The 119269-nt window shown below is 32.7% G+C and overlaps 15 protein-coding genes and 2 long non-coding RNA genes across 24 annotated transcripts; 6 read left to right on the top strand and 11 right to left on the bottom strand.

The window, feature by feature from the left end:
• Window positions 1–7329: 7329 nt before the first annotated feature.
• Window positions 7330–8546, bottom strand: LOC127149076 (uncharacterized). Its single transcript, XR_007820363.1, has 2 exons — window positions 8403–8546; window positions 7330–8011 (listed from the first exon to the last, which is right to left on the bottom strand). It is a non-coding gene; the product is annotated as an uncharacterized LOC127149076 (long non-coding RNA).
• Window positions 7405–8944, top strand: LOC103487038 (transcription factor MYB35). Its single transcript, XM_008445225.3, has 3 exons — window positions 7405–7646; window positions 7758–7887; window positions 8284–8944. Exons 1-3 carry the CDS (start codon window positions 7514–7516, stop codon window positions 8825–8827), a joined length of 807 nt encoding a protein of 268 aa, XP_008443447.2. The 5' UTR covers window positions 7405–7513; the 3' UTR covers window positions 8828–8944.
• Window positions 8945–12374: 3430 nt separating this feature from the next.
• Window positions 12375–20053, bottom strand: LOC103487040 (uncharacterized). The gene is made up of 10 exons (XM_051083900.1): window positions 19885–20053; window positions 19338–19507; window positions 19175–19237; window positions 19033–19052; window positions 18910–18954; window positions 18030–18085; window positions 17664–17797; window positions 17248–17333; window positions 16824–16941; window positions 12375–12697 (listed from the first exon to the last, which is right to left on the bottom strand). The coding sequence occupies exons 1-10, from the start codon at window positions 19988–19990 to the stop codon at window positions 12695–12697; spliced, it is 801 nt and encodes a 266-aa protein (XP_050939857.1). The 5' UTR covers window positions 19991–20053; the 3' UTR covers window positions 12375–12694.
• On the top strand, window positions 13028–16676 carry LOC103487041 (type IV inositol polyphosphate 5-phosphatase 7-like). The gene is made up of 7 exons (XM_008445230.3): window positions 13028–13596; window positions 13708–13798; window positions 13906–14016; window positions 14119–14739; window positions 15312–15575; window positions 15902–16091; window positions 16278–16676. Exons 1-7 carry the CDS (start codon window positions 13488–13490, stop codon window positions 16371–16373), a joined length of 1482 nt encoding a protein of 493 aa, XP_008443452.1. The 5' UTR covers window positions 13028–13487; the 3' UTR covers window positions 16374–16676.
• A 2274-nt stretch (window positions 20054–22327) lies between the features above and the next one.
• On the bottom strand, window positions 22328–27416 carry LOC103487042 (ubiquitin receptor RAD23b-like). Of its 2 annotated transcripts, XM_008445232.3 has the most exons (13): window positions 27183–27403; window positions 25560–25721; window positions 24651–24689; window positions 24484–24557; window positions 24342–24383; window positions 24009–24186; window positions 23791–23925; window positions 23640–23714; window positions 23223–23270; window positions 23022–23131; window positions 22857–22935; window positions 22649–22768; window positions 22328–22378 (listed from the first exon to the last, which is right to left on the bottom strand). In XM_008445232.3, the coding sequence occupies exons 1-12, from the start codon at window positions 27246–27248 to the stop codon at window positions 22652–22654; spliced, it is 1125 nt and encodes a 374-aa protein (XP_008443454.2). In that variant the 5' UTR covers window positions 27249–27403; the 3' UTR covers window positions 22328–22378; window positions 22649–22651. The 2 variants fall into 2 exon arrangements, with proteins under 2 accessions (XP_008443454.2, XP_008443453.2); XM_008445231.3 differs by having other exon boundaries at window positions 22328–22768; window positions 27183–27416.
• Window positions 27417–31030: 3614 nt separating this feature from the next.
• On the bottom strand, window positions 31031–35186 carry LOC103487043 (putative cyclic nucleotide-gated ion channel 8). 2 transcript variants are annotated; one of them, XM_008445233.2, is made up of 7 exons: window positions 34522–35186; window positions 33861–34455; window positions 33561–33773; window positions 33170–33474; window positions 32380–32491; window positions 32001–32237; window positions 31031–31882 (listed from the first exon to the last, which is right to left on the bottom strand). In XM_008445233.2, the coding sequence occupies exons 1-7, from the start codon at window positions 34581–34583 to the stop codon at window positions 31199–31201; spliced, it is 2208 nt and encodes a 735-aa protein (XP_008443455.2). In that variant the 5' UTR covers window positions 34584–35186; the 3' UTR covers window positions 31031–31198. The 2 variants fall into 2 exon arrangements, with proteins under 2 accessions (XP_008443455.2, XP_008443457.2); XM_008445235.2 differs by having other exon boundaries at window positions 33861–34426; window positions 34522–35180.
• A 3962-nt stretch (window positions 35187–39148) lies between these two features.
• LOC103487044 (uncharacterized) lies at window positions 39149–42244 on the bottom strand. Its single transcript, XM_008445236.3, has 5 exons — window positions 41545–42244; window positions 41201–41444; window positions 39907–40005; window positions 39565–39779; window positions 39149–39360 (listed from the first exon to the last, which is right to left on the bottom strand). Exons 1-5 carry the CDS (start codon window positions 41988–41990, stop codon window positions 39285–39287), a joined length of 1080 nt encoding a protein of 359 aa, XP_008443458.2. The 5' UTR covers window positions 41991–42244; the 3' UTR covers window positions 39149–39284.
• Window positions 42245–45951: 3707 nt separating this feature from the next.
• On the bottom strand, window positions 45952–47855 carry LOC103487045 (protein transport protein SEC13 homolog B). The gene is made up of 2 exons (XM_051083899.1): window positions 47668–47855; window positions 45952–47122 (listed from the first exon to the last, which is right to left on the bottom strand). Exon 2 carries the CDS (start codon window positions 47043–47045, stop codon window positions 46140–46142), a length of 906 nt encoding a protein of 301 aa, XP_050939856.1. The 5' UTR covers window positions 47046–47122; window positions 47668–47855; the 3' UTR covers window positions 45952–46139.
• A 4249-nt stretch (window positions 47856–52104) lies between these two features.
• Window positions 52105–59330, top strand: LOC103487047 (alpha-mannosidase 2). The gene is made up of 4 exons (XM_008445238.3): window positions 52105–52939; window positions 54989–55138; window positions 55685–55717; window positions 56097–59330. Exons 1-4 carry the CDS (start codon window positions 52376–52378, stop codon window positions 58830–58832), a joined length of 3483 nt encoding a protein of 1160 aa, XP_008443460.1. The 5' UTR covers window positions 52105–52375; the 3' UTR covers window positions 58833–59330.
• A 511-nt stretch (window positions 59331–59841) lies between these two features.
• On the bottom strand, window positions 59842–64795 carry LOC103487048 (uncharacterized). The gene is made up of 15 exons (XM_008445239.3): window positions 64399–64795; window positions 64223–64320; window positions 64013–64113; window positions 63838–63916; window positions 63071–63131; window positions 62917–62963; window positions 62698–62790; window positions 62513–62603; window positions 62292–62340; window positions 61899–62015; window positions 61662–61809; window positions 60905–60997; window positions 60750–60818; window positions 60253–60295; window positions 59842–60088 (listed from the first exon to the last, which is right to left on the bottom strand). The coding sequence occupies exons 1-15, from the start codon at window positions 64451–64453 to the stop codon at window positions 59988–59990; spliced, it is 1245 nt and encodes a 414-aa protein (XP_008443461.1). The 5' UTR covers window positions 64454–64795; the 3' UTR covers window positions 59842–59987.
• Window positions 64796–66536: 1741 nt separating this feature from the next.
• LOC103487049 (mitogen-activated protein kinase kinase kinase 20-like) lies at window positions 66537–67953 on the top strand. The gene is made up of 2 exons (XM_008445240.2): window positions 66537–66653; window positions 66830–67953. Exon 2 carries the CDS (start codon window positions 66839–66841, stop codon window positions 67829–67831), a length of 993 nt encoding a protein of 330 aa, XP_008443462.2. The 5' UTR covers window positions 66537–66653; window positions 66830–66838; the 3' UTR covers window positions 67832–67953.
• Window positions 67954–68026: 73 nt separating this feature from the next.
• Window positions 68027–71269, bottom strand: LOC103487050 (uncharacterized). The gene has a single exon (XM_008445242.3). It carries the CDS (start codon window positions 71088–71090, stop codon window positions 68442–68444), a length of 2649 nt encoding a protein of 882 aa, XP_008443464.2. The 5' UTR covers window positions 71091–71269; the 3' UTR covers window positions 68027–68441.
• Window positions 71270–73978: 2709 nt separating this feature from the next.
• On the bottom strand, window positions 73979–79722 carry LOC107990626 (uncharacterized). Of its 2 annotated transcripts, none has more exons than XR_001762336.2 (2): window positions 77966–79722; window positions 73979–77365 (listed from the first exon to the last, which is right to left on the bottom strand). It is a non-coding gene; the product is annotated as an uncharacterized LOC107990626 (long non-coding RNA). The 2 variants fall into 2 exon arrangements; XR_007820362.1 differs by having other exon boundaries at window positions 73979–77352.
• A 15398-nt stretch (window positions 79723–95120) lies between these two features.
• On the top strand, window positions 95121–101434 carry LOC103487051 (protein NRT1/ PTR FAMILY 5.8-like). 3 transcript variants are annotated; one of them, XM_008445243.3, is made up of 4 exons: window positions 95121–95402; window positions 95584–95801; window positions 99258–99802; window positions 100344–101434. In XM_008445243.3, the coding sequence occupies exons 1-4, from the start codon at window positions 95321–95323 to the stop codon at window positions 101179–101181; spliced, it is 1683 nt and encodes a 560-aa protein (XP_008443465.2). In that variant the 5' UTR covers window positions 95121–95320; the 3' UTR covers window positions 101182–101434. The 3 variants fall into 3 exon arrangements, with proteins under 3 accessions (XP_008443465.2, XP_050939854.1, XP_050939855.1); XM_051083897.1 differs by having other exon boundaries at window positions 95162–95402; window positions 95515–95801; XM_051083898.1 differs by having other exon boundaries at window positions 95171–95402; window positions 95489–95801.
• A 2218-nt stretch (window positions 101435–103652) lies between these two features.
• LOC103487052 (uncharacterized) lies at window positions 103653–104941 on the bottom strand. The gene has a single exon (XM_008445244.3). It carries the CDS (start codon window positions 104810–104812, stop codon window positions 103829–103831), a length of 984 nt encoding a protein of 327 aa, XP_008443466.1. The 5' UTR covers window positions 104813–104941; the 3' UTR covers window positions 103653–103828.
• Window positions 104942–105097: 156 nt separating this feature from the next.
• On the top strand, window positions 105098–114020 carry LOC103487053 (CRM-domain containing factor CFM2, chloroplastic). 3 transcript variants are annotated; one of them, XM_051083896.1, is made up of 14 exons: window positions 105098–106306; window positions 107800–108325; window positions 108398–108528; window positions 108890–109183; window positions 109266–109422; window positions 109528–109820; window positions 110706–110765; window positions 110861–110917; window positions 111008–111118; window positions 111597–111830; window positions 111910–112141; window positions 112711–112841; window positions 112942–113139; window positions 113816–114020. In XM_051083896.1, exons 1-13 carry the CDS (start codon window positions 105467–105469, stop codon window positions 113128–113130), a joined length of 3255 nt encoding a protein of 1084 aa, XP_050939853.1. In that variant the 5' UTR covers window positions 105098–105466; the 3' UTR covers window positions 113131–113139; window positions 113816–114020. The 3 variants fall into 3 exon arrangements, 2 of the variants coding, with proteins under 2 accessions (XP_050939853.1, XP_008443467.2); XM_008445245.3 differs by having other exon boundaries at window positions 112942–113177; XR_007820361.1 differs by lacking the exon at window positions 113816–114020 and having other exon boundaries at window positions 111910–112137; window positions 112942–113090.
• A 675-nt stretch (window positions 114021–114695) lies between these two features.
• On the bottom strand, window positions 114696–115673 carry LOC103487054 (zinc finger AN1 domain-containing stress-associated protein 12). Its single transcript, XM_008445248.3, has 2 exons — window positions 115405–115673; window positions 114696–115292 (listed from the first exon to the last, which is right to left on the bottom strand). Exons 1-2 carry the CDS (start codon window positions 115513–115515, stop codon window positions 114816–114818), a joined length of 588 nt encoding a protein of 195 aa, XP_008443470.1. The 5' UTR covers window positions 115516–115673; the 3' UTR covers window positions 114696–114815.
• Between the last annotated feature and the right edge of the window lie 3596 nt (window positions 115674–119269).

Raw genomic sequence — 119269 nt, 5'->3', positions numbered from 1 at the left:
AAAGCAATAATAAATTAAAATTTTAAGATTTATTAAAAATAGTAAAACTAAAATTAGACGTTTAAAATTATAGAAGCCAAAATTCAACCACATCCAAAAGAAAAGTTAATGAACTAAAATGATGTTTTAAGGCTAATTAATTATTTGGACATATGTTGATAAGGGCCCCTACATTTTATTGAAGTTTAACAAATACACAACACATGCTCATAAGTTTTAGAAATTAAGTATACATGTTTTAGTTTTATAATCAATAAACTCTCGTTTCAACTAATCTAATTTTTTTTTAGAAAGCTTCTATTACTACAAAACTAGTAAAGAAAAATTCTAACAACATCACTGTAGGAATTTTTTTTTATATCATCTCCATTATATTGTTTAATTTTATAGTAACATTCAAGAATTATATCCATCCTTAAAATATTATTTTAGTCTCAATGTTATAACTTATAAATTTTAAATTTAGACTATAATTTTAGGGAAATTGTATTGGGTAGCACTATGAGAACATATTTTAGCAATTATGGCACATACTTTTTAAATTTTACAAATATGTCAAATTTTAATCTTTAAAATATTTTAGAGATATTTTTTACTTTAAAATTTTTATTATTCCCAAACTGCCCCCTACATTCTTTCCTCTTTATTGATCATCTCTCTTTAATGTTTCATCTTCCACTTTCTCTTCTTCTTTTTTGTAAACCTCTATAACATATTTGTATTCATAATAAAAAAATTAATCTAACAATAAAAAATGTTTGTTTTTCTCAAACACTATTTTTCGGTTGGTTTTCTGTAGGTTCTTTAAAAAAAAAAAAAACTATCATTCGTTCAATCTTCATTTTCGGCATCTTTATCTTCTTCTTCTTTTATTTTTCACCATTTTTTATCCAGATTTTTTATAATCATTTTTTGTTAGATCTAAGTTCTTTCTTCAAACTTCTTTCAAATGGTTGCTTTCAAACACGACAACATTCTCACTTTTTAAAATACATTCCATCTTAAATATTTTATTATTCTCAAACTACCATTCAATAACTTATTTCTTCTCATGTTTTTAATGTCCTAATCCTCTCATATTTCTTCTCCCACTTTTTAAGGCCCCAATCATTATTTTTCTCCCACTTTGTATCAGTTTTGTATATTAGTGTTGTGATATACTTGTACTATATGTATTAGTTGGTTGATATATTTACTACATGATTTCCATTTTTTTTCTTCAAATTTTATGCAATTCAATGTAGTATTATTAAGTATATGAATGATGTAACTTAGTGTAGCAAACATATATTATGTATCAAAATGTACTAGTGAAGTATATTAAGTGTATCATTAGAATCTCAAGTGTATCAAGTGTATTTTAACTAATCGAACGTATCGGTAGATATAGAAAATATACCAACAGTACATCAAGGGTATCAAACATATGAACTGCATCAAGTATATTAAATTTATCGACTGTATCGGTGAAAGTATAAAATGTTTATCAGTAGTGTATTAAGTGTATCAAACTTATTAAGTGTATTAAACCTAATCAAGTGTATCGATAGTGTAATATATCATGCTTAGTGCATCAAGTGTCCTTAATCGGTTAAGTATATTTTCAAGGTTTAACAAATCTATCAACAACATATCAAGTGTATCAAACTAATGATGTGTATCAAGTGTTATTTAATTCTTCGAGCGTATTAGCAGAGCATAACAAATGTATCAACAAAGTATAACAAGTATATCAGCAACACATCAAGTGTATTAACCATACATCGAGTGTATCAACCACATATCAAGTGATACGTGAAAATATTGATAATTTTAGTGGGTAGATTTGTAATTTTTCATTTTTCAAATGTAGGCTGGACTTTAATTTTGCCATTTTTGCAAATTTAAAAGTAGTGTGCTATGGACCTAATTTATCAAACTAATTTTGCTAAATTTGCAAGAGCCCTATAATTTTAGTTTATTTTTTTGTTTTTTCTAAAAAATGTTATCTATATAACATTTTTACTGTAAATTTTGAAAACATACTCACCTTTTTCCTTGCATGCAAATCATTATTATAATAAAATTATCTTTTGGTAAAAGTTAACCTTTTTTTTATTTTCTTTTCAATTTTTTTAAAAAAGATTTATTTGCTTTACCCGAAGGCTTTTGACCATTTACGGGCGTCCACGTCTGCATGAACGATGTCTCTCCATGCAAAAAGAAATTCATGCAAAAATTCGACCTAATTTTGTTAATTCCTTCTCTAAAAAAAAAACAAATATCCAAAACCCAAAAAGAATCCCGAAATAATCTGTTCAAACTTTCCCGCTCCCACTCGATTCCAATTCCTTCTTCAATTTCTCCCCTTCCCTAATTCTTCTCCATTTCTACTTTCACTCACTATAAATTTCCCCTATCGGCTCATCCCCTTTGCATAGTACCAAGAAACAACAATAGTCGGAGAGAAAAAAAAATATCAATGAAACTGATAGAAAATGGAGAAAAATCCAAACAAGAACGAAAATGAAGGTGAATCGATCAATACAAAAAGGATTAGAAGCTTTTAGAAATTTGGAGGTTCCTTCATGGTGGAATCAGATAACTGTTAGGGCAATTTTGAAATGTTTTATCCTTAGCATCATCTTCAATTTCATCATCTGTAAACTAAATCTCACAACTGGGGTTATTCCTTCCCTCAATATTGAAGATGGGCCTCTGGGATTTGTGAGAAGGGTCACATTTCGATTTTGGATCACTATGGTCTTATTAAACAACACCTTAATTACTCGACAGGAAAACACTGTGATTCAACTTGCGTTGTGGCATCATCTGGGATTGCATTTAGTAGTGGAACGACTAGTTATCTTAAGGGCACAACTCCACGTCTTATACCGCTCAGTATGCGACTCTTTCAAGGGTCCCGTATTCCAAATGTTGCTGTTGCATTTGAGATGCACCTAGAGGGACCAGTGCTACTGCTACTACAAATTCGGGGTTCCCTCTATTTCACTGGCCAATCGTCTGTTGCAAGCGCTACTGGCTGAATCTCGATCTCTGACTCGTCAAATCAGTGAACTATCTGATAGGCGCACTGTTTTGGATGTCGTTCTTCGTGATCTTAGGCGTGCAGCGTCAGGGTCTTCTACTCCTCTGTATCAGTAGGGTTATCTTTATTTTTGCATTCAAGCAAGGGGGAGATTTGGTTTGTGTGTTTTTGGTTGGGTCTGTTCGGTATTTTCCTACAGTAGTTATGTTTTTTTTTTTTTTGGTTTGCTCAGAAACTTAGCTCTTCAGTTGCTTTTGTTTTGTTCAGCTTGACAGATATATTTCCCTTAATCTGACGTGTGTTAGTTCTGTTTTTATCCCCTTCGTTAATGAAATGGATTTTTTTTTTTTTTTTTGCTATTTTACATACTCTGATTCCAGTGTGATGGTTTTGCCTTTATTCAGATATTATTGGGATGTTTTTAGATGAGAATGGGTGCTTGATTGCAGATTATTTCTGCATATTATTTCTCTTAACAAATTGATTAAGATATTGATTAAGATTCCTTCCTTAAAAAATGGCTTCAATTGGTTAGGATCTTTTCATATTTATTTCCTAAAGAAGTTGTTGGGTATCGACTATTTTTTAAAAAGAAAGAAAACCGGATAGAAGGTGCTCTCGATCTTCTGGAAGAAAAGTCGATGGCATATTTGATAAGAGTTGCGGTTAAGGGGGAGTTTTCGTCATACCCTCTGCTTAGTTATGATCATTATGTTACATCATAATCAAATTCTGTTGAAACATTTCTAGAACAGTATAGTAACAATAGTGTCAAAGTGATGTACCTTCAGTCATAACTATGTATTCAACTGTTATTGTATTTGTGATTAAGGCAAACTGCCCTCAGATGTAGATGCGTATTCATCGAACTGGGTTAACAAATATTGATGTGTTGTTTGTTTCCTTTCATATTACTATAGTCTAGAACTTTATATTCAACTGTGTGAACAATTGTCGTATATCACTAAAATAGTTCATATTTCAACTTCCCTCTTTATTTTTTTTGTTTCTCTTCATTAAAGCCCTCTTAACTTTCCCCATCTTCCCCTATATACATCATGTTTCCTCTTTTCATTTATCACTTTTACTTCTCTATCACTGCATTCTTCTCTCTGTTTCTATCTTCTCCTTCGTAAGTTACTTTTTTTTTTCTCATTCTCATTTTAATCTGCCTTCTTTTTTATTTCATTCATTCCTCTATTGTATTCTTCTCTCTATTTCTATCTTCGGCAATTAACTTCTGTCCCCCTTTCTCACTTAGAAACTGTTTTTATGTACTTATTTTGCATCTATTGTATTGATGTTTACCTTATATGCTTCTATCATTGCATTCTTCTCTCTATTTCTATCTTCTCCTTCGTAAGTTACTTTTTTTTCTCATTCTCCTTTTAATCTGCCTTCTTTTTTATTTCATTCCTTCCTCTATTGTATTCTTCTCTCTGTTTCTATCTTCTGCAATTAACTTATGTCCTCCTTTCTCACTTAGGAATTGTTTTGTATGTACTTATATTCATCTATTGTATTGATGTTTACCTTATATGCTTCTGTCCTCCTTTGTTGCTATCATTTCATGATTTTAATGTATTACCATTGTCCATAAACTTCTTTGTTATTTTCTATTTACGCGTGTTTTGTTTTTTCGTTTATCTTTTTTGTATTTTTTTTCCATTCGCTTTTGATGTTTTTTACAATTATGAAATTCCATTCATTATGTTGAATGGGTTTCAAAATTCTGAGACTACGAATTTTAAAAAAAAAATCCATTTTCTTATATTTTCCATGTTGATTGTTAATGTTTTTACTCATTCAATGTTGATTTCGAGTCCTACTTGTCGTCATAAAAGGTATGTATACCTAATATTCTTTCATTTTTTTTCCTTCTATATCGTGTCTTATGTACAAATGTTAACAAGTTTGTTTATCTTATGCAGGACGTTGCTGTTCACGAGTATACTCTTCTAACAGGTACTATTGTAATGACCATTTGTAAGCTTTCTTTTGTTTAGTTTCATATATTATCGTTACATACACTAACGTTTGTAATTTCTTTTCTATTGTTATAAACTTCTTTCATTTTTTTTATTTATTTTTTTGGGTTTTGTATAAATTTATTACGAACATTTTGTTAAACATTATTTGGTTTATAAAGTGTATGCATTGTTTACTTTAAAAATTTTCTTTATCTAGTTTTTACATATGCAAGATAAATATATGTTTTGCAACGTTCGTCTATCTCCATATCATGCAATTAACGACTATATAAGAAATTAAATTAGTATAACGGGAATGAGGGTACACATAACACAGTAATGGAGTAATGTATTTTTAAAATTAGTTAAAGTAAAATTCTACTTTCCATAATAAATACGAATTTAAGTCAGTTCTTACAACCATCAATTGAAACATGTAAATGAAGGGTCCAAATGCAGTTACAAATTTAATAAAATAAAATTGCAATTTCGTAATAAAAAAATTGCATAAAGCTTACACATGTTAGTTGTTCGTAATTAGTTAATATCATGAAAAGAATATGTCAAATGAATGTTGAAGTTTTCAAATTAAACTTGAATTTTTTTCTTTAATTTATTTCAAACAAGTTTTTAGTGTAATTTTTGTTAATGTCTTTATAGTAGTTTTCAATTATTTCATGACTAGCTAAAGTAACATATTGTCACATGTGTAAAAAGAAATTTTCAAATTCACGGTTCGTTTAATTGTAATTTCAATTACGAAGAAAATATTGAATTCATTATCAAATGTAATGGTATAACTTTTTTTACAAATGTAACCCCTATTTTTGAACGTAATTTAATAGGAAAATCAATTTACTGTAACTTTTCATATAATTTTGAAAATAACTTTTAACGAAAAACAAGTATTTCTTTCCGAGAACGGTTTTTTCAATTATCGTAAATATGAACCATTTTATATGTACTAAAGAAGAAATAGTTATTTGATACATTATGCAAACCTTTGTTTGCATGGTTTCACATAGACGACATATTGCGTGAGATGTCAGAACTAACGAGTTTGGATAGGGTATTGTTGCTAAGGCACCTTTTGTCTTGTATGGACGACATGTGGGGATTCATACTGATGCCTGAGGATGAGAGGGAGGGCTTTTGTAGAGTCATTTCGAGACATCTCCAGATAGTTTATATTTGTACTTTATTGGCTTGCTTTTCTTTCTCCTTACTTGGCTTATTGACTGTTATTTCTTTTCCTGTTGTACACAACTTTTTTTTCGTATGTATTTGACATTTTATGCATATGTTATCTTTTTCTCCCTTCTACATCCCTTCAATTCCATTGAAAATGTTTTTTAAAATTAACGAAAATAGTAACAATTTGAGCAGTATGACTGCTACATAATAACTAATTTAATGAATAATTATAAATATGGACCCATGCGTTAGACCATATAATTATATATGTTAAAAAGAAACGTACACCGCTATCGCTAATTACAAATAGACAATAAATAATTTGTATTTCTAACAAAACGACTTAGAATAAAATTACTACAATTTGTTAACAAATTATTTTCAAATTGGACAACTGTCTTTACTAATTTAATAACGTTACACACAGAAAAAATTATTTCCAATAAGACAGCTTTCTTAAAAAAATATGCAATAATAATTTCTTGCTTATATTTACAATGTCATTTAAAAAAAATTACTATATAAAAAAAATATTCATAACTCAACCCACTTAACACTTTCACCAAATAAATGTTATCATAAATTCCACATAAACCTACCACTCTTTTCCAAAACATATCTTATTACAACACTACTTACATAACCTTTCCCCCAAATACCTCTTATCATAAAACAAAGGACAAAAGTTATGATAAAACTAGATTTATCATAACACTAGTTTTATCATAACACTAACCCTTCCCTAACTTAACCCTTCTCCCAAACGTACTCTAAAGGTTCATTAGTTTTAGGATATTAACCTCAATGTGCATTTACATTTGACTACCAAGTGATTTAGTTTAGCTTGTTTTTATTTTGACATATACTTTGTACAAAAATTGGATTGATCAATGATTGATAAAATCTTAATTTTTTAAATAGCTTGTTATTACAATCTTTTTAGATTTGCGATCTATCATCGATTAACTTAAAAATCTTATTTCCGGTTGTCTTCCTTTTCATTCCCACAAATTAGTTTAAAAAATGTCATTTGCCATATTTTTGAATTGCAATCAACTTCATAATCAAAGAATCACCCACTTTGAGCCTTCAAGAGAATGCACTTGGGGCCAATCTCATGAGAGAGAGAAAAAAAGAGAGATGAAAACAATCATGCAGTAATGGTTAAATGAGAGCCAAGTTTCCATGCATTTCTCGCCTTAAGATCACTTCATAAACATTCACTTCCCTCTCTTAGAAAAATGTACTAGCTTCGAATTGCATCACCATTACATAATATAACTTCTGCCCTCAGTTTCCCTTTCATCACCATTGTTGGGAGATGGGGAAACCTCCTTGCTGTGATAAGTCCAATGTTAAACGGGGACTTTGGACTGCAGAAGAAGATGCCAAAATCCTTGCTTATGTTTCCAACCATGGAGTTGGCAATTGGACTCTGGTTCCCAAGAAAGCAGGTCTCTTCTCTTTTCTCTCTTCCATGTTTCTTCTTTGTTTTGATTCTTTTGTAATTTAACAAAACAAAAAGGCATTTTAATAAATATACAATTTGGCTCCTTTTCAAACAGGTTTGAATAGATGTGGGAAGAGTTGTAGACTAAGATGGACTAATTACCTTAGGCCTGATCTCAGGCATGACAGCTTCACTCCTCAAGAAGAAGACCTCATTATTAAACTCCATCAAGCCATTGGAAGCAGGTCCATACCTCATTCACTTCCCTTTCTTCATCCTTGGAGGACATTCGACTTACATGTTAGGTTTTTGAAGTCGAGTTAATGCCGTTTAATCGGAGTTTCTTTCTTGTGGATTTGCCTAGCTTGTCTACATTTCCAAAACTTTGTTTCACAAATCCGATATTAAGACAATGATGATACTATCTTTTACTTAAACGCTACTCCAAATGGTCTCTTACAAGCAGATAATGCTCATACTCATAAATCAGATCATCTCTATACAATCCAAATATGAGCTATTCAAAACTTTCCAACTTAAGGAAAATCCAACCCAAGCTATTATAAAGGGAAAAAACATGGCATGTTATTGAGTGCTTGAAAATGAATAATACAAAATCTCTGTTTCTTGATGTAATGCAGGTGGTCTGTAATAGCAAAGCAACTTCCAGGAAGAACAGACAATGATGTGAAGAATTATTGGAACACAAAGCTGAGAAAAAAGCTTTTAAAAATGGGAATTGATCCAATAACTCACAAACCTTTTTCTCAGATCCTCTTTGACTATGGATCTATAAGCAGCCTCCGAACCACACCAAAACCTCTGATGGGTCCCTTCAACAAAACCTTAACTCCAACAACAACAATGGCGAAAACCCAGCAGCCATTTTCTTCAGGAACCAATTTGGGACAGCAATTCCAGTTTCAGACACCAAAAAAACCATACATTTTGAAGGAACAACCGACAAGTTCGTCTTGTTCGTCTTCTTCCATCAATGGTGGTGAAACAGTGTTCCATTTTGCTGGTTCTTCGGAGCAGAGCAATGGGATTGAGCCAATTTTGCAGCGATGTGAAGGGTCTTCTTCTGACTCGTCTTTCGATTCGTTTGTGGATGCTTTGTTGGAGCAGGATTTTGAGATTAAGGGCTCCTTTCCGGAGATCTTGGATGAGTGTTTTGATTATTGAGAAATTTGGGGTTTTAGTGTTTTTATTTTGTAATGCCTTTTTAAACATTTCTGTTTTCTTTTTCCAAAAAGAAAAAATAATTTAATAAATGTCTTCTTTGAAGGGATCAATTTCAATTCTTCATCCATCATTATTTGTTTTCACAAGTAAAATAATTTGAAATTTTCAATAACAATCCTAAATTTTCATTTTAACTTTTGAATTATAATAAATTGATAATAGACTTCATCGATTTCGATTAGTATCTATTGTCGATAAAGATATTTTAAATTTTTTAACAATTTTGTGAATTAAAATAATATAAATTAGTTGGTTTTTAAATAAAAATAAGTGTACGAAAATTACTTTGCTTTGGTGTTGGTTGATTAGTCATGTCAATTAGTTGTATAGATGTGGGTGATGTAGGTCAATTCTATGTATTTATTTTTGAGTTCAATATAGAGCGACACATTGAACTTAGATCCACATTATATAATTAATTTTGTGATTCAAATATGCTGGATAATCTGTCCAAAATAAATTTAATGCGAAAGTGAATGGAAATTTTGTACTTTGTCCCATAAATTGAAATAATTTTCTGAATTTTCTTTGTTTAGAAAAATCTCATAATATGGTATATGGTATAGAGTTTGAAGCTTAAAAACACAAATTTAGAGAGAGAGAGAGAGAGATGAAGGTAAGATGTAGACATTTTGGGACACATTTGAGGTCATTATTTGGTGATTATGAAACAAAACCATACATTCAATAACAAATGGCAATTTGGAAACAGTACGGATATCATCGGTTATTATCCAACCCCGCCATAAACAATCAATCGTTTTCTTTTCTAAAAACATTGTCCATCTTTTACCAGCCTAGCTGATGAATCGAACATCAATTATCTTTTCATCTTAATATAATCGGTAATACGAACCCTCACACCTTTCAATAGATTGACTAAAAAACATCAAATTAATTTTGTATTAATTCAACTGGTTAATATAGTTTCTTACCAAAATGTGTTGAAACAAATTCATCTTCCACTTACAAAAAATTGTTTTTTTTTTTTAAATGTGCTACATGTATATATTTGAGTCCTTACTATTTTCAATTTAGCCTATATTTTACTTGAAAAGCTTTAGTTTAGAGGGATATGTATCAACATAGGAATGGAAAATATGTTGATGATAAATAGACATCATATATAACATTTAATGAATTCGTGAAAACTAATACAATCATCTAAGATAAACAAAATTAAAATGTTCTTAAGAGTTAGGGTAGTAGAAGATAGGAGTGAGAGAGCATATAGTTGTGAATTGTACTTTCTTTTGGCCTAAGGAAAGTTCGTGAGCTTTAAAGGTGTGTTTGGGGTGGGGTTTTAGGGGAAAACAAATTAGAAAATTGGGTCAAAACCGTGTTTGAACATGATAAATAATCCTAATACATAAATAACTCTATCTTATCATCTCTTTACTTTCTTACAATCTTACATTACCTTACCCAAATAACCCAATCTAAATTCTATTATTATTTTTTAAATTACTACAATCTTAATCCTTCTCCCAAACACATATTATTATAATACTACCATCATAATCTCTCCCCCAAATACATACTATTATAACACTACTTTTTATATTCTTTCCCCCAAACACATATTATCATAACATTAGGATTATCATAATCCTAGGATTATTACAATCTTTTTCCCTCATAACTCTTTCCCTCCCTCAAACGCACCCTAAGACTCAAAAACATCCACCGTATTATGTTAACTACTTAAAGTCCCAACATTTACTTTTTATGTCAAATATCTCCTAAGTATTTGATGAAAATAAAAACTGGATACAAAGTTGATTGACAAGTTTAGTACAACCTAAGTGAAAATAGTAAACTCTAATAATAATGAGGTTGAAAGATATACATTGGTATGAATAAAACCATTATACATTTTGAAGTAAACTAATTACATGGTGCTATCGTTATGATGAGTGCTAGTGATCCATCATGGGCTACATTGGTTTAAAAGCTTCTTAAACCTTTTTATTTTTCCTCTTTAGTCTATGAATGAAGTATAAACTGTCATTTTACTCTTTGCAATTAATTTTCTTTAATGAATAGTTTTATTTGAAATTTCACATTAATAGATCTTGTACTTATTTGCTTGACTAATTCTAGTAAATATATATTGTTGAAACTTCATGTAATAGGTTAAGTGTGTGAGAAATTCTAAAAAAAAATTAGAATGCTTATGAAATGAAATAAGAATAGTTGTTTTATGGAAATTTAAAATAAAACATTCTAGATTAGACTAGAAGAAGAAAGGGAAGAAAAAAAAAACTTAAAGTCACAATATTTTACTATTTCTTAAATATACAAACTTCCAACAACTATAATTAAATATAGATAAATTAATTGAGGTCAAAAAGTACTTATAAATAGCTTGCTTTGTACTGTGTTTTTGATAGCTTGCAACTCTTTATGATCATAACTTTTTCCATTACCATACACATCTCATAATGGAGAAAAAAAAAAAAGTAGTAGTGAATGATTTATTCAATTAAGGACCTACCGTCACCAACTTTTGGTGATTGCTAATTATCCATCCATCTCATTGAGGTATTTTTTGTTTTAAAAAAAAAATCCTTATCTATAGTTCATTGGAATAAGTGTTAATCCTTTATTATATCTACATCTGAATAATTATTGTGGTCAATTCTTTCACATATATAAATTTAAAAACAAAATTATGGACTTTGGAAAAGAAAAAAAATTGTGAGTAGATTATTACTTGAAATTTGTTGTTGTTTTTTAAGAAAAGGTTGGTCTTGAACATTAATGTATGAGGGTTGGATTTTGTTAAACTTAGCAAGATTTAAGAGATTGTGGCACAATCTTTAACATAAGGGTGGAAGTAGAAGAGCTAAATAGAAGGTAAAAAGATTGTATTGCAACATTAATCAAGTTGAAAGGTTAATTCAATGAGTAAGTAAATTTTTTTATTAAAATCTTTCCAAATAAAAAGTGGAGTAATACATTGCCAAAGGTAATCCTAGTCTAGAAGTGTGTCTCTTTTCTCATTTAAAATGAATGTTTAATTAACTCAAACAATATATATATATATATATATATATATATATGTTTTTTCTTAAAATAAGATAAGGGAGGAAAATAAATTTATAAATTCAAATTATAAAGCACACTTATTTGTTCCCGCGAAACAAATTCAATTCTAAGTCTTTGGATTGCATATTCAAACTCTAATTAGGACACAAAATAGTGAATTCGACTACGAAAAGAATTACTTGGATAAAGAAAAGTATTAGGACACAAAATAGTGAATTCGACTACGAAAAGAATTACTTGGATAAAGAAAAGTATTAAGAGAAAAAATGTGGATAATCATATCAGATTTGAAAATTTGTTATTTGTTATATTTTGTAATAGATGTGATACAAATGATTAAACAAATTCAACCATGGAAATATAAAGTTACATCTCACAAAAATAATAGATAATAAATTAAATTGAAACATTAATAGATAGAGTTAAGTAGAGTAGATTTGGAATTCAAATTTATTTATTTATTTATTAATACGAAAATATGAATTTTATAATGATCAATCACATAAAATTTCAGCAATTCATATGATGATCAATCATATAAAATTCAAGTTGCTGAAATCCAATACACCATGAAACAAGAAAGCATAGAAACTACTAATGAAAAGAAAGAAAACCTACTGTCTCTTTTTTTTCTCCTTGCTCATCCTAACTACTATATACCAAACACACTACACGAGAACTCTCAAAAGTGCAAATACTCGTTGGCAAGAAAACCTTGGAAGGACGACATGGAATCTTCCGAAAATATGTGAGGCATTACTGGGACAAAGCATAAAGTAAAGTTGGATATCAATAGCGAGAAAGATCAAATGAAAAATTAGGAAATTAATAATAATAATAATAATAATGACAATAAAAAGAAAAGGGGTTGATTGTTTGGCATATGACACACATCAATGTGAATGACTGAATGAGGGAACACACATAAACAAATATAAATAATATGATCAAGTTATTAAAAGGGGAAATAATCAACAAGACAGACGTGACTCCCACTACCTAACAGCTACCTATAAATATTTAATCAATCAATCTTTTTTTTTTCTTCTTCTTCTTCTAATATCTACATGATAGCTAGATAAACACATTGTGAGGTTTATATCTCTTTAAAGTTCCTTTCACTATTCGCTGTCTTTCCCTCAATCTACACCCCATCAAATATACACACTATTACTCTCTCTCTCTCTCTAACTTTCTCTCTCCTAACCTTCTTTGACTTCTACTCTCTCTCTCTCTCTCTCTCTCTCTAGAAGTTGCCGCCTGCAGTTTCTTTGTTGAACCCCAATTGGTTTCCTTTTCAAAATTAAAATCTCTTTTTTTTTTCTGCATAGAATTGGGCGGTAAGCACGATGGTTTATGAAGAATTATTGGTCCTCATTGAAGTTTAGAAGAGGAGGGGGTCAAAGTCAGAAATTATTGTTATTGTTACCATAAAGCGCTTTTGGGAATTATTAAGCGCTTTTGTATGGAGAACAGCAATATTATTTATGACTTCATGATCAGATTATATAAATTTGAACAATACCATATGATTTCTTCTTCAAAGTAAATGGAAGGGGAGAATCAGAAGTCTAAATCCAGTAGGTTCCTCAAGTACTGGTTCACTACTGGAAAGCACAAGAAACCCGACCCATGTTATCCCAACAATGAGATTTCTGGTTTGTTTTTCATGTGTTTGTTGATTTAAATCTAAGTTAAGTTTCAATTTTAACTTACTTGTGGGGATGATTTTGTTTTTCTTTTCTCTTCTTTTTGGGTTTTTGTTGAAGATGGAGATGATTACGAAAGTGAAAACTTTCTGGGGAAGGTCCTTTCTCAGTCGGTTGACATGGGTCCATGCAAATTAACAAATGAATTAAGGTGGCCAAAGAAATTTAAAAAATAATCGAGTCATAATTTCTCTGTGATCCTTTTCTTTTCTCTATGTGAACTTACAAGATGGAATCAATTTTCATCAATTGAATCAGAATCTTTGTGGGTACTTGGAATGTCGCCGGGAGATCGCCGATCGGAAGCTTAGCAGTCGACTTAGACGATTGGCTCAACCTCAAAGATGCTGCAGATTTGTACGTTCTTGGGTATGTTTAGTTCCAAAAAAAAAGGGCAATTAAAATTCTTTTTTCAACAATTGGGCACTAAATTTCAAATTGGGTTTGTTTTTCTCTCTTTTTGGAGCGAAGGTTTCAAGAGATTGTACCGTTAAAAACAAGGACAGTGGTCGGAGCAGAGGACACAACCAAAGCAACAAACTGGAACTTACTGATCGGAAAAATTCTGAACGACAAATATGGATGCCCATGGCTAACACCAACGATGATGAACGAAGCCACCGGCGACGGGGACTACACAAGAAACACAGACCTTAAGAGACCGATGAGGTTCGCCGGCGGAGATCAAACTCCGATCAAATTCCAGGGCAGAATTCCGGCGAACAGGGTAATGGGAGGGAGCAGATACGTATTGTTGGCAAGCAAGAAGATGGTGGGAGTGTTTATAAGCGTATGGATAAGAAGAGATTTGGTGAGGAAATATTACATATCGAACGTGAAGGTTTGTTCAGTGGCCTGTGGAATAATGGGTTATTTAGGGAATAAAGGGTCGGTTTCGGTGAGTATGTCAATTGAGGGGACAAGTTTTTGCTTCGTGGCGGCACATTTGGCTTCCGGAGAGAAAAAGGGGGACGAGCGGCGGAGAAACCACCAGGTGTCGGAGATATTCCGGCGAACATTTTTCGCCAGATCGCCTAAAGATGATGAGTATCCAAATCCACATCATCCTCCTCTCACCATCTTAGGACATGAGTAAGTGGGTGTTTTAAATTTCTTTGTCGTCGCTATTAAATGAAAAAGGCCAATGTTACAGTGATTGTACACAGTCGTTGTACGCCAAACATAATTTTCTTCAGATTTAAGTCAATTTTGGAGGACCGGAGAGATTTAAGTTCTAGTATAGTTGATTAAATTTTAGATTAAATTACCGATTTGTCCTTGTAGTTTGGGATAATTTTTTATTAGTTCTATAGAGTTTTAAAAGTTTTAATTTAATTTCTATTGCTAGAATAAATATCACTAAATTGAGATATGACACATACCAGGGAGAGTAAATTGATAATATGATCAGTTTGACAAGTTAAGTAGGTAGAACTACAATCATACTATGATATTAAATTAAAGTTTTCAGAAATAGAATACAAATAACGGTCGAGAGTAAGAAAAAATATAATAGAAGAAAAAGGAAAGGCTTTTCTAGAAAGCATGCTACTTTGTAAAAAAGCAAACAAAAAGTAAAGTATTTAACTGAAGCAATAAAGTGTTTATGATGAAAAGTTAAAATTGACGTAAAATTTGGATTTGTGTGCTGTGGTGTGGAACAGTCAAATATTTTGGTTTGGGGATCTGAACTATAGGCTGTATTTAGAGGACAGTTTTGCGAGGCAGTTGATTAAGAAACAAGACTGGGAAGCATTGCAAGGGTTTGATCAGCTACGGAAAGAACAAGAAGCTGGTGGAGTATTTCAAGGATGGAGAGAAGGGAATATAGAGTTTGCCCCTACTTACAAGTATTCTTCATCAAATTGCAATCGCTATTCAGGTGGTCCTCTAAGAAGGACAGGAGAGAAGCAAAGAACTCCAGCATGGTACCTATTTCATCCAAAAACATTTCTCTCTGTCTCTCTCTCTCCCTGTGTAAAAGCATGTGAAGTTCTAGGGTTGAGGGTCCTAGACTAGAGGGTCCATGAAGTCCTACAGTTTTCAATTAATTTCCAAGAAATTGGAAAACAAACAAACAAACAAACATAGAAACAGAAAGATAATTGAAGTTCTTTCTTCCCTGCCTCTTTCCTTTATGAGCTGAAATAATAGAGTATAGGGTCCTCCTAGAATTTGGATTAATTTCCAAGAAATGGAAGAAAAATCAGAGAGAGAGAGAGAGAATTGACTGAATTTATGGAACTGTTTGTAGGTGTGACAGAATTCTATGGTATGGAAAAGGAGTGAGGCAACTCTCGTATTTCAGAAGTGAGAGTAAGTTCTCTGATCACAGGCCAGTCTCTGCCCAATTTTTAGCACAGATTGACCTGCTGGAAACCACAAATCCAAGAGTTATTGCTCTCAGCAAATTTCTTCCCTCCATACCTTCTCCCAAACAGACGGTAAGTTTCCATTAGCAAACAAACACTGTACCCAGAGAACTAGTAAAATTTACTTAATTCAGAAACAAAAAATCCAGAAATAAAACCATTGTCAAACCGACCTTGATAGAATAATATTTGGTTTTCAGATTAAAATTCATGGAGGTTTATACTTATGATCTTGAATACGTAACCTTGATGATGCAGGAGAAGGGGGAAACTAATGAAGAATCAAAATCTACCCTGGCAGCATTGATGGTAAAGGATAGGGAGGAATCATCACCATGCTTGCGAAATTCATAGAACAAAGATATAGAACAATTACAGAGTAAGAAAGTTACTGGGAGCTCGGGGATTAAGACTGCAGGCTGGGTATGTACGGAGATGAAGTGACTTAAATTATCTTGGTCTCTTTCAAGTTCACATCAATTTTTTTTAAAAAAATTCTACACCGTTCATCTGGATTTCGTTGAACTTGTGAATATAAATGTAGACAAAATAGAGAAGAACAAAAGATGGTCATGCAAAACATTTTGACTCGCTGAGATATTAGGAGGGTCAGTACCTAATACGTTTGCCCTGAAGTTTACCAGCTAATTTTATTTATCATGCTAGTGCAAAATCGAGAACTACACTATTCATCCAATTGTGCAGAAACCAGTGGATGCACACACAACATTTGAGTACATATCTAGGATACTACAGTACAAAAGAATTGTTGTTTCTTAGAAAAGGTCAATCGGTCTCATTTACCTGAGGAATGTTGTCCAAGGCATCCGTATTGTCTTTGAAACATTGGGGGCAAATGCAACTTTTCAGCAGTTCTTCACTGATATGATCATATGTCAGTTCAAATCCAGAATTCAGCTTATTGATGGTCAAAGTGCCCAAAGTTGGAGAAAGATTACTAACATATATATTAAGAGCTAGAGACAGTATATATTATCTCATCAATGGACTTTTGACTACTATGCATTACGTTTTACTGATTCAGGAAAGGGAGCTAATCATATAGACCATTATATTAATGGCAAATCTTTTGTAAATTTACTAATAGTAGTATAACGGAGGATTCCAGATTAAGTATTCCGAAAATCAATAGCACTAAAGAAAATTTAGCATTTGAATGTTAGTAGGTCATATTTCATAAATTAAAATAATCACTCAAGGATATTTAACGGCAGCTTCCAATTCTGTTTGCCCTTTCACCATCATCAACATTGCAGCCCTCCTTTGCTCTAGATAAATCTTTGTTTCCCGATCCTGCAAGAGCAATTATTCCAAAGTATCATTTAAAAATACAGTTTCACTGAGAGAGAGGGGGACAAGTTGGATTTAAATTAATGCAGAGGAAACCTATTGAAAATATGATTTCCTCTATTGAGATATTGATAGAGATCCTACTAGATCTTGATTTACAGCTTCCATTTTTCTTTTCTTGATTTTAAATGATCGCCATTGGTTAACGAGCCAAATTTAAAGCTCAATACAATGGCAATAAAAGAGAGTTTTTCAATTTTGACTACCACTTGAACAGCAGCAAGTAGGAAGGTTGGAAGGTTTCTTCCTAATATTTGGAATAATTGTTTTCACCTCACGTAAAATTTGTTCTTCTGTCATGCAATCTTCCTCTCCATGGGTTATTTCTGTTATTACTCTGATAAGCCTTTCCTCGACAGATAGAGAAGAATTTTTGTTATTATCTTCCTCAGGTTGATGGGATTCTTCTGCAAGAAGTTCAAGCCATTCAATTTTGAAAAAGAAAAAGAAAACCAAAGCATAGTATTTGAAATACATGCGAGGTAGAAAGTAGTTTGAAGCAAAAGAAAGAATATGAAGCAAGAACTTCACGAAGTCAGCTCAGGTGTCATGTTTAGTGATTGACACAAGATGTAACTGGATGTAACAAATGCGAAGTTAAAAACGATCACAATGCAGGAACAGAAACTATTGATTTACCTGTAGCATTTTTAAGAAACCCCACATTTTTCATGTACAGTTCTTCTTGAAATTTCCTGTGTTTCATGAAGAAAAATACAAAGGAACATAGCATTCAAAAGTTAGGGCACTTATTGTATGCATATTCAAGGACAAATTGTCCTAAGTTGTTCACATAAGAGTCTACTAATTAGAGAAAAATGTGTGTCGAATTTGTCATGTAACAAGTAACGAGTAACAACTTATTTTATTATATAGAAAGAATGATACAGAATCAAACATAGGGTGAACAATGATCATAACAATAGGTATTAGGGTTAAGGGTATCTGATTGGACAGCCCTGATAGTTGAAAGCAAGGAAAGAAAAGAAAAATGGTGAAGAAGCGAAATTTTGAGTACAATGTGCTAAATTCAGCTTGCAAAATACGACAGCTTTTTGTTGATGACACAATATTGGCAACGAACTCCAGAGCCTAGGTGGATGATATTAGACAGCCTGTTTAGATTTGTTTCCTAACCAGTCTATTTTAAAAATAACAAATTTAGTAAGAACGTATTTTCACTTGGTGTGTTTCAACCTATTTTTAGAACAAATGTATTGTTCTTACTCCAAAAATCTTGAATTTGCAACTAGCAATTCCAATATAGATAGTAACGTGCCCTTTGCCGTCCTTAACATATTTTAATATTTTCTGTGAGTTGTGAAAAATAATACATAAATATGAGTGTATCTAGCTTTATTCTTAGATAGTAAACTTTACAAATAAAAACAGAAAACTATTTTGAGGACAGTTTCCAACAAAGTCCGTTGAAAATTGTCATGTACAAGTCCGGGAAAGAGAAACATAATATATGCATTGTTCACAGTGCAAATTGCTTGCATTAATATAGAAAACAGACCTGATCTTTTTGTTAAGGGCAAACAAATGATTGATAATCTGGTCGCTGCATGGCCAATAAGATCACATCACTTTCACATTAATATAATAGAATGTAAATCACAACAGAGAGACGATTTTCAACCTTGAGAAATTTTCTTCACACTTTTATGGTCCAATGGCAGTAGTAGATATCCCAGTATGAGAAAATACAGAGAAAGTGAGAATAAAAAAGTAAGATGTAATTTTAATAAATAAATTAATAACTCGAAGCATCAACTCAGCACCTTAAGAGACTCCAACTCAGACGCAGTAGTTGCAATTTCACTTTGTAGTACAGAAATCCTTATCTGGAGTGGATAAATTAAAATTAAGAAGCAAAGAGAAAATTTAATGGTAACGCAATTGTAAAGCATGAGATGTAAGAGGAAACAGAAATAGAAATAAAACCTCGAGAGTCTGAACTGAAGCTTTATTCATAGACAATTCAACCTCACATCCTTTAAGTTCCTGTTGAGTGGTTTCTCTGGCGCGCTTGGCATTTTCGATTTCCACATTGGTGGCTTCAAGCTGAGATCGCAGATCTTCAATTCTCCTCTTCAAGATAACAATTCTTTGCTCTAGTTTTCAAGAAAACGAAGGAATCAAGAAATTGCATGGTAAAATTTCATGATTAAATGTAATTCTGCTATAAACAGTTCTTATCAAACTTGCTTCCTAAAGATAATCGTCTGTTCTTGCAAATAAACACCTCCTTATAAACCTAAACTCTGATCAAATATAGTAAAAATTGCTAGAATTATGGTTTTAACATTTGTTCTTGCACAGAAACACCTCATAATCAACATAAGTTCTTTCAAAAACGCGAAAATATTCCACAAGACATTCATCTTTCAGAAACAAATCTGACGGAAATACACAAGAAAAAAAAAAAAAGTGGTAGCATTATGCAAACAAGATTTTCTAGGGATTTAATGATCGTTCTTGAATAGAATACCATCTCGCATTTTCTCAGCCACATATTCGTTGATCAAGGAGATAAACAGGTTATAATTTTCGGGTACACTCAACGAGTTGTTATCGCCAATGATTTTGGTCTCCATGGAAATTGAGAATATGGTTCTGTATGGAGGTAAGTAAGAAACAGAGATGAAGAAGAAATGAAGGAAGTGAAATTATAAAGGAAGAGAGAACCGTTTGGAATCACCCCAACAAAACCAAGTAACCGTTAACAAACGGCGCCGCGGAAAAGTTTGTTCAAGATATCTTATATATTTTTTATATATATAAAAAAAAGGAAACTTTCCTAATAATACAAGTCGTAACAAAACCCATAAATTTTTAGAAATGTGGAGTAGCAAATGTAAACGTAGTTGACAAGAAGATCGTGTAAAGAATGAATGTTGAAAAAAATTACCAAATTCGGGTTGAGGGATATTTTAGCTGAGTAGTTGAGAGATATTTTAACTCTAACTTTTTCCATTTTTAAAATTATTTTATATAGTATGAATACTTTCTTAAACTCGGAAAGAGCCATAAACTAACCTATTATGGAAAATATTTAAATACTTCCATTTATATCTATTTTGTATTTATTTTTAATATAGACTAATGTATTTAGTTAAGATTATGGTGGGAAATATATAAAATATATTCATTTTATATCTATTTTTTTATATAAACTAATGTAGTTAAGATTATTGTGGGAATATATAAAATATATCTTTTTATATCTATTTTATATAAACAAATGTAGTTGAGATTATTATGAGAAATATATACAATATATTCATTTTATATCTATTATGTTGTATATCAACTAATGTAGTTAAGATTATTATGGAAAATATATAAAATATATTCTTTTCTTTTTTTATTGAACTTATATAATTTATATATGTTTCGGTTAAAGTATCATAACATTGATAATTAATTTCTTTATAGATTTATAAATTTTTGTATTTCTTATGAGATTATATGATTGATAATTAGTTTTCAAAACAACCTGGAAATATTTCTAACATTATTTTCTTTTCAAATTCATACATATAAAATTTGACATTAGAGAGAAATAACAATACAATATTTACTTTATTTTAGACAAAAAAAAAATTATACTTAAATAGCTAACAAAGCAATATATGATGGGTAAACTTTATATCTCTAGTATAGCATTACAAATTTTCTTAAAAACACACGGTGTAGAGGGCTAAATTAAGAAAAATGAATGTGAATTATAATAGAATTTAATTTAATACTCTTATTTCTATTAACTTTATATATCCTATTTTAAGTATACAAGAAAAATTATTTTCATTTCATAATCACATTTTATCACATTGTCAAAATCCAACTACAAGTATGTATATAAGTGACGAACCATGCCGAGGCATATAATCTATCTCCTAACTATCTTTAACCTAAGGTTCCATGATTGTGTAAATAAAATAACTTTTAAGATCATTTTAGGGAAGAATGTTTGAGTGGATTAAGCATGATGAAAATATTAATTTACTAAATCATTATTTTACGAATATATAAAAGAATAAAAAAAAACATTATATGACAACAATTATGAAAGTGCCAAACCGAGTTTAGATCGTTATAATTGAGCTGACCAATTTCCATCCACCATTGTTCCACAAACTATCATAAAAGAAAAGCAAAAGATGGGATGAAACTAAATTTAAAATGGCCTTCGAAATCAAATATATATATATATATATATATATATATATATATATTATCTTGTCACCTAATATTTCACATACTCAATACTTGTGTGTTGAGACATATGTGGTTAATTTTATTGATAAAGAAAAGTGGAAAGAATCAAATATATCAATTTATCAAAGTACGTGTGAAAACATAGTGTATTTAAGATGTCAGTTTAATGTACATTCAAATGTTTGGACTCTGGACGAAATAGAAATTTATTGCTAATTATTCAACGATAATCTTATATGATATGTAATTATATCTTAAATTACATATATGGACTTCAGGGTAGCTTTTCTGGAATAAAATGGAAGGTGTGATAGTACATTACAAAATATAGGGAATAATAAAATGAAATAACACGTCAAGATTAACTACGCCAAAAACGAAACCATCCTTAAATTCCATTTAGCTTTTATCAAATTATATGAAGACGTAATTTAAAATTATTAGTCTACACATAATTTGAAGACGGACTTAAAAATATAATTTAAAATTGTTCAAAGACTACTAATAAACCATGTTTAACCTAAAAAGAAGTATAATAATAATAATAATATAAATCTAACTTTAACCCAAAGTTATCAAACAAATCCAAACAGATAAACACAATAAGCAGAACTGGAGTGCTCTTTCGTCTAGGGACTCTGTTGGGATTTCTCATTTTTCTTCCTCAGTGAACAACATGACTTCAATTCTGTTCAAAGAATAATCAATAGATATCAAGAAAACCCACCTTTTCCAATGTCTAATTACGCCACGCTCGACGTTACCTGAAACGTTGACACGAGCAAACTAGCTTTGAGCTTATAGTTATTCTACATTCACGCCTTAATCTAATTGCTATTCTCTCAACGTTCTATATTTGATGATTCATATGTGCCAAATTACTTTAAAATGTTCTAAAGAAAAAGTATTATTGAAAGTACTGAGAAGAAACTTCGAACCTTAGATGCTAACAGATACCATGGATCCATCTAACCAACGGAAAAAAAAAAGAAAAAAAAAAAAGAAAACTATTCATCGAATGTGATGAAGTTCACCATTTAATCCTCAAATTCGCCACCATGTTCCAAAAGATAGTTGGCAGCCAATTCCTCATTGCGATCACAAGCTAAAAAGGCCTCAATGACTTGATCCCTATCAAACCCCATTGCTTCCAACTACAAATGCCAGCAAGGGCGAGAAGAAGGTAAATAGATTAATCTTCGTTGCTCGATAGAGCAAAGTATATAAATGAAGATAACTTACTCGTTCGATTGCTTGCTGCTCAGCTGGTGTGACATTGATAGCATGAGGCATGTCTTGATCAGGCTGGTCAAACAGATCCCTGGAAGAAAACGAAAATTTGGATAGGTCATATAAATTTCAATATGAAAATAAAAATCATTGGCCACAAATGGCGAGAAAACTTACCCTTCAAAGCCCTCAAGAGGCTCATTTATTAACTGGAGGAACTCTGCTTGATGGTCCTGGATCAATCTCAAGAGTTGAGGGTTCTGCTTCCCAAGCTCCTGAAGCATAGCCTGAAACCAAGCCCAAGTTCACAGCTTTAGATCTAGCCAAAAGAATACGTAAACTTGAAATTGACGAGAGAGAAATCAGATAAACACAGACCTGTAATATTTGTGGATTTGCTTGCACCATAGACCGCAATGCTTGAAACTATAATCCACATGGACAGTAACAGTACATATCAAATTCGTCAGCATTGTTTCCAATAACAACAAAAAGGGGACGGGGGAAGGGGGGAGCCTAAACAGATCACATGAGGGAAGAATTAATTAAAACTTGGCCCCTCAATTGTTGGGAAGTTTATGCTCTCAAGTTTGACTGAGCATCTTTTCAATTAACAAGACACTTCACAGGAAGTATCATGGCTAAATAACTTGGCAGCAAAGATTACTGACATGTTATGATCAAAATGATTCTTAATCATGACCAATGAGAAAGTGATCACTGATCAGAAGCCCGTAGGAATTTCCAAACTATAGTCCAACAAAATCTAGGAAGACAGTAAAAATTAAAGCATACCTGTGGGTTGTTCCTAAGGAACTCAAGAGATCCAAGGCTTCCTCCACCACCACCAGCAGCGGCAGCAAGGGACTCCTAAACCACTAGCTCTCAGTGAGAATTTAAGGACAAATTTTATGGATAAAATTTTAAATGAAGTACAAAATTTTACCTGCGGAAACATGTTGAGGGGGGACGAGTTGGGACCTCCAGAAACAGGAGGAGCGGTCGCACCACCTGCTTCCATAGGCTGGCTAGTTGGTGGACGAGCCACAGGGGCTGCAACTTCTGCGGTTTCTGGAATACCCTGAATATAAAGCCAAGTACGGTAACAATAAATAGGAGACAGACGGCTGAAAGACTATCTATTAGTGAAGTGGTAAAACATACAGAGTACAAATAATCTACTGCCCGCTCAGGATTATTATAGGCTGCTCGAAGTGCACGAGTGACTGTTTCTCTATCCCAGCTGCCACCACCCATATCCATTATTTCTTGAATGGTCTGCTCAAGATTGTTTCCAGAAACTAAATTTGACGCAGCTTGTCCATATGTATCAATTTGAGCACTGCAGCGTGACAAATTATTAGATACTCTATCCTATTTAAGTTTGAGCATCTGTCCTAATCACATAAAGGAACTTCAAGAGTAAACAGGAAAACTTGTGAATAGAAAATTATAAATACAAAATGATACAACAAAAAGCAGAAACCGTGTTCATACTTAGCAGTTGGCACATCTGAAATAGCAACGTTCCTGGAGGCTCTGAAAAAGCAAGCACAGAGAAATATATAGAATTATCAAGCTGACATGCTGCCAAGGGGTAAGAGACACTAAGTTGAGTTGGTATCATCAATAGACTCACGCTGGTTGTGTAGGAGCTTCAGGGATTGAAGTAGAATTTGGTGTTGGAGTAGTTGTAGGAACATTAGTCGTTGTCTTCAAGTAGACATACAAAAATTAGTTCAGAGAGAAATGTGCATTAATTACATAATGACCTGAAAATAAAATGAACAAAGAAAGATATTTAACCTGAGTAGATGATGACCCAGTTGAACCAGGTGCTTTACTCTGGATAAAGGATATAAGTGAGCGGAACAGTTGAAAACCATGTGAAATAAGAAATCTCATAAAAAGGGGATTGCAGTGAATTAAACGTGTGCCTGATGTTTAATCAAAACTCTTCAGAGATCTATAGATACATGCAACCACTATTTAGGAGGATAATGGAGAGAATAACAAAATAATCTCCTGTGACATTAAATTTCTAGTAGCTCGAATGGGGATTTCACTTAACAACGGTTGAAAATTAAAACCGCTAAGTGAGATGCTTGACTTCTGAGAATGTAGAGCTCTCAGTTTGATAGAACTATTGCTCCTCCTTTTACAGGACAAATAAAGATATTATCTAACACCAAATAGGTAGTTAACATCAAACAAAATGATAAAAGTTTACACTATTTCCAACAAGCAAATCTAGGCTTCAGATTCCAGAGACCTATTGACAACTAGACAACTAGTCACAAAACTGTTCCTGCACAACAACTATATCGGTGAGTGTCCGGACTAGTTTACACGCAACCAACCCGCCTGTGTGCAACAACTATTTTTAAGAGATTAAGCCCATCAAAAGAATTAAGCAACATGAAGAAACTATAAAACAAAAATGGAATCAAGATCAAGAGCTCTTGTATAAGCATTGGTTTTATATTAAGACATGTTAACTCATGAAATATAAACATCAATCCACTATCTTGAAATATTTACATTACTAATGGCATACAATAAAGAGTTGGATCGGCGATTTTCACAATGAGAAAGAAGATTATCGTGTAGTACATTAGTCCACCGTAGCCATTTAAATATGATGCAAGATAATAGTCAGAAAGGAAGTTTAATACTTTCTGAAAGGTTATCCAAGTTGGCTACAACACGACATACCTTACTAAGCATAACAACAAGAAAACCATCTTCGGTAATCTTGTTCTCTGTCAACGTTGTTTCATCTTTTAAAACCTTCCCGTTGTGGATTAACAATTGCTGACCGCAAGGATAACTATCTTTTCCTTGTACATTCTCAATGTTCTTCTTTACACCCAATACCTAGTTAGATGGACAAAAAGTAAAACATTTAATAAAACAAATAAAAAACGAACTACTTCCTATATTAAGAAATATTTTAACTTGAGCAAAAGTAACAATTTCCAGCTCGATTGACAAATCACCAACTACACTCAGCTATTCAAAAGACAATGTAAATGGGGGGGGGGGATTGTTCAGTCAGTCCCAAATCTCATGCCATGCATTATAAATTTATAATCCTATCTCCTGACTTCTGCTAATTCAGCAAAAACTTCATCCATCAAGTGATCAAGATAATCTCGAGTCTAAATAAGCCTTTTGAGGAGTGAGTATAAGTTAAAGGAAAAGGAAACCAGCACGGTGTTCTACAATTTAGCTATGAGCTTTGATCAAGCTAATTGTGACCAAACAAGTGTTATATGTCCTCTTTCCTTTCATGGACGTGGAGAAGATATTTCAAAAGAGTAGGGGGTTTTTCAGTTTATTGACAAAAATGAAGAGAATGTACAAGGGTATACCAAAACAGGCCTACAAAAAGAAGCCCAACACTGCCACAAGAAGATTAGGGGGCATGAGATAGTACCTCTTGTAAATTTTATCAATTGAATAAATCGCACTAAAAGACACCTTCCAAACAAAGCCCTTGCTTGCAGCATAAAAATCCTAAACCTAAACCATTTTAGGTCGTTGGCGTTATCTAATAAAAGGACAAAGCCTCACTAAATATCAATCAAAATGGAATAAACCTCTATAAAAAAAATAAAAAAAACCAAAACGGAATAAACCTTGAGGCTAAACAAGGGCAACCTTAGGCATACAACTTATTATCAAGGTGCCATTTAAATATTGGCAATTGGAAGCAATAAGTAATGACGACGTAAACCTATAGAGAATACTTGGAATTAAGAGAAATAGAAGACTACAATAAATAAATAATAATGATAATAATAAGAAATTTAGTCGCTTCAAGTACCAGGGGCAAAAAAAACCAAATAGTGCATGGCATGAAAAGGCTGAATTTTAAATTCAAATGGACATTGTAATGCGTCGGCAGAACCGCAGAACCGCAGAAGAAATTGTCTTTCGAAATATAAAACGGGTTTTCTGAGCAACTCATTCAAAAAAATTCATAACTAGTAATCCAATTAACAAAGAAACAAACAAAATAAACATATAAAAAAATAATAATCTGGAAGGAAAACATTGAATGCCTATAAACTTAATCGAAATAAAAAAAATCTGAAATACCACTGATATAATTGGTGGAATGGAATGATGAACCCCTAAAGAAATCACCATATATAGATACTAACATCAAGGTGAACAACATTTCATAGACTAGTTTACATAATCCAGTAAAGGAGCAACAGAAATTCAATACCCTTATGTAAAAACGTAAAATTTTGGTAATATGAAAAAGAAAACATAAAGAAGGGAATGAATTGAAGATTGAAAAAAGGAGAGAAGAGAAGAAAAACTGACGGTGTCTGTAGGTTGAACCTCAATTTGAAAGTGACTTCCTTTGAGGGTCTTAACCGTAAGCTTCATGGCCAGAAGGTAGAAGAAGAAGAAGGCGAAGAGGAGGAGAAATTGGGAAAGGAAAAAAGAGAAAAAGAAAACCCTAGATTGGCAATGGAGAGAATCAGAGAAGGTTCATTTGTTGGGAGGAAGAAAGAAAGAAGGAAAGTGGGTAAATGGACTTTACACTTCCCACTGCCCTGCGTGGGTCAGGCACGTGACTCCCAACCCGGACCCTTGCGTAAATGAAGGATTACATAAAACAAATCCAATTTTCAATTATTTCTTCTAAATTATTCATCCCTTTCAATTCCCTTCTCTTTTTACCCTTTCTTTTTTTTTCTTCTCTTTTTAATATATATATATATATATATATATATATATATATATTATTTTAGATACACAACAAAATTAATCAAAATCATTACAAAATATTTCTAAAATATACAAAATAGCATAGTGTAGATTAAGATAAACAATAATATTTTGTTATATTTATAAATATTTTTATATGTTTCATAGTAAAAAAGACTTTCATATATATTTGTTGGTAAAATTAGACAAACAGAAAAATAGGTATTGAGTATTATAATTAGATTTGTAATTTAGAGAAAATATGACATTGATTGATTTTTTTTTTAATAAGATAGAAGATTGAACCTTTGGTTTCATGTTTGGCTTTTAAATTGTAATAGAATGTTATCAATTGATCGATAATTCTTGAGTTAAAATAATCGATGATGAAATGAATAGTATTTTTAAAACTAAAAATTATATATATATATATATAAGTTTTTTTGCTTGTACTAAGCTTTATCGTTAATAATCTTCTAATAGCAATATAGTCTATCATTGATAGACTTATAAAAAGTCGTATATAAATTTTACTATATTTGTAAATTGTGTTGTACAATATTTGTTAATACTTTAGGTCTAATTTTATACTTGCAACTGCATCTAAAATTGTTTCTAAAGTTTATAATTATACTTTAGTCTTTAAATTAAAAAAACACACACATAATAGGGACTATATGAAAGGTATTCATCAAACTATAAAAACTATTTATAACAAAAAAAAAAAACTGAATTTGGATTAAATCTTAACATTTCCAAACCACCTATCAAAGCTATATGTGTATTAATAGTTTAAAAATTTGACTTGACTACATTAATGAATCAACATAGTTGCAAATACACTAATCGACCCAGTTAATTTTATAATTTAACCTTATTTAATAGTAATTTTTAGTTAGATAAAAAAACAAAGTCTACTTCGTCGGTTTTGTGGAAAAACGGAAGAAGAAAAGACCGAATGTTTTTTCTTTAAAAAGAAGGAAAAAAACAGAATGTTTAGGTAAGAAGAAAATTGATAATGTTTTATCTTTAAAAGGAAAAATAGTTAAAGAGTATGTTTTGTGTATAGACTTTTAAAATTAATTTTAACACTAAATGAATACTATATATAAGTTTAAGTTTAAGAGGTTACCTAGATGAATAATATTATTAAGGCTCCTAATGTTAATCTAAGGTTTACCAAACACAAATAGATATGAAACGATAGATTCTTCATTCTTAATATATATAACTAATATTGTTATTTTTAGAGTTCAACGAAAAGAATAATAGATGATTGGAGATTTAATTCAAATATTGTGGTTTTATTATTTCATTTATTTTTTAAATTTTACTCTTTTATTTATCAAATTTTATTTGTTTTTAATAATTAATTATTTTAGTTTATTTTATTTACGAGATTAATATTTTGATTAAATATTAATTATGATTAGATTAGGTATTTAATTATTGTATTTAACTTTTTTTCTCTTACTTATTTTTCATTATTCTATTATTTCATGTATTTTACTTTTTCAAATATTTTATTTTTAAATTAATCTATCAATATCTAAGCTATTTTTATTTAGATTAAATAAAGTTCTAAATGAAAAGATTTTGTTAAATTTAACAAAAATAAAATAAAATAAATAAAATCAAACAATTTAATATTAAATTAATTAAGTTTCAAATCCTTAAATAACCTAAAAAATTGTATAACAAATATTTTAAGAAGTATTTAAACTTTGAATGTATAATAATTTTCTTTAAAAAAATTCAATTTAATGATTCGATTTGATTTAAGATTTATTTGAATTAAAATTCGGTGAAATTATGCTCATACTTTTTTAAAATAGAAAGAAAATATTTATCTTTCTACTTTCTCATATTTGTATATTTCATTAATTTATTATAATTTTAATGTGTATCATTTTTGTTACTCCATTTATCTTTTATCTCTTTGATTTTGGTACCATGTTTTTCATTTGATAGATCTCTCGACACGTTTTTCATTTGATAGATCTCTCAACACGTTCTTCATTTAATAGAACTCTCTTTATCTTTCTCTTTCTTTCTTTTAACTTTTGTATATATGATCTCTTTTATCTCTTTGATTTTTGATAAAAGATCTCTCTAATTTCTAAATTTTATATTTCGGTTAAATTACAATGATTCCTTTTGCCTAATTAAGTTATTTTATAAACTTTACAAACACATGCAGAAATTAGATCATTCATAACTGTGTTTTAATTTATTTTAATTTAAAAATCTTAAGTATTATTGTTTTCTAACCATTTTATATTTACTTTTAAATCTTCAAGTCAATTTTTTAGAATTATTTTATTAACCACCATATTAATCAATTCAAAAGATTTACTCCTTAAATATATTTTAAGTATAAGGATTAAACCATTTGTATGTGTTAAATTTATATTTGATTTTGTTAAATGTATGGACTTTTTATAATTAATTTAGTATTATTTTTTTTTGTTCCAAACACTAAAATGAAAGTTGTACTATTGAACTTTTATAGTTTAGTTATATTCTTCAAAGCTTTACATTTTTAGATAGTAAGAAACTAGTGGAATAAAAAGAAGAAAGCCCATAAAAAAGTTTGCTTTATGTTCTTTTGTGTCTCCGTTTGAAAGTAACTATCAGCTTTTACAATAATAATTTAGTGTGTATGTCCATGAGTGAATGGGTGAAAGCAACTTTCAACAAAAAAAAAAAAAAATCAATTATATATTAAGTATTACAAATGGAAAAGTTTATGAACTAAATTATTACTTATGAAAATTCATGAACTAAATTGTAATAAATTTAAAAGAAAAATTACATCATATGACAAAAAATTTAGAAAAAAACAATTCATAACACATTTTTTTTTTATATTGCAAATATGATAAGTAATTAGATATATCATAAGGTTATTTACTTTTAAATTTTGATACTTTTGTAATTTAGAAAATATAGTGACATGAATTTTATTATTATTATTATATATATATATATATTTTTTTTTTGCTATTTTTGCAAACACCCCGATTTAAAACTACCTATCTCAATCATTGTCAACTGGACCTTTTAACAAGGAGCTATCTCTCCCCAAGCAAAATTTTTTAAAGGAAAGATAGATTTAAACTCAAAATACCTTAAAAGGATATGATTATTTCTAAAGTATACATTCTTCAAAATTGTTGGAGCCACTCTAAACTTGTTTGACAATGCTTTTGAAAGACAAAAACTCAACATTATTGCATCTATTTATCTCTTACATTTAAAAAATATGCATACATAGAGTTAAATCCAACACCTATTTAAATCATATTATATATATATATATATATAATTTGGATATAGAAACCTTTTAAGCTATCAATTATCGTTGAACCATGAAAATTTTTAAAATGAGTAACTCTAATTATAGTAAACATAATATAACATAATTATAGTAAACATAATCGAAATCGTAGCAACTCTAATCCTCAAATACACATTTCCTTATTTAAGAAGAAGAAGAAGAAGAAGAAGAAGAAGAAGAAGAAGAAGAAGAAGAAAAGAATACACAATTTAATGATTCATATGTATAACATAATAAAATATAAAACCTAGAGGAAAAATAAAATTAAAAAAGAAACAATTCATTTTTAATCTCCTTTATAAACAGAAAAATCAGGTTCCGCCGGCTTCTGCAAGCTAATCAAGCTCTTCCCACTCACATTTCTCATTCGATGTCCTCTAAGCGCATTCGCCGCAAATCTCGACGCCAAAATCGTGGCCCCAAGTCTCGTCGTACTATACGCCGCCGCAACCGCCGCCGCATCCTCTTCCTCCTCTTCCTTCCGTCGCAGCTCCGCGATTTTCCGTTTTAAATACCGCCGCCACGCTGCCTGTATGAAACACGACGCCCAAGTTCGCCACTGCTGGGAGTAGAATCTGAAGGTGTGTTGAACTTGACGACTGTGGAGGCGACGGAACTGGCTGGCTACGAATTTGAGTTCCTCGGCCTCTAAGGCGAAGGCTTCGACCTCGGTTAGAGCATGGACGGTGCGAGTGGAGGAAGGGAGGTTGGAGCCGGATTTGGGATCGAGAGCCCAGGTTAAAAGCTCTTCACCACAGAAATCGCCTTCTTTTAATATGCCGCGGTTGTAGAAGCCGCTACGGCCACCGTCGGTGGTGACGCTCTCTAGACGGCCGCGGATTATGAAGAGCATTTCGTCAACTGGGTCGCCTTCTCGTACTATGTATGTGTTCTCAGTGTATAATGTTGGTTTTAGCCTCTCGCATATTGCGTCTAGGAGACGTTCGTCCATGTTTGCAAATAATGGGACCTGTGTGAATAAAGCCAACCCAGCAATAATTTGACCACTCAAAGCACATAGATCCACTAAGATATGCTAAAAAAACAAAAAACAAGAAGACACAGCAAGTAATGAAATGAATACATACCCTTCTAACCAAATTGAGACAGAGATGTCGTTTGATGTCTCTCCTAAGATCTTTAGGCAGACTCTGAACCAAGCTCTCTTCATCAACACCTCTAGTTTCAAGCCATTTGTACTGATCGTAGCGCCTAACCTTTTCTCTCAAGTCTGGCGGAAGCAGTCGATGGTGCATCCATTGCTCAGAGTCTCTCCTCTTGATGCGCATCTCTTCAAGTCGGACTGTTAGAGATTGAAGATACGTCTGTAGAGAAACGTAACAACATAGAAAAAGTACTTTAATTACTTAAAAATACTTTTTAGTTCATCCTTGAAACCATGCAAGCATAAAAGTTGACCATGGAAAAGAGAGGGAGATGCAAAAGGAAGAAGCAAAAAAAATTCACCTGCATGTTTCCAATCAAGAGTGCAAAAAGGAGGAGCCCAGAAATTGCAATTAGGATAGAAAAGATAACCTCCCCAGGATAAGTACTAGTGAGCAGCCCTTGACCAAGTGTACTGTGGAAGAATCAAACATTCAATATCCAAAACACAAACTAATCTTTCAAAATGTGTTATATACGTCATTTAACCTTCGAGACAGACTATCCTAAGACTATAAATTACCACTTTCATTATAATAAACATTATTTTTATAATTTCCAATTAGCAATAATCTACATTATTTCAAAACTACAATTTGTTTACTGTTCTTACTGTTATATATTAATCATTTTTTTCTTTACTAAGTTTACCATTTTCTTATCAAATTAAAATAGTTTACATGTTTAATACATACTAAAATTTTCTACACCCTACATACGAACTATAATAACTTAGGAATATAATAAGCAATTATTTGCCTTGAATGCTCCAACGTCTTCGGTAAACCAAAAAACCATTGGTCCATTAGGGTGCATAAAATAAAATTGAGAAATGAGTTAAACATGATATTAAGTCGCCGATTGACCTAAAGTAAATTTAATATCATAACATCTAATGCTTATCCCACTTATGAACTTGAAGTATATAAAAGATCTGACAATGTTAAATGAGAAGGAAATGAGTTTGGACAAGGTTTAAATACACAACCTCCAATCTAGACCACTTGAAAAAGAAAACTTAAGTTTATATTATATTATCTAACTCACAAACTTAAAAGTAAAGTGAAGAAATTAAGAGTAGAAAGGGAGAGACCTTAAATTTTGCAAGCCCCACCACAGGCAATAGCAGAACTTGGAGAAGAAAGTCCTGGATTGAACAATGCCAGAGGAAATGGCCTGAGTGTAAATGCCATAGTTGAAAGGCAAATTATCTCCCAAGGCAGTGCATTTCTTGGTGAGAACTTCAACGCTTATATTTCTCCAATCTTTATACCCAGCCATGTGCTTATTCCCACAATACAAATAGTTAATGTTGCACTTTCCACTGCTTCTGCATGCTTGCCGCCAACATGCATCGTTCCTCTCCACTGCAAGCAAGTACCAGAATGCTCCTGCTATCTGCATTTTAATTAATTTAGAAAAGTTATGAAAGGGATTGAGGATTGAGGATTGAGGATTGAGGAAGTGGAAGAGGGGTTACTTACATGACTGGCAAGCATGTATAAGAGGAGATAGTAAGCAGCACCAGCCCAAGCACTTTCAGCAAAAACACCTGCTGTCTTCTTAAGCTCTATGTTCAAAGGTATAAATCTAATAAATCTTGGAATATACTGAAGAAACACTATGTTTAACAATGCTTGTTTTGTTGCCAAAACTTCTGATCCTTTTGATCTGTGAAGAAATCTCCACACCACTAACTACATCACACACACACAAATTCATCAAACAAATTCCAATCAAAATTCAGTATTAAGTTAGCTATGGGTTTTATGAAACACACCAACCTGAGGAAGAGGAAGAACAGATAGAAAATCAGCAATAAAGTAGCGCTGAAGATACCGCTGGGCGATCTCCGTCGGATCAATCACAAGCTCGCCCCGACCAAACACCCTAGACGACGGCGCAATGTAAGCCGTTCGGAACTGAAACCCCATCCGAATCAAGTAGAAAACATCGATAGCCGTACGCACGGTGGTGGTCGTGACGGCGAGCTGAGTGTCCATTCCGAGGCAGTAAGAGGCATGGTTGAACACAGGGAGGTAGAAGAACAACGGATCAACAGAGACGGCGAGGATACAGCACAACACGAATAGTTTGTTCCAGAAGAGGAGCGATTTGTCCTGTGGATCGAAGATTTTCTGTTCCGACACTTTTAGATCCTCCGGGAAGATGACTTTGGACACGCCGGAGCGGAGTGATCGACCTAGGGTTTTGATTCCGTCGGAGCTTCTTTGAACTCCCATTCGGAAAGATTTCGACGCGTTTTGTGGCTTCGAACGGCTGATGAATGGCAATGGGAGACCTTCTAGATTGAATCGGCATTTCTTCATTTTGCTTGTTCCCGAGGGCACTGACAAATTCGAATCCAAATCATCCAACCTGTGAAAGTCCATGAAACGTAAAATCTCTCATCGATTAGTTCTGTTCGTAAATTGTAGAACGTACCTCACGAATTTCTCCTTGTGACCACCGATGTACTGCGACTTGTATCCACCACAATCGAACATTTTGTGGCAATGGAGAACATAGATGCGAGAGTTTATCGCCGAGAAATTAAAATGGTACAGATCCAACGGCGCTTCCGATTTCCGCCGTTGTGTTCTCGAATTAGATCATTCTGGTTCCCAACAACTGCAAATCAAAAACTTTGTTCCTTGAAAAAAAAAAATCTCGGTTTCGATTCCGCAGAGAGACAACAGGCAGGTGGGTTTGAAAAGGTCGCATCAACTGGGAAGAAAGAAATTGTTTGTTCTTCATCTTCTTTCTCTTTTTCTTCCATTGGAGATCCAATTTTGTCGGGGGATTGCGTTTCTATATTTAGAAAATGGAGAATTTGTCTCTGCATTTTCTTCTTCCTTCTCGTGAAGTCTTTGGATATTGGTTCTTCAAAAAAGCATGGAGAGACATTCGTTTGAATTCTGAATCTCTGATTGTTTTGAAACTCCGATCATCTCAGATTTTCTTTCTTTGCACCGGTGACGATGCTGACGGTGGTGACGGTGAGCTTCTTCCCGGATTCTTTATAATTATTACTACTATTATTATTTATTTTTCTTTACTGAAATTGTATATTCAAATGTTTCTTTTCTTTCATTCTTTCTTAGTACATTTGAAAGCTTGAAAATTTGTCCTAATGGTTCTTTTTAGTACAATGTAGGTTTGGAATAACATACACTAACCTATTTGTCAATTCAACCCTCCTCAGTTAAACAATGGTTGTAATCCATTGGTCTTCTCTACTTTAATCATTTTGATAAAAAAGAAATATAAAGAATCTTTTATAAGCCTTAAAATTTCTTTATTTGGTCTATTACTCTCAAAATCTGATTTCAATTTGTTCATTAAATTTCAAGATCTACATTATTAATCTAGGTTTATCATTACTTTCCATCATTGAAGTTAATTTTAATCATCATTATTAGTTTGTTACCTTTTGTTGATATGCACCTCATTTAGTTGATCATGAAGCATGAACTTTATAGGTCTTTTTTATATATATGAAGTAGAGGAATCAAACATTCAATCATTTTTTTTTTCTTAATATAAAGAAGTATGTATTGACCAAATGTATTAAGACAAATTAGATAATTAATTAACTAAAATTAATCTTTCTATCTAACTCATGTGTGTTTACGATTGATTTTTTATCCTTTTAATATGTCAATGGAAGATTATGTTATTTACCATTGATATAAACTAATTTTGATAATTAATCTTTAAAAGGAAAGTTGTAAAAAATATAAAAAATGACAAAACATTCTCTCATAAAATAAATTTTGTAAATTTGTGATTTATTTACGAAGTGTAGATAGTTTTTTCTCTATTTTTTTTAAAACCTCTCTATCTGCGAATCTAAAAATTTACTATATTTTTATTTATTTTAATATATTTAGAAATGTTCATTTAAACTTTTTTGTTATACTTACAAAATGCCCCTAAAACTATAATATCCTACCATGTATTTGTTTAATAATTCACTAATTTTAGCAATATTTTCAACGACAACTTATCATAAGATTAAATTGTTTCTGTAATTCGAGTTAGAAGAATGAAACATTTTTAAATTTTGAGGTAAAAATTGCTTTTTTTTTTCTTCCCGTTCATTAGTTACAATTGATTGATTATTACAAAAGTTTTTGCTGGATACTTAATTTGTTTTAATTGATTCCACACAATTAAATGGACTTATTATTTAAACCTACTTTTTTTGGTTAAATGTCAATGTATAGATACTTCACGTTTTTTTAACAATTTATTAATTATACTTTTAAAAATAAATTAACAATTTTTTAAAATATAACAATTGACGGTGAGAAGATTCGAACCTCCCATGCTAACTGCAACTAAACTAAGCTCGGTTTAGCAAATTAACTACAATTTCATGGTTGCTTATACAAAATTTAGATTAATACATTGCTTAAAGTAACCATAATCCTCTTGAGTCGCTATTTAGACATCCTTCTAAAAGGAAATAAATAAGGGCCCGTTTGGTAACGTTCTTATTCCCTGTTTCTTGTTTCTGTTTCCATTTTTTAAGAAACGGAGGTGTTTGATAACGTTCCTTGTTTCTCGTTCTCAAAAAAAGTAGAAACGTTTCTCATTTTATAAGGAATTATTGGGAACCAAAAAAAGTAGTTTCTTCTGTTCTGTTTCTCAATTGCTTCTATTGGTTTTCTTTTTCTCAATTTATTTCTATTTGTTTCGTTTTCCTTTTTCTCAATTATTTTTATTTTTTTCCTTTCATTTTTTTCAATTATTTTTATTGGCTTTTTTTTTTCTTTTTCTCAATTATTTTTATTGGTTTCCTTTTCATTTTTCTCAATTATTTTTATTTCTTTTCTTTTCCTTTTTCTCAATTATTTTTATTGGTTCATTTTTCTTTTTTCAATTATTTTTATTGGTTTACTTTTCCTCTTCTCCAAATAATCATTCCTCTTCCTCTTTCACTCATCGTTTTTCTCTGCACACTGTCTTCCTCTTCATCTCTCATCGTCTTCCTCGACAACCCGAACTCTTCCTCTTCGTCGGATCCATAGTTTTTTTCTGATTGTTCCTCTTCGTCGGATCCATAGTTTTCATCTTCCTCTTTGTGTAAATTTGGATTTTTCTCTAAAGCATCATAGGTTAAGAGTTAAAGGTTAAATTTTGTTTTGTTTCTTTCAATTCTGAATATTGAAGACATAATAACTTACTTTAAAATTAATATTAAATTCTAGATGTCACGAAATAACGATGAGATTATCGAAATTGATGGATTAAAAAGAGAAATTGCCTGAGTAAGAGATGATATTGCCAATCAAATTTGGCAACATTTGAAGGATAAATATAATTTTATGTTTATGTTATTATTTTTATTTGTGCATTGATACTTCTTCGTATTAAATGAATAAACTTTTGATAATTTTATTTGTTATGTTTGATGGATAGACCTATATTTTTGTTAATGTTTAATTGAAGTAGATGTGAAAAATAAAAAATAAATCTAGATGAAAATTAATAAACAAGAAACAGTTATCAAACACATTTTTTGTTTCTGTTTTTTTTTTCAAGAAACAAGAAATAGAAACAGTTATCAAACGCATTACTGTTTCTTGTTCTAAAAAAAGAAGAAACAGGAAACAGGGAACAAGGAACAAGAAACAAGAAACAGAGAATAGGAACGTTACCAAACGGGCCCTAAACGACTTGTCATTAGTTATTTGAGATATAAATAAACGACTTGTCATTAGTTATTTGAGATATTATAGACTTTAGTCAAAGATAAGTATAGCTCAATTGGTAAAAAATACTAGTTACAAATATGGCAATCAAAACAAAAAAATATTAACAAATATACTACAATGCACAAGAAAAGAAAAGGCAAATTTTAAATACAACTCTCACAGTTTATAAGTGATAAACTATATTGCTAACAAGAGCTTATATTACTAACAAAAGTCATCGATCAGCAATATATTTGGTTATAATTGCAATTTTTTTAAAATGTTATTATTATTAGCTCTGAAAGTATTACCCATCAATTATATTGGTACATAATATCCAACATTCACCTTAAAGTTAAGGGTTTCATCGGTAATATCTAATATTCACCTATAAATTAACGGGATCAAACCACACCACCTTAAAGAACGGGATCACAAGGAAAGAAATTTAATTTTTGAGGTTATATTTTATCCAACATCACATTCACAAGAACGATCCCACAAAGTATAAGTCATTCATTTTATAAAAACCACATGGTGTACAAATATCGGACATAGTAATCCATGATTCCCAGACAACTTTTTCTAAACCTAAGAATCCATATGGTAAATTACTTTACTTCCTCTCCAAAGCACCTTTAAATTTCACAAAGTTGTAATCAAACAGCAGATAATTTTTCTTGAAAATTAATTTAATGATTTCCAAAGAATCCTCGATGGAACCTTTAGGAAGAACAAGAAATAAGATCTAATATATTACCGTATAAGACGGTCATGAGTTTGAGTAGTAATAAATAGAGGTGCATCAAGTTGAAAAGAATCAGATGTTCGATCTATAGTGGTCACCTATCTAAGATTCAACATTATACACGTTTAACATCCAAATGTTTTAGGTCTGAAAAGTGAGAGATTAAAAAAAAGATACCAAGTTGATTCTAAAGCTGTTAGATACAGGCATAAAGTTTTTGATGAATTACCATACAATTTCAACGGCGTGAAGAAAGTAAATTCCAAAGCAAAATTCAAAGATGAAACCATACCCTTAGTAAATAACAAAACCAACTCAATACAAAGTATAAAAGTTCAGGACTACTACACAAAAAGAAAAACAAGGAATTTGAGAGGATTAAGAGACTTGATTAGGTCAGACTCAAGCTTATAAATGGTGGTGGGAAAGGAGGCTACCTCAATAGCCGGATGATGCAAGTCCTCCAATCAACTCAGATTTGGGAGCTTTAGTTAACCACTACAGAGAGCACAGGTCACCTACCATTCTCCATTAGTTCTTAACAGGAACTTTTTAGGTTTTGATAATTGACATTTTTCTCAAAATAAGTTTTTTTTTTTCATTTATCATAAAACATAAGAGAGACTAAATTAATCTTTTTTATTGAAAGAAACAATGATACAAAGGTATAGACGGAATGTAGAGGTTATTTTTTGTTTTCTTTTTTCGCGGGGGGGGGGGGGGGTTAAGGGTACAGAAAGAATATACACTTCCTTCTCTCATAACAACCCAACGACACAGCTTAACTGCAACCTATTCTCCAAGCTTCTCAAGTGATGCCCCAATAACATACACCTGCAGCAGAAAATTCCATCAACGAGTTAGATCTTTGAAAAGGGCCACAAGATCTGTTTGGAACCTAAAACAAGTTTAGTCGATAACATTTTTGTTGCAAACGAGCTTCAGAGACCACTCAGGTTTAACCATGGTAAAAAATTTCCAGAATTAAAACGAATATAAATCAGAAGATAACATAGAGGCCAATGGTTGCCAACTAACCAGAATAAAAGCTTTGCTAGGTAATCCCGAGAAGTGCCTACAGTATCACAAAACTCATCGCCAGCATCTGCAAGTTTCTCTAAATCTGCCACACTCGAATCCTCAATGAAACTAGAGCTAGCATCATCTTTGAAGAACCTTTGCAATATGTTTCCAACAAGTTCGTGAATGATTTCCTCCACCTCTGACGTAGATGGTTTGCAGAGTTCAGTCACCTACACAATAAATGTGGCGGTAAGAATCAGATCCCCCAAATGAAGTTCAACAGCTGGGCCTACTTGCAAGATGAAAAATAAAGGCTAGGCACAACAGTATAGTTACAGAAGTGAAAAAATGAAGTACCATATTGGAATCCAACGACCGTAGATATTCCAACAGATCGTTTCTGTTTCCTCTGCCATGTTCTATCTGGAAATTTTCTTGCTTCTGAGCATTGAGTTCCTGACACATTCAAAACAAAAAATTGGGAAGGTAACACAAAGAATCATCAAGTCATGAAGCTTTTTCTTTTCCTAAATTAAGGTGCAAAGTATGTGCATTTAACAAGACAGAAAAAAATTAATCCCATCCCAATAAACAGGAAAACCTCCCTATCTTGATTGAACGAAGTATACTGAAAGGCAGATAACTGAAATATGCTGAATGATGTATGCAATCAAACACTAGTTTAATTTGCCTTAACCCTTTGAAATGTAAAAAACACAAGGTATAGCAGGTAACTTTTGAACACAAAACTAAAACCTAAGCATGTAAGACACTAAGAATGAACTTGATAGCCAACTAATGGTTTTCTTTTGCCAAATTGGAGTCAGTATCCAAGATGAATCATAGCACTTCACCTTAAATATTAATTTTTCTACAAAATTTATGACCTATAGCTGCATGCCTGATAACCACTGAAAATAATTTAAATGCTTGAATAAATCTAAAACTAAAAGTTTCCAAAATATTGTAAAACTAGGTAAATAGTGGAAATGGAGGAGGAAATATGTAGTACTTCAATTGTCCAAACCCTCAACAATATAATATGGGAACATATTGACATTTTTTTGGGATAAGAAACATTTCATTGATGAGTGAAATATCCAAAGAGATACGAGAGAGATCAGTGGAGATACAAAGAAACCAAAGAACCTATTAACATTTTGTACTTGTCTACATACAGTATTTCTAGCATCTGACAAGCAATTACCAATTGAGGAATTTACATATATATTTAAGCTTCACTCAAAAGAAATGACAAACCGTAACTAAAAAGATTCAATTGAACATTAGAAAAAAAAAAAAAAAAAAGCACAGTAAACTAAGAATTCAGTCGAACGGTGACAACATGCGACTCCTTGCTGCAAGTAGTATGAATTAATAAACCATAAAAGCACCGAATAACATAGCTAATAGCATAAAACTATGAGGAATTGGTATCCACTAACATTGCATCTTAACATAGTAAATGAAACCATTCATTTTTTAATTTTTAGAAAAAAATCACGAAACAGATGTAAGGCTCTGCCCCAATTCAGGATACTGATTTTTTTTCTATAAAAGAAAATGCAGAAATGTTTTGGTGGATGTACTAGAACAGAAATGTTGTCAATAAGCAAGAGTGATGATTATAAGCAACTCGGTAAACCCTTACATCCTTAAGATTTGATAATTCCGTTTGCAACTGTTCGATGTACTTCAAGGCCTCGGGTGGCAAATCGGACAAGAGACGAGGCCTCGTATCCAAATCCTCCATATTGGAATCAACGCCTACCAGATTCTCCTCAATATCCGAAACTTCCAGTGGCTTCGACCTGTCCAAGCCCATCAAATTATCGGGCGAGATATCGAAATTCCTCATCAAAGACAACCGATACTCCGCGTTCCACAAAGTGTACCTAAACAGAGCAACTCATCTCAATTCAAAGAATTCCACAGAAAACAACACCTAAACACGAAAATATTTCATCAAACCTGCGTAAAACAGCAAAGAATTACCCGGTGATGATTGATGAAGAGAGGAGATTATGGAGAGGGCTTTTGGAAACCCTAACGGTGACCGAGAACTGATCAGAAGGAAGCAAACCCAACATTGAAGAAATAGTTTGCTTCATAGAATCCTTAGCAACATCAGAAACACCCTTGGAAATATCGGATGTATGAAGCGGCTCAATCCGCTTAAGCATATTAGCGATTACGGAGAATCCGCGATCGAATTTCAACTTCCGGGTGGAAACAAAGTCATCGGAAACTCCACCACCATCAACACCGGAGACAAGGCAGCTAACAGTGGTTGCACCAGACGTAGAGGGAAAACGGCGCCGTTGAAGGGTGAGATGTGAATAGGAGAAAGAAGGCAAGGGCGGCGGTTGGGGAGGTAGACGGGGCTTAATTGAAAAGTCAGTGACACGAGAAAGGAAGAAGGCACGAGCAGAGGCCGCCATAGGGAAAGAAGGAAGAAGAAAAGCTTCAAAGATCCCTTCAACGGCGAGCTCGCTCCTATTATGTGGACTCGCTGCTCTTGAAGATTCTACCAATCAAAATATTTGTGTTCCTATCTCTGGGCTTCGCTTTCCGAACCTTGTAAATACGTGAATATAACTCACGACTTCACTTCACATATTAATACAAGAATATTATATTATATATATATATATATATATGTCATGTCGGACATTATTTCTTTTAAAGGAAAAAAGAAAAAAAAAATGGTGTGGTGTGAATTGTTGGTGGGAATATTTATTTTCTTTTAGGTGTAAAATGAGAAAGTAGACTATGTACAATGGAATTTTCAAAAATATCCTCTTCTCATCACGGTTGGATCGGGTTCTTGGATTTCTTCCAGTACAAATTGACTGCAGGTGATTTTAATCCAACACCTCTCGATTTTTAATACATAGATAGATGTCAATCGAAATAAACTTTGGTCGTTTTTTGATATCAATATTTCTATCAATTAGACACGAATATAAACGGTATATAATTTTACTATATTTTATAAAATTTTAGTTTATTTTATTTTATTATATTTAAAAATACAATGTACATAAAATATGACCTTTTATTAGTGTTTACGAATATCACTCTTATTTATGATAAAATCTCAAATTTTTGTTATATTTTATAAATATTATATATATATAAAGGGTAGGAAATCGAATGACCAATGGAAAAAAAGCATTTCATTCAAATGAAATGTAAGATTATTTTAGAACTTTATTTTGTTTATTTATACACTTGTTTTAAATTTGACAATACATAATGGATAATTTAAATCTATGTTTTAACTTAGTTAAGCTATGTTAACTAAAAAACTTATTTTTGAAATTTGACTTATAATTCAAAATGTATTTTTAGGTTAGGTTGAAAAACTTAGGAAAAGCATAGTAAAAAGAAGAAAGAAAATAGTTTTGAAACAAAGAAAATAGAAAAGACAATAATTATCTAAAATGTTTTCGTATTAATTTTTCTAAACAATTACATTGATTAATTTTTTTAAAAAAGATACATCTAAATAAATTAATTTCAAAGACAAAATAATTTTAGATTGTAATCCTTTTTTTTTTTATTTAATTTTAATTTTAATTGTATAGCCTCGAAGCACTTAATTAATTTATCACTAAGAAAATAATCATTCTTAATTCTTAACTAAACAAGTTGTTTTTGAAGAGCTTTAAACATCATGAAATTAAACCTGCAACATTTTCATCCACTAAACAAAATTCAAATCCTAAAATTAAATTATCCAAATCCAACAAATCATAAGAAATTAATTTTCTTTTTCGGAAAAAAAAAAAAGCATTGTAATTTGATATTAAACAATCTCTCTCTTATCAAGATTTTGGCAAAGAACTCATCCAAACCATTCATCTTTCCATTAATGAATTCGATTTTTTTTTTAGTAAAGAAAATGATCCAACGTTATGATACAAATATTTTGCTAACACAAAATAAGGATTTGAAGTGGACGGTGGTCCATCTAAAAAGGACAGTTGAGAGACAAACCTTTTTTAAGAGAGTGAGTAAATAAAGGAACACCAAGTATTTGCGGTATGTCAATGTCCATCATATTTAGTCAAACAATATCCAACCAAACGGGTCGGGTCGACTTACCTATACCTATACGTTTCTTTCACAAATGAGCATCATGTAATTTCATAGAATTATGAAGGTTTTAACTGCATTTAAGACTAGGGTCGTTTCATCTTTATAAATCTAATTCTTAAAATGTCGACAAAATAAGTAATTAATGGTCGAAGTATTTATATTCTCGTAGTACCTCGGTTGTTAGCAAGCCCCAAGACTATCGAGCATGAAATAAAATATCCAAACGAATTTCATTGAATGAAAAACTAACTTGAAGCATTAATAATGCAAGTTCATAACACGTAATGAGAAAAATAGGAATTGTTAAATTAATTTGGATAAACGTAAATAAATAAACAAATATTTTTTTTTACTTCGAGGTTAAAATAAAATTTAATTTTTGTTGCAAATCCAAATTACTAGTTTCCTTAGGTTTGAACCTATTAGTCTTTTCCAAATCTAATGTAACATGTAAAATTTGATTCTTCACAAATATTTGGTATTGACGGTTGTGTTTAAGGTTGTCGAAGATGTGAGGAAGTTAGAATTGATTTATGGGAACTAGAATGAATGTGTATTAAATTGTATGACGAATAGAGAACTTGAAGAAGATTAGAGAAGGTTAGGTAACATTGGTTTTGCTTGGATCGAGAAAATCTATTGTAACAAATTGTCATGCATGAAAATAAGGCATTAGTCAAACACATCCATCCTCAAGAAGATCTTGGGCATATGTGATGATTAGAGGAGATTAGGAAAAGGGTGAAATATTCCTATATAGTTTTGGAATTTTGGATATGATAGCAAATTCATGACAGCTATGAATACAATACCAAAACATTAGTTAAACACATCTATCCTAATAAATACTTAAGAAGAGATGAGGAAAAGTGTAATATATGGCTATTTGATATTGGAGTTTGGATAATAGCACAGAAGCATTAGTTAAACACATCAATCCTCAATAAACTTTGAGCATTTTATTAGGAGGGCTTGAGAAAAGGGTGGAAATTGCTTGCACTTTTTTTGGAATTTGGATAATGCAAAATTGTAGACATGAATGCATTACCAAAGCCTTAGTTAAACATATCACTCACTCTTCGTAAAAGATCTTGCACATTTGTGGTCGGGATTGTTACGTATCATATTTGAGACTTGAAACTAAAGCTTCATTTGATGGACATATAGTAATATTTCATTTGAGAAGATCATGTAATTCTCGAGGCTCATCCTTTTGATTTATTCTCCACATTATGAGAAATTCCTAGCCATCTGCATTCAAAGTATTCTCATTCTCAATTTGAGCCACTTGAACCACATATGATAAACATTGTGACCTTAACTTGCTCTGATGGTAAAATCTCCATCTTTTGAAAGTGAAATCCGCAACATACTTCTCGAAGATGATGTTGTCTTATAAAGATTTTAACCACATAAATCTTCAAAATAATCTCTTTTGGGTTAACCACTCTTGGAACGATTTTGTTCCCCTTTGAATACCCATTTGGATTATGGGATACTATATCCTTAAAACAAAGGGCACAGAGAGAAGAGTTCAAGACGTCATTCATTAAGCTCATAAGAGTTACAAAAGATCATCTTGTATAAATACGAGAAGAATACAACTGCAGCTGCAGAAGAAAACCAATACACAAGGATTCTGCTGTAGCAATGCTAAATTAAACACCCAATTGTCATTATGTGTAATAAGCTGAAAATCAACTCAACGGCCAAACTCCTACATTGCTTATATATACAAAGACCTTGCACCAAATATTAAAAACTAAAAGATACCTCGTCAGGGGGAAAAAGAATGAAATCACAAAGAAAAATGCTAACTTTCATAGTCATTCAAACTTTCCAATCACTTTATAACTCACCTAGTACGTATGAGAGGCCAGATACACCTAACCTATCTGTTTAAATTTAAGGTCTAAGGGTGATTGCGTCTACATATCAGAATCATGTGTTCTAAGAACATCTATATTACATTTTTTATTATATATATATATTTTGTGGGACAAGGCCTGAAATGCTGCGCCTTTCAAAAGGTGTTGGCTTCATACACTCAGTCTTGTTCAAGAATTTTTCTCATCACTCACAACTAGAGTGCTCTACTTGTAATTGTAGGCTGTTCTTTATTTTTTCTACCCTGTTCAGTTGCAAGCGTCTCTTTCTGTGGTGAAAGGCAATGTATTTTCCTTCCCCATTTTCTTAACAAAAGTTTGATTTCTTTCTATTGTTCTTTCGAAAGAAAAACATTAAAGAATAGAATTCTATTTCTAGTAGTTGATCAATAAAACGGCCAGAACCTGGGAATTTAAATAAATGCATAAAATATTACTCATTTCTCACCCTCAAAATCTGATTAAGAGTTATGAAAACATGCAATCATAGTACAAAAGATTGTGAACTAAATACAGGGAAAGTGTTTAACAATATCGAGCAACATGCTCCTGACAACACACAAAAACATAATGGAATGATAAAGACTAACAATGAATAACCTAAGGCTCAACTGTAGTTACTTGCTGCCATTTACCACTGGCTGCTTCTTTCCACAAAGTAATGTGGTTATTCCCATCAGAAACAGCCAACAAGTCTCCAGTCAATGACCACGAAACCTTCCAGATGGGAGTCTTAAAATCATTCATCAGTGTAGCATCCCATTTCCCTCCTTCCTTTGTTGACCAAATAATCACTGTACCATCCTGAGAACCACTTGCAATGGTGGATTTTTGAAGCCCTAGGTTTGGTGACCAAGCCACGTCCCTCACCCAATCAGTGTGCATCTGAAGGGAAAGGGAGGAATCCCTCCTCCAGCTTCCATCTTTGAGTGTCCAAACCTTCACTGTACTATCAAAGCCCCCGGAAGCTAGCTTCCAAACAGGGTCCTCTGAGCTGGATCCAACTAAGGAACCAGGAGCGGTCGTAGGGCCCCATGAAACTGAGGTTACTCCAACAGGGTGGGCTTGTTCAATTGGATTATTGTCCCAGCCACCATCAGATCTGGCAATAAAAACCGATATACTTCCATCAGATGATCCACAGGCCAAACAGAGGCCAAGTTCATGTGGTGCCCAGGCAATAGAGTTCACCGAAGACTTGTGTGCACTAAAAACATGAGCCTGAGACCATTGATTTTGATTTCCTTCCTTCCAGATTATCACTTGACCGTCGTAAGAGCTGGAAGCTACCATTGAACCAAACTTAGGGTGTGCCCAAGCAACTTGCCAAACTGGGCCTTTATGACCATTCAAGGTAGCTAAGATTTGCGAACCAGAGTTTTTGCTAACGCTAACAATTTTAATGGTAAAATCAGAGGAAGCTGTCGCTATGCGTTTGCCATAGTAATCCATTTGTACATCATGAACCATATCTTGATGGCCAGTTTCAATCTTTTGCGAAGACATTGTACAGGATTTCTTTTCACTCTACCAATTCCTTTAACCCTTCTCCTCCAATCTCTAGCAAGTATCTATATATATATCTCTAATAGAAAATAATCTATATCAAAACACTATGCAAAATCGATGCAACTTCACAAAATTAATTAAAAGGAAAATTCCATAGTTATAAAAGGAAATCCAATATAATCAATATTTCACATCTATAGACGAGACAACCAATTAAAAGGTGATTCTTTTCACATTCTTCATTAATAGCTTCGGTGGTTAAAGGTACCCATCGCAGATCTAACAAAACAACAACGCATATGAAGCATAATACTTCCAATCAAACGCTAAAAGTGAATTATCCTGCACTCAGTTGCAAAATAAACGTTCCTCTCAATATCTACAGACAAACAATAACAAAAACTTAAAACACAAATTCACTTCTAGATCGAGATTTATTGACAAGAATAGAGACAGACCCACTCAATTTGAGCAAAAGGGTAGACGAAACGAACAAACTAAAAGGCTTTAAACACTGCGGATATCAAAACAGAAGTAGATCTGGAATTTGCCTATCGACGATAAATCAAACAGATTAGAGGAAAATTCAGCAGCAACTGGAAGAGGGGATTTGAATTACCTTTGAGATGATAGGACGGGTTGTAAAGCTGCAAAGAAGCAAATCGCCGGTGCAGAACCAGAGTTCGCCCGCCGATCTACCTGTTGAGCTCCGTTTCCTTGTGGAGTGTTTTTGGGTTTGCGACAAGTATCCGAAGATATATTGAAACCCGCAAGAAAAATTGACCGACCAGTAATTTAATTTGACGGTTTTTCCTTTTTCGTCCCCATAAATACTTTGAAACGATGAATGTGGTTTTATAGTTTTGTTACAAATTTACAAGAGGGCCCTTGATTTTACTCAAAATTTTAGAAAGTTCCCATTTTATACTTTTTTCTTTCTTTCTTTCTTTATGTCGTTTCTTTCTCAAATTTATAATAATTAACTAAATAAGCTGATTCTAAATATTAATAGACCGCTCCAAGTGATAGTCATACTAAAAAAAATATTAATGTCACAATCTTTTTTATAGATTTAAAACTTTCTTTAGGGTTTTTGTTTCATAATATTTAAGTATTTGAACAAGTTTTAATATACATCCATAATTTTTATAGTTTTTATGAATATTTTCATCCTCATAAAGGGTCGTTTTTTCTAATTGAGGAAGAGTTTGTGTTATATGTCATTGTATTATTTTTTTCAACTGTGTGACGATATGAATTTAGAGTTGATTATGGTCAACCTTAAAAAAAACTATAGTCTCTATATGAATGATAAAGAAGAGGTACATTGGAATCAAAGGTCTCTACATGTATTGACCTCAACAACTATAGTCCCTATATGGTCAACCAAAATAATATTTTGACCCCCAAAAAGTCAAAGGTCTAAATTTGTATTGACTTTGACAACTTGTTAAACTTTTTTTTAAAAAATAATGAATGATAAGAAGAGGCGGATTGGAGTCTTCTTGATCACTTGGTTGGATTTGTCCCATCTCTAAAGAAAAATAGAGTCCAAACTCGACTAAGCTCAAGTCCAAAGGTCATAGTCCTTGTTTGGACTTGGATTTTGTCAACTCAATCTTTTAGTAGCAAACCCTTTGACTAAAATCCTTTTTTGAGCTCACTATAATAGACTAGCTAACTAAATATTATTGATTTGATTTAAGGATATATGTGTGATTTACATTTTTATTGATATCCGGTTCACAATAACTCATGATATTTTCATAAAGTCTAATTTTGCTCCTAAATAATGTTTTTTACTTCTATTTCTTTCTTTACGATTTATTATTAATTCTTTTTCATTTTACAATATTATGGTTATTTACGTAAATATTTACCAATTTATTTGTTTTCTCTTCCAATTTTTTTTTTCTTCATTTCTCATCTTCTTTTTTTCTTATTCTTGATACAAGATCAATTTGTTTAGACCAGGAAAAAGATACAAGATCGTTTAGATTTGGTACAATAATACAAGATTTCGTACCACGGTACAAAATCGTTTCGACTCCTCCGGTTAATTAAAGGTGTATTTTTGCTATTTCACATTGTGGCTTGTGGCCTGTGGCCTTTTCTTTTTTCATGCTTTCTTCTATTTTTGAAAAGGTTGTACGCTTAGATTTTTTTGGTTTTGGTTTCAATTTAGTCCCTAAGTATCAAAATATTACAAGTTTATTTTTAAGACTTTAGTTTTGTTTTAATTTGATTTGTACATTTTACGATTTTACATTTTTAATCTCAATTTTTCATCAAATACTCACCTTGAGACATTGACGATAATGATTAATTTAAATAGCTATGAATTAAAATTTAAAATTGATGAAAATAATAATATTTATTTAATTTTAATTCGTTTATTTATTTTAAACTTTGTGATTTAAATGTAAATATTAAAATCTAAGAACTAAATTAAAACAAAACTCGTAATAAAATTATAAAATTTTGAAATCAAAGTTTAGATCAAATTAAAAACTAGTGTCCATGGGATAGGTTGGGCTAGGAAGGTTTTTTTAGACCTTTGGATAGTCAAATTGGCAACCCAAATGATTTAGGATTTTCAATCCTAACCCTTAAACTTCAATTTGGGTTTAGTTCTCATATTATTTATTTTATTTTATTTAGGTATATTTTCTTTTACTAATTTAAAATACTTAAATTTGTTTACTAAACATATTAATATATAAAATTTTATAAAACTCAAATATTAAAACGTATCTATTATCAACTTTAAATAAACCTCATAAACAACATGTATGAACTATACTATTTATAAGTTATAATATATAATTTAATAATATTAGAAATTTAAATTAGATTTGGTAGGGTAATTCGAAATTTAAAAAATGTAACATGAACACAACCCAATCAAATCCCAAGAATATTAAAAATCTAAGCCAACTCAATCCGTTCGAGTTTGATAATCCAATTTTTTTCACCTTATTTGAATATCCATATTAAGGACCAATAGAAATTAGCCCCAAAGAGAATGATTAAAAATGATTTTTTTTCTCCTCAAGTAAATAATACTAAAAATTGTATTTTTCTTAAATATGTAAATATACGTGACCTTTCAATAAGGAACTAGGTTGGCCTAATATGTTGGGTTGTTTCGGTCGATCAATGGATCAACTCATATTTCAAGCCCACATATGAGATTGATACCGAAGACTTTTAGCTTAATAAAACATGAGTGAACTTTAGTAACCTCATAATTTAGTTAAACTGATGTATAGTCAAATAGCTCAAGAAAGAGTTTTTAGCTCCTAAATTTTTTAATTTATGTTTATATAATAATAAAGATGATTGATGGTTAAAGTTTCAATCAAACTTAATATGTTTTTAAAATAAAAAAACTCAAATACCTAAAAAAAATTTATTAGACACAAACTAAAAATAATATATAAGATATAAAATTGGAAATTAAGTGATATATTGACACTCTTAAAAGTTTAGTGGTTTACTTGAAAAATAATTTAAATAAAACTATTAATATACATTTCATTTAAGAAAATAGATAGCAAATACTTTCGTAAGCTAAATTGAAACGTTTAAAATAATAAGTAAAATATAGTATGAATTACATTTAAAATTTATTGAAAGTTTGAGGACCGAAATTTAAGTATAGGAAAACTAAAATAAAATAAATTGGAACTTTTAACTTTGAAGTCGATACTTATAGAATAAATATTATATGTCGAGTTATGTTTATTTTGGCAACGTAACAATATCATGGTTTATATTTTTGTTTTTGCTAATAATAAAAATAATACAACTAGATCCGAAACTATAATAATATTTTCTTCTCTTGTCAATATACATAGACCTATATTATTCTATTCTTGTAATAATTCTCTCTATTTTTTAAATTGCAAAATGGCAACCCATGTTTTCTTGTTAACTAAATACAGATTTTGACTTTAAGCCCATTAATTAGATTTTCATATGGTTTTTAAAAACTCTTCATAATTGACATATATTTAAGTTCTCTTAAATAAATTCATATCGATGCAAATAATAAAATATTGAGTAAATCTTAAATGGCAAATTCTTTAAATTCATGTTTGTTTTCCTTTATATATTAAGAAAAAATTGAAATGATAGGAAGTCAAGAAAGAAAAACAAGTTGAAATATTTACAAAGAAAATTAAATAAACAAGCATAATTCGATTAGCATAAACACGTATATTAACTAAGAGGATTTAAATCTCTGACCTCATTAGTATATATTTTCAACAAATGAGACCTAAAAGGGTATAAAGAAACTTATATAACTAAATCGAGGAATATGAACGTCGAACTTAATTCTATGGTAGCAACAACCATAAATTTGTAATTCATGGAAGAAAAATAACTATAATACACTTAGTTTTCCTAAGTTGCAACAAGGCTGGACCTTCCTTTTGGTTTTGATTCTCTTCAGGTTTCTTCATGATCACCCTCCGTCCAAAACTTGTAGCATAGATTGGATCCATGTTATACTTCTTTTGTGAACTTTAAGTAACTTTCAACTTCACTGTATCTAGCACAATCTAATAAAATTCATTCCATTTTTATTCCAAGGGAAAAAGCAATTAATTATGTGATAGTTATGGAATTTAAAGTTTACAAAGTTAAAAAGACTTGACATCAAAGACATCCCATTAAAAATTGGTCCATTAACGAAACCACTAGCTTTGAGGCAGAGAAAGAGGTAAATCGGAAGAAAAGTGATAACAAAAATTAAAATAAATAAAGACACACATAATCAAGGTTAAAACTTTTTTTCTTTGTAATGAGTTTCACTTAATATTTTTCTAAAAAAATCCCTTTCAAAGAAAGCTTCCTACATACGTAAATTTGTTGTAATCACCAAACCCTAGATAAAACATTCTCTCTCTTCGTGCATAAGTGTGACATTATGATATTGATTAAATTAATCTTGCTCTTCACTGGATAATTATTTCTTTAATCACCCTAAAGATTCCCGGCAAATTTAATTAATACAACAATTTGTTAGTGAGATTTTTTTTCTTATTATAATTTTCCATTTCCACATCCACATAACAATTCTTGAGAGGCCTCACTGTTGGGACCCAAAAATCGTAGATCGAACCATAATCGAAATCTTTTCTCTATTCAATCTGGACTATCGAGTAATCGACTCCGTTGATTTTTTCACCATGAAATGTTGATTGTTACTGAATTTCAATCAACCTCGATCCATTTCATCCTCTGCTTCTTCAATTGAATGAGAATTCGAAGCCGGAGTTTAAGTTTTTGATTCCGGTGACAGTAAGGAATTAGCTTAAATGGCTTTCTCCTCCTTCACCGGCGGCAGTGGTGCCCGTCGAGGAGGTTGGGCCGGTTCTATTCTTCCTTTTTCTTCCGTTTCACCCAGTGCTAAACCGAAGCATAACCGGAAGTATCGTCGGCGGCTGGCTATACGTGACTTCATCTTTTCTAATTTCTTCACTATCGGTCTTTTGATATCTTTCTTCTTCTTCTTCATCGTTCTTCTCCGCTATGGCGTTCCAAAGCCGATTTCGTCTCCCTTCAAATCGCATGCTGTCAGATCTCATCGGCCGCGGAAGCCGATCGTGTCCGAGAATTGGAACAGTGAGGTTTTGAGTTCTAATGTGGATATTACGACCAAGGAATTGTATGATAAGATTGAGTTTCTCGACATCGATGGCGGTCCTTGGAAGCAAGGATGGAGAGTGACCTATAAAGGAGACGAGTGGGATTCGGAGAAATTGAAGGTTTTCGTGGTGCCTCATTCGCATAACGATCCAGGTTGGAAGCTAACTGTGGACGAGTACTACGAGAGGCAGTCTCGTCATATACTTGATACCATTGTTGAAGCGCTTTCGCGGGTGAATTTTTAAGTTTTAACGTCTTCATCAATAGTTCTTTCTTCTTCTTTTTTTTTGATCTTTTTCCTTGAGTGTCTCTATTAAATTAGGGTGACAATGATGATTTTGGCTTTTTCTTTGACTGAATTCCTGGCTTATGTTTTCGTTTCTCATGAGGAATATTGGTGAAATTCACCTCAATCAAGACTGGTAGGAAATGGCTTGGCTATTGAATATGAATTTTTAGAGTGTCAATCTTATTACTACAGAGGACTGTACTGGAGAGTGTTTCTCCGCCGTGAAATTGTGAAAAGGGAAATTGGCAACTACAGTGGTAGCCCTGAGAATTGAATTTTTCGGAAACCTGTTTTTGGAGAAAACCATGCTCTGCTTTAGTAAATTGGGAAAATTTTATGATTTGAAATCAAATCAAGCAACACCACACCACCAGCACAACTATATTCAACTCAATCTCTACTGAACGGGAAATTCGAACTTGCGGCATGTCTGTAAGACCGACTCCCAGCCAACCAAACATGCTAACTAGCTATGAGTCGTTTCAGTTTGGAAAAATATTCTGATATCTAGGGGAAGTCGGATGGGGTTCAAGCAGCCTGGCAAAACGTTTTTAGTGTTTGGGTCCATTGTATGATAGCAAAGAGAATAGGTAAGCGTTAGTCCCCGGACTCTGGAGAAGGTTTTTTATGTGAAAGTGCAAATCTGGAGACAGCATTTAGTTCAACTGGTTGTTTATCTCTGCTTTTTGACCAGGATGGTTTAAGTTTTGGCAATTATGGAAGAAGGATGACACTGCTGACCAAGAAATTTGTGGCAATAAAGTGCTAAGTTGAAAAACATAATTCAATAAAATTTGGTGTTGGATGCAGGAGATGGTTGAATTTGAGCTTTAGTGGTGGATTTGATTCTACAGACTTTTTTGTTCCAATGCTTTCCTGAAGTTTTAGCTTGAAGAAATTAAAAATAAAATTATGAAGCAAGTTTGGGATGAAGAAATTCCAAAGAAGCTTCAATTTACAAGACCTACAGATGATAGAGAAGTTGTTGAATGGACTGAGGTCCAGTCCATCGTTAGAAGATCTTTTTGCATCCCCTTATAATCTTGCTTGGCAAATACATGCGTATGGAGGAATTTTCTGTGAAATTACTTTTCTATGTTTTGCTGATGGAGATGAACATTCTTTGGCCTTCACTTTGTAAAGAGATTTGTTAATAGAAAATGCCTAAGAAGTGTGATGGGGTATATTTATCAAGTTCAGGAATCCGGGAATAAGTCTTTATCCATGTTCCTTGTAGGAGTAACTGTGAGGAGTTTGACCATATTTTCTAATCCTTGCCTAGCTGCTACTACTCTGCGTTGTTAGTTCCTACTATTAGTTTGTCTTTGTACCTATCTATTTACCAGTCCGTCAATCCAGTTTTCCTTGGTGGTCACAAATCAACAGAAGTATTCGAAGTTTGAATAGGAAGTAGATGCGTCCATCAGAAAATATAGATGAAGAGAAATAGAGGAATGCCTAATAATTGTAATAGGAACTTAGAAGAATTTTTTTGAGGCCGTACTCATTGCCCCATCTCTTGGCATACTTTGTTAATGCACTTTCACAATTATTCTCTGTTCTGCCTTTCCAATTACCGTTTCATTTTGTAACTCTTTGGTTTTATTCCTTTTTTTTTTCCTATAGATTACTTCTTATGTTAACAAAACATTGCACCTGGTATAAAATATATATAAAACCTGCTGACCTAGGCAAAGTTAGTTAAGACGTCCCAACCTCTTAGAAGAGGTTGCAGTTTTGAATTCCCACTCCCAGAGTCATGACGTAATATTTTAACATATCACTGTCACCTATTATCTTGGATGTGCTATTTTGTTTAGATTTTTACACTTTTTCTCCTGTTGTTTAGTTTATTAATTAGAAGAAAATGGTATATTGATTATTTTGGGCTTTAAATTGTTTTGGCAATTGGCAGCGTGTTATTCCAAATGTAGCTGAATCGATGAGAGTGAAATCCTTCTTAATTGCTTTAAATTTCCACTTTAATCCGTAGGATTCTCGACGGAAGTTTATATGGGAAGAGATGTCTTATCTGGAGAAATGGTGGAGAGATGCTTCAGACGAGAAAAAAGAATCATTTGCTGCTTTAGTTAAAAATGGGCAGCTAGAAATCGTTGGAGGTGGCTGGGTGATGAACGATGAGGTAATATACTCACTTGCATGTGAGGTTTTTTGGTCATTGGAACAGCGGGTGTGAGTATTTCTTGTGCTACTTGTGTTCGGGAAAGTTCTGTTTACTGCTTGGTAACTGGGATTTTCTGATAAAATTTCTGTTTATTCATCCTTCGGAACTTTTAATCTACAAAATCTTAACACCGAAACGCACAATGTAAATATTCAATCAGGCAGGAATGTTTACAGTAGGATTGAGGTTCAATTGAATGCCTGCAGGCAATATTTAAGTTTTCATTAACCTTACAATTGCTAAACACCTCTGGCGTTCATTTTATATTAGACAAGTCAGAATCTAAAAACAATTCTGTGCTATATGTTTCTTGCTCATTCCTTGGAAATATTTACTGCTTATGGGGTACTATTATTCATTTTGATTATCTGCTCTACCTCTACCATAATTATCTAAATTTCTTAGGTTAGGAATCTGCCAAGTTAAAATCTGTTTTTATATATATAGAAATTACCGTCAGTATTTTTATCTGGAAATTAACATGCCAGTCCCTTTCCTTTGCAGGCCAATTCTCATTACTTTGCTATAATTGAGCAGGTAAGTAAAATCTTCTTCTTAGATAATATAAGTGTATGCTGTTCTCATGTTTAACCAGATCCCTTTGCTAATTATGTGTTGAAATTTTGAACTTTATTCAGTTCAACTAATAAACATAACTTATTTACCATATGATTTGGTCTCCATTATGTGTAATCTATTATGTTTATCATTATGCACAAAATACTTCATAATTTATATTTCTGTTAGTTTTCATCATAATGAACTACAATGCTGACATATTCTAAGGAATTTCTGTATCAGTCACAAGCAACAACAGACTTTTGCATTCTATCATAAGATATGGCGCTCACATTCCAACTAGTAGCTATGCTTGCCTTTTTGGAATATTTTTACTGATTATTTTCATTGAAACCAGATGGCAGAGGGGAATATCTGGTTGAACGAGACCATTGGTGTTGTTCCTAAAAACTCTTGGGCAATCGATCCATTTGGTTATTCACCCACAATGGCATATCTTCTTCGTCGTATGGGCTTTGAGAACATGCTTATACAGAGGACCCATTATGAGCTGAAGAAGGAACTTGCACTGCACAAAAATCTAGAATTCATTTGGAGACAAAGCTGGGATGCTGAAGAAACTACCGACATCTTTGTGCACATGATGCCCTTTTATTCTTATGATATTCCGCACACTTGTGGACCAGAGCCAGCAATTTGTTGTCAGTTTGACTTTGCCCGTTCTCGTGGTTCTTTATATGAACTATGTCCCTGGAGACAAGATCCTGTTGAGATAAACAAGGAAAATGTTCAAGAGAGGGCGACGACGTTACTTGATCAGTATAGGAAGAAATCAGTACTATATAGGACAAATACTCTTCTTATTCCTCTTGGAGATGATTTTCGGTATATTAACATTGATGAAGCAGAGGCTCAGTTTAAGAACTATCAGTTGTTATTTGATTATATTAATTCCACTCCGAGTTTAAATGCTGAGGCAAACTTCGGCACCTTGGAAGATTACTTTCGAACCCTTCGAGATGAAGCTGAAAAGATAAATTATTCACTTCCTGGTGAAGTTGGCTCCAGTCTAGTCGGTGGTTTTCCCTCTTTGTCCGGTGATTTCTTCACTTATGCTGATAGACAGGAGGACTATTGGAGTGGGTATTATGTGTCTAGGCCTTTCTTTAAGGCTGTTGATCGTGTTCTGGAGCGAACACTTCGGGCTGCTGAAATGATGTTAGCTTTATTGCTTGCTCCTTGCCAAAGGTCTCAATGTGAGAAGTTGCCTCTTGGGTTTTCTTACAAGTTGACTGCTGCCAGAAGAAACTTGGCTCTTTTTCAGCATCATGATGGGGTTACTGGTACTGCAAAAGATCATGTAGTACGTGATTATGGGATTCGGATGCATACTTCTTTACAAGACCTGCACATTTTCATGTCTAAAGCTATTGAAGTACTACTCGGAATTCGCCATGATAAATCTGATCAGAATCCTTCACAATTTGAACCAGAACAGATGAGATCTAAATACGATGCCCAACCTGTACATAAATCTATCGATCTTCAAGAAGGAACTTATCAATCAGTGATATTTTTTAATCCTCTAGAGCAAACAAGAGAAGAGGTTGCGATGGTTATTGTTAACAGGACGGAGGTCACTGTATTGGATTCAAACTGGACATGTGTTCAAAGCCAAATTTCTCCTGAATTTCAGCACGATAAAGCCAAGGTTTTTACTGGGAGGCATCGTATTCACTGGAAAATTTCAGTTCCTGCCTTGGGATTGCAAACATATTATATTGCAAATGGGTTATTTGATTGTGAAAAGCCAAAACCAGCCAAACTGAAATTTTTCTCAAAGTCTACTTCATTACCTTGTCCTACTCCATATGTTTGCTCGAAGGCTGACAGTGATGTGGCAGAAATCGAGAACCAACATCAGTCTCTTGTATTTGATGTCAAGCATGGTTTGTTGCAGAAAGTAATCAATAAAAATGGTTCAGAAAATGTTGTGAATGAAGAAATTGCAATGTACTCGAGCTGGGGTAGCGGGGCCTACCTTTTCAAACCCACCGGTGAAGCTAAATCTATCACTGAAGAAGGTGGATTGACCGTTATCACCGAGGGTCCTCTGATGCAGGAAGTTTTCTCTTATCCAAAGACAGGATGGGAACCTTCCCCCATCTCCCATAGCACTCGCTTATATAGTGGAGGCAATTCAATTCAGGAGCACCTCATTGAAATGGAATATCATGTTGAGCTACTTGGGAGGGAATATGACGACAGGGAACTGATAGTCAGATACAAGACTGATATTGACAACAAGCGGATCTTTTATTCTGATTTGAATGGTCTCCAAATGAGTCGGAGAGAGTCGTATGATAAAATCCCCTTGCAGGGAAATTATTATCCAATGCCATCTCTAGCATTCATGGAAGGATCCAATGGCCAAAGGTTCTCTGTCCATTCTAGGCAGTCTCTGGGTGTGGCAAGTCTCAAGGATGGATGGTTAGAGATTATGCTCGACCGTCGTTTGTACAGGGATGATGGACGTGGCCTAGGGCAAGGAGTGACAGATAATCGTGCAATGAATGTTGTTTTCCATATTCTTCTCGAATCAAATGTTTCAACCAAACTAAATCCTGTTTCCAGTTACTCTCCTTTAAGCCCTTCTCTCCTTTCCCACTGCATTGGTGGTCATTTGAACTATCCCTTGCACGCATTTATTGCCAAGAAACCACAGCCTTCATCTTTGCAGCCACCCTCAAGATCATTCTCTCCTTTAGCAGCTCCTTTGCCATGTGACTTGCATATTGTCAGCTTTAAAGTTCCTCGACCTTTGAAGTACACTCAGCAATCGCCTGAAGATCCACGATTTCTTTTAATATTTCATAGGAGACATTGGGATTCATCATATTGCAAGACAGCCAGGTCAAATTGTACTAAGGCCGCTGATGAGCCTTTCAACATCTTCAACATGTTTAAGGGGCTTGCAGTATCGAAGGCGCGGGCAAGTTCCTTAAATCTGCTGCATGAAGACACGGAAATGCTTGGATATAATGAACAATCAGGTGATGTGGGTCATGAAGGGCAACTCCATATCCCCCCCATGGAAGTACGAGCTTACAAGTTGGAACTGAAGCCACGTTAATAAATTTGCATAAATGCCAGTTTTTGGAGATTTAACAATGCTGATAGCCTCCAAATGAGCATCCATGCAGAACCGATTCCCGAGTCCGAGATCAATACATCTAGCAGAGCTATCTAATGCAATGTAAAGATACCGGAATCAGGGGTATGCAAAAATATTTCTGGAACTGGACACTGCCGACAATTACGACTTTTACTCTTTTGAACTTGTCAGGTCTCATGCTATGCTCTGGAAGAGTTGTTTTTGCTTTGCTTGGGCTGGCAATTGTTCCAATGGAAGGTTGGAAAATGTGGACTGAGGAATCTTACAAAATTTACTCCTCAATTGGTTGATGCTTAGAAATAGATAGAAGAAAGACGGACTAAGTTTCTACACGGTTTTTTGAGTTGTAATTGTTTTCTTTAGATTAGAATTTTGTTTTGATTTTCTACTCTCTATTATCTGAATTGTCTCAATGACTCTTCCATAATCTCAACTGAATTTTTTACTTTGATCAAATGGATAATTCTCATGTGAGAGTTGAAAGCATTCTTATCAAGAATTTGAAATCGTAAAAAAATCAGAAACAAAATAGGCAATAAAATGTTTCCGACAATGGTTCAAAAATCATAAAATGTTTATCTACTGAACTAAATTTATATTTCGATATTCATCAAAATTTCCATAAAATTAATATCTCAATATTTACCTACTTTAAACCTTTATTAAGAGTTAATAAGTTTATGTTTAAACCTTTATTAAGAATTATTAAGTTTATGTTTTGGAGAAGTTAGAGTTTCTTGATAAATGTGAAAAATAGAAAAAAAATAGAAGATAAAAATGAAGTTACTTGAAAAATGTAAGAAGTAGAAAAATATTGAAAAATTAAGTGACTCGACAAGTTTTAATAATATTTATCATTGAAGTGAGTTGTTTACCCCCCAACTAATCCTAGAACTAGGAATAATAACAATACAAACAAGAAATATGCAAAATAGCCCATGAACCATTTGACTTGAATATCAAGTAATGACTTAAAAGAAAAAGATTTTATATTTGGGGGATTGACACTCTGCAGGTTTTAATCAAGTAGCCTGAAGTCAGCCGCATGGAATGGCAAAATTGTTTTAAATTTTAGTACAGAGAAAGGGGAATGAATGGTGTAAAAGGAAAATGTTATAAAATTATTTCTTCAAGGACGCTAAGGTTCAGAGTCTTGTTTGGGAGCACTATGCTGTTGGTCACCACAACTTCGTCTTCAACAATCACAGCTTCTCCTACAAAACACACCAAAATCTCCGTATTGGTTCTAAGCATTTGAATGTCCCCGCACGCAAGCGTGCTTCAGTCGGGTACCAATATCTTTTTTAGTCGATAAACCGAGCACTCTGTAAGAAAAAACAGAAGAATAATAGAAATGAAACAGGTAGAGGACACATACCGAGAATTGTAATTCCAAGCTTATCCTTGTAGTCACCATTTGCCTGAACCAGTTCAATTGCATAAACTCAGTCTTGGTGTTTTAAATGCTAACTAAATTTGTTTTTGTTTTCTTTCCTTAGAACTCAAACAAGGGGTATTTAAAAGAGAATAGAAAGCACTCTAAAGCTAATGGCAGGAACTTTGGCAGGTCCTAAAGAGCTGTTTGGTTGTTTTCTAACTAAGACCAATAGTTGTATAAATGTTTGGTTTGGCCAACAATCGATCTAGTTTTTTGTAGAAATGAACTTGTTAAGATTTTCAAAAAAGATTCTCCAATTAGATCGTAGAGGTTGGTAGGTGCAAATCAAGATTTGTAAAACAAATAAACGAAGACATGAAGTAGGAGTCCGGTAGCTTAAAGGCACTCGCACTACTGATATTTAGATTAACCATCTAAAGGACACAAAGTAAGCTGAAAATATGAGAACATGACAATTCTAAGTTGACTGCACTTGCCTGGACACGAGACCATTTCCCCACTGATGATTTCCATCCAATAATAGAATTTATAACAACAGCATTATCCTGTCAAAGAGAATGGCATTATTTTGTAAGTTTAATGTAAAAGGAATATCTTATTGTTCTCCATGATAGCTAAAGTGCTTCAGTACCATAATTTCAACATCATCCAAGATGATGCAACTTATAAGCCTCACACCAGGAGCCACACGAACATTAGCAGAAATAGAGACATTGGGACCAATCTGTTCAGAAGAACATTTTAGAGTAATCACTAATCAGCGTTGTGTATAAGAAGACCAAAAACTACAATTAAAAACAATGTAGTTATTAGTTAATTATTTGTGGGAAATACTCTTTTGAACTGTTTAGGTGTTTTGTTTTATTTCAATTTTTACTTTGGCTCAGTGTATAAGCTGGCCTTCTATTAATTAATTAGAAATTGTCGAGATATTAATCAAGTTTGATTTCTCTCCCAACTTAGCTACATCATACATTAAAAATATATTTGTAATAAAATTAATTAAAAAGTAAGAAAAAAAATCAAGGTTTTAACTTCTCTCTCATGCATCATACATCTAGTAGTGTAAAAGTGACAGTCTATACCCTGTCTTATATCTAATAGTTAAAAAGTGATAGCCACGTGTCACATTCTGCCAGCCATGTTAAATAACCTTTTAATAGAAGAGTAGGAGTTTGGTATAAAGTTCATGAAAGAATGTGAGATAAGAAAAATCATACTTTATACAATCTATTTAATTATAAATGCAACAATATTGCCAATAAATTAGTTACAATTATGGTCATTTAAATTTTCCAGCTACTCTAATAATACATAATACTAATATGATTGCATGCTTAGGTGAATAACGGTAAAGTTACTGATTGTAAAGAAGAAGAAAAAATTACCTTTGCAGTGGGATGTACTTTTGCTGATGGATGAATGTAGACATCACCCACAATAGTCGCACTCTTGGTACCATTCCCACTAGCCAAAAGATGGGGAGAGGTTAATTGAAACTGAGCAAGATAAAGGGCTGAACACTTCAAAGACATCCTGCAACCATAATACAGATTCATTAGAAAATAATCACAACAGAAAAGAAGGGCCAGGAGGGTAGGCGAATGCTGAATTATTTGCTTTACCCTGGAGTCTTGATCTGTTCCCAAAATTCCATGGTTTCATACGTATATAAGCGTTTCTTTCCAGCGAGAGGAGTCAAAATATCTTGATCTAATCTCACAAAATCAGTCGGAAGGTTCCTTTTGGTAGAGATAGAATGGAAGGGAAAAGGGTTAGAAGTTAAATTAACCGAGCAAGAGAAGTATGATTTTATTTTTAAAATAAACCTACAAAGTTTGGATCATGTACTGAAATCTAAACAGAATTCCTGCTCTTAAACATGTTCTTATGAGCGATAACCAAATTTACAAAATATATATCTTAAACATACAACAATATGCACTTTTGGTATAAAATTTGTAGGACATAAAGAGATTTTCAAATTAAAAGAGCAGAGAATGTGGTGTGTATCTAACCTTGTTGCAGATTGTAGAGCTTCAAAGCTGGAGACACGTCGTAGATTAGCTGCAATAAATAAAAATAATTCATAAGCTATATTCAGAATTGAAAACAATATTGGAAAAAACTAAAGTATACATAAAATCTATGCCTTAAAAACAGCAATTGCTGTCAATTTTGAACATGATTGCAAACGGTTAAAATAAAATTCAAATATGGCATCAATTTACACTACAACCTCTGCCTTCCCGATGAATTGAGACATCTTGGATGTAATCGAAAATTTCGGATGTAAATGCATATACACCACAATTTATTAAATCACTCACCTGCAATTAATGAAATATCAATCATTGAAAACATAGTTATTGAAAGAACTTGGACAACTGATAAACTCAAGTAGAAAAAAGCACCACGTCATACAAAAGTCTCAGGTTTCTCTGTATAATGCAACAGCTCATTTGTGACTGGATCAGCGACCAGTGCACCAAACTGATTAGCCGATTCAGCAGAAACCTGTATAGGAAACCAAATAAGAGCATATATCCAACATAAACTGCAGTAAAATGAATGTAATGACAAAATGTCATTCTTTTTGGCTTCGTAACCTTTTCTTTTGAAAGCCATAAATCATACACCAACCTTGTTTACTAATATAGTTCCCATCCCACCATATCTTTTATGTGCCTCTGTAAAGTAAGAAAAGAACACCACTTACTTTATGATAAATGCTTCAGTTAACAGCAAGGATGAACAAATTGGTTCCTAAATAAAGATTACAAATAATGAAACTAACCAAGCATGTCAGGAAGTGGAAAATTGCAGCAAACATCACAATTTAGTAGAAAGATGTACGACTGCAAAATATACGTAAACAATATGTGAGAAGAGAACTTAGGTTAATTATAAGTTTGTATACTTGAACTGTCAAAGCGTCTATTTCACTCCTGTACTTTAGAAAATGTCGAATAAGTTCCTAAAGTTTTATATCCCAACATCTATTAGTTTCTATACTAAAAAAAATAATAATAATAATTAAAAAAAAAAAAAAAGTCGAATCAACCCCTAGATTTTTTTATCTGTATATAACGTATTTTATCTCAGTTAGTTCAGCAAGTTTTTCACATGCCGATTACATTATGTGTTAAATGAAATAGTGGAGAAAATCAAATAACCTATTAGACACGAAATCGAAGGTTCAGACCTAGAAACTCGAGGTGTTTAGCCCAAGGAGTTGGGGAGTAGGGGTTGAGGATGGAGTTGTGGAGTCCACTCCTTGCTTGGTCCAAGGAGTTTGTGGGTCCTACTACTAAGATACATCCATGTTATACCTTAATAACTACTTACATGTGGGCCGAGGAGTTTGTGAATCCCCAGACTTCACAACTCCTTGAAGCTCACCATTTCACTCCTTCCTTCAAATGCCCCCAAAATTACAAGAACTAAATCAACACGAAATTGAACACTTCAGACGAAACTTACAACTTAATCAAGAAGTTATATATAACAAGGTTCATTTCTTGTAACACAACATGAATTACAGAAAGAGGAAAGGTTACAAACTGGGCTGTCTTCCAATATAATGTCTCTGAAGTAATAGATACCCCCAGCTGAGCCGTGTGGTTTATCCTCCTTCAAGTACCTAAAAGCCAACACAATCAAAGAATCCCAACTAGTTCAGAACAATATAATTACAAGCCACAACTAAAATTAAGTACATTGGATTATCTACAGTCACCTCACAGGCAGTCTCAACTCATTGGACAAAGAAGAAACGTAGAGAGCGAATTCCCTCTCCTCATAAAATCCAATTAGAAAAATTTGAGCTAAATTGGGTATCTACAAACACCCCACAATTCATAAGTACTCATCCAGACTAAAAAAAAAAAAAAAAAGATTCATCTGAAAGCAAACACCAAAATTATTTCAATCAAGTCAGAAATCTAACCCGTTTGCATGCAGAGATAGGATGATGAACCATCGGTTGGCCAGCCAAAGGGAAGAGAGGCTTCGGAGTATTGAATGAAAGAGGGCGAAATCTAGTACCTGCAGGAAAACAAAATAAAAAGATGACTTTTTTATATCACCAGAATGAGAATCGGAGAAGCGAAATTGTGTTCGTACCTTTAGTTGGGCCGCCAACCATGATAACGGCAACTACTTTCTCCGAGCTCTCCATGCTGGAAGAAAAAAAAAAAAAAAAAAACCCTAGATCCTGTTTTTCAAATCGGTAGGTTTAAACTGAGTGATTGAAGCTCTGCATTTGACTGCAAATTGAGATTGACTCAAAATTGAGAAAAAAGAGAGAAAGAAATTGAAAATTAAGGATGAAGCAAAGTGAAATGAATGAGTTCGCAAATCCCAAAACTTTCTTTTCTTCAATATTTATTTGTTCAAAATTTAGTTTAAAGAGAAACAGATCGGAAATTGGAGCAACGGTGGCGTCGGTAAAGTAAGTGATACGAATCACAATATAACAATCTTTTTCTTTTCTTTTCTTTTCCGTATCTTATAGTTTACTAATTTGCATTTTTTTTAATTCATTTTCTACCTAAATTTCAAAAGCTTTAAAACTATTCTTTATTAAAAAATGTAAATATTTGTAAATAACAAAACTCTCCAAATTTGTTTCTAATAAGCAAAAAATTTTAGTCAAAATTTAGTATTTCCCAACCTCCATTCTTAAGAGATATTTTTGCTAGATTTGTAAATATTAATTTCAATTTTTTAGTTTTCAAAATTTTATATAACTAAATACACAAATTTTAGAATTAGAAGACAGTATTTATAAACTCAAATTTAAAAACATAAAAGTACTACTAAATTGCAATTCAAATGTGAACGAAAATGTAAAAGATTGTGAAATCATTTATTCTCAATTTTACACAAATGTCAATTAATAATTGATAAAGTTTCATATATAATAAAGGATAGTTGAAATTAATAAATAAACATGTTATACTTTCTAAACAAGTTAATTAAAAGGTTTATAATTTATAATCCATTCATGTTAGTAATGCTTTATTGTTTTTATTTTCTTTCATAAGGAAGGATACTCTTTCATCACTTTATTACTATGCCAAATATCATAACCCATAAAAATGTGAAATCATTGATGAAAATGTCAAGACATCCTTCATCACCTTAATACCAAAAGCACAACTTTACAATTTTGCACAAATCTATCTATCTATGTTGATATAATTTACAGAACCAAAAAAATTAAATATAAACATTCACAAAAGAAAAATGAAATAAAAAGGTTCAGTTAAGATTTATAAACTAAGCATTTTTCTTTAATTTATACTTTCGAAATATTTATTAAAAAATATTTTTTAATTGTTGAGCTACGTTGGTTTTGATTAACTTAAAAATTTATTAAAATGTCTGATATATACCATTTCATATCCTTACAATTTATTAATTTTTTCGAAAAACGTGAATTTATAATAGATTTTTCTTTTAAGGAAAATTATAAATAAATAAATAAAAAAAAAAACCAAACAACCACAATTGTATAATTTAAACTTTTTTTTTTTTGTATTATAATTCCAAGGTATTGTAATATTAATATGAATTCAAACTTAATCCAAAAATCAATTATTCAACGGCCTTTAATTCATAAAAGGAAAAAAACAGAAAAACTACCAATAGGATACATTTATTTAAACAAAGACAGAATACATATCAAAAAAGGGAAAAATTCACTAAAAATACCTATAAAAACTGATAGAGTTTCTAACCACATTAATATTTATGGAAATACATGACCTCATTTTGATATCACATTAAATCATTAAAAACTTAATCTAATAAATCATACTATATCAATACTTTAACATCTAATCATTTTCTTTTTTAAAATATGAGTATTAAATAAACTTAACATAAAAAATTGTTATTTTTACTACTAATATACAAAACAAACAGACAATGAAAAATTTTGTGATTAAAAAAAATTAAACGACGAAATTATTAAAAATATTCATTAAGAAATCAATAGATTTTGAAATTGTATTAAATTTATAAATAAATTTGATTGGAAAGTAACTTAAACTTAATAATTTTAATATCAAAGTTAATCCTAAAATTAGTTAATAGATAGGGCACGAAAGATGGAAAAAAGATTCAGAAAAGGAAAAAATTAGAGTAGAGATATTAAAGGAAAACAGTGGGGATTGTAAAAACACTAAGAAATACGATTTTTTTTTTTCCAAAACAACATTACAAATAACATTATAAAATCAAATAAGGAAAGTGATTAGGAATCGGATATTTATATGTAAACCAATTCTTCGGAATTTTTAAAGAAAACAGATTGTATGAACTTTTCCATCTTCTTGAAATTGTTGGATTTCCTCTACAAGTTTCTCCACCAGGTATGCTATAATTCAAATCATTCATCACCTTCTTAATTTATTTACTGTTCATATGATGCTCTGTTTCTTCCTCCATAAATGGAGCATTAACAGAACAATAATAATAATAATAATAATCATAATAATAATAATAAGATTGTTATCGTTAATTGGTTCGGTTCTCTAATTTTTGGCAGATTTAAACTATGACGAAATCCTGTGTTGTTTCACGAGTGCAATTCTGTGTCAACTTGCACGAATTCTTGAAAACAAAGAGAAGAATTTTGAAGATTGCAAAGAAATCGGCACCAACGAACAATTGGAATGACACCATCAAACATAATTATGAAAAATTTGGTGAAGATTTCACAATCGAAGAGTTCCATGGCTCAATTTGGAGTGGTGTTCATCTCTTTCGTAAAACAGAATCTACCCTAATTTTCTTGGCCAAGAAGAACAGAGCTCCCATCAACAACTCAACTTCAAATCTCCCTGAAGAATTTCTTGTCAAATCTTCTTTAACGGAGTCCTCTTCGTCATTACATCATGAGAAGGAAGTGCTATCCAATCTCGGACCATTCGTGAATCTAGTGGATTGTTATGGAGATGAAATTACAATATCGAAATCCGGAGAAAAAGTTTATAATGTCTTTTTCGAGTATTGTTCGGGGTCGAGCTTGCGTGATCACATTCGTAAATTTGGACCTAATGGGTTGCAAGAACATGAAGTTCGTAAGTATACAAGAGATATCGTACATGGACTTTATTACATGCATTGCAATGGTCGATACATTCATGGTGACATAAAATCAAGAAATATTTTGTTGTCTCACGGTATGGCCAAGTTAGCTAGCTTTGGATTGGCTAGGAAGCTCACTGCTGAAGTAATATGTGAGGAGGAAATTAGTGGTTCGGGACCGTATGCATCGCCGGAGTTGGCTAGAGAAGGTTATTTGGGGTGGCCTGCTGATATTTGGGCACTTGGATGCGTCGTGTTGGAGATGTTTACGGGAAAATCTGCATGGAGCTTTGGAGATGCACATCGATATCTGATGGATTGTAACAATGAGAAGATACCGGAAATTCCTAAGAACATATCAAGGGAAGGAAGAGACTTTATTAAGAAGTGTTTGATTAGAAGTCCTTATAAAAGAAGACCAAGTTGGCTGTTGATCAAGCATCCTTTTGTTTGCCAATGAATGAAGTTAAAGATCTCTGTAGCTTTTGTCAGGATGTCGATCAATTGAAATTATGTATATGTAATATTTCAATTACTTTTAGTAATATATTTAGAAAGTAAAAAAAAAAAAAATTCGAATCATTGCAACATTTTTAACTACTCTAAACTTGATGTCAAACGCACAAGAACACTGAATTACATTACGCATAACACATAAACCTGAAAGATAATGATTACTATTTCGAATTCATTCTTTACATCCTGCAAAAAATGATCAATTACATCGACACTAATCTACTATTTGAGTCACTATAAGAATATGTATAACAAGGATTCAACAGAGAACCATCACTCTCTGTGATGCAACAACGGAAAGATCTAAAAGATGTAACTTGATTTCAGCCTAACATGAACTATAATTCCTTATCCTTTGACAAGAACCAATTCAGACTCTTCACATTGCATTTGCAGAGCTAGAAGAGGAATGAATATGGATATAATCTACTTAATTCCCGACACATTGGTTTAAAGGAGCCTATCAGCTTGCATTGGGGATTATGAAATACCGCATCAATCTGATCATCCAATAATTGCACAAGTGGACGAAATCATTGTTAAGAAGAAGCTCATCAAGATAGTTCCCGATTATGCTCCAGCTGCAATGTCAAGTCTTTGATTCCAGCATCATGTAAAATGTGTTCAACCTTTGCCTTTATAGAAGGCTTGTCAGTTTCCGTTGAAACATGAAGACGGAGAGTTCCCACGACGTCAGTGTTGGTGAAACTCCAGACGTGCAGGTTCTGTATGCCTTGGACTCCATGTATTTCCATAATATCACTCACAGCCTCTTTCAAATCCTGCTCATGTGCTCTAGGAACTCTTTGAAGTAAGATTTCTGCAGAGTTTCTAAGTAATGGAATAACTGAAGAAATGATCATTATAGAAATAAATATGGAACAGGCTGGATCGGCTACAAGCCATCCCTTGTATTTGATCAAAAGGGTCGATATAACAACGCCAACACTTCCCATGGTGTCAGCCAAGACGTGTAAAAATATCCCTTCCATGTTGTGGTCAATGTGGTGATGATGGTGCTTCTTTCGTACTGTCCCCTCAACAGGCTGTTTTGAAGGGTGGCTATGTGAACTTTCTGAAACACTATGAGAAACCATTTTGGGCACATCAGATTTGGGTTGAGAAAGATGACCGTGTTGGTCATGTCGATGAACATGGTCATGGTGCTCATGCTTGCAGTCATGATGATGGTCATGATCGTGATCGTGAGAGTGCTTGTGGTGATGAACGTGGCTATGATCATGCTTGTGGTCATGATGGTCAGTGTGTTCAAGATGATGATGATCGTCACAGTGGTAACTAAGGTGATTCTCACTGCAAACATCGACCTGCCTGTGTTCATGATGGCCAGTATGAACAGAAACTGAACTTTCATGACATTCCTTGGTAACAGAGATAGCATTCTCATGCTTCCTACAGCTATCATGCTCGTGTTTGTCATGATGATGAGAGCCTGCGCACGAGTGGGAATTCCTCTGAGAATGTGAATGGGAATGCGAATGTGAGCATGATCCCGATCCACCATGGGCATGATGATGCTCTTCGTGAAAGAAGATCAAACCAACCACATTAACAACCAGCCCTCCAATAGAAACTGTTAACAAACTGCTAGTAGATATCTCCTGTGGGTCCAAAATTCGCTCAAGCGACTCCAATACAATGAGTGCCCCGACCAAAACGAGGAATACAGCATTAGCATATCCTGAAAGAATCTCAAATCTCCCCCGCCCGTAGTTGAATTGATTGTTCGCAGGCAAACGAGAAATATAAGAAGCATACAACCCAATCGCCAAAGCAGCACAATCAAACAACATATGGCATGCATCTGATATCAGCCCAAGACTGTTGCTCATAAAACCAGCAACAAATTCAACAACCATATAACCAGTGTTTATCAAGAGGAAAAGTGCAATCTTTCGAGACTTCCGCTCGGTCAGAATGTGACGAACAGGTCTCATAACCATTGTGACAATTGAATCCGATGACTCAACCCCAAGCTCATGGTAGTTCAGGAAAACAGGGTCTAACTCTCTTACAGCCACATAGAGTAGTAATCCACAGAATAACAATCCCCATAGAGAGAGCTCAGGAAAATAAAGCAACTCTAGAATAACAGTACAAACAAAAGTGACCAGAAATTCACTCCTAAAATCTTTCGAACTGACTAGTTTGTCATCACTATAATTTTCATTCAAAAGCACCCCAAAAACTACAGTGTTTGCGAGAGGCCATGCAAGACTTCCCAAGGAAACACTCTTCCCCTCCGCTTCAAACAAGAGCATACTGATTACAGCAGGAACAAAAAGGATAATAGTCGTGAAGAACAGTGAAACTAATCTAACTCGTTTCTGACCCAATTGCTTAACACTCCCCCAATTCATTGAAATCCGCTCATAACAACCCAAAAACCCAGAAAGAAAAGGAAGCAACATTGGCCAAATTCTCATACAATTCTCTCTTGGAAGCACAGAAAATCCGTATTTATCAATGAAAGAAGTAGCGAAAGGGAAGCAATCAATTCGGTCCCAACTAATAGACAACAGAAACAAGCCAAAAAACAAAGACAAGAACCCGCGAACCTCAGAGGACCGACTTCGAGTCCGATCACCCATAGTCATCTGATTCCGCCCCTCAACCAAGAATCGAGCAGCCACATTCCCAGTCATTTCAGCAAGAATCATTGCAGCTGTTCCACAGTACAACAACGCTTGAAATCGAAGAAGAAAAACAATGGCAAGTAGAACTGACTTAACAACCATAGTCTTAAGCTGCTGCTGCGACATCGAAGACAAGAAGAAAACGCCTCGGTTCTGCTTCGAATTATGGAATTGGAAGTTGGAGGAAGAAGAAGAATTGGTAAAAAGAGAGAAAAAGAGAGTAAGAAGAAAGGACAAGAGAGAAACCAAGAAAGAAAAGGGGAAGAGAGAGAAAGAAGGAGAAGAACGGAGGAATGGGAGGAGAGAATAGAGTGAACGGAGAGAAAATAGAAGCAAAAACAGGAATGAGATTGAGCTTTTATTGGAGGATTTGGGATAAAGGCGGGTCTTTGAAGGAGTGGGAGTTGGGGTTGAAGACGAATAAGGAAAGAGAGGGAAAGATGGTCGAGAAGAGGAGGCGGCGCCGGCAGTGGAGAAATCACCCGCACGCGACGGAATTGAGAGACGGTGAGGCCTCTGGTGGTGGTGGTGGTGGTGATCGGCCATGGATTCCGACCTCCGAGATCGACTTTGAGATCTCTATAATAATGGCGCCGGTCGATGCGAAGGTAAAATATGGAGAAGGAAAAATCTTGGGTTTTCCAGAAATGGAGACTTTTCATTAAAGCTATTAAGGAGCCCAAATTCTAAGGCCCACCTCCTAATTTTCAAATCAATGGAAAATATTTTCATCATAAAAGCATAGACTATAGAATTTTACTTTTATATCTAAATGTAATATCAAATCTCTAAAATACTTCTCTCTCCTATAAGTATTTGAAATATGAATGGAAATAAGTCTTTCAAAGTTCAATTTTTATAAAAGCAATTTAATTATAATTTCCATGTAAGCACAACAATTCCATTGGTTATTAAATTTTATAATTTTCCATTACCAACCGTATTCTTAAATGGCAATTAACTTTAAAATAGGTAAAATTATTTTGTAATAATTAAAAAAAGAAAATTTTTGAAAACAAAATATCTAAAAATCAAGTGCTGTAAATTTTATATTTTAGTAGTTTTGTTAAATACTTTGACAATTTTTTCTACTTTTAGAAACATAAAAATTATATCAAATATAACTCTAGATATTTATAGATAATTATATCTTAAAGATGTAAAAGTTTAGGATATTATTTCTTTCTTTTTTTTCTTCTTACTAGTTAAACTTTCACCAATTAAACTAAAGTCCACAAAACCAATATTCATATATGTAATCATATATTTAGTATATAATGACAAATGTAAATTTCAAGGTTTGTATGCTTTGTGCAGTATTACATATGCTTTTAGAATACAATGGTATATGTACAAAATTTATTGATATATATATCATTGCATTATGATAATATGTGTGTTTATTTGTATATAATTTTTGTTTTTGTTTTTAAATATGCTTGAATTTATTTCAAATAATTTAAATTATGTCATAATATATCATGTCACATTATTATTATATATTTGAAAAATAATTAAATATACATACATACATGTGTGTATTATATATATATATATATATATATATGTGGGGTAAAGTAAGTGGAGTATACATTTTAATAGGATATGTATTACTTTAATAATCTAGCTTTTATGTTTGTTTTGAATCCATGTGATATATAAACACCACATTTATTTGAAACCATCTTATATATATATCGTATACATGATATAATATAAAAACGAAGTGCATATGAAAATATAATTCAAAATAAAAATGAAATAATTTGTGTCGAAAAGATATGAAATGAAAATGGATGAAACTAACTAAACGAAACAAATTAAAGGAAGAAGTAAGAAAAGATTTAAAAGAAAAACTATGCATTAAATAAAAAAAAGATTATGAATTAAATGACCATGTGACAAATACAAACAAAGGTTCCTAAAATTAAGGAATATAATTATGAAAAACATTGGGTTCTTAAAATGGAAATTCATAAATACCATTTAATAAAAATAAAAATCGAAAATAAGTCAATATTACCGTTTTTGTTTTGGTCGAAGTAAAAGATGTTAATGAAAATACTTCAAATTTGGGACATTAATGAAATTTATAATATAGAAAGTTTTTCATGTAAAAGTCTCTTTATTGGTTTAATCTAAATAGTTCAATAGCCTAACTCATTTTTACAATTGCTCACTCATCTTAAAAGGAACTAAGAAATTCGATAATATCAGGACTCTTAAATTTCTATTTGATAAACTAGCTAATTATTATTATATTGTCCATCTTTACATAAAATGATTTGATGGACTTCAATTAAATGTTGCTCTTCAATTAAATTATTGATTTTAGACTTATCGATCAGTTTTACACCTCTTCTCTTGTTGATTATGTTAGATCAACCACTAAAATAAACAGTTTGGAAAGTTTTCTAATCTTCTAAAGTTATGTCATTTGAGAGCTCGAGAATATCAGTCATAAAAGGAGCTTCAATGTCTTTCAATTTTTTTTTTATGAACTTGAATAGGTTCGAACTTTAGAACCACCGTTTTTCATTGCTCGACTCGATCCAATTATAATATCAAGCCAATTAGACCTCTAACCAAATTTGTTAATCATCTTCTTTACCTCTGATTTTCTTAGATAAATGCCTCTCCTTTCAGTCGAACCTTCAAACTTGTTTATATCCATATTCATTGTGGATCAAAGAAGTCCAACCGTTAAGTGGGAATATATAGATCCTCCGAACCCTTTCAGATCCGCTTCTCCTTTTGTTCACACTGAGATCTAGCAGATTTTGAGAATCGTTATGGATCTAGTGAAAGAGTGTTGATATCACATAATAAAGGACTCTATTTCAATTCCTTTATCATGATTACTTAATTATCGTTGACTTCGATAAGCCTGACATTTCTTAATTTACCACTTATTTAACCTCAAATAAAATTAACTTTCATTACAAAATTTGATTCACCAACAATATTGGCATTAGATCAATTATCACTAAAAAGGAATAAGACCTCCATTTCAAACTTGAATTTTTCATGAAAATTAAAAGGATTTTGGCTTTTCCATGAAAACTAAAACCAATAACTACTTTAATTTGAACATTGCAATGCCTATACACTTCATGAAAATGAAGGAAAGAAAAGAAAAAGATAGAAAAACAGAAGCAAAATTAAGCAGAAACAAGCACCATTCATGGTACCAATTCATTTAAATCTCTCTTAGCCTTTTGTTCTTCTTCTTTTTAAATATCTTGTCTTGTACATGTTCTTCTTTAATGAATTAATTGCTTCGCTCATAAAACAACTTTAAAAATCAGCGAGAATAGAGAAATTGACATCCGCTCCATTTAAAGAGCAAACTCAATCCATTTTGAGATCAGTCACTATTCTAACCCAAACAGTAAACCCACGTCCAAAACCATCGTGTTAAGAAAATACATTAATTTGCAGAAGATCTTTATAAAACCATTCATTGGAAACTGCAACACGCTGTCACATAGTAAGAACTCAAACAAACTTCAATCTAAAATCTGCTGAAGAAAATACAGCAATCAAACTCGTTCATTTTGTTATAAAATCGAGTTTTCTCAACTACATGTGGAAACTACCATTTTTCAGTATTTGAATATAAAACATTCAGTTTCGAACTTAACTTAAGTTCGATGAATATATGAATTTAAGCTGTCTCAATTTGAAATCATTACAGCATGCCCAAATCCGAACTCAAATGTATAGTTTATCTCCTATGCATCAGCACCTGAGATTCAAAATAACTAAGTGGCCGACAACTTCGCTCAGTAAACGCCTGAAATTCTGCTACCTAAGAGAGGAAAAGACGGAGTCAAAAGGCTCCGTGACTGACGATTTGTAACTAAGAACTTCTGCATTCTATGCAAAGCAAAGGAAACATTCCATAACAAGACATTTAAGTGCTATTGGACACCTTATATCAAATTTAGAAGTTCATACATAACAATGTATTCCATGCGTCCATCTAGATTTAACAGATTCATGTAAGACACGCCTCTACAATTTAAATTGTGATTGTCCAATGACCAGGTGTTCAGAAGTTAAATGAACTATGCGTTCAAAATAACTCCATAGATAAACAGATCATTATAATCACGAAATCTGAATAAGTCATGCATCCAAGCATATCTCAGATTAAGGTTCACAAGTAGACTATGCGTCCACTTCTTCCATCGTATCACTTACTCAGCCCACTACCCACTTCAGCTCCTTAGAATGTAGACCTACTCCATACACCTCTTTCCCCTTTGGTGCATATCAACTGAATACACCATATCAATAAGATAGTCAAACTAACTCAATGCCTACTAGCCAACTAAATTGATTGCCTACATGCACGTGGCCAATTCAATGGCTTACCGACCACTCCATAACTCCTCAACTAGACTTACTCGTCACTCATATTCTCTCAACACATAATCATAGATAAATCACAAAATGAACTCAAATCATACCAACTCGTAACAAACCTTAATAAATTATAAAATTCAAATCAAACCAACCCGTAACAAAAAATCAAACCAACCCATAACAAATGATTGGGTTGGTTCGGTTTCATCAATTCACTGTCATAAAAGTTAAAAGATAATCATGGTTCCTAAAAAAACACTAAATAATGAGCAAGGAGACATGAAGTCAAATTAAAATAAGATTGACTAAAAAAAATATTCAAAACACTAAACCATGAGCAAAATCTCCAAAATCCATAGAAAACAGTAATATCCACAAAACCTACATCTTTAACCCGGATAAGCTTAAGTATATTTTACTCTCTTGCCCCTTCTTTCAGCTTTAATTTGAAATTTGAGCTTATGTTTTGCAATTTCAACTTGAAATTTAGAGAAAACATTTCAAATTCACATTTAACCCTACGTACGCCACCATCTCTTCCTTTTTCATTTTAATTAGTTTTAAAAATAACAAATGAATTTCGACTTGAAATTTAGGAAAAACATTTCAAATTCATGTTTAACCCTAAACCCTACGTACGCTGCCAGCTCCTCATTTCCTCCTCACCCGTTGGATTTCTCTCTTCTTCTTCGCGTCTTTTATTGGCTCCCCAAATCGGCGAGTTATTTTTTCCCCCTCAAACCCCATAATAATCTATTTCTTTGATGTTGTAACTTTTTCCAGCTATAGGGTTTTCTTCGTGATAGTTAGCTTTCTTGGTTTATCATAGTGTTCTGTTTTTCTTAATTATTATTGTTTTAAGAAAAAAAAAAAGGAAAATGGCTCTCTAAAATAGAATGGCACGTAGCACCTACACATAGTTCATACATAATGGAGAAGTTGTGGTAGCTCAGAAAGCAACTAATAAAGGTTTTCTAAATATTAATTTGAACTGCCCTGATGTTGTGATCCAACAACTACGACATAATAATAGGTTTAAAATAAAGGTAACAAGAATCAATTGTAGCATTCAACTAACAATGTCGATGCACAATAATAATATAATTTATCTTTTGTTTGTAAAAAATGTTATTCTTTAATGTTGCAAATTATTTTTTTTATAGTGTGTTTGTTTAGGCAGATAAATGGCACAGGACCAAGAACCATGTTGTTAGTGTTTCTAACACTGCACTTGAATTGGCCCGTGCAATAAGACATAAGACATAGGACAGCTGTTTACACTCGAATAGTGTAGAAGCTAATTACCTGAGGACTATTTTATGTTATTTTTTAAGGCTTGCTTCAACTAAACATGGCTATTGAGATGGTTGCAGGGTTTTCCAATGAAGTTTCATATTAGACCCGTCTATCTGTAAGGAAGAGATTGTTGAGAATGTTGCTGATACAAAAAGAGATACTTGGTATAGTCCGCAAATCTCGTCCCATCTAGAAGTTGCAATTGTAAGAATCGAGGTTTAGTAGAATGTAAGATAGACTAAAAAATATTCAGAATACTGAGCAATGAGCAAAACATCCAAAATTCATAGAAAAGAGCAATATCCACGAAACCTAAAACAATATTAATAACCTAAGAGATGGGGCAATTGGACCTACGACAAATAAATAGCCTCTGAGCAGTTTAAGTATATTTCCACTCTTGCCCCTCCTATTAGCTTTAAATATATTTCCTCTATTGCCCCTTCTTTTATAAGTATTTTTTTTCAATAAGTATAATTCCTCTCTTGCCCCTCTTCTATAATTGAGAGTTTAAGAGCACCTTACCCTAAACCCGACTGTGGAAGGTGCTCTTAAACACCCAATTATACATACTTATAAAAGAACAGGCATGAGAGGAAATATAATTAAAAGCTTGAAGAGAGGACAAGAGAGTGCATAGTTATAAAAGGAGGGGCAAGAGAGAAAATATACGAGGCCTTTTATTTATTGTAGGTCTAATTACTCATCTCTCAAAGGTTATATAGCATTGTCTCTAGGTTTTGTGGATATTACTCTTTTCTATGGATTCTGGATGTCTGGTTTAGTGCTTTCAATAAGATCCCTAATATTCAATACGATCCCTAACGTTGGATAGATGGAATGAGCTTTGCGAGATTTGCTTGACTATATGATGTATCTCTTTTGCATCAGCGACATTTTCAATGATCTTATTACCCAGAGAGATTGACTGATCTAATATGAAACTTTTCATACGGACTAAGGAAGCAAACGTTGCAGCCATCTCATCAGGCAAGCCTAAAAAATAAGTAAAATAGTCCTCACGTCATTGACTTCTACATTATTAAAGTGATAAACATCTGTCTTATGCCTCAATCCACGTGACTTATGCCTCCACGTGACTCTCACTCCATGGGCCAATTCAAACATGGTTCTTGTGTTCCTGCGCCATTTATCTATCCAATCAAACACATCATAAAAAATTAATCTGCAATATCAAGGAATGGTAATGATAACATTTTTTTTACAAACAAAAGATAAACTATCCTACTGCGCATTGAAATTATTAGATGATTGCTAACTTTGAATTTGTCTTTAAATGATTTGTACTACCTTTATTTAAAACTAGTTAGCATTATTGGAGCACAGCATACAACATTATGTTGTAGTGGTTGGATCACATAATACAACATTATGTTGTAGCATAGAGCATTATGTTGTAGCATAAAACATTATGATCACAGCATACAACATTAGGACAGTACTCATGTTACTGTCGTAAGTTGATATTAGCTTCTGAACTCCACAACTTGTTCTCCATTACGTATGAACTATCATGTGCTATTCTATTTTAGCAAGTGCTAAGCCATTTCCCCCTTTTTTTTTTAAATAATAATAATTAAAACCCTACTATAAACCCAACTATGACCAAGAAAACCCTCAAATTTGAGGAGCTGGCGACAGGGTTTAGGTTAAATTTTCCCTAAATTTCAAGTTGAAATGGCAAATTGCAAACATAAACTCAAATTTCAAGTTAAAGCACATTAAAATCTTACTTGATAACAAATTATTATTAACACCGACGTTTCCTTTTCCTTCTCCTCCGCCTGATCCGCTAGCAGTCGATTAAAACCCAAACCCAAACCCAAATTCAAATTCCAAATTTCTGTTAGCCGATTTCCAAAGCATACAGAAATCCCAAATTTCAGATTAATAGGAAATTCAATTTAGAAATTTCAAATGAAATGTTAAGAATTGAGATTTATTTCAATTTAAAAGTTTTAGGATTAATAACAAATAGAATTTAGGTATTTCAAAATTATAAATTAAAACTTTACAATAAAGAAACAAAAATTCAAGCTAACATAAAAATCAATACCGAAAATTGAAAATTTCTTACTTTTCTTCCAGAAGAAATGAAGCCGGTGGTTCTACCTTCTTCTTTTTCTTCTAGATGAAATGAAGCCGGTGGTTCGCCAGATCTGGATTAGAAACTGAGAGACAGAAATTGCGAGACTACTACTACTAATGCATAAATTATAGGTTATAAATACGTCTATAGATACTTTTTATCTCATTGATTTGATTTAGAGAAAAAATATTTGATTAAACTGAGTGATACCGAGACCCAAAACCCACCGGAAACCGCCTCCTCTGACGGCCCGAAACTGCGGCTAAACCCACCGCTAAACCACAGTCAAGACTGCCACCGAACACGCCGAAAGGAAACCGGAAGAACGCCGCCGAAACCGTTCGAAATCCGCCGGAACGCTCACTGAAGAACGCGCCGCCTTCGTCAGAATCACCGTCGCGTGAACGTCCGGTCAAAACCGTCAAACCCACACCAACGTCGGACGCCGGTACTCTCTCTTCACGTTGGAACGCCGGAAAAACGTCGAACTGCTCTCTCTCTCTCTGTTTTTCCGGTGCTTCTCTCTCACTGTGTGTTGGGTCTGCCCCTCTCACGCGGTCTCCTCCTTCCTTTTCTCAAATAAAACCGAGAATATTAAACTTAATTACAAAAATGTCATTGTGCTACAACTCAGCCCAGAAGATAAAAAACTCAACTTTAAAACTCTTAAATATTTGTCATTTTTCTACAAAAGAAAAACAAAAACACCATTGGTATGTTGTTTTCAAATTGAAACAAATTTAAGGCTAATCAACACCTAAGATCTGGGACTCCAACGCAGATTCATTTCCTTACAAAATCGGATCATCCAGACCCCCCAATCAAATAACGGCCAACTCTGATTTAAACTAATAGAGGCCCAAAGAAAAGCGGCCCAATTAGAGCCCACTAAAGCTCATTTACCAATTCACTGTGTACGATGAAAATCAGCCATAAGGGCCGTTTGGTGGTTTCCTATATATGTTCATAGTTTAGTTCAAGAAACGAATGTGTTTGGTAAATTGATCTATTTTTCATTTTCAAAATAATTAAAAATATTTCTAAAAAGTTAAGCAATCCGTGTGAATAAAAGAAAAAAAAAGTTTCTTTCTAGGTTTCTCTTGTTCTCAAATTTTCTCTTTCTCCATGGCTTCTCCATCTTCTCTCTTCTCTGTCTTCTCTTTTTCGAAACCGACAAAGTTTTCTTTGGCGTTTCTCTTCATTCTCCGGCTAGGACTCTATCTCTTCGTTTGCCTTTTTCAATCTCTTATTTATCCCATCTTTAAGCACCTAACGCAAATCCATCATCTCCGACAATCCTCAAGCTGTCCAACTGAATAGCAAATAGTAAGACTGGGGTGGCTCTTTCTATTTCGATGGATTCAATTCTTCTCCACAGAAATCTCTTCAGTCTACCCCATCCATCAGGCTTTCCTAAATCTCTTCAGTCTAATATTAGAAATATTTCATAGATGCAATCATATACAATCATTTTCCCAAATTAAAAAAAAAAAAAAACAAAGCTTATCTAATAAATTTGTAGCTTTTATTGAAAGCTTATCAAAAACCAAAATCTTCGACAAAGAGCAAGATATCGTCCGCAAATAACAGGTGGGTGAGATTAAGATACTCATTAATTTTGACTCCTTTAATTTTGTTTTGTTCCTTTAAGGATTTAAGCAGTCGCGCGGCTTTTAGGGTGTAAGAATAACTCGACAAACTACTCAACCCATATTGTATGGGTTGGGTTGGGTTTAAAATTTTGAATTTTTTTAAGGTTAGAGGGTTGAAAAATTCGGGTCCACCCAACCAACCCAAATTAATATAATAAATATAAATATTAATAAATAAATATATTTAATAAAAGTTAAACATATTCGCTTTACGGTTGATGATTTCCATTTACAAACGAAAAAAAAAATACAACTCGATAACCTAACCCAACCCAACCTATGGGTTGGGTTGAAAATTTAATTCGGGTTATTGAGGTTGACAATCAAACCAACCTGAAAATATGGGTTGAGTTGAGAATGTCTCCTGACTCAACCCAACCTGTTTACACCGGCTTTAATTGTCTGATCCGATCCAATTATAATTTCAAGCTCAATTGAACCTCTAGCCAAATTTGCCAATCATGGTTTAGAGTACTATATTATTGTTGAGTTCGATAAGCCTACCATTTGTGATTAGAAGATCGGAAGACACGCCTGACATTTCTTAATTAATTACCATTTACTTAACTTCAAATAAAATGAATTTTCATTATGATTACGTGACAAAATTTGATTCATAAAAAATTCTCATTAGATCAATCACCCTCGAAAAGGAATAAGACCTCCATTTGAAACTTTTGAGAGTGACTTGAATCTTGTATGAAACTTAGAAAGATTTTGGCTTTTTTCATGAAAACTAAAACCAATAACTGCTTTAATTTGAACATTACAATTCCTATAGGCTTTATGAAAATGAAGTAAAGAAAGGAAAAAGATAGAAAAACAGAAGCAAAATTAAGCAGAAAACAAGCACTATCCATGGTACCAATTCATTTAAATCTCTTTTCTTTTTCTTTTTAGCCTTTTGTTCTTCTTCTTTCTTTTTAAATCTCTTGTCTCGTACATGTTCTTCTTTAATGAATTAATTGCTTTCCTCATAAATCAACTTTTAAAACCATGCTGTGTTTTATTTCCCCTAACATTTTCAAACAATTTCACTCTATGCTGTCTCTTCCCAATAACATTCTAAAAAGAAAAGATGAAAAGAAAAACTAGGGAATATAATTTTTCCATACTTTTCGTGACCCTTAATAATAATATTCATGTGACATGTGATATTACACTGAGTTTAGTTATGCTCACGTTACGCTAGATCTTTTTTAATATGTCAAGTTATATTCTTGCCTTTTTTATATCGTTTTATGAGTCACCTCTTTCATTGTCATGATTAGAGGAAATATTAAAATCAAAGAGATTTCATTTATTTGAACGGAAGTTCGCATTTTTTGTTTATTGAATCTTATTTTAACATCCCAATTTTTGTATGCCAGCTGATATTTATTAACATAAACTTAATTAGATACATATCATTTATAGTATAGCCAGAGAAAATGTAATTAAAATATTATTTTGATATACTATATTTTGATATTTGTTCCAGTTGAGTTAAATTTAGTACTTGTATTTTTAAGAAATCTTATTAAAATTAGATTCTATTGTTTAATTTATTGTTTATATTATTAATGTATATATATTCTATTGGAAGTAAGAAGATATTATCTTGAAGATATTATCTTATTTTGTATTATTTGTTGCCTTTCTTATCTCATAGGAACTTGTATTTATCTCCTCTTTTCCTTGATGTAAAGACACAAGAGAAAATATTCAATAAAACAACTTTACATGGTATTAGAGCCTTCTTTAACCTAGTCACTGTCCAGCCGCCGCCGTCACCGAAAATCTCGGTTGCACTCCGATTCCGTCTCTCCGATCCCTTCCCGATTCCATCTCTCCGCTGCACTCCCCGATCTCTTCGTGCCGCCGCTCAGAAGACCAGATCTTTGTGATTTTGGCCTCTTCAGCTCCGATCTCTGTGAAACCCGTCTCCAGCCATCCGAAGCCGAAAGCCGAAAACTACTCCATCAGATCTTTTTGCGTTTCGTCTTCGCGTGCCTATCAGACCCGAAAATCGATCGTGAAACCCGAAAACCCTACGCGTGCCTCTTCACGTTTCCATCAGACCCAAAACCCGAAAAACCGCCCATCTCCATGAGACTCGAAGCCGAAAATCGAAACCCGCTACGTCTCTTGTTTCCTCACACCGAAACCCGACCCGAAACCGCCCTAGCCTGAAACCCTACTTGAAACTGCCCTACTTTTATTTATTTATTTATTTATTTATTTATTGCCGTTCGCTGACTTGGTTTCTTCTTATGAGTAGATGGAGAAAAGTGAAATTGCTCGTCCAATTAGCACAATTCTTGATGGCTCTAATTATATTACATGGACAAATCAAATAAAAAACTTCTTAATTGGACGAAAATTATGGCGTATTGTCACGGGTGATATTACCAAACCGACCAAACAAGACAAGGAAGATGATAGCAAATTTATCGAACGCCTTGAAGAATGGGACAACAAAAATCATCAGATTATCACTTAGTTTAGTAACACATCAATTCCTACTATCCATACACAATTTGATGCTTTTGAAAATGCTAAGGAGTTATGGGATTTTCTGTCTACACGATTTAAGTCCGTCAGATTAGCGCATTACTATCAGTTGCACAATAACCGTGTTAATCTTAATCAAGAAGCTGGTCAATCAGTCAATGAGTATCTAGCCGTACTTCAACCTATCTGGACTCAACTTGATCAAGCTAAAATCAGTGAAGATCATCTTCATCTTATTAAAGTCCTTATGGGACTTCGTCCAGAATATGAATCTGTTAGGGCTACCTAGTTACACCGTTGTCCCTTGCCCTCATTGGATGCTGCTATCCAAGAAATATTATTTGAAGAAAAACGTTTTGGCATCAATCTCTCTAAACATTCTGATGTTGTTCTTGTCAGAACTTGTTCACCACCTGGAGCATCAAGCACTTTTTGTAAGAATTATAAGCTCACTGGTCATAAATTTATTGATTGTCCTAAAATAGAATGCAGGTACTGCCATAAACCAAGTCATATTCTGGATAATTGTCCTAGAAAACCACCTCGACCTCGAAGCTATTCTACAAGAGCAAAGAACTTCACTAAACCCAGGAACTCCTCTGTTGTTGCTGCTACTTCGGATAATCCTACCACCCCCCAGTTTCAAATAAGTGATCTTCAAAGTTTGCTAAATCAGTTAATTTTATCATCTTCTTCTGCACTTGCCGTCTCACCAAGTAACCGATGGCTTCTTGACTCTGCCTGTTGCAATCATATGACATCTAATTATTCTCTTATGAAAACTCCTAGTCCTGCTAAATCTTTACCTCCCATTTATGCTGCTGACGCCAATTGTATGAATATCACCCACATTGGCACCATTAATACTCCCAGTTTGAATCTTCCTCATACTTACTGTGTCCCAAACTTAACCTTTAATCTAGTATCCGTTGGTCAATTGTGCGACCTTGGCTTAACTGTCTCTTTTTCTCCTAATGGTTGTCAGGTTTAAGATCCACAGACGGGACAGACGATTGGGACGGGTCGCAAAGTGGGAAGATTGTTTGAGCTCCTATCACTTCAGGTCCCTCATCCTTCCTCCATTTCTGCCCCTGTCACTGACTCTGATACATATCAGTGGCATCTTCGTCTTGGTCATGCTTCTCTAGAAAAATTGCATCATTTAATTTCTATTAACCATTTAAACAATACTACCAAGTTTGTCCCTTTTAATTGTTTAAATTGTAAACTTGCTAAACGCTTTGTCTTTTTCTACATCCACTTCTATATTTGATAAACCTTTTGATTTAATCCATTATGACATTTGGGGCCCTGCCTCTACTTCCACTGTCCATGGTTATCGCTATTATGTTTTATTTATTGATGATTTCTCTCGATTTACATGGATTTACTTTCTCAAACACCGCTCTGAATTATCTCGCACTTATATTGAGTTTGCTAATATGATTCGCACCCAATTCTCTTGTCCCATCAAAACCCTTCGCACCGACAATGCCTTGGAGTATAAAGACTCCACTCTTTTATCTTTTCTCTCCCAACAGGGCACTCTTGTTTAGCGCTCCTGCCCCTACACTTCTCAACAAAATGGACGTGCTGAGCGCAAACATCGCCACATTCTTGACTCAGTACGTGCCCTCCTTCTTTCTGCCTCATGCCCTGAGAAATTTTGGGGTGAAGCAGCTCTTACATCCGTCTCTACTATCAATCGTCTTCCTTCCTCCGTTCTTCAGAACATCTCTCCATTCGAAAGACTATATGGTACTCCTCCCAACTATTCTAATCTTAAAACCTTCGGTTGTGCTTGCTTTGTTCTCCTGCATCCTCATGAACACAGTAAACTTGAACCACATGCCCACCTTTGTTGTTTTCTTGGCTATGGCACAGAACATAAAGGTTTTTGTTGTTGGGATCCCCTTTCCAATAGACTTCGTATATCTCGTCATGTCACATTTTGGGAGCATACTATGTTCTCTTGTTTATCCTCCTTCCACGCCTCTTTCTCTAGTCCTCAATCTTTCTTCACTGACACATCTATTGACCTTTTTCCTCTCTCTGAGTCCCCTCTTGGTAATGAGCTTGCTCAATCTGCACCTACTTCGGCAACCTCGGACCAGTCATCCATCTCTGATGGTAGTCCTGAACCTACTCCAGACACCCCTCCTCGTCGTTCTACTTGGATAAGGGAACCTCATATTCATCTCTAAGATTATCACTGTTTTTCCATTATTGTTTCCCTTGTTGAATCTACCTCTTATCAAGAGGCTAGTACTGACCCTTTATGGCAGAAAGCGATGAATGATGAATTACAGGCTCTTGAAAAGACGTACACTTGGGACTATGTTGACTTACTTCCTGGTAAAAGACCCATTGGCTATAAGTGGATCTACAAAATCAAGACTCACTCTGATGGTACTATTGAGCGTTATAAGGCTCGTCTTGTAGCAAAAGGGTATTCTCAAGAATATGGTATTGACTATGAAGAAACATTTGCTCCTGTGGCTCGGATGACGTCTTTTCGTTCGCAGTTTATTAGCTGTTGCTGCTGCCAAGCAGTGGCGTCTTCTTCAGATGGATGTCAAAAATGCTTTTCTTAATGGGACTCTTTCTGAAGAAGTCTATATGAAGCCACCTCCTAGTACTTCTTCTCCTCCTCACAAGGTGTGTCTCTTGCGTCGTGCACTATATGGCCTCAAACAGGCTCCACGAGCTTGGTTTGTCACATTTAGCTCTACCATCACTCAACTTTGTTTTACTTCTAGTCCTCATGACACTACGCTCTTTACTCGCCACATACCCCCTTCTTCTTCTCTATGTTGATGACATGATTATCACTGGTAATGATCCACAGGCCATATCCGATCTCCAACATTACCTTGGTCAACATTTTGAAATGAAAGACCTTGGATCTCTCAACTACTTTCTTGGCCTTGAAGTCTCTCGACGCTCGGACGGGTATTTATTGTCTCAAGCTAAATATGTCTCTGATCTTTTAGCTAGCTCAGGAATCACTGACTCTAACACAGCTTCAACGCCGTTAGATCTCAATGTTCATTTGACCCCTTATGATGGTGTTCCTCTTGAAGATGTCAGTCTGTATCGGCAACTCGTTGGCAGTCTCATCTATCTAACAGTGACTCACCCAGACATTGCATATGTTGTTCACATTGTTAGCCAACTAATGGCTGCTCCTCGAACCATTCATTTTACTGTTGTACTACGTATCCTTCGCTATATCAAGGGGACTTTGGGGCATGGACTTCAGTTTTCTTCTCAATCCCCTCTCATATTATCTGGCTATTCTCATGCAGATTGGGCTGGGGATCCCACTGATCGGCGTTCTACAACAAGATACTGCTTCTACTTATGCGATTCTCTCATTTCTTGGCGTAGTAAGAAACAAAGTGTTGTCTCTCGTTCTAGTACTGAATCAGAATATCATGCTCTTGCTGATACTACTGCCGAACTTTTATGGCTTCGTTGGCTTCTTGCTGATATGGGTGTTCCCCAGTAGGGTCCCACTCTCCTTCATTGTGATAATCGTAGTGCCATCCAAATTGCCCACAATGACGTTTTCCATGAGCGTACAAAGCACATCGAAAATGATTGTCACTTCATTCGTCATCATCTCTTGAGTAACACACTTCTTTTACAACCTGTCTCCACCACTGAGCAACCAGCTGATATCTTCACCAAAGCCTTACCATCTACTCGCTTCAATCAATTGCGTACCAAACTCAAGCTGACAGTTACTCTACCACCTTGAGTTTGAGGGAGGGTATTAATGTATATATATTCTATTGTAATTAAGAAGATATTATCTTATTTTGTATTATTTGCTGCCTTTCTTATCTCATAGGAACTTGTATTTATCTCCCGTTTTCCTTGATGTAAAGGCACAAGAAAAAATATTCAATAAAATAACTTTACATATATAAATAAATAAGTAAATCTTTATTGTCTAAACTATGGAATTATATTCATACTGTAGCTTTCTTAGTAAAAAAAAGATATTACTATTAAAGTAGATGTTTATACCATTCAATAAAAATTAACTTCAAATTAAAATTAAAAGACCAATTTTAAGATTTAAGAAAAGGTAGATGAACTAAATTTAAATATATGAAGTATTAGAGACTAATAAGATTTAAAATATAGAGTCTAAGAACATCATATTTATACCTTCGTTTGTGTTAAATCATTGTAGTGGACATTATATATGATTTAGAAATGACACAATTTTTGTAATCTAGTCCAAAAGATATATTAATTACATCTTCACGTAATTCATTACTACATATAATATAGACAGCACTAGTAAAAATGGGCCATTAAGGGAAGTGACATTTATAAAATAATTTTGCTCACATTGTTATTGGACTCACAACTGGTGATGATCACTAGAAAAGACAAACTAGATTTGAAGCTCAAAGAGCTGCTTTAAGAATATATATATATATATATATATATATACACACACACACACACACTTGTCTGCAATCTCTTATACACTTTTAGATATAAAGGAAAACACTTGAACTTCACGTGACTTCTAGTACCGGAGTTTATTTGAAATGGAGAAGAACGTGACATGAAAAAGAAAAAACCTACCCATCTTAATTGGGTGCTTGCTACAAATACTCAAATAATTAAATGAAAACAATGCAAGAATGTGGGAGCAAAAAGGGTTTGGGAGTAGAATTCAAACTAGTTCATATATGAAGCTATTATTATGATGTATTTATAGGGTTGTGATTATTGTCCTAGGTTGTTCTGTTAAGGATTCTAGAGCTAATAGGACTATAATTATATAACTATTGATGAGTAGCAAGACGCATGACCTTGATTTCATGTTTAGTTAGGGTTGGCCCCGAATCTTTTTTAGACCATATTGTGAGCTAGCTTAAACTATCTCTTGGGTCAAAAATATGTGAAACATGTCTCTCGTTATATATTAGGCACTTGTTAAGGTTCATAACCTCTATGAGACCGAGGTTAAGCACGCTACCTGAGCCAAGATTCAAGTCCATTTTCTTTTCCTCTAGGCCTATTTTGATTCTAAGTTGTTAACTTTTGTTATGTATTACATTCATTTTCTTCTAGACTTTGTTGTTCCTATTTTCACTCAATACGAATTACCTTATTCGGTCGATAACATATAGCCTACTTAAATGGAAAAAAAAAAAGTAATTGCAAAAATAGAAAGTTGGGATATATATCTACGTTAAGAAAAAAAGAATCAATTATTCACTCATTAATCTTTACTATTATTCATAGAATTCATCATTAATAAGGATTTAAGGGGTTCAAATATATAAGAATCAATAATATTTCACTCATGATATGATTGAGATGTTGGAATTGACATGAAGTAAATTCTGTAAAGTATAATATCTATACAAATAGTAGTAAAAAGCAGATACTTTTTTAAACAACATAATAAATAACATATAAAACTTGATTTCCATGCATGCATGCAAATTTTTCCACAAAATATAATTTTCAATGATGAAGAATTGATGTTAAAGAAACTCCAAGATTATTTCCAAATATTCTTTTATCCTTTCCCTCCAATTTTGACTAAAAAAAACTTCCACTAAGGTGTATTATTGAAGAAATAAAGCTAGCTAGCTAGACCACACAACAAGTAAAATTAATATACACACACCAAACTTTATTAAGAAAGTAAAGTTTTCACTTTTTTTTTTCCTTTCCAAATCCTCTTTGCTTTTAATTTGTATCCCTTTCACAAGAAAAACAAACTAATGTGTTATGTCGATCTTACATCACATCATTTATAACAATGACTTCAACGTGTACCGTTTTTCATTATTATAAGTTATCTTGATTTAGGAAGTTGTTACGTTATGGAAAGAAAAATATTTTTAATAGTGTAGTAAGAATATATATTAGAAAAATTAAAAAATTAATTATAATTGTTTTAAAATTTATAATTTAGAAAAAAAAATTAATCATTATATTTAAAAAGATGCAAATCGTCGTAAAAGATTAAAATAATAAATTTAATTAAAAAAACTAACCGAAAATACGAGATGATTAACCAACTAGAAGAAATTATTTTTGTTTCCAATGTTGGGAAATAATGAGAGGAAATTGCACCCAAAAAGGTAGGCCTTAGAGATGTTTACAAATGACATTTTTTCTTTCTTATTATTTCCACATGAGTGTTAAATTAAAACTTAAATGATATTAAACTTTACAACTTCTTCTGCAATTTAATTTTTTCAAAGGTGAATTATTAACCAACATTTCTTAAATTCAGAAAATGCAATAACCTTTTATGATCATATAATTTTCTGAGTTACAAAATATATTTTTATCACAACCAGTAGTATAAAATAGCTAGGAATTGTTTATGTACAGAAAAAGTTAATATTAGATTAAAAGACTAACGAATCAAGTAATAAATAAAACTTGAATTCATAAACAAATTTTTATTTGATTATTTTCTTTCTTTTTTACACTTTGTGGACATATTTTTCTTAAAAACAATATAATTTTTTAAATTGTTCTTTTCTTTATCGTGGTGGCTTCCACGTGGAAATCAAATTCAATCTAGTGGATGAGTCATCCATTTTGCGTTGACCAATGTGGGCCACTGCTTTGACAGTGGATCGATAGTTGCTTTTTCTTTTGAGTACGTGGACGGACTAGATTTGTTTCATCTGATGGACAATACTTTTTATTTTTATTTTTTATAATTAAAAATATTTATAATTATGTATTTAACAATATAGATATATCAGGATTAATACTATATATGTTGATTGTTCATGTTGCTTCAACTATAAAATTTACATAAGAATATGTAATTTTAAATTTAGATTTGCTTTTGTTTTTAATTCAGATATATAAATGAAAGCTTTTTATAGGCTGATTTAGGAAAATTGTCGTAAATGATGATATATTTTCGATGTTTATATTTGTAAATATTACTTTTCTACCTCTTTTTCTTTTTTATGATAACTAAAACCTCTTTAGATAATTGTTTTAATTATTTTTTTTCTTTTTCTGTTTTTTAAATTCTACTGTTTTTTATTTCTTTGGTCATGGAAAACAAAGACCATAGGTGTTTGGTAATTAATTTTGTTTTTTATTTTAAAAATAAAATGTATTTTAAATATTTTTTTCTTTTTTAATTTTCTTCGGTGATTTTGAAAACAAATTTTTATTTAAAAAACAAAAAAATAAATTAGTAAGAAAAATAATATAAAATGAGATTTTTTTTAAATATAATAAATCGACAAAATATTTATACTCTATAAAACAATTTTGAAAACGGAAAAACTCACGTCCTTATAATGGAAATACAAAAATGTCTCAATCAACACACAATTAATTGACAACTCGCATGTGTAATATATCAATCGTTTAAATTTGACTACACGACCGTAAAAGAAAAATTGTAGGAAAATAAGAGAAAAAATAAAAAGGAAAGAAATGATAACCTGAAATATTTGGAAAAATGGTTGGTTTCATGAACTTTTAAATTTTATTATACATATTGTAAATAATGTAGTGTTATGTTATATTTATAAAAATTAATCTTTTTAAAAAATAATTTACAAAACAAAAAAAACATAAAACAAAAATTTGCTTTTGAGTTATAGGGTAACTGAACGGTCAATATTACTTAAGACAGGAATATGGATATCAAACTTTAATAAACTACCTAGAACTTAAATATCTTAAGATAATTAATTTATGTATTTATATGTGTAAGATAATTAAAATCGAAGTTAATTAAATATTTGTGTTTGTAATTTGTATTATAGATTTTTTCAAGTAAAGTCTAAAATAAGAACAAAGAATTTATTTTTAAATAAAAAAATTGACAAACTATTTATACTATACAAAATAAAATTATAAAAGCTAAAATTTTTATTAAAAAAAATATTTTGTAAAATGTTTTATTTTTAACAAAATTTTTAGAAAAATAATAATATAAATTATAAAATTTAGCAAAAGAAAGTAATGATTAATTAATTAATGGGTAAATATAACTACAAGAGCACAATTTAAGATATAAAATTTGTAATATTGACTTTTAGATGATATCATCCGCATTAATCCATCCAAAATTTATATAAAATAAAAAAAAAAACTGAAAGAAAAGACATGACTTCAAATAAATAACTTACTTTAGACATTAAATTGAAATTAATTATAATGATTAATCTCTGTCTTCGCTGCCCCATTATTCATCTTTCGCAAGCAAAAATATCTCATCTTCAAGAAACTAAGGATGAATAAAATCTCAATAGTACAATTAACAATATAGGACGTATGTTCATCCTCTAATAATAATTACCTACTTATATTAAAAAAAAAAAAAAAGTAAACATCTAAAAATCAAACAAACACAATTTTTTTATTTATTGCAAATATCCATTTACAAAATGGGTCTAAACAAATAGATGTAAATCATTTAAAAGAAATTATAGGAAAACAAACCCAAATTTTAAACTTCATATTGCATCATCTATCTATTTATTTAGTAATAAGAGTTGAGCTTTCAAGTTTACTCTATCTATTTTTTCTAATATTTAAACTTTTTTCACGTAAATTTTTAAGCTTTCTTTGTGTTTAGTGGTCTAATATATTTTTGATATATTATATAATTGAAAATTTTGTGATTATAAAATTATTTGTTGATTCATGAATTATAACCAAATTTATTAATGTATTTGAAAATGAGGCGTCCTATAAAAAGAAATGCACATCATCATGGTATTTGTAACACAAATTTTGATGTCAAGGTGAAAAATGGATCGAAATGATAATACACAAACTTTTAGAAATAGGTTATTTTTATTGAAGGGGTCATTATAACACATTTTACATGGAAGTTAGTTTAGATAATTCAAATTAATCGAGATATGCTTTTAAATTTTATAAAATCAAACCAAATATCACCAAGATTAAATATTCAAATCGTAAGATTTTTTTAATTTGCATATTTGTAGGTATAAGTTTTGATTTTAGTTTGATACCTTGGAACTTATAGCTTTTAGTTTCAGTTTCAATTTTTCTTGATTAAACCAATGAGTAAATATAGCCGTAGCTTTTAATTTCAGTTTCAATTTTTCTTGATTAAACCAATGAGTAAATATAGCCGTAGCTAGTACAACTACTTGATAAAGTACAATATATTATAAATATTAATAATAGATATTAGATGTTGGTTCATCCATGGTGTAATTAAGCAACAAATGGTCTTTTCACTCATGTGTGCTATAAACATACGTTTTGACAATTTTTCTTATATATATTATATTTATTTTCATAATATAAACTGTGTTTGCATTGTGCCTCATATTCACACCATAATATATCTTTTATAGAATGAAAATAAGTGTAAAAGAAAAAAGAAAAATTATGACAACCCAAAGGAAATTAATGGGGTAATTATAATAGGTAGCAATTTTTAGAATAATTATTAAGTATGTAGCAATATTTTAAAAAAATTGTAAATATAACAAAGTCTATCAGTGATACATTTCTATCGTTGATAGATTCTTATGGTTTATCAGTGATAGACCAACATTTGCTACATGATCTATCGGTGATAGACTCCTATCATTGATAGATTTTAACAGATTTTGCTATATTTGTAATTTTTTAAAAATGTTGCTATATACTTAATTATTTTGAATATAATTGCCACATTTGCAACTATCCCAAATTAATGGGTGCTTTTGAAACAAATGTTACTTGTCTATTATATATATATATATATAGATATTATATAACCATTACTTTCACACCTAAAAATAATTTGTTTTCCTACTTTCTAATAATTTGTTTTCACACTTTTGAATTTTTAAAAAGAAAAATTGGCAATGTATCCAAACATTTTTCTACGAAAGGTAGAAATTATACCACTTTGTGAGACGTTCATTTTTAGATTTTAATTAAAAATTTATTACTCTTTGGTTTTTCAATATCTTTCATTTTCTGATAAATATTTTAATTTACAATCAAATTCTAAAATGAAAAAAAAGAAGAAGTTAATTTTAACTTTTACAATTTAATTTGATCATCTAAAAATTGTTATCAAATAAAATTTAGACGATATCTGAATGAGTTCTTAGTTTCAATGAATAAAAACAGATAAAAGAAAAAGGTTTAAAATTAAATTATTTCTTATGTATAAGTTATAAATAAACTCATGTCAAACTTTCGAGTTCTAAATCTTAAATTTTCAAATTTCAAAGTTTTCACATATGTATATTAAAAACTTTGGTTTTATCTTATTTTATTAACTTGTAGTAAAAAAAAAAGCAGTCTTTTACAACCTTTGTTAAAATTTAACCCAACAAATTAATCCTACAAAATATTTGGAAGAGAAATCGTCACGAACAACACAAAAAATAAAACTATTTACAAAATATAACAAAACTTTTACGTAGACTATAAAGAATTTGATTAATTTTGATACATTTTATAAATAGTTTTAATATTTTGTTATTTTTAAAAATATCCCATTTCAAACTCAAACGTGTGGTCATTTTGTTATTTTTTACCTTTTTTATTATAATATTTACATTTCTTAAATAAGTATTTTTGTTAAATAATTCTTAATACAAATGGGTATCAAAGTCAACCTATGTACTTTGAATAATAGAGTCGACATAAATATTTAATACTTTTTTTCTTTTAATTTAAGAACGTGCTAAGTATAGAAAAATTAAATTTAGTTGACTTAAATTAGTCTCTATCCTCTTTATCATCTCTGTAAGGAGATAAATTACTATTTAGTAATACAGTATGATAATTTTTATTGCCCTCTACAGTTATATAACAGATGAGAGAAAAGCTACAAAAAAGTACCTTAAAATTATATCAAGTAAGCAATTTCGAGACGTCATATATTTATATTTACGTTTTAAATCCTACTTTGTCGACCAACACTATTATTTATTTATTTTGGAAAGGTACTAGCTATATTACTTTAAAGAAAAAGAAGGACCTTACTAGTTGAACTCAACAATATTCACACATAAATCAATATACAGAATAAATAAATAAAGACTAAAGTCAACTAAACACAAAATTTGAACAGTACAACACAACTCAATAAAAAAAAGTTTTCCGAGAAGAAGAGATGATTCGTTCAAGTACTCATAAGATAAATTCAAATTTACTTAAAATGACGAATGAAAATCTTAAAGCTAGACATATAAAAAGATTACGTTATAAACGATATGAAATGTATATATATATATATATATATATGGATATATAATAATGGTAAAGATGTTCCATTAGAGTTTATATTTAGTGGTGGAACCAGGAAGAAGAAAAGAAAGTGAATTCCAAATCACTAAACCACTTCTCTTTCTTTTGATCATCTCTATCTATGAATTTAAGCAAATAGCAAACCATGAATTGTTTGTTTGGACATTAAAAAGGCTTTGTGTTTGTGTGCATGTGTCTTATGTGTGTCTGCGTGAGTTTCTTGTGTGTTTAAAACGATCCCCAACTAATTAATCTCCATCACAAATCCACTCATTATCTTTACCCTAATCATTCCATTTTCATCAACCATTTTTACACCTTTTTATGGTCTACTACTTTTAAACTAAATTAGGAGGGTCTTCCTTTTCCTCAAAACATTGTTGTTTAATTCTCTTTTACGAAACCATTTTTAGTTTGAATATGTCTCGCCATAAATTATTCAATGTAATTATATTTCTTTTCAATCATTTTATATATATAAAAAATAGTTATAAGTTTATAAATTTTCAAATTTATATATACGTTCATTTAGTCTTTAAATATGTTAAAGAATGAGTTGTCTTCAAATATAACAAAATTGTTTGAAAATATTTACAAATATAATAAAAATCTACTTTATATCTATAATATCATACTTTGATTGACCTAATAGACATCTATTTTTTATCGATAGACTCCTCATAAATGTTCGTCTAAATCTATCGTAGCCTATTACACGTAGAATGTAAATTTTTTACTATATATTTTTGTAAATATTTTCGATAGTTTGATATTTAAAATAATTTATCTAAAAAAAATTAGATAAATAAAATTATACCTTTATTTTTTTTTTATTTTTACGTGGTATGTTAATAGATCCTTGAACTTTTGAATTTTTTGATATATTAATCCAACCTTTAATTTTATATTCAACAACTTATTTATCAATCCTGACGATTTTTAAATTGGCCAATGATTAATGAAGTAGTGGTGAAGTTGAACATGATTTCAAAAACTTTTATTTTTATTAGGTTTGTATTTTTCTGTTTCTCTTTTCGATGTTGAATAGTCCAAGTCTAAGAAACGAAAAAAAGATATCTAAAGACATAATTGAAAGAAAAAAAAAAAAGATGATGGGAAATTGTGTATAATTATTATCATTTTTATTGGTTGCTCTTATATTCCTGAATTTAGATTAACTTTGAAAGAGGGGGTGACAAAGCAAATGAAAGGAAGAAGAAAACCATGTAAGAGACATACACGTGGCAGATGATGTGGCAGGTGGAGGTGAATCCTAGTAATCAAAGTTTAAAACTGACGTACGTGCATGTAAAAAAACAAAACTAAATGGAAAAGAATAATTCTCTGTTCTAATCTCCTTTTCCTTTTTTCTTTCTTCCAAAAATAAATACTTTAAAAAACCAAACTCTTTTCCATTTTCATTATTTATTAAAAAAAAAAAAGAAGGAAAAATTGGTGGATATATACGTTGGATTGATCATAGTGTTTGTCTATAGATCACAGACAATTACAAAAATATCTCTTCTGTCTCTCTTTTCCACCGCCATTTTTCTTCTGCAATTAACTTCACTTCAAGCTCAACCTCTCCTTCTCCCATGGCTGCTGGAGAAGAAAGCGGGTCCAGACCCCGACCCAGATCCAGACCATACTTGAGTAATTCGTGTATTCTTCTCATAGGTATTTCAAATATTATTATTTTCTTTGATTTTAACAACCTTCCTATTTTACATTATTAATTTTTTTTCATATATATACAAGTATAGTAATTAATGGAAATATATGGAGAAAGGAAAAATGAAAAAAGGCAGAGAAAAAGGGTGTAAAGGAGAAGCATGTTTTGACGATTTTGTTGGAACAGTGGTATCGGGGATGGAGAGGTTTGTATTCAAAGGAGTGGCGTCGAACTTGGTGACGTATTTAACGGACGTGATGAAGATGAGTAACTCATCGGCAGCGAAGACCGTCAGCAGTTGGTGTGGTTTCACTTCCATGTTACCGTTGGTGGTGGCGCCGCTAGCTGATTCTTATTGGGATCGTTATTCCACCATTTTAGCTTCTGCTTTTCTTTACGTTCTGGTAATTTACTTTTCCTCTCTTTCTTATGCTTTTTTATTTTTGGCAATCTTTTCTTTCTTTTGGGTTTTGGATGGTGAGTCATTACTCATCATATATATATATGCACCAAATGGACCATGACTCATTACCCCATATATTATGTCTTAATCAAGTCAGAGAGGTTACTTGTGGCTCGATTAGTTGAGGTGGAGTTTGGCTTGACTTTTTACATACAAGTGAAAACTCGCATATTAAATATACTTACTTTGTTTAATAACACGGTTGGATTTACATATTATTGATTATCCTTTGTTGAGATAATTATGTGAGATTTTAGTTACATGTTCACCATCTCGACTTTTACCTGAGTGGTTAGTCGAAAAGTTGATCTAATGTGCAAGAAGAGAAGAACCCATTGTATCGAGATGGTGCTATATTCTTTAGCACTAGAGAAGTACCAGACTACCTCTCCTAGCTTAGTAGGAATGGGGGGTTACGTCTCCTTTTATATGATTTTGGTATTACCTCATTAGTATGGGAAAGTAAGGAAATTAGGAGAGGTACATGCTCGAGCTCGGTTAGAATATAGACACTGCAAGCTAAGAAATTCAGTTTTTAGTTACGTAGAAAAATCGTTGATGAAACCAAGAAGTACGTGTTTCTAAACTATTTAGGGATGTTTGGCTATCAACTTTATAAGTTGATATTAAATATTAAACGAATGGACCTTACAGTGAAGTTTGTGTTATGGAAGATATTGTGATCTCTTTTTTCATTTTATGAACTTTCTAGTTATCTTATTATTTTACACTTAAACACAAAAATTTTGAACTTTAATGTATCGACTATGGACTTCGTAGATACTTAGCCTCGAGAAAAAAACTCCTCCTTCCTAAGAGACATATTTAGGTGGGGTCTACAAAAACATATTTTTAAAAACATATAATTTGATATTCAACGTAACATTGATGGAAACTTTTACGTTGAGTTTTTGTTTTTTTGTTTTTTCTATTTATTATAAGTGATACCACGTGGTTAATAACTTTAAATTGGAGCGAGTGATTTAAACTCTTAATTGGAACTCGAAAAGAATCATATTATTATCATTTTTTAGTTAAAACACACCTTCGATAATTAGTGACATGTTTTCTATTTAAAATTATTTTAAATTATATTAATTTGAACAATAATAAGAATCTAGTTTCTATATTTTTAATTTTGTATTGATTTTAGTCTCAATTGTGATTTCTTTTTTGTCAATTTTGATTATGCAATAATTTGGTTTTAATTAGAACTAAATTGATGTTTCTAAAACTTAGAAATATAGAGTCTAGATTTTTAGTGTACTTCCAAACTTTAACCTTCTTTATGTAATTTTAATTCTTTTTTAAAAGAGAAAACTTATTCCCCTTGAATTTTCTAAGTGGAAAAATTTTTAAGAAAAAGAAAAATTAGAACACACAAATTTTTTGTCTCTTCTAGTAGAATTATTTTCCTGTGTATAGTGCCTTTCTTTTCTTTTTAAAAACCCACACCACCCTTCTTTAAATCTTGAGCCTTTTCAGTTTTGTCTTTAGTTTTTTCACTTTAAGAATAATGAAGTTCATTTATTTTAGATTTTTCTAAATACAAATTATTCATTATATATATATATATATATTGAGATTCCACTTTGGATATTATTATTGTGATGGTGTAAGGGGAGGGGTGCAATCTTTAGGCAAAAGTGAATCGATGATTTGGTTCAATTATATATCAACTTTCTTTCCTTTCACGAAAAAAAAAAAGACCCATTCCTTTTTCTTCCTTTTTCCTACCTTTATTTTTACCCATAACTTAATAGTTCTCAAATGGGCACCCTTTTTATGTGATCGAAATTAAAGTATAATATGTTAGATAATTTGCTCCATATGTTATCGAGTTCGTTTTGGTTGAGACTAGACTAGTCAACTGACTTTATATTTTGTTTATTTGACAAATAATTTGTTTCAATATAAGACATAGAATATATAAAATTGGATTATTCAAGAATAAATAATTTAGAAACAATTTTTTTAAAAAGAAATAAAACAAATTGACCAATCAACGATTTGGTTGATCAATTTGACTTTTATTGATAGTTGAGGTCAGTTTGAACATTCTCTAATATAAAGAGAATTGGTCGAAAAATTAACTTTGACATATCGTTGCAAAAATATGGAACTTGACACAAGTATATCCTTATTAGCCCCCAGAGGAAAAACACAACCTTGAAGAGAAACGATATAAAAAGATAAAAGGGAGAGGAAATTTGAATGTTTGGTTTGATTACCAATATCATCACCAAACTAGCACTCTCTAACTTGAATATCATGCAATATGTCAAACATGCAAATAGATTGAATGGGTAACCTTACATTTTTGGATGGTTATTGTTTGCTTCGATTTTTTGAAAAACACAAAGATACATGACTATGTTAGAGTTGACATAACACATTACCATTAGTGAAGGTTTAGAATGATGAGTATGATTGTGAATACAAGGGAGAACTACGAGTGATCAGAGAGTGAGGAAGAGTGTGAGCGTAAGAGAATGAAGACGAGTCTTGTATAAATAACTTTATAATCTCACACTCTCTTAATGATCACAAGGGGTACTATGGACAATTAATATATACACTTCCTGGGTTTTGAATAATGACAAAGGATCATTCTCATTATGGTCATGAATTAAGGTCATCTATACCAAAAGAGAAAATCTCCGTCTCTCGAGTGAAAAAACAACCTTACGACAAGTGCTACCATGAAATATGTAAAAAACAAAGAAGACATTGGGAGAGAAATGCTTTTTGTCCAAAACCATATTCAACTGAAATAACCAAAAGGGAATCTTGCACCCATAAATTAGGTCTCCCGCTCTACAATACAAAATTGTTCGGATGAAGACACCCATAAAAACGATGGAGAGAAGGAAAATAAAAAGAAAAAAAAGAAGAAGAAGAACAAAGAAAAAGAAGAAATTCGAAAGGGGGATGAAAAAAGAAGGAAAAAGACAAATGAAGATTAATTTTGTTAGAGTAATCATCACGTCCAACCTTAGCCTACATGCATTCTCTTTTTTAGACATTTTTTTTTTTTAAATACCGCACGGCATAACTTTCTTAGGAAATCCCTTGGGATGTTCCAGAATAGGTACAATCGAGGAAGCACCAAGTTTTTCTCATTTTGTAGATTTGATAGATGATAATGAAAGCAAGAAGACGAAATTCTTTAAGTTCCACAAGTTAGACAAATGAGCTTTTGGAATTGATGCTCTCATAAAAATTATCTTAAAACGAAGTTTCCAAGGTAATTCATACACCCAAATTAAAAAACCGCTAATCAACTGAAAGAAATTATTCAATACACCTTAAGCAACCACTTCATGTTACTCTACTAAATTATTTATTTTTCCACACATCTTGCTGGTTATGAAACTTACATATATCTTTGAATCAGGGTCTAGTTGCTTTAACATCAACAACATTAGCAAGAACATGGTCACCAACAAACACAGCCTCGTCGTTTCTGTTCTCGTCTCTCTACCTCATCTCCCTCGGTCAGGGTGGCTACAACCCTTCTCTCCAAGCCTTCGGTGCCGATCAGCTCGACCATGATGATGCTGAACTCCCAACCATCAATGCAAAAACCCCGACAGATGAGAAACCAAAGAAGAAAAGCTTGTTTTTCCAATGGTGGTACTTTGGAGTATGTAGTGGCAGCCTTCTTGGTGTGACAATCATGTCTTATATTCAAGATAACTTTGGTTGGGTGCTTGGATTTGCCATTCCTATGTGTGCTATGGTTTTTTCAGTTGCTCTGTTTAGCTGTGGGACTAAAATTTATCGCTATAAAAGAGATGTTGAAGAAGATGAAGTTGAGAAGAGAAGGTTTGTGAAGGTTATGGAGATTTTTAAAGCTACTGCTTCTAGGCTCATGTGTTGGAGAAGTGTTGTTACTACTACCTTGTCCATTCACAACTCTGATGATGATGTTGAGTTAGAGTAAGAACCAAATCACTTTGATCCAAATCTAAGTTTGTTTTATAATCATTTGATTTTTTAAAACTAAACTTGTATAGAGCTCTTTTTCTTTTTTTGTTATATATTCTATCTTTTATGGTGTTTGTAAAATTTAAGCCAAGTTTAGTAATGATTTGTGTGTTTAGTTTTTATGCTTTTGAAAATTATGTCCATTTTCTCCTAAATTTTATACTTTTCACATTTTTTTTATAATTAAACTTATTTTTTTTCAATTTTTTACCATTGTATTTTCTTAGAAACAAGTTTTTAGAAATTTACTCTTTCTAGTTTTCAAATTTTGGCTTGGTTATTTAAAATATGGTTTATAAAAATGGATAACAAATTTATAGACTTATTTTTCAAAAACTAAAATCTAAAATTAAAAATTGTATAGTTACTAAGTGAGACATTGTAAAAACTAGAAACTATAGATTTTATAGAAATAGTAAAAAAAAAAAAGATGAAGAAGAAGAAGCTCTTCTTTGTTTTAGTATTTGAGCTGATTATATACTGTGATTTGCAGGCTGCAAGAGACCAAACCATTGTGCCATGAAAACTCAGGAGCAATAATGAAAGCCATGGTGGACAAAAACAACACCAAAATAATTCCAAGAGAAAGAGTGTGTGTGCCACACAAGGTAAAATTGGTTCTACGGCTGTTGCCAATTTGGACAATGCTTCTAATGTTCGCTGTAATATTCCAACAACCAGCTACCTTCTTCACCAAGCAAGGCATGACAATGGAGCGAAACATCGGAGCTGACTTCAAAATCCCACCTGCCACCCTCCAGAGCGCCATCACCATCTCCATAATCCTCCTCATGCCTTTATACGACAAAGTTCTAATCCCCATCACCCGTCTCTTCACCGGTGCCGAGAAGGGCATCACTGTCATGCAGAGGATGGGCATTGGAATGTTCCTCTCCACCATTGCCATGATCCTCGCTGCACTCGTCGAAGCCAAGAGGTTAACGATGACAAAAAATGCATTGTCGCTTAGTATCTTCTGGCTTCTGCCTCAGTACATAATATTAGGGATTTCAGACATTTTCACAGTGGTGGGGATGCAAGAGTTCTTCTACTCAGAGGTTCCAGTGAGTATGAGAACGACGGGGTTTGCATTGTACAATAGTGTGTTTGGCGTTGGGAGCTTTTGCAGTGCGATAATGATATCGATTGTGGAGTTGTTGACAAGTGTGGAGGGGAAGCCGAATTGGTTTTCGGACGACATGAAGGAAGCTAGGTTGGACAAGTATTATTGGTTGTTGGCATTTTGCAGTGGGTTGAGCTTTGTATTGTATGTGATTTGGTGTAAATGTTGCAGAACAAGTAGGATCCATGAAGAAGAAACAGAGTATTGAATTTTGAATCAAACTTTGTGTAGTTTGATGGATTTTGTAAATATTTTAGTGAAATTATCAAGGACGGAATTGTGGAATGAGATAGTAATGGGTCCTTGTCTTTTCCACTCTTTGTCAAAAGAGATAAAGAGAAGAAAGATTAGAGCTGGATACTTGGCTTTAATGTAGTCCTATTTTGATAAAAGTAAATAAAATTAGTGAAAATAGTTAGGGATTCTCATTTAAATAAATGATTTTCTACCCTTTTGAACTACGCATGCTTGGATTAGTTGGGTTTGAAAGATTATTATGCTTTTGTTTTTATTATTTATTTGTTTTGGTGAATACAATAGAGGATTAGCATGAGGTAAGAACTACATTATGATAGAAACTATCTTGCCTTGCTAAGCTCCGAAATGTACCCAAATTTTAATTTCTTCTCCAACTTTGAATTATGTTTCTAGTTAGGCCTTGTGAACATGGTTACCCATCATTGCTGATTAACAAAAATGTTGATGCCACTGTGGCAATAAATCTGACACATATATCCTCGACTAATAGGTTAGAGATTCGTATTTTTTGTTTGGGGTTAGTGATACGTTCGGATGACCCCGGAGGGACGAGGTTGGTATCTTTTGTTAAACACTAAAAAATATATAATAAACAAAAAGGTTGATGATGTGTTTCCGACGCAGTTTTGTGGTACTAGTTTTCACTTTGTGAGATAACAGCTAGTTTCCTGTTTTTGTCTCTCCCCTTTCAGGAGAAAAATAGTTGCTTTATGTCATGCCACTGATTTTCAAAGGATACAAATAACCTAAACTTTTCTGATTTTGCTCAAATTATCCACCAAGTTTCATGCAAATAAAAAGATGTTGTGATGTTGAAGCTTTTCCTCTCTTCTTAAAAATCAGGATGATGTTTATACTTTATATCTCCAACAATTCATACTCCGAACCCCGTCGTATTGAATACACGTTTTCTTTTATTTTCTTTTTCCACCTCCCAGTAGCCATACTATAATCCTGATATCCACGGCAAACCAACAAATCTTGAATAAGTTTTCTGATTTCTTGAATCACTAAGATGATTTATCGAACTCAAACCAACCATGACCTAAAACTCAGTAGCCAATTGTTGGTTGCATCAATGAACAGATATCAGATATCACCAAAAAGGGAAAATGCCAACTTTACCGTTCCTCCCTGTACTTCAATGCATAGGGTAGTCTTCAAGATTGATCCTCTATTATCTTTTCTCCAAACACCTCTACTCCAATCTTCAAGATTAATCCCCTATTATCTTTTCTCCAAACATCTCTACTCCGACATCAAAATCCAACACAAACTACTATATTTAAATATACCGCCCTATCTAGATCTAGAGAACTGGAAATTTGAGCTAGTCTTCCAAACATTTCAAAAGACAGAAAGCTTTAGTTGCACGGCCATTCATGCTATTGATCTTAGCGTACCTATTAATGGATACTAAAATTATATAAGTCTCCTTAGAACTTAAGGATACAGTTGTACAACATATAGAGCAGATCTTTTTCGAGTAAGGCCGTAATATTTATATAAGTCATTTCTCCAAGTCCCACATTTTGTATTCTTGGCTCATAAGCTACTTTTTCTTGGAAGCAAAAGCAATAGACAGATCAACAGAATGACCTAACCTATTTCAAAAGATTAAAAGAAACCAATGGTTTTAACCCTAGGGGCTGTTTGGACTGCCAATGTTTTAATTGTGCAAAAAAGCTCAACTTTGATAATAAACACTATTGAACTTGCACATTTATTGAGTATCTCCATCTTTTTGTTTTCAACGCTTTCACATTTACTAAGGAACTTCATCTTCCTTTCAATATCTACATTTTATGTTTACCAAGTACTCCCTCTTACTTTCTCAGTCTACTTTTCACAATTATCAAAAGACTTGATCACATCGGGTACAATTTACACGCCAAATACAAACTTGCAACTCCAGCATGTCAACCCGGATTTATTAACTTTAATGGACCAAAGTTGGCAACTTGAGCCATTTTTTCTTTTTTACCTGAAGAGGCCCAATGATGTTAGACAAAAGTCTCGATTTTAGTAATTAAGAAGAAAAAAAAACAATGAAAGCACGAAACTATATCCACTGTTATATTCTAGTCTTCAGTGGTAAAAGTTTTGAAGGACTACAATTCATCATAAATTAGCATTACATGAAAGAACTTTTGTATTCTTAAATCTTCTAACCATACAAGAGGCATGAATACTCCAAGCAGCAATCCCATGGAGTACCCAAGTTTCATCTAGAAATAGAAGAGATGTAAGCCTCTATATGATCCAAAACGAGGCACAAGTTATAGGCTAAAAGTTTAAGCGGCCCAAGCCTTCAAACCTTTTCAAAACATTCAAAGGAACAAGAAATAACACAAGGCTTTACTTCCAGTATATACTTAAAGCTAAATAAATGAACAATCTTACACTAAATAAAACTCAATAGGATCAGCAAAACTTCTTTCTATTTCTTGGTCAATATAAAACAAAAACCAAATCAGTGCCGCTGAGAGGGCATATCAATACAAGTTAATCACAACATCTGCAGTCTAAACTAACCATATTCAAACAATTATAAACGTAAGTTTACATTCCCTGTTCGATTTCCGATGGAATTTACCTCATTGATGAGCATCGTGACCATTCACATTGATCACCGCTTGCTTTGTCTTCCCCAAGTTGCTCTCTTCACCAAGATCATCATCAGAATCCAAAGTGAACTGACCCTGAAACCCAAATGGCTGCATCTCCGCCCCAATCGGGCGGTAATGCAAAAAATCACCGGCGCCTCCATTTCTGTGAATGATGATTGAATATACACCAATCACCAAAACCACTAGAAGGGCAAGATGGCAATTGAACTGAAGCGTAGCAATCGCTCTGGCTCTGTGATATTCAGGGTGTCCCTTGCATTTTATAGTGTAATTTCCTCTGCTCTTTTCGTGCAGAGAGCACCCATCAGTTATCAAATTGGTGCAAAAAGACAACCCCATTTGTAAAAACCAAGTCCCCTGCAGAATCAACCCAACCCCACGAACAATTTTGGGAGAACTCAATTTGGGGGATTTCAATTCGAACATTGTAGAGATAACACAAATCGTAATGGGAACAAGCAAGAGATCAAAATACCGATTCTCGATTCCACTAGTGTCTTTCCTCTGGAGGTAGAACAACAAAAACTCTTCCACAAAAGCGAATAGCGCAATTAAACTAAGGATTGTGGAGGGAAGGTGAAGTGAAGCCTTGAGATTGACCAAAAGACCGAGTATGGAATAGAGCAAGAAGAGAGAAGCAATGGCCAGAACTGGTAACTGGAGGGTGGAACCGACTCGGTCGCTGGAATTGACAGCGTCAAAAAATGAAACGAGGGAGTTTAAGATGACGAGAAATGAGAGAAGAAAGGCGAAGATGAAGGAGAGAGAGGATGAAGAAGGGGCGGTTTTGGCGGTTGAGTGTGGAGATTGAGATGGGGTTTGGACGGTGTTGAGAGAAGAGGAAGATGCGTCTGGATTTGAATTGGCAATGGAATTCAAGGAAGAGAGTGCCTCCCAGGCGCCGATGAGAAGAAAACCACCGCCGGCGACGGACAGGGTGAAGAACCCCATAGTTGGATCTCTTGCCGGCTGTCTGTTTTGCAGTTGATATGAATTCGTAGAGAAGTGGAGATGGAGAGTTCTTCGTTCTTTCTTTCCAATCGGTTTGAGCTTTGACTTTTTTCTTTCCTTTTTTTTTTTTTTTTTTTTTTTTGTTTAATTATCCAAATTTGTAGATAAATATTTGAATTATTAACTAAATAGTTTTAACGATTTGTTAATTTTGTAATTTAATGAAATAGTTGTTTTCTAATCTTTTATATCTATATAAATTATATATTATATATTATGGGGGTGGAAGGGATAATTTTTACCTTTCCATATTGTGAAGTAGATTCCTATCATACATTTTCATTTTTATTCATTATACTTTTCATCCCTTCCATCTCTACAGTTAGTTATTGATTCTTCCACCTTTCAATATAACTGTGTTGTTGCACTTGTATTTTATCAACACTTTCTCCTACTACAATTTTATCATTTTATTTTTGAAAGAAGATTTAGCCGTTAAAGAAACAACGAAATTATTTATTTACCATTTTGTTAAGAAAATTGAAGTATACAATGAAATGGTGTTTTCTTTTTCTTTTTTTTCTAAAAACCAACCATGAAAGGAATACCCCAAAGTAAAAGTAATAAATTAGGTAAATTTTAGTTAATGAGGTGATGGGTAAATATTTTGGTTTTTTGAAAAAATTTTGGTATCCAATTGTCAAGCCCACGAACGAATCATATGTTAGAATTAGAAAAACCGAATGCATTCACCATAATCCACACAGCTTCATCATCGTCTCCATTCTCCATTCTCCATTGCTCCATGAAATGTTGCGTACTCATTCTTCCTTCATCCTTAAACCCTCAACAGACCCATTCCCTTCACCCTTCACCTTCTTCCCATCTCAATTCCACCCCACACTCATCTCCCGTCCTCCTAAACCCTCCCGCTTCCTCCTCCGCTGCTCCCCCGTTGATTCCGAAACCCTCCCCAAATCCGCCATCCAAAGAATCGCCGACAAGCTTCGAAGCCTCGGCTTTACAGAATCACCCCCCGAACCACTACCCGACCCTAATTCTCCCTCTGCTCCTGGTGCAATCTTTGTTCCTCTGCCGAATCAGCTGCCCAAGTATCGGGTTGGCCATACCATTGATTCGAGCTGGAGCACGCCGGAGAATCCGGTTCCGGAACCGGGAACGGGGACTGCGATTAAGAAGTTTCATGAATTGAGAGGTGAGGTGCAGAAAAGGAAGAAGGGGGATGGGATCAGGGAGAAGAAGAGGGAGGAGAGAGCGCCGAGTTTGGCGGAGTTGAACTTGACTGAGGAGGAGTTGGCGAGGCTTAGGACAATTGGGATTAGGTTGAAGAAGAAGCTTAATGTTGGGAAAGCTGGGATTACGGAGGGGATTGTTAACTCTATACACGAGCATTGGAGGCGGTCTGAGGTTGTGAAGATAGCGTGTGAAGATTTGTGTAGGTTTAACATGAAGCGGACCCATGATTTATTGGAGGTTTGGTTCTTTATTCCCCCCCCCCCCCCCCCCCCCCCCCCCCCCCCCCTCGGTTCAGTTTGCATGTTTTGGATTTAGAGTTTGTGAAAGCAATGTAAGTTCAATAATAAGTTTGGTTCTAAGGTTTTAAATACTTTAAAAAGTTTGTATTAAGTCTTGAATTTATAAGTTCGTGTTATTTAGTCCATAGACTTCATAACTATTATGTATTTGTCTGTTAAATAAGTCTTTGTATTTAATATATTTTGTTTAACGCTTATACCACCAAATATTTTCATTCCATTCAAAATCCTTAAATTAAGTAGGCACTTTTATCATGTAAGTCTTAAATGATAGGACTGGTTTTTCAACAACTTCCACCTTGGAATGTGACCGAAGTCTCACATTAGCTAGATGGGGGAAGATCCATTATATATCAATGAGAACAACTATCTCCAACGGTATAAAACTTTTTGGGTGAAACAAAAAACAAAGTCATGAAAGTTTATGCCAAAACTGGACAATATCATACCATTTGTAGAGATGTGTACTGCATGGGGGTTGTTGTCCTTCACATTCTCATACAGTCACCCGACTTACTGGTTACTACTACTCTCACCCAAGGACGTGTAACTATGGAGGGAGTTCTTCTTTTTCTCGATAAGGTGCTATTTCTTTGATGAAATGAAATATTCAAATATGTACACAAGGGGCCCTTTTCAAGGGAATACTATAGATGCTTCCAATTTGTAATAAGAAAAGAGAAACTATGGTTCTTAATGGCCAGTAAATTTTTACCCCCAAACAATACGTTGGAAACAGCAGATTCTAGTATTTCCTTGGGAGATTTGGGAACTTCTAGCATTTATTTCATCTCTAATTTCCACAAAATATTGGTAATAATATTAATCCAAAGAAAATCTTTAGTAGCAAGAGTGGTAGTAATAATTTTAATCCAAATAAGTTATTTAGTAGATTTGAAAGGAAAGGATGATCTATAAGAACCAAGTCAATCCAGCTCTGAGTGTTAATTGGAGAAACAATGGACCATTGGAAGGCTTCCACGTAACTATGGAGTTATGATCGGTTTCAGACTTCCATAGCATTAATATTGATATGATTGTACCCAAAGGAGAGTGGGTTATTGGTTACAAAATTGAAACTTCTTGAAAAGCTTAAAGGGTATGAGACTCGATTGTAATTTGACCTAGCAATGTGTTGATTAGGGCTTCTCAAAATAGTAAATTACTATAAAAGCTTGAACTGCTCTGTTAGCAAATTTTGGTTGTAGAGAAACTTATATGATGCTTTGAAGCATAAAATGTACTGAATTTCTGATTACTTGTTACTTGGGGGACAGACTTTAAACTCAAGAGATTTCTTTATTTTCATTTGTCTTGGTCTGATTTTAACGGCTTGAAATGGTTCTTTTATTATAATGTTATGTGATGTTTCACTTCATCTATATAGTTCCTTATTTTAACTGGTACATGAATCCTGCTTTACATTCGCAGAGAAAAACTGGAGGAATTGTTGTTTGGAGATCTGGAAGTAAAATAGTATTATATCGGGGGCCCAAGTATATATATCCTTACTTCTCTCATGAAATTTTGAAAAACGAAGCATCTCAAGATGCTTTACCTGATTCACATAGTGATGATGAAGGGAATAGCAAAACAGAGAGTACTTTGTCCTGCAACAATGATGAAAGATCTGCTGGACCAACTTCATCTGTTAAAATGCCCAGTCCGACTCTCATTCAAGGTGTTGGTGCTCCAAACAGAGTGAGGTTTCAACTGCCAGGTGAGGCAGAACTATCAGAAGATGCTGAGAGTTTGTTGGAAGGACTAGGTCCACGTTTTTCAGATTGGTGGGGATATGATCCTCTACCTGTTGATGCGGATCTCCTTCCTGCTATTGTTCCGGGATATCGTAAGCCATTCCGTCTTCTCCCATATGGAGTGAAGCCTAAGCTAACCAACGATGAAATGACCTCATTGAGAAGACTTTCTAGGCCTTTGCCATGCCATTTTGCATTGGGTGAGTGGTTTTTTATACAAATTCTTTATAATATGAGCAGGAATGTGTTCATATATTTTAATCATTATACAGGTCGTAATAGGAAACTTCAAGGGCTTGCTGCTTCCATTATCCAGCTGTGGGAAAAATGCGAGGTAGCTAAAATTGCAGTTAAAAGAGGGGTGCAGAATACAAATAGTGAGTTGATGGCTGAAGAGTTACAGGTTATTGATACTTTTTATTTGTCAGATGAAAGGCCAGACTTTCATTGAGAGGTTATTGATAAATTTTCAATTCTCTTTACAAAGAGTATGTCTTACATCTTCTGTCTGATGACATATGATGCTATGAGAACATCATAAGTTCCAGGAAATAATGTCATGTAGTTTTCTAGACTGTGTAAACAAATAATCCCAGGTAGCATCCCTCATTAAATATTAAAAAGAAGTGTATATGTGCTTCAGACTTGGGAATGTGGTTGATGCCCATGATGAGTTCTTAGAGAAATCTTATCATTTTATATCTTTTATAAGCTAATAAGCAGAGTCTCTTAATGTGCTTACAAACTTAATATTGTCCTCGCAGTTGCTAACTGGAGGAACTTTGCTTTCCCGAGACAGGGAATTCATCGTCTTATATAGAGGAAAGGATTTCCTGCCATTTGCCGTTTCTTCTGCAATGGAACAGCAAAGGCACATGCGATTACATGAAATGAAACAGACGGATACAATGGGGCAGGGGCTGAAACTTGAGATAAATGAAAATGGTCCCACAAATGAAAGTCAGAGCATCACGGAGAGGAAAAAGATGGTCTCTGAACGGAGAAAGCTGATGTCATCTGAGACCTCTATGAGAAAGACTAGCATCAAATTGTCCGTTGTATGTCTATATTGATAATGCTGCAGCTAAGTATCTACAACTTCTGGTTTCTGAATTAGAACTTTCTGTTACTAATAAACAGGCATTAGAAAAAAAAGCGAAAGCAGAGGAAATTTTAGCAAAGCTGGAGGAAGAAGAGAAGCTCCAACAACCTGAAATAGATAAAGAGGGAATCACTGTGGAGGAAAGGTACATGCTGAAGAAGGTTGGCTTAAGAATGAAGCCTTTTCTACTTCTTGGTCAGTGATACAGAGCAGTGTTTTTTTGTTGAAAAGTAGCATTTCGAATTGATCTTTCTCTGAGAAATAAATCCTTTGTGTTTGTTTTATATTTTCCATACACAGGTAGAAGGGGCGTCTTTGATGGAACAGTTGAAAATATGCATCTTCACTGGAAGTATAGGGAACTTGTGAAGATAATTACTAATGAGAGAAGTTTCAAAACTGTCCATGATGTTGCACGAACCTTAGAGGCAGAAAGTGGTGGAATTTTAGTAGCGGTTGAGAGAGTGAACAGGAGTTTTGCTATCATTATATACCGTGGGAAGAATTACAAACGACCTTCACGTTTAAGGCCTGAGTCGCTCTTGAATAAAAAAGAGGCATTGAAGCGATCTATGGAGGCACAACGTCGAAAGGTGAGGCAAGATCAATCCATTTTCTACCATGTTTATGTATCTGTTTCCCTTTCTTTTGATCTTTTCCTGTTCGATGAAGAATATAATCATATAAACAAAGAACTTGAAGGATATAATCATATAAATAAAATTTTCTCCATGATTCTACTGAGAAAGTGGTGAAATGGATGCAACTATGGAAATATATGGTCCAGTATTGCTTTCTTCAATATAGTTATATTCTGGCTAACAAGTCGATGCATAATGATTATGGTTGATTGGATTGCAGTTAAAACTGATGCAACTAAGAGAAGGCCCTTTCTATATATATATATATTATATATATATATATATATATATATATATATATATTTTTTTTTTTTTTTTATCTCCTTATTTATATCTTCTGTATCTTAAGAAGAAACCTGAAAATCAGGGTCATTGTTTTATGAGTTGATCAATTATCACTAGCAGGCTACAGAATGGCCTCTTCTTGGATCTCAATTTATACTGGTGTATTCCAAGCACTTTTCAAGCTAGCAATTGTCTTCAAACTTCATGAGAAAAGCTGAATTTCTATGGTCAAGCATTGTCGCAGTGCTTGTATTTATCTCATCATTGTTTTCAGGACAAATGGAGATGAGAAAATGGAATTATGGATTTAGTAATCTTCCTTGTATCTAGATGAAACGCTGTACATGAAGTTTTACATAAACGACAACTACTCTACTACTCTAATTCATGCCAACTATGCATGTGATGTGACTCTTTTTGCTTATAGGAGAACGTATTAGCCTCCTTTTTTGTAACATTTTTTGATAACTAACATACTTGTTTCTTATTAAAAAAAAGACTTGTTATTATCTCTCCGTAAGCTTCTTATTCTAATTGTTGCTGATTTTGCAGTCACTGAAACTTCATGTTTTAAAGCTTACACAAAACGTAGAAGAATTGAAACTAAAATTGGTGAGTTGCTTTCAAATCTGCATACCTTCTTTCTTTGGTTTTCTTTTTCCATTCCTATTTTGCCAAGCAACTCTGGTTGAGTCTCAACTTATCAGGATGAAGACAAGCGAGCAATTGGTATGGAGTCAAAAAAGACATCAACGTTTCAACAGGTGAGCCGTTTCTATATTTTTTCATAACAGGACTTGTCTACCCCCCTAATAATCATTAGATTGGTAAATTACAGTTGTGATATGAATTAGGGAAAAGAAGGTATAGACGAGATACAAACAACTGGAAGTTTGAAATTAGTTGCTGATTCTGCCTGCCTCTCTCATGCAGAAGATAATACTTGTTTGGAGGAGGATGAAGTGGTAAGATTCAAACCATGTAAATGTTTCTTCTATTTATTTTTCTCCAAGAAGCCCCGTCAAGGGTATGGAATCTCTTGGTCATACCAGCTTAGAAGTCTCAAGTTCGAAACCTTAGGTGAGCTTAATATAAAATAATTTCAATGTCTTGAGGTGGGCACGGAAGCCCATGATATGCGGGAGCAAAGCTCCAACTCCCGGTTATCATTAAAAAGAAAGACAGAAAGAGAAGCTGCTGCTTATTTTCCTGTAAAATAGCTTCTATTCCAAAAAATGAAAATTAACCGCACTTGAAGTGAATAAAACAAAAACTTTTACCTATTATGCAATACTGCAGTTTGTGTAACTGTAATTTGTACGCATGTTGATTCAAATTGATTCTGTGGTCTTTTGGTGAATCTGTGTTTGTTACTGTCCTGATAAATATGTGACGGCCATCCAGAAGTAACTTACAAATTATCTCCTGGCACGATTGCTTTAGGCCAAGGTCAAAAGGGGTCATGAAACTCATTCGAGTGGAACTATGTGTTTGGACACTTCAGTAAATAGTTTACAAGCCACGAATGATGTCTTTTTCATACACAATGGTGATCAGAGTAATGCCACAGCCAGACCATCGTTTGAATCAGTAAGGCAAGGAAACCATGCAAAGGTGCCCATGGATACCACTGCTGAATTTGGAACAATCGAACCTCAATCTGGCGCTAATTCTTTGGTATGTCAACAATTGTTTGTATCCATTTGATATTTTACTTGGTATAATTGTTCATGCACTATAGCTGCTATAATTCCAGTCAGGAAAGAATAATTCTGGAACTTCAGATGCCGTGCATCATGTTGCTTTGAATGAGGACACGAAACCATCTGTTCGACTAGAAGAGGAAAAATCACCACCATTACTTTCCTCAATGAGGATAAACCAACCTGGTTATTTACCTGCCAGTGCTCCTCAACTTTCCAACAAAGAGAGGCTTCTTTTGCGACGGCAAGCTCTCAAGATGAAGAAACGTCCTGTGCTTGCTGTAGGTAACTTGTGATTCCATCTTTTTCATAGTGAGCTTTGTGTTGCAACTTTTAAAGCCAGATATTGGGAGATGCAGGTGGACAGAGCTTAAGGAACTCAGTTTCAATCCTTTCTTCTTGGATTGAGCTGGTGGATCATTAGAGAGGGAAATAATTATCCTTTCTTCCATTTGGATATTCAAGGATGAATCTTGAATATGCATCCCTCTACTTGAGCCATGGCTTTTAAATCTTCTACTATTTGCTAGGCAGTGATCTCACCGAGTAAAGCTATTGACCTTGACATTTAGATTCCACAATGTCTCGTCATATAATTTATTTCTTTGTTTTTGAGTAGAACTATAGACTGTGGCTTTTAGATTACGCAACGTCATGTCATATTATTTCTCCGTTTACACTAGCATCAACGCCTACATTAAAGAATAAATTATGCACCAATATTTCATCTCATCATTCATTGCTGAAAAAAAAAAATCAAGTATGCCTCCGAAGAAATATAATGTTGGTAACTTAATTTCTACATTTACATTGACTCTCGTTCATTTTTTAAAATGCCTTTTATTAATTTTCAGGCAAGAGCAACGTAATTACAGGAGTTGCAAAAGCAATCAAGGAACATTTTAAGAAACATTCTCTTGCTATAGTTAATGTCAAAGGTAGAGCCAAAGGAACATCGGTCCAGGAGATTGTTTTTAAGCTTGAGGTTAGCACATTCAAGTCTCCCGTCTTGTCTGTGTTTCTCTGCGTTGAAGTGAATTTAATGCTTTAATATCTGTTCATTTAAACCACTCTCACTTTGCCAGCAAGCAACTGGTGCAGTCCTAGTCTCTCAGGAGCCGAGCAAAGTTATTCTTTACAGAGGTTGGGAGGAAGAAGATAAATCCCAAGATAGGAAACAGAATGCTACCGTGATGGAGAACAGTGGTGAAGATCGACTATCTATGTGCTCTGAACTCTTGGCAGCTATTAGGGTTGAGTGTGGACTGCGGTGAACAGGAAAGGTCAGCTCCTCCATTTGAAATTCTAGCTCGTGTCTCAGGTATTTCTTAAATTCTCGCAGCATATGCACTTCCATTACAAATTGTTTTTCGTATTGTATATAATATAGGTTTTAAAGGACCTTTTAATTTCTTTTCAAATAACCCCTCCACATGTCTTATAACAAAGAAAGACATCGATGTAGTGTAACTACCTATAACAAAAAAAAAATGATGTCTGTGATGATTAAGAAATAATGAACAGTATAACTACCTATAACAAAGACTAAAAGAGAGATTTGAAATGGTAAAGTGGTAGTTAATTATAAGTTAGAGTAGTTGGAAACACCAACCAATAATGGGAGTTCCAAACACAAATGGTAAAAATTCATTTCCACCCGCTTGAAGTTGGAGGCCAAATAACCACCCCATAGAGTATGCCCTTTTTAAAGGCGGTGGATAAAAGTAATCTAGAAACAATAGATATTAATACCTTGTTTTATAGCATTTAATCTCTGGTGGTACATGGGAAGAATTCATCCCATTGTAAAATATGTTCCATGATATTTTTATTTAATCATACATGCTATAAGCTTATGTGATACTTGACTGAGCACCCATAAAGAGTGTTCATTTTCTTTGTTCGACATATCAAAGCTGTTACTTGAAGAATTTCTAAATGTTCAACCTCCATCTCCAGAAATCAAATGGCATTTCTTGGCTCGGTGTTTGTCGGTTCGTAATTGGATTGTTTTGCCGTTTGTCAGCTAGCAGGTAAGATTTAAGAATGTGCCATGTCTCAATCTTGATACACATGTAAATTGGTAACTGATTTTCAATGTCATTAAATATTGTTTATGATCTAAAAACTCAATTCTCTAATGCTATGGTCTAAAATTCAATTATTCTGTATGCGTTTTCTTTTTTTGCATTTTCTGGGGCTCATTCAATGGATTTATGTCAGGTTGGAAAAATCTTAAAAAATGAGATAGTTGGTGGAAAATTTTGGAGAGTAAAATACTTTTAAATATCATAAATTTTATTTTTCTCGGTTAATTTTGTCCGACTTCGACATCTAGATTCTTTTTATATCTTAGAAAAATCGTTTCAACATTCTTTTTCGGTCTGTCTTAGTTGAATTTGACAGATTTTAGGTTTTGTTTTTGAAATGGTTGAGATTCGTCAAACGAAACGACCTCTATTAATTTAGAAAATTTGTATATTCAACTATAACATAAAACCAACTAATAACTATTAATTTAGAAAATTTGTATATTCAACTATAACATAAAACCAACTATATTAGTCAAATCTCGATTTGAAATTTGAACATGCAAATATTTTCTCACGTGGTTTAAGGTTTTTGAATAACTTCAAAGATTTAAAGATATTTTGATCATTTAAGAATCCTTTATCTTGAAATTTAATTTAAAAATAAAATTTGAGATGCAAAAACTTAATTTTACCGATTAACACAAAATTGAATATTATCACATTATTATTAGACTATCTATTTAAGTTCAACCCCTAATCAATCTCAATGGATATAATATATATATATAAATAAAGAGGACAGAATGTAGAAGTAAAATTATAGATCCATCTTTTAAACAAGAAGTTTATAAGGCTACATACAAGTTTTTGATTATCGAAGAGAGGCTTTGATAATTATGAGCATTCTTTTCATTTTTGATTTGGAATCAACAAGCTTTAACGGATGGGGCGGTCGGAGAAGATCCCTTCGCCCCCGTCCTTGGCCGTTCCCTCTTCCCACAATCCTCGCCGCTCCTCAACCCCAAAGCCGCCATAAACTTCTCATTCCACCGTCCTTTATCTGCCACCGCCCCTGCCGTTGACGACGGACGTCCACAACCATGCTCCGCCGGAAACCGGTGCTTCAAACACACTTTCAGCCGGCAGGTTTTGCACACACAAGTATTCGAAAACGTAAGAATTTCCCGGCACCGCTTCACCGCACACGTGGGCTTCTTCTTCTTGCTTGGATCGCAATCTCCCGATTCGTGATGCCTCTCCAGAATCTTGGTCTCGTCGCCGCCGTCCTTCCCAGTGGTCTCGATCGACGTCGAGCAGATTTCGCAGACCACAACTTTTCTGCTGTTCCGATCGGATTCAGGGCAGTCGTGGGATTTGAAACCGCGATGTTCCGAACAGAAAACCTTCACATTCAAACAATTTTCAGAACTAAGGAAGAAAAAAGAAAACAAGAGAGCTCAAAATTGAAACAAGAGATGATGATTTAAACTGGCAATTGGGGGATGAAATTGAAACCTTTTGGCAACCGTCGCAGGTGAAGGGGAGGAAATCGAGTTGGTGGCAATCGGAGTGCTGGCAGTGGCGGCCGAGATCGGGGAAAGCCTCTGTTCCTCCGGCGGCGGCCATGGTGGTTTGTTTGTGGGAAGGTTTTGGATTTAGAAATGAAAAGAGAATAGAAATAAGGATGAAATTATGGAAGAAGATTTATTTGGTTTGTTGGAAACTTAGAGGTCACCCGAAAAAATGGAAGAAATCTGAGGTATTTATAGGCTTTGAATTGACTTGAGGAGAAAGTTAATTGAAATTACGAAGTTATGTTTTGTTTTTGTAAGAAATTTAGAAACTTCTGGATGAACGGTGGAGATCCCTTCTTCCTACGTGGTGTAATCGTGTTGATTTTTTCCAAATTGCCAATTATTAGTTTTAGAAAAGGTTAATATTTGAATAACAATGTAAAAATTGTTGAAAACTTAATTAAGTTTTTAGAAAACGATTATATATTAATAATAATAATAATAATAATAATAAGTTTATGTTTGTTTTAATATATTTTAAAATTAGACTTTATTAGTTTGAAGTTAATTTGTGTCAAAAATTAGAAATAATGACAAAATATTAGAGTAACAATGTGATAGATTTTCAATATTGGTAGAAGGAAGATCGATTAGAAGATTTGTTTGGATTGTATTTTTAAGTTATTAAATTAAAAAAATAAGTTGTCAAGAATAGATCGTTTGGTAACTACCTAAAATAAATTTTGAAAAAAATGAATTTATAAAATAATATGGTTTATGAAAAATACCTAAAACCAACTTTTAGAAAAATAAATTTGGTGCTTTTAATGGTTAATTTCCTTAATTTGTAACTAAAATCATCCGACTAATACCTTCAACTATCCTTACCAACCAACCTTCGACAACCATTTTTGTCGACAATTGTTATCGGTCAACTTTCTTTCACCGTTTTTTCATGGTCGTTGCCTATCAACCTTTGTTGGTCGTTTTTCTGTGACCGTTGTTGGCTTATTTTTGTCAATTGTTTTGTGGTAACCGTTACTAATCAACTCTTGTCAATTGTTTTTCTACAACTATTATCAACCAACTATCAACAACCCTTTTTTTTGCAATTGTCATCGTTTGACTTCAAATGACCACCGTCGTCCACCTTTGATTATCATTTTGTAGTGATTGTCCCCGACTACCTCAAACCACCATACTTAATGATCGTTGTAAAACTTCTATCAAAATTTCCATGGACTAATTCTATATATATAATCTTTTACTCTATTACAAATCAAACAAGTTTTTACCTAAGAACACTTTTGAAAAAAAAAGGTTACCAAAACACACGTGTTTTTCTTTCAATAAGCTTTTAGAAAAAAAATGTTTAAATGAAACTGCATTCTTTAGAAAACAGTTTTTTTTTAAGTCATTCCAAATAGACCCTAAACCGGTCTCTTCCATTAGACGTTTATCATATTAGACCATTTTTAGGATTTGTTAAAGTACGGATTGAAGATTTATAATTAAATATAAATAGATGATATTCCAACCATAATTGTAAATTTTTCAATCGTATAGAATTTAAAATACGGTATAACTTGTGGAAGAATTTTAATTTTGGTATGAGTAGTCAAAAGCAAGCACAACTTGCTCATACACATTCGAATCTGGAATTAACCATGAGTTTCTAATTCGTCCAATAGTTGTATTGGAAAAAGTTTTTAGGTTGAATAGATAAAGCTACTTCTAAAAAGTTATAAATTGATTCACCAACATCGTTAGATGCAATTTTAATTTAGAGATATACGGAGATTTTCTTTGAATTCGTTATGATTTAAATGAAAGTATATATATTATTTTAATTGTATTAAGTATAATAAAGAATTATACTTTACCTTGAAAATATTACCGATCTAACTCTACCAACAAGAACTTAGTTCAATTAGGTTTCAATTTTCATGACAGTTAAAGTTGAACTTTAGAGCTTCATTCAAGAGAGCTAAGTTTAATTTCCAAATCTTCAGATCTTCTCTTTTGATCTCCTTCCAAACGAAGGATACATTCTGTATTAATCAAAGTATAGGCCCAATGTGGATTATTCATAGTTATCTTATCTTTAGGGTCAACTTTTGGACTTGAACTTGAACCCAAATTGTTTGAAACTTTCATCGTACGTTTCAATTGGATTGAGCCTTAGGCCCGAATTGCACAATCAACTTCCTTAATCAACCAAATAAATGATTGGTTGTTTTAAGCTTAGATTGCCTAAAGAAAAGTGACGTTTTGTCTTCAAATTTCAATTGAAATGGCCAACAACAACAGCTGGGAATGGGAATGGGAATGGGAATGGGAATGATATAGCAGTAAACACTCATCCGCTAAAAAGATTGTTTCCCATAGGTTCTTTACCGAAATAAAGCAGCCAACTAAAATTTGAGATAGAACTATATCCATTAAGATTTTCTTTTTAATAAGAAAAACGTCTTAAAATTCATCAACATCAGTCTTCCATAAAATAACGGGGTTTATTTATCAATGATAAATATTTTGTTTTGTTTCGTTTCGTTTTATTATTTTTTAAAATGATCCAAATTCTTAAAAGAAAAATGTATTCAATAATCAATAATGAAAGGTCATTGTCACTCAAAAAAGTCAGTACCGCTAAAATCTTTCATTTGTTCAGTTCTTAAAAGAAAAATGAAAACAACTACTTTCATCCTCACCAATGACAACCAAGTCCATTCACTTGAAATCAAATTGTTCATGGGCACAACAACTAAACTCATACCTTGACTTGACATTGTTTTAAAACTTGGGACTTGGGAGAATGTCAAACCAATTTCTTTCATCCCAATTTTCTCTTCCACCATCTCTATTTTTCTCTAAAACTTGATTGGTTTAATTTTAGTTAGTAAACAACAAAACTAGTAATCAATCACTATGTAAAATAATAATAAAATTCTCAATCCCTAACTTGTTCTTCGATTTTCCTTCACCCACCGTAGCCTGGAGAGTAAAGACAAATAATAGGTCTTTTTTTTTTTTTAATACATAAAACCCATCTGGCACATCAATCAATACCTCTTGACCTTAAACCATTTGTGACAAATTATAAAACAATAATAGAGAATAAAGAATGAAATATATAGGAGATAGGCTCCATGAACTTCCAAAGCTTATGATTTTTCAAGACAGAAATTCCAGCTCAAAAAAATGATGCTTATGAAAACAGATAGCTGTAAGCAAGTTATAACAAAGGAAAACACCAAGAGACAACCAAGCAGAAAAGTCTAACAAGTAATCTCAAAAGAGAACATGTAAGGAACTGAAGAATGTATATACATTTTTCAACAAAATGATAAACCATTATCCATCCCCTATTTTTAAAGCTTGAATGGTTCAAGCTCTATTTTTTGTACTGAAATTCAAAGTTCTAAACTATTCTTTATTGCACCAACATTGAGGCAGGATAAAAGGTGTTAAAGAAAAAAGGAAAGATTCTATGCAAAATTAAGCAAAAAGATCGTGCAATGGACAAATTTACAAACTTGTTCAATCATTGCCTGGCATGCAGTATCTTCTTCCATGTGAGCATTCCCATCCCAAAAGCAAGAAACCTGAAATAGTTATGAAAACAACCGAAAACAGTACCTAATCTAAAAGGGTATTTGTCATATCACCAAGTTTCAGTCACAGAGTGGAATATAATTCACATGGCTGTTAGGTGGAATAGATTGCTTAAGGCATATTCTATGGCATTATTTAAGGATATTAAGTATATTTTGTCAAAGTTTATAGAAAGAAGAAGAAAAAGGGTCTTTGATTCTATTTCTTTTAGAGAAACGAAACCAACAAAGAGACAGCTTTCATGTTTGAAT

The sequence above is a fragment of the Cucumis melo genome, chromosome 4, assembly GCF_025177605.1.
Source record: "Cucumis melo cultivar AY chromosome 4, USDA_Cmelo_AY_1.0, whole genome shotgun sequence".
NCBI classification, from domain to species: Eukaryota; Viridiplantae; Streptophyta; class Magnoliopsida; order Cucurbitales; family Cucurbitaceae; genus Cucumis; species Cucumis melo.
Note: the sequence above shows the minus strand (reverse complement) of the source record. Positions and strands in the feature narration are given on the sequence as shown.

Coding starts and splice junctions, on each gene's coding strand:
- LOC103487038 (XM_008445225.3), top strand. CDS start 7,514: ATGGGGAAACCTCCTTGCTGTGATAAGTCCAATGTTAAACGGGGACTT. Junction 7,647..7,757: donor TCTGGTTCCCAAGAAAGCAG/GTCTCTTCTCTT, acceptor CTTTTCAAACAG/GTTTGAATAGATGTGGGAAG. Junction 7,888..8,283: donor CATCAAGCCATTGGAAGCAG/GTCCATACCTCA, acceptor GATGTAATGCAG/GTGGTCTGTAATAGCAAAGC.
- LOC103487041 (XM_008445230.3), top strand. CDS start 13,488: ATGGAAGGGGAGAATCAGAAGTCTAAATCCAGTAGGTTCCTCAAGTAC. Junction 13,597..13,707: donor TCCCAACAATGAGATTTCTG/GTTTGTTTTTCA, acceptor TTTTTGTTGAAG/ATGGAGATGATTACGAAAGT. Junction 14,017..14,118: donor GCAGATTTGTACGTTCTTGG/GTATGTTTAGTT, acceptor TTTGGAGCGAAG/GTTTCAAGAGATTGTACCGT.
- LOC103487040 (XM_051083900.1), bottom strand. CDS start 19,990: ATGGAGACCAAAATCATTGGCGATAACAACTCGTTGAGTGTACCCGAA. Junction 19,238..19,337: donor CTTCAGTTCAGACTCTCGAG/GTTTTATTTCTA, acceptor TATCCACTCCAG/ATAAGGATTTCTGTACTACA. Junction 19,053..19,174: donor CTGAGTTGGAGTCTCTTAAG/GTGCTGAGTTGA, acceptor GGACCATAAAAG/TGTGAAGAAAATTTCTCAAG.
- LOC103487042 (XM_008445231.3), bottom strand. CDS start 27,248: ATGAAGCTTACGGTTAAGACCCTCAAAGGAAGTCACTTTCAAATTGAG. Junction 24,187..24,341: donor TCAGATGTGCCAACTGCTAA/GTATGAACACGG, acceptor GTCACGCTGCAG/TGCTCAAATTGATACATATG. Junction 23,132..23,222: donor CAAATCCACAAATATTACAG/GTCTGTGTTTAT, acceptor GCTTGGTTTCAG/GCTATGCTTCAGGAGCTTGG.
- LOC103487043 (XM_008445233.2), bottom strand. CDS start 34,583: ATGTTCGATTGTGGTGGATACAAGTCGCAGTACATCGGTGGTCACAAG. Junction 33,774..33,860: donor CTGTTCTTCCTCTTCCTCAG/GTTGGTGTGTTT, acceptor TGTGTGATGTAG/TTAGTGGTGTGGAGATTTCT. Junction 33,475..33,560: donor TATACATGCTTGCCAGTCAT/GTAAGTAACCCC, acceptor ATTAAAATGCAG/ATAGCAGGAGCATTCTGGTA.
- LOC103487044 (XM_008445236.3), bottom strand. CDS start 41,990: ATGGCGGCCTCTGCTCGTGCCTTCTTCCTTTCTCGTGTCACTGACTTT. Junction 41,445..41,544: donor TCTTCATCAATCATCACCGG/GTAATTCTTTGC, acceptor TGCTCTGTTTAG/GTACACTTTGTGGAACGCGG. Junction 39,780..39,906: donor GGTCGTTGGATTCCAATATG/GTACTTCATTTT, acceptor TTTATTGTGTAG/GTGACTGAACTCTGCAAACC.
- LOC103487045 (XM_051083899.1), bottom strand. CDS start 47,045: ATGTCTTCGCAAAAGATTGAAACTGGCCATCAAGATATGGTTCATGAT.
- LOC103487047 (XM_008445238.3), top strand. CDS start 52,376: ATGGCTTTCTCCTCCTTCACCGGCGGCAGTGGTGCCCGTCGAGGAGGT. Junction 52,940..54,988: donor TTGTTGAAGCGCTTTCGCGG/GTGAATTTTTAA, acceptor TTTAATCCGTAG/GATTCTCGACGGAAGTTTAT. Junction 55,718..56,096: donor ACTTTGCTATAATTGAGCAG/GTAAGTAAAATC, acceptor CATTGAAACCAG/ATGGCAGAGGGGAATATCTG.
- LOC103487048 (XM_008445239.3), bottom strand. CDS start 64,453: ATGGAGAGCTCGGAGAAAGTAGTTGCCGTTATCATGGTTGGCGGCCCA. Junction 63,132..63,837: donor TTATATTGGAAGACAGCCCA/GTTTGTAACCTT, acceptor TATATTTTGCAG/TCGTACATCTTTCTACTAAA. Junction 62,341..62,512: donor AATTCATCGGGAAGGCAGAG/GTTGTAGTGTAA, acceptor TATTTATTGCAG/CTAATCTACGACGTGTCTCC.
- LOC103487049 (XM_008445240.2), top strand. CDS start 66,839: ATGACGAAATCCTGTGTTGTTTCACGAGTGCAATTCTGTGTCAACTTG.
- LOC103487050 (XM_008445242.3), bottom strand. CDS start 71,090: ATGGCCGATCACCACCACCACCACCACCAGAGGCCTCACCGTCTCTCA.
- LOC103487051 (XM_051083897.1), top strand. CDS start 95,321: ATGGCTGCTGGAGAAGAAAGCGGGTCCAGACCCCGACCCAGATCCAGA. Junction 95,802..99,257: donor CTGCTTTTCTTTACGTTCTG/GTAATTTACTTT, acceptor TCTTTGAATCAG/GGTCTAGTTGCTTTAACATC. Junction 99,803..100,343: donor GATGATGATGTTGAGTTAGA/GTAAGAACCAAA, acceptor TGTGATTTGCAG/GCTGCAAGAGACCAAACCAT.
- LOC103487052 (XM_008445244.3), bottom strand. CDS start 104,812: ATGGGGTTCTTCACCCTGTCCGTCGCCGGCGGTGGTTTTCTTCTCATC.
- LOC103487053 (XM_051083896.1), top strand. CDS start 105,467: ATGGGTAAATATTTTGGTTTTTTGAAAAAATTTTGGTATCCAATTGTC. Junction 111,831..111,909: donor AATCTGGCGCTAATTCTTTG/GTATGTCAACAA, acceptor CTATAATTCCAG/TCAGGAAAGAATAATTCTGG. Junction 112,142..112,710: donor ACGTCCTGTGCTTGCTGTAG/GTAACTTGTGAT, acceptor ATTAATTTTCAG/GCAAGAGCAACGTAATTACA.
- LOC103487054 (XM_008445248.3), bottom strand. CDS start 115,515: ATGGCCGCCGCCGGAGGAACAGAGGCTTTCCCCGATCTCGGCCGCCAC. Junction 115,293..115,404: donor CCTGCGACGGTTGCCAAAAG/GTTTCAATTTCA, acceptor TTGAATGTGAAG/GTTTTCTGTTCGGAACATCG.